This window comes from Falco rusticolus, chromosome 8, assembly GCF_015220075.1.
Source record: "Falco rusticolus isolate bFalRus1 chromosome 8, bFalRus1.pri, whole genome shotgun sequence".
Taxonomy (NCBI): Eukaryota; Metazoa; Chordata; class Aves; order Falconiformes; family Falconidae; genus Falco; species Falco rusticolus.
Window position 1 is genome coordinate 43,457,197 of NC_051194.1, and position 105,124 is coordinate 43,562,320.

The window sequence follows — 105,124 nt, forward strand, 5'->3', positions numbered from 1 at the left end:
CAAACCCTCCCCCAGGGCGGGGCTTCCTGCACTGACGGGCCAAGGGCACCCATCACCCCAGGAGGGCAACCGCCCCAATGAGCCTCAGCTGGGGCTGTGAGCCACACACCTGGCCTGGGGGCAGCAAGTGTCAGCCCCCACCCTGCCCCCGGCTCCACTCACCCTCTGCCCCAATACAAAACAGCGTCCCACAGGCGCACGGGTCCTGCCCCAAACAACCGAATGATTTCTTGAAGCACAAACACCTCGGGAGTCTTAAAAGTGGTTTCTTGCAATGCACTGGAAAGCAGGTAGTCAAGAGCAACCCTTTCCCATGGGCAAGCAGACGGTGTTATCTCCCCTTCTCCTCCCCCAGGTGATGCTCGTAAACTAAGTAAGGGCAGCAAGCATTTGTAACATCACCCTGCTGCACAGCTGTCTAAACGCACGTAGAGCACGGAAATTGAAAATACAGATCTGTGTGTGCAATACACTTTTATTTTTTTAAACTTTGCAGTCATCTCGGAGTAATCATCATGTAAACAGTAGGATGGATTACATTGAGTCGTACGCAAATGGCTCAAGAACACCTCAACAATTATGACAAGGCATTATAAATAACTTCTCTTAATAATATATATTTGTCTTTTTCAGTACATTAAAGAGCTGCCGCTTATCTAGAATTAGCTAGGAAGTAGTTTAAATTATAACCTCCAAGAAACACATCTCCAAACTTGAAAGTCTCTCTAAGGTTCGCTAGCTCCATAACATCTATGTCACAGGTTAAGCATACGACTACTTGGGTCAGAAGTGTTTTCTTCGTAACAGATTTTTACTTTATCATTGCACAAAGCCCTATTACTTTCACTCCACTTTGGTATTTTGCAGAACTTCAAGTAAAGCTTCAGTTCCGTTCTTCAACTTCTTATCACCTGTATGAAACCAGTTTCTGCTATTAAGGATAAGTTGGATCGGAGATGGACACAGTAAGCTGTCTACCGTAATAACAACAGTTCAAAGTAGTTCTAGCTCAGAGTCCCCAGTAAAGCATAGTCAAAATACTCTAACAACTTTTCTACTGTATATCTGCTCCTTGCTCAGATAACTACATATATTTATATATACAGTACCATAGGTATGGTACTTCTAGAAAATGGAGATTACTTAAGCAGCCTCAGGCACATTCTTAAAACATTAATGTCTGCAAGGCACCTCCCACGCCCTTGACAATCAGTTTGTGGACTGGTTTTTAGACACACAACCAACAAAAGCTTGCTAATGCCTAATTAAAGAATTTCCCAAAACCCCTAGAAGTTACCAAATACTTCAAAGATATACCTGAAACTTATTTAAATAATGGGAGATTAACTGCAAATAGCACATAATCAAGTCAAATCATTTTCTTATTACTAGGATGTGTAATGCATAAATATATGAAAAATAAAATTCACAGTCAGTTTTAAAGCTAGAATTCAAGTTTGGCTAATAATTCTTAACTTTTATATTTATGTTAATTTCTAAATAGAACAGAACAGAGGCAGATATTATCAACCACAAGTACAGGTAAAATAGTATCACTCAAAGTTTATGGAAGAAGTAAGCTTGATAGAAAATTCCTTTTGTAACCAATAAATACAGTCACCTGAGTGCATTTCCACAGGCTTTTCACTTAGGGGGAATCCAAATCAACTGCTAAGAGACATTTAGTAGCATTTTGAATGTTAGCAGCAGCAGCGGTGTAGCTGTGGGCTTTGCTTGTTCTGACTTTGTGAATTGCTAGAGAATGAAGCAGAACTCAGTGTGTGGTGCATTAATTTTTCTTTGCATCTAAGCTGGCGTCTTCGCGATCTCGCAATGCGGCTTGGGGTCAGGGACAGACATCAGCTGACACTTAACTGAGCAAACCCAATCAGTTTCACTTCATCGGGAATCTCAGTGCCATCACAGCCAGAGGCCTGCAAGTACAAACAGAAATGTTCAGTGTATCACACTACAAAGGAGGATTTGACAGCCATGCTATAAATTTTCCCCATATTGCCTAGTCAGCAAACAGATTACTTGAAGGAAAGCTTTCAGACTGCTTGGTGTATCCTCTGTTACTGTCAGCCAACTGCATCCTTAGTTTTAGCACACTGTTTTAATTGATATTAAAAATTATGAAAAAACACTGGGAAATGAACACTTCAAAACCCAAATTCTTTAACCCAAACTTTCCAGACTGGAGCCAAATGTGCTTTTTCTTGTAAGCATGCTGTTCTCACTCCTGAGGAGGAAATCAACTACATGTATAGAATCTACCTTTTAACATTGTGCTGTAGACACCATATGTCTCATGAGTTCAGCTATCAAGTCTGTTTGGAATACCAACCCACTGAATTTTTAAACAAAAGAAGATTGAAGCAGCCTACAAAGAGTAAACACTAATATTTGAAAAAGGACAGCTCCTTTCTGACAGTACTTTCTGACTAGTACTTGAAATTGTATAGTTGAGATCCTTCATTAAAGCCTGTCACAACAGAAACTGGCACAACTAATTAGTTCATTTTTCACATATAACAGTAAGAATATAAAACCATCTTGCTCAGGACCGAACTGTTACTTCAGGTCTGCATTAAAAAAATGTATTTAAAAATCTAAATGTGTAATTTTTTTTTTTCTGTAGGACAGAAGAGAATACATTTTAAATACAGGGGGGTTTATGCTTTCTTCACCTGTGTTAGGTAAGTCAAAATAATAATACAATTGGATGAATAGTTTGTAATGGTAAATTACTTATGACAGATACCTTCATACTCTTGGCATATCCCCCCCAAAAAGTCAGAACAATTGGTTCACCCTACAAAGAGGCTCTTGATCCTTTTAAACATTAGTAGCAGTTGAATCCTTTATTAGAACTGGTTTGTGCATACACAATACAAAGTAAAGAGCCCTCAGACTGTGCACACAAGGTACAGAGTGACACCGTCCATTGAGTTTTCATGACCAAAAATAAGCTCACTCTATACTTGTGGAAGCATTACATCAGGCTACTCCTTCCAATTCGCTTTGATCAGGCACAGGGAACAGAAGTTCTCTCTTCAGAGAGTATTTCACAGGTCTTATTCCACTGAAGCAGCAAGTTCAAGTTCTGAGATCATCACTTTTGGTTACTATTAAGATACCACCACGTTTTTTGGATTGGGAATTTACTAAATAAATAGGAGTTTGCATTTTGCACTTAAAATACCATGACGAAAGGAGCTAATGCTATTAACATCATTCTACACTAGCTAGCTCTCAGTCTCCTCAAAGCCATGTTAAATAACGTATCGAGGTACGTACAGATTTTTAAATGCCTTCCTTATCGATAAGTGTTGTCTAATATTTAATGCACCTGGAAACTACTAGCTTATATTTTGTGCTCTAGCATAAGTGCAACTACTATACACAAATGGCAACATAAAAGCTCTTAGTATTTGCAATTCACTGTCTATTGACTGAATACATTCTTTCATTAATGTTTTTTTCTTCCCTTTTTCACATGAAAAATCCTTACATAAAATGCAAATTATGCTGCACAATAATTTTGTGTTTCCTTGAGTGTTGCCAAGATTACTCGTGTATTAAAGCAGCCTCCTTCCCAAAGTGCGGACAGCTGGATCCTGCAGGCAAGTCATCATTCTGTGTTAGCCAAGACAACTAAGGGAGATTCAATACTATAGATGTTCTGTAGAATGCCATCATTGTTAAGATCAAACGTGCACTGTTAAAAAAATATGCAAAAGGGAGATCCAACCTGAAAGACAGATTCATCCAGGCACCTCACTTCAATAACTTTACCATTCTAGCAACCATTAAAGACAAAAATGGTTAAGACTTAAGTTGTTCTTTTTTCCCCAAAGATGAAAATGCTTGCTGTTTGAATAGAAATATTACATACCAGCAAAATACCAGCTAAAGCAATCTGCAAGCAGTGAGAAACTAACCAGATTCTTTGTCCACAAATTGTAGAAACTTATGCAGGAGCACTCTCCAATTGAATTCGTTGAATGGATATAGGATTAGCTACATTTAGATTTTGAATGCCCATGAAATATTTACCCACAAAATGTGTATTAATCAAGTTGTATACAAGTGCTCTCAAATTCATGGAGACCTTGCTAAGAGAAACAAAGAAGCAGTAGGGCATATAAACAAATGACAGTTCTAGGCAACAATTCATTTAGCAACTCCACTACACACTGTAGAAACAGGCAGATACAGAATATATGTTAAATTAATCCAATGATAACAATAAATTAGGATACTTCTTGTGGTTTTGTTCTTTTCCCAGGAAGTAAGGAACTACTGCAGGAAACCTAGGTTAAAAATATCAGGAAGAAACTTACATTAAAAATTCACTTCAGGAATTGCTACCTAGCCAATGGAACTTACCTTGAGAAGGGACAAAAGACACTGATTTTGGATTGTCTATTAATTCCTATTATAGTAAGGAGTAGGATTATAACAGCATTCCCTCACTGGAATCTGAGATACTGTGTGATGGTGCCTGCACCCCAGCAATAAATCCAACTGAATCACAGAAATACCCCAACCTAAATTTTCAAATGGATTTGTTTTCAATGTATATAAAACACTAGACGCATACTATGGGATATTACATTTTGGAATCTCAAACCTCTATTTTAGGTGTGAGCACTAGGAACCCAGACTTTTCTACAGAGCCTGTGGAGCACCTACATATCTAAATGCTCTTGGTGAGATGCCATTGACTACACAATAAAGCGAAGTCAGATGTTTATAGACAGCAAGAACACAGACCAGCTGCAAAAAGAGAATCATCAGCCATTAAGCTATATTTAGACAGTAAGTGCCACAAAACACAAAACAATTTGGGTTACATGTCTTTATTCCCCCACTCCAACCCCTTCTCAAAAGAAACGTGTAAGTTCTGGTGATTTTACTGGACTGTAGGGGAAAAATGAGTCCAAATGATTTGGTCAGTTAAAACTACTCAAATCTATATTTAAAAAAAATGACATGGGAAGAACAATCCCGAATTAATAAATTCTCATCAACTAGGCCACTTACTCTCTAAAAATGGCTCTCTACAGCCCAGCTGAAGCAGCTGCCTTTATAAACAAAGCTGTGATTCTGAAGGCCTGCTTATCTAGCAGACATTCAGTCTAGTCTTTCATACGCAGCTGAGTCACTCTTAGCAAGAGATGCTGAAAACTAATTGGTAAGAGTTTTGTATTTACATAGCTAATCATTCAATAGCTTTAGGTATGCAAATTTTTCAACTTACTTTTAGCAAGAAATAAAAACAAATGCAGAACATAAATTCTGAAATTTTTGCAATGTAAATTTATTCACATTAAATCATGAGAGCATCAAAATTGACCAAGATTAGGACCCATAGTCCAGGGCGCAAAATACAGCACAGAAAAGAGTCCCAGACCCAAAACTAGGGTCTGATGTATATACAAAAGACAGAAAGAGGTGAGGAAGGATAAAGAGCAACGAAATACAGTGGGAACAAGATCAGCCTGCAGGTGTGGATGGTCAATTCAAAGAAGGCTGAAGGGAAGAACCAAGGAGAAGGAAGCAGTGGAGAGGGTGACCTGCACGCAAGAAAAATGGTGGCAGGTGTTGCAAAAACTGGGATTGGAATAAAACATCCAACAGAGGACACTTCAGCCAGGACAGAGCTAAGGGACTGGGACTGGAGGGGAGCTAACCTAACAGCTACAGCTTTCCCCGCTTTACTTATTTCTACAATTCTTCCCAGGGGTTTTCTCCCTGTAGTTTCTCACCTAAACCTCAGACTTCCTCAAAACTCATGTGAATGAGCCTCTTTCCCCCTGCACAGTTTGGGAGCTATATGACTGTATACATCCCCAATGTCATGTCAAAATAGGGTTTAGGGGTTTTTTTCTCTCACACATGGCAACTTCAATCATCTTACTGTCGACACATTTATTCAACAAAATAGCTGCAAATGAGATAAAATCCAGACTCTGTGTGAATACTGTGATAATTAATTTGTTTCTTCCTTCATGCTTTTATTTGCTTTTACTTACCAACTTAAAAGTCAAAGTTTTCAAGGCCTTTGGATCATCTACTATCTTCTGTAAGTTAGCAGCAACTGTAAAATAAAATATGAAAAAAATACAATTTATAGAATTCAACATGACATCAAGCCTCATGTTGAATCTTCTACTGAATTCTACACACATACATATCTGTAAATTACCACTTGAAACAATCACACTCTAGCTGTCATTTGAAAGTCAGAGGGCAGTTGGGCTGCCATAAATCCTGCCTTCTTTCCTTTGAGGTCACTGATACTTTGTGACTATGTGAACAGACTAGCGGGAAAAATCTGCCTGAAAACCAAATTGCAGGGGGAAAAAAACAAAAAAACAACCAAAAAACACCCTAATTTTTAGTTTAGTATATTCCATAAAAAATTAAAAATCACACAACTGCAAGTGCAAGGAAAATGGGAGAATCGTGCAGCCAAGGATAAGCTGATGGCTGTCATGATTTATACCATGTTTCTACTATAGCCAGGGCCACCATCAGCATAAGTTTCTAGAAGGCTGTCCCCTCTTAACTTCTGTTTCTCCTGGCTTTATACGTGTGCTTCTGTCCCTTTTGAGGGCTGGCATGAGTACCCACACAGACACTTGGTGATCTGTAACCACTCACTACCAAAAGAAACGCAAGCAAAGAGTGATACACAAGGAGCTGATCTTCAAACTACTTTGAATAACTATGACCGAGATTTGTCATGCAACAGCAGTAAACAGTTTAACTTGATCTACAGAGCCCAAGTGTCCAGGGAAGGAAGCTGTATGCCATGACAGAAGTAGCAGGAAGCAATAACTTATTCCTTAAACAGAGGAGGAGGAGGTAGAAAAATAATAAGCCCATTTTCTATCAAAACATCTAAGTCACACTTTTAATTAGTCTATTTTTTTTACAATATTGCTACCATTAATCTTGACAAAAAATCTGGCTGCTTTCAGCTTGGTACTTTTACTAAACTTGCTCCCCAGCTCTGCAGAGTCATAGATCTGAGCTAACTTGGACCGAATGGCTGAGAGCCTTAGTGCCAGACTGATTTATGAGCACAAGATGTCATCAACAGGACATCAGCATGAGATAAAGACGCCACATTTGGCAGAGCTGTTTAGGCAAGATTTTAAAAAGGAAATAAACAGATACTGAGTAGCAGACATTTCTTAGTCCACTGAGCAGGTAAGTACATAAAGCAAAGAAACAAGAAAACATATGTTTTCCATAAATAATACCTTCCACAGACTTCATATGGTGGAAGATATAGAGCCAACATTTGCATGTTGAATGTCCTACTGCTACAAACTCAGGTTCCTGCTTCCTCCATCTTCTAACATCACAATGGTAAAATTTTTACTCCTACTGTGCCTGATCATATATGGTTCACTGCGTAGTAACAGAAATTGGCCTCACAGGGGAAAGTACAGTATTTGGCAAGGGAATTTAAAGTCATAAACAATTAGGCCAATCTAAGACTGTTAAATAGAAATACAATTTTTGGGGGTCTCATTTTCTTTATACCACTACAATAGCACCAAGGATTGCTTATATACTTGTAACAAATTTGACCGGGCACGAAAGAGTGTTTGAAAGTAAAAACAAGCCTTAAAAGCAAGCACGAGGTAGATTTTGTAGAGAACACTTTTCAGCAAAAAATAAAGTTAACCTTCACAGTTAAATGAACTCAACTACAGGCACTACAACATAAAGTCTTTCTGTTTTTAAAGCTTCATTATTAATAATCTTCTTTATTCATCACAAACAATTTTTATTTTAATTACACAATTCAGTTCCACAATCAGTAAGTCAATTTTATTGCAATACCTCCTACCTGATAAAATACATGCAAATAGGGATAATGATTTTCATTACAATTAATACTTAGAACCTCATATGCATGCAAAACAGAGTGTTCAGCCTCAAAGCTCCTGAAGCCAAGATAAAATACCTTCAATTTATTATGCCTTAAAAATCTATAAAACAGTATCATGCACTCAAGAGCAGCTCTGGCTTATCCAAATCCCCGTAAAACATGTCTTAAAGAAAAATAAAAAAGAAAGAACAAATTCTCCAGCTAGCATTAGCTGTCTTCACTGGAACCAAGACAGCGCTACAAAACCAGATAGAACCTGGGTCCTAAATCCAAAGATTTCTAACTTCACCTATTATAAAATGTTACAAAAAGATCAGCTTCAAATGCATTCTCATCTCCAGGAGGGGCAGCCTTTTATTTAATGTTGAGCAGTTTTAAACAACTAAGGCAAGTCAGCATGCTGCTTGGCTATTTCGCCTGAATACAAAAATTTCCAGTTGCCCTTAGGCAAAGTTACTGGCAAAGCTGTTATTGTTGCAGTTGCAAACAGCAGCCCATTATCAGCAAGTGTTGTAATAAAGATAACACAGTGGAAGGCAGCACTGAGGAATTCACAAGTAATATCAAAATCTAACCTTCCTGCTGACTCTTTACCAGGAAGGAAATTACAAATTTCAAAGCAAAAATAGCAAAAGATAAACTAGCAATATATGTAAATAGTTAATTCTAATTACTTTCTTTGTTGTTAATTAAGCACCATAACAGAAAGGAGTAATATTTTAGATGGATATCATTCTTCAAGAAAACTGCTTTTCAAAGAACATTGCTCATTAAAAGGCTACAGGGACACAATTTGTTCACTTGTCTCTACTTTTAATATGAACACAAGCCAAAAACTTTTACAGATAAAATGCTAGAGAAACATCTGAAGCAAGCGTTTGAAATATGCTTTATTTTTGCTTCTCTGATGGGCCATAATTAGAGTGGGACATGTTTAATCAAACAGAAGATTAAGAGAATTTAAGGGAGTAATGCCAGATGTTTTCAGGCTATGCTTGAAAATGAGAAAGCAGACCTGCAAAGAGTCCATACTACAAGTTTACATTAAAAAATAGTCTCACCTGCAGTTTTCTAGAGAGAGATCTTTTCAATTTCAATTATACTTGTTCAGCATTTTCCAAGTAAAACTAATATTTCATCTGTGACTTTTCGCACTCTGTGTTTTGTATTTTCTGGTCTATACAGAATAGCAATAAAAATGGTTTTGCCAAAATCATGTCATTAAGCCCATTCAATGAAGCCACCGTGAATGCAAATCCCCCAAAGGCCTGCTTCTTCTGCAACATCTGAAAGCATATGTTAATTAACATCAACTAAGAATCAAATCAAGGTGTGCGTAATTACCTAGAAAAACAATACAGTCCTGTTGGTATCTTTTTCAGTTTTCTAACTCCTTCCTTTTGTTTTGCTAGGTCTTGTCCCCATTTAGAGTGCAAGGCCAACAATTGGAGGCAACTGCCCAATTTTGAATACCTATGTCTGCATTTCAGGCATCTACTTAAAATATGGTTCATTCATGAGACAGTCATGCTTTTCACCTTAGTGGAAGCCAAAGGTTCTAGGATCTTGATAAATACATAGCACTGGGCATGTCTCTCTGTAACTTGAAGATCTAGGCTCAACTGGTAACGAAAATCTTTTGGGGCCAAATTCCACTTTTAAGTGGAACTGCTATTAGGCTTTACTAACAAACATCTCTCCCAGCCACTAAGTTGAGGCTTTTTTCATCAAGGAAGATTACTTAGGCTGAGATTCACTAACCCTCCTTTGTTCACACACAAGGTTTTAATTTGGCTTAGTTTTTAAAAAAAGAGCCTAAAGTTTCTAAATGCAGATCACAGAATGGCCAGGGTTGGAAAGGACCTCTGGAGATTGTCTAGTCCAACCGCCTGCTCAAGCAGGTTCACCTACAGCAGGTTGCACAGAGTCATGTCCAGGCGGGTTTGCAATACCTCCAGAGCAGGAGGCTCGACAGCCTCTCTGGGCAGCCTGTGCCAGTGCTCTGTCACACTCAGAGTAAAAAAAGTGCTTCCTCATATTTGGGTGGAACTTCTGTGTTGCAGTTTGTGCCCATTGCCCCTTGTCCTGTCACTGGGTAGCACAGAAAAGAGCCTGGTCCCATCCTTAAGATATTTATAGACATTGGTAAGATCCCCTCTCAGTCTTCTCCAGGCTAAAAAGGCCCAGCTCCCTCAGCCTTTCCTCATCAGGGAGATGCTCCAGTCCCCTCATCATCTTCACTCATCACCCTCAGCTGGACCCTCTCCAGTAGTTCCCTGTCTCTCTTGAACTGGGGAGCCCAGAACTGTGCACAGCGCTCCAAATGCAGCCTCACCAGGCCAAACTAGAGTGACAGGGTCACCTCCTCCACCTGCTGGCCACGCTCCTCCTAATGCACCCCAGGATCCCACTGGCCTCCTTGGCCACAGGGCACACTGCTGGCTCATGGGCAACTTGCTGTCCCCAGCAGCCCCAGGTTTGTCTCCGCAGAGCTGCCTCCCAGCAGGTCAGCCCCCAGCGTGGACTGGTGCGTGGGGTTGTTCCTCCCTGGGTGCAGGACCCTACACGTGCCTTTGCTGAACATTGTTAGGTTCCTCTCTGCCCAGCTCTCTAGATGAACCCAATCACATGTGCAAACACTAAGGAGGAAAATAACCATCCCACTTTCACCACCTCTCCCTCCCTCACACTCCTGACAATTCTTCTATTACAAGTCAGTGAACAAGTCAATTTAATACACTAATGCTCTACCATAAATGAAAAAGAGTTTTACATTAGGAGTTTATAGAGACATAGGAATCGTTCTCTCTGCTGATACTTAAATTACTTGGAAAAGTGGAGAGCATTGTTAAAGATTTGTCTCTGGATTCTACTTTACACCTTATCTCTAAGTTAAGTATACTACTGTTCCTAGTGACAAAGCCATTTTTCTTTGAAGTACTCTGAGTCATGCCTTGGATGTTGTACTTCTGAAACTCATCACAGATTATAGTTTGCCTGCAAGCAGCACCAAGAGACAATTTCAAATTCGGCTGGGAATTCACCATTTCGACAAGGCCTGGATATACTAGACTCAAGTTTATTCTGCAGAGCGTTTTCTCAAGATGTTATGGCCATACTCCTATAAAAGTCAGAAGAAGAAACATGAACAAGATAACTGCAGGAAAAAATTAAGTAGCGATGGAAAAACCTTTGCTGGCAGTAACCTCAAGTAAATAGAATATACTTCAAATCGTGCCTTGGAGGAAAAGCCCTCTTCAAATGTTAGCAGCGGTTAGCACAATAGGCTTTTTGTTGTTTACAATAATAAATGAGGTGTTGTTCCACTTTCTTCAGAAGGCTTCTGAAGGACATACAATCAACCTACGTACCACAAATCATTCCAGGTTCTTTTGCAGGTTGTGCTCAGTGACAAATGGTTGTGCCGCTCTGTCAAAATAAATGTCTGCACTTGCAGAGCACACAATAGGATAAAAGGTCAAACCCAGCATATAAATATACACAACACAAGCTACTAATTGCAGATGTAAAAAAAAAAAAAAAAAAAAAGAAAAAGAAAAACAAACCCCACCACGTAACTACAGTCCTCTAGCATGCATATTTATATAGAATATAGTACAAATCACTCTTTTGATACATGACAATTTTGGCCAGCCACATCAATTATAACAAGCTGAGGTAACAGAACAAAGAAGGCCATCTTCAAGATCACAAACTAAGTGAATTACCATACTTCGGGAGGTCTCAAAAAGCTGCTTTGCTCCTGTAAGTGACAGAACTCTGCCTGGCTATTTAAAATTCTTAACACAGCATGAAACCTAACCCTAATGGCTTCTGAATAGGGAAAACTTCTGTAAACGTTAAAATTAATGAGACAGTAAATAAAGCTATATGAAGTACAGTAGAACCATTTCCAGTACAATGCCAACCCAGCCAACTGAGCCCGAGCCATCTGGCATAAACACAGACACAAGCACAATCTAAAGCTTGAGATGATATTTCTGGGGTGCTCTCAAAAGAACAGTGATTCACATGCTTTTTCATTTTGAAGAGAATGGATGGGGAACCTCTGATAGTATGCACAGTAGTTCAACAGTTTGCAAAGCTATTGCATATTGTAATCATGAAATTCAGACATGAGGAAAGGGAAAACATCATTCTGGTACAAAATTACTGTCACAAAAAAACCATGAAAAAATATAAACCTCTGAGAAAATGAAAAATATTTTTATTAAGTGAAAAGTGAAGTTATTTGTATATAGTCCAAAACTCAGCCTATAAGACACCTTCAGCTGCTCCCTACTTCCTCAACAGTATTGCCATTGGGGAGGCCAGACTCAAAGCTCCACATATTTATTGGCTTTCCTGCTGGTTGTTTCAAATATTACCTCCTCCCCAACTGTAGGTAGTTATTTTGCCATTTTCATCTCATACACGGAGTTCTACATAATTAACTGCCTTGGGAGTCTGCTGATCTGAGGATTAATGCTGTATTCTGCAATACAGGTCTTAGGAAGCAGGATGCCTGAGTGACAGGGAATACTTTTCAATGGAATTACCACTCCTGAAAAATCAGCTGCTGGTAGGGCTTTCTTTCCTCCAAAGGGCCAAATTTATTATGCACACTCTTGAGGCATTTTCACATATTACAAGAGATTTCATGCAATATATACATTAATTTATATTTCATACTACACAGTGGGTTTCATGCATTTGCAAGTTCATACCAAAACCAAAACTAAGTTTTAAAACCTAGCTAGCAGTGGATTATAGTGTATTGTGCAAACAATCAAAGCAATCAACCTTTACAGCTTTTGGTAACAGTTCCTCCAGACGTCCGACTTTCTTATTATCTAATAGCTCACAAACTCTCTGCATGAGAGATTAGAAGGCTTTTCAAAGAGAAGTCAAAAAGGTCTTTTAAGTGCAGAACAATTCCATTAATTCACCCATTCAGGATGCTAGTAATAAAATTTCTTTTGTTTATGTTGCTTGAGAACAGTAGCAAGGGAAATATTAAAGCATTTTGAGATCTGTGACAGCTAACTAATGAGTGTTTATTGCTACAGGACTGCAAGGAGCTAGACATGATTCCTATAAGAAAGAATATAAAAGAAAAAAGAAATATCAACAGCAAGCCTGGCTTCTCTTCTGAGGAAGCTCCTGGACACTGATAAAGCAGAAACATTAAAAAATGTAGAAATTTATTATTTACGAAGAGGCACTCATTAGGCATTTATCAAAGGGAGATCAAGGCTCACAAATTTGTCTGAATTCTCAAAGTACATTGCTGAATTAGTAGCTATAGATGAAGACAGCTTAAACCACCTCCATTTCAACATTTGATACTTTAATATCCAACAGCTTGATTTGCAGCCTCAGAATCAGAAAATATAGCTTACAGATACAGGGTAACAGAAGGCCAAAGCTGTTCTCCCTTGAAAGGAACACTGGGAGCCTGAAAAAACGTCTCCTACAGCATCCTTATGAACCACAGTTTCACAGTGCAATTCATACGGCTCAAAGTACTTATTAAAACTACTTGAGCTCTGTGGTTCACATGGTAAACCCAGGAACATATTCTATTTCTTGTGTGTGTGAAGTACCCTGACATGAGGAAGAACTGTACCAAGTAAAACCATCCTCACCTCCCAAGGAATGGCCCAACATATAGCAGCAGTAAAGAAAGGGGGCAAGCAGTACTGCACATTATACACAGAACACTCAAAGGTGCATGCTGTGATACCCCTAGTGAGTACCAAAATCTGTACTGATTTAACTTAGGTATTAATTCATTTATTATATATAGACAAGCAAGGTTTAGGCTAGTTTGTCTTTTTTAGACATTTTAAGGTCATTAACTAGTAGTTCAGCATCAGGGTAACTTGTTCTAAAAAAGGAGTGCAAGGGGGAAGTGGGACCAAGGCTTCAACAGCTAACCAGTTATGGTATGTTATTCAAGAGTGGAACAGGCAAAGAGATGGAAGAGACATCAGGGACATACATTCCTGATTGACCCCTATAGACAAACAAAGGCCTTCAATATTTATCCTTGCTGAAACTGAAAAAAAAAAAAAGTTTATGGAATAATAGTAGACCTCAAATGTCTTCACATTAAGATACATTAACATGGGGTATTAATACCCAGGGGTCATAGATAAAAAAAACCACAAAACCAAAGACCGATAAAGTAATATATAAGATGTCATTTTTCTTTAGGTAGCTGATGGAAGAATTCCCACCCGACAGAATTAGTATGTTTTATAAAACAGAAGCGCTGTATCAAAATTGAAAATGAAATAAGTTAGTCCTCAAAATCTACTTATTTCAATTCAAACAATGCATCACTAAACTCCCAAATTCTCAATTATTTAGTATGGATATCTGATCCCAAGGTAATGCTTTACATTCTACAATTTCTGGAAAAAAACAAGACTGAAAATGCGATAACTGTTTTTATTGATTAAATTAAAATATTAATATAACTGGCAAATTGTACTTTTTCCCAGAAACTTATGAAAAAATAGAAGGTTGATATTTCAGATTGATTCCCTGCCCCACCCCGAGTGTGTGAAGAACACTTAGGCAAACCACCACACATCTAAAACAAAATGTCATAAAAATGTAAGTAGAATATATTTGGATACTTAAATGCTTATCTATTTCAGATCTTGACTCTGAATATCTAATGGATAGATTATCCAGGAAGATGAGGGAGGAGTAGATATAGATTTCACAATTTCCCTTTCATTTCAAGAAAAGCATTTTGATGACCCTGAGCATGCTAAACCTCAGTCTTGTCTCAAATGAACATTTAAAATAAAAATTTAGACCTGCTGCCCAACATTGCTAGTAGGGATATTTAAGAAGCCTGAGATATTATGGTAAACTGTGCTCATAAATTCTCTATACAAAAGAACAAGTCAGAGTACGAGGTTATAAAAATCACTTGCCAGTGACTGAATGAAGAAAGCAAGCGCTACCTTTCAGACAAAGGTTTTGACAATAGTTTGATAGTCACCCTCATATTGAAGACAGCTCTAACAAATACCTTCATCATGCTAGATTAGAGTTGAAATGTAGGTCTATGCAGAAACAAGGCAGGTCACATTCTGCTATGCATATTATTACTCGGTAATCTCCTCTCCCCATCAGAGCTTCACAGCTCCTCCTGTCCCAAGTTCTGCTATGAATTATAGATATTGTTCTGACAAAACTATTAAGAAGATGAAATAGCAGCCAGGCTACTTCAGTACCTTATATCTGAAACTTGAAACAAGGAATAATATATTTAGAAAAGACTCCCTGATGTGCAGGAGTTAGGTTCTGAAATAGACTACGCCTAGTTTGAAGAACCTCAATAAATTCTTATTTTGACACACTAACCACTTGCAGAGAAGTGAATGCCAGGGAAAAAAATAACAGCAACTAAATTACTGTTGAAAAGAGGAACATTACTTACACTGCTGTCTTTGCAATTTCTGATTCAAATTCACAGTTGAGTTTTGTGGGGTTTTTTAACTAGAAAGGAAAGACCTCAAAGACTACAATTCAGACCTATGAGGGCAGGGAACACACTCTAGGCCCAAGAGTTTATCACCTACTGTTCCAGGCAAAACCTAAACAATCCCACTAATAAACATATGGATTTATTCCTCACTTACACAGTTAAGTAGGAACTGATGGACTGCATGCTGAAAAAAAAGGAACTTGCTTTGGCAGCAACTTCCACTTTTCTTTTTTTTTTTAAAGTAGCTAAAAATTATTTTTTACTTGATTATGGCTATAAAATAAGCATCTTTACTGTGATACGTGAATATACGTGTATGTGTGGAGAATAATTTGCACACTCTGAGAATTTCTTACATCACATATTTAAAGCTCTGCCATAACCACCATCACAGCAGTGGTGTTTATTCAACTAACACAATACCGTTTTTTTCATCTTAAACCTCTAAGTTTCCTCCACACTGAAAATTCAGCAAGGTGGAAACTTGCAAGAAACCTGCCAGTTTCACACCATATACTTTCTCAAGTACACCTTTTACGTACAACACCTACAGCTAAAATAACTGTGAAGACACAATTAGGTGCAAAGCTTGGTTATCTGTGGGTGTACCTCAGGCTTCCAGAATTATGAGTCACCCTTCAATGCACTGACTCTAAATGAGCCAGATGTGTTAAAATATTTGAGTCCTTAGTTAAACCCTGGGGAACTGAGAGATATTCTCCTATCTGTAATGTATTTGCATATCTTGCTAAAGAGATATGGAGTTACCCGCACACCTTGAAACCACAAGAGTATCTACAAAATGCCTTAAAATACAGTCAGGTTTTCATTAAAACTTTGTTTGCTGTATAATACATTAAAAATTAAATGCAAAGTATTTAGTTTATTGTTTGAAATTAATTGTTAGGTTTATGGGCACACTGAGAGCTGGAACATATAAAAACATGATACACTTAACTAAAAAAATCAGTTATTTCATTCAGTTTGAACCACAAGAATAAACACACAAGAAAAAAACCCAAAACATCTAACAAATTCCCTCAAAGACTATAAAAATCAGCACACTTCAAAACATTACTAATATTAAATGGCAAGCCTATGCTGCCTTCAAATGGCAGTCCTATCCAAGTCACCTACCCAGAGCAGCTTTACTGCTCTTTGAGGACATAAACTAATGCAATAGTTTTCTACTCATGAAGCACTATCCCATTTTCTGATTACAGTAGTTAGCCAGAATTAGTTGAACAAAAAGCATCACTTCATTCAGTTTCAAACATGATTAAACTAACAAGACAGCAAAGTAAACTACATGTAAGCAAATCCAGAGCAAAACCAAGGAAAGCAAAAGGATATTCACTGTGTAACTCTGTGGCTTTTCCAGAAATTGGATTATTAGTGCCACTATGAGTTAAAATGTTGTTACAGACAGTATACCAACAAACTGGGCTTCTACTTTTTCATCTTTCTATTTTAGTATGAAAGTACCTTCAGCACCAGTAGACGTGACACTGTAAAACAGTCAGCCTTCCAACTTCAAATGCTTTAATACTGTGATTAATTGGGAACCATACATATTACTTACTGTTTAACATCCCTTGAAATAATGTTATTTTGGATTTGGTCAGATACATATTCTCTGCAGTCACGGCCAAATAACCCATCCACTGCCATGATTTTTTTTTTTTATTCTAGATGCCAATTTAAGTACTGCCTACTTACCACAGTAAGTTACCAAATAAAAAGGCTACACCCCCCTGACACACAAACACCACCACCCCCCCACCAAAAAAAATATCCAACAACCCCAAACCCAAACCCCTTAGTCAAACTATTATGGCATCTATTGTATTCACACTTTAAGAAAACATTCAAAATGTCTATGAAAAAGCTTGCTACTTTCAAAAGATGATCTCATTTCAAAATATGATCTATTGGGTTTTCAGCTGGTTCTTCTAAACACATTAGGCATTTTAGCAGGAAGCTTTTGTTTTGACTGACTAATAGCTGTTCCTCTGGTTACTAAGTGGATACCCAGGTCTGGCTCCAACACCAGACAGATACCCATTTACCAGTAGTTAATGTCTGCTGTCTTTAAAAGTGAAGGTTTATCTTCTGTGATGCTCAAGGTATTCATGGATACTTTCTGACAAACACACCTAAAATAAAGGTGCATTGATATAGTGAAGGGCAACTGCACACTTCTTGATGGCATTGGACATCAAGGCTTTTATTTAAGCAGTATTAAGGAAGGGAAGTGTTCGGGGAGGCTGTACACTGCACTTCAGTAACTAACATACCTTTAGGTTCTGAAATTTAAGCAAGGCCTCTAGAAGATTAACTATAGCCTCAGGCTTCAATGAAATTATATGCACATTTTATACACCGGTGAAGTAGGACTGCGACTGTGATTCTCAACAGAACTGACTGCTGATATGATTTGAGTTTCCTTTAAGTATCAAAAATATAATAAAACGTTACTGGGTTAATGTTTACTAGCCAATACACATATATTGCATATACACACAGATTTAATCCCAAAATGTATTGTGAAAATATTCCAGATCTTTCATATGATTTAACAAAGCTATTTCAGTACTGCATAAAAATACCTCATCAGCTAAACCCCAGTGCCTACATATAAGCTCCAAGACTTATTGCCCTGTGCAAACGTGAACTCTGGTCTTTTAAACAAAATTTTCTGCCCTGCTTCCCTTGATCTAGGGATCTCCTGTGAAACAACGCTACTGTCAAGAAGAACAGAACCCAGTCAATCGTAGCCAGAACTGAACATGCAAGGTGGGATTTCTGCTTCTCTGCAGAGCAGGTAGCTGCGCTTATTGCTTATCAGAATGGAGATCTTCCTAGGAAGCCTGTGTTTAAGTGAAGCAAATTCAGCAAGACTTCAAAAGGTGAAGCATGTTGATGCTTAGCAGCAAATTCTATAGAACTTACACGTCAGCTGGTCCCTACTAATAGCTTCAGATCACGTATGCCATGGCCATACTTTCCACAACACCTTTTGCTGACTCCTGTTCAAGTGTCCTTTCAGAAAATCGGCTGTTATGCTAACAGATGCTTGAGTTCAACATAAGCTCAGGTATTTTCACCTTTTTTCTCCCAGCCTCTACATGTTCCAATATCCATTAAAAGAAACTACAGGAACAACTTTTATGAGACTATCTCAGAACTTTGTTTTCATTTGTGTTACAGAGGCTGAATTTCTGCATGCTTCAGCTGAAAAGTGAAAGGCAATTTATCAGCTGCTTTCAATCTTGAAGCTAATGGAATCAGTTCTGGTGAAGAAGGTTAACTAAGCTCTTCTATGCTATTCCTCTCTTCCTATATAGTAAGATTTTAAACCTTTTAATTCTGAGTGAACAAGGTGGCAAAATCATTTTACACAAAAAAAAAATTAGTTTTGTAAGCAGATTTCCATTTTCAGCACCATCTGCACTCTTATATGACCTACTGCTTTAAACTAAGGGACTGAAATATTTCTTAGGACTGCACTGCTACAGTGAAATTCTGAAATTGGCAATAATCTGCTTGCATGCAAGTTGTTTTATTCCATCTCCATACAACATTTAGCCAGTTTTCCCAAAGCAAAGCGCAAACATATTCCAGCTTAAGTCCAACTTTGGTATTATTTTTTTTTTTTAATTAAAATAAAACTGCATTTAGCAGAACTTGTCTTTCGGTAAAACATGAAATCTAAAGTAGTTTTCTAGGAAGACAATGTGCAAACATACTTGAATAACTTCACAAGTGAAGCAGACACAAGTGAAAATTGTATAGCACGAAGTCACACAAGAATTTGTGCCCGTGGAATGTGAGGTAAGTTACACCATCATAGAAAAATGAACACATCATTACAATTAATGAAACTAAATTTAAAGTTGAATGCTTTCATTATATACAAGAAAATGTATTTCCTTACTTTTTTTTTTAATACCACAATAAAAAGACGAACAGGAAAGAACAGAAAGGACCATCATCATAGTGCTAAAAATGCTGCAATTCAAAGCAAGAATTAAGGAAGGAAATAAACTTCTATGATTCACTAGACAGTGTCTCTAACCAAGCCTGCTAGAGAAAACCTTACGTATTTAAATATTTGTGCTTCTTCAAGTACCAAAGTCCCATCACTGAAGCCATGAGAGATACCTACCTTCACTTGCCTTTCCCCCATCCCTCCCCCTGAAAGATGGCACTCACTGTGCCATTTCCATGGAAGTACTGGCACTTTGCAGCAGAAGGAAAAGGGAAGAGTAAGGAAAGGAAAAGAGGTCTCGCTGGGACCCTGCAGGACATGCACTGCATCATCGCCAGCCGTGACTCTGACTTCTGCGCAACACAGCGTGCCAGCTGACGGCCCAAGCAGGTGGGATAGCCACCAGATAACAATTCTTCTCTTAGCCAGGAAAAAAATATTCATATTTATTTCCTAATGAAGTAAGGTATGTTGTGGCAATGAAAATCCGATCAAAACCATCATCAGCATTAGGGTAATGACATTTTTCATACTGGAAGGTCACAAGGCAACAAACTAAGGCCAAGCTACCGCTCTCCCCTAAAACCTTATAGTAACAGTCCAGCAGAAGTGACTTTAAGAGAAGTGTGCCTGCTAGCCTGTACCATCTGTGAACCTCCCCTCAAAACTTTTTCTAGAAATTAAAATAAAAGGACAGATAAGGCTTTTATTCCTTAGATCAGCTAGAAGCAACCTGTATGCTGAACATATGAAAGCAAAAAGTATTGGCTTCTCTCTGAAATACTTTACCTACTCTACAAACACACTGAGAACGTGTTTAGCTTATCTGCCAGGCAAGCAACATGAACTCATGGATTTCTAAAACACTCTCCATATCATTGAGTTTGGTAACGATATCTGAACCAATTGATATGAACTTCTTTGATTGCAACATGAAGATTGATTTAGTAGTATTCCTCAATTCACTTCTCATACATTTAGCATCTACTAGCCTCCTCCTGATTTTGGTATGCATCTACTGGTGTTGAGCAACCAGAAGTAGAGAAGGAACTGCAGGGAAATAACCACTTCCAAATTAGCCATCTCTCCCAGGCACTGAATTTCATATAAAAACAAAACCAAAAAAACGTTACAAAATTACTGAAGCACAGGACAGAACACAGAACAGAGAAACAGAGAAGTATCTTTCCTCTCAGCAGCCAGAAAACACTTCCGATTACTTTTTTTAACCACAGAAATAATACCTCCAGGTACAATTTCCATAAATCCTTATCTCTGGCTTGCTTCTACTTCCATGAACCCAAGCAGAATACCAACTTCAGAGCTGCCAAAGCACACTTTACAAAACCCTACTGAAAAAAACATTTTATTGTTAAACAAAAAAATTAAGTTAGCACAAAAATGATCAATCATTGAATTGTAAATAATCCTGCAGGAGATCTGTATTCTATCATCCCTCTCAAACCACTGAAGAGTTCTGACTTCCAAAAGCAATCCTTGGACTGGAATCAAAATTGGCTTGTTGATGGAACTATGCATACATGAAAGCAAAATTAGGACAGAAAGGATTTTGTGAAAAGCAGCATTAGAGAAAACATTTTTCACATCCATTTAACACAAACTTGTCACAAGAGCATAATTGCAAACAAAAATGTAATTTACCTATAACTACATCATGGCCATCAACCAAGCCTGCAGAGAACAGCTCCTGAGAAACGCCATCTGCTGTGTCTGTCCAAAAGGTGAAATGAGTAAGTGTGAGAGCCCACAAAAACAACAAAAAGTATCAGTCATCCAACGCAATTTAACAAAAATATATTTTAGTTCCAAAACACCCATGGAGGCAGGCTTGAATTTAAAATTATCTTTAATTAGGAGGAAAAAGATAATTATCTTATCAGCCTCTGCACAGTAAATTGCATGAGGTGATGATTTGATTCATTGCAACCCCCCTACAGACCTTTCCTGGCCACTACTATTTAACTATGTCTTCCTGTACAGCTTACAAGGTTCAGTATCTTCACAACCAAGACAATAAATTTTGTTTTAGTGTGGTTTTCACTGTTTTCTCTATCCCATCCATTGTTCTGCATATCTAGACAGAGACATGCTATATAGGCTTTCTTGTTTGTAACCAGTGTGGCAACAGAGTTACAAAGTCATTATTTTGAGCTTTAGGCTTAAAATAGCTTTTAAGTACTGTGACCCAGGCAATTCAGAGCTTTGGATCAATTTTCCATTAATTGCTGTACCCTCGTGGGTTAATTCCTAAGTTCCTGTGACTAGTACTTGCTCCTGCATAAAGACTTTAGAAAGCTTAGAGGTAAGTAGTAGGAAATAGCAGGAACAAGCCCAAATTCCAGCTAAGTCTCAACTGTAATATGGCCTCTGCATCAAGTGTCTGCATGGAGCAAGCACGTACTTTGAGGCAGTTACACAGAGCTGCATATTTAACACTCACAAGTAAAAAAACAATTTATCTCAGCTAGCTGCAGTTTCTGGAGAGCTCTGAAGATGAGAATCACAGCTACCTTCTGTCTGCACCAGTGACTAACTACTATGAACAGTCCTGGTATGGTGTATCCTCTATTTTCTGAAAGTAAGAATTCTCAAATGGCATATGTAACTGCTTAGAAAGTATTTAACTAATTCTTTTGACAAGCAACTAAACCAAGATGCTCTGTGCCCAATTAAGTAAGAGACCTCTCATTATTGCCCATTGCAAAAATCAATGAGAAATGCAGGCAGACAACAGAGAGTATATGCATGCGCAGAACTACCGCACATGAAAGATATTATGATTTACAGGAAGAGAGACACCTCTTTCAATCTAGATTCATTTTTAGGTGGAAGTTCTTTGAAGACTATTCTAAATATAGTGAATACTGACTTCTGAGAAATATGAAATGTGTTCATAGTTCAAAGTGTTGCTATTTAACAAGGATGGTATCTTCTTACCAAACAGATCAGCCTCCTCTGCATTTTATCGCAGTACTATTGGGTTTTCTTCAAACAAACCTATCTTTATGAGTTCTTACAACTCGTAGCACTGGAAAGCCAATACAGTTCTGCAAGTATGCAGTACAGTTTAAAGTTTCAATGCCAGAATTTCTTTCTGTTGGTGATACCAAAGCCTGAGATGGAACTCAACTTTCAGTTGAAGACCGCATTTGAAAAATGGTGTGTACTTCATACTTGTTAATATAACTTCTTTTATTACAAAGGGGAAGAAACATAAATATTACCACCATCACCACATACACTTCTATGGCTACTATATTACATTTCCTACAATGTTTTCCAAATGTGAAAAGGAAATTCCAAAACTATAAATATTGCTATGCAAGACCTTATATACTGCAATAGATCATTTCAATAAGACATGAAATTGATAAAGTATACTGTGGATTAAGTCTTCTAATATATACTATATATTACACAACCCTGCCACTAGGATTTACATACATCTGCTAGTCTTGTTCAAGTGAAATTCAATATAAAGCTTTGCACAGTAGGAAACATTCCAGAGAGGTAGTTTGTATTAACCATAAGCAGTAATCAATTTCTGAAATACCCTTTGAGCAGTAAGAGAATAATTCAATTGAAGGAGCCTTACCTCTGCCTGGAGTAAACTCAAACCGTATGTCATTAAGCTCTTTCCTGGAGTTCCTGAAAAACATTCAGTGTATACATTAAAATGTAATCAAGAACAGAACAACTATTCCATTCCTACACCCAAAGAATACCTATGGCATTGACAACTCCATTTTTGTAGTGTGAATTTCCTCAACTTTAAAAAACACTGATTTCCCAAAGCTCCTAGACTGGAGAGACTCCACTGCATTGGCAGTATTTTTGGGAAAACTAAAAGCCAGACATGCTTAAGCTGAAAACCGCCTTTGGTAACCTAAAGGGTAAAATAAATATTTTGCTTTCCATCTTCAAAAGACACTCTACCATACTGACTCTACTCATTCAACATAGTCTGAACCATAAGTCTACCCCTTCTCCTCCAAGAGTAACAAAATACTCACTTGGACTTACAGCTCCCTATCTGAGATCCCATGTATACAGAGATGCTTGTTTAAAAGACAAAGTATCTAGCAAACATTGAATGCTGAAGTTTTTGACGCAGTGTTTAAAAATGTGTTTTGGAATGAGTTGTTTCTTTCACTGACCACTACTGTCCCAGCAGCAAGGTTGTCTCTACACATAACATAAACAGGAGAGCGTGAAAGCCAAAGGTTTTCTGCTTTCCCGTTTGCCATGAAGAGTGCTTTAACCAGTTTGGTGTACAACAGTCATAAGGGACTTAATACCTACATTAAAGAACTCCTTTACAGTCTCATACTGTGCTCCAAACCTCCATTCCTAGCACATTTCCAGCTTCAGATTTAGTTAATAATTTCTACCATCAATAAAACATTAGCGTCTTTGCAAAACAGACGTCCATCTCATTTTTGGAAATGGCAAGTCGACTGAGCATAAGCATAAACTTAATTGCTGTAGCACACTTTTTCCAATGAATAGCTCAATCCACTTGAAAAGCTAATAGCAACAGAATGTGTTTTGCAGTCCATTATTCTTCTTCTCAGCAAGGAAACCGTATGCAAGCTCATATTTCAGCATACTAGGCCGTGAAGTCTTGCTGTGGGAAAACTAAATCCAATAGGCAGGCATACTCAGCTGTGACTTACAGCTATTAACACTTGCTAAATACTTGTAAGAATATCAGAGTCAAAAAACAGCAAAATGCAGGAACACAAAACCCAAAATGACTGGCAACACAGACAAGAGCAAGACAGCAAACCCTGAAAAATAAGGATGCTACATGTAGTGCTTAAAATGAAAAGCACTCATTTACTGAATATACTGAATACTTCAAAGCTGAAGGAGTTTCAGGTTCCCAAAATTCTACTCTAAATAAAGAGTTATGGGAGGAGTTTAAGATCACTAATACAAAGGTGCAGATAATGCAGCTAGCCCCATACAGACTCATAAGGCTCATTTACTTCTGTTGTAGAAATCTGCTGCCATTATATAGAATATTGCACTATTTTTATTCAACAGAGAATTAGTATGAATCTCAGTTCTTTTTTTCCCACCTCCCAGAAAAACATGGATGGCTTTCTCTTAAAATTAAAAAAAAAAAAAAAATTAATCACATATGACTATCTCTGAGTTCCCTTTCAACAATCCACTTCCTTTTGCTGAAATGCATTATACACAATAAACCTGTTAAAACTGCCACTTTTCAAAAAAGGGAAGTTGGACAGAAATTTAGCATTTTTCTTAAATATGTTTTGACTGAATGTGGGATGCAGCTGAGACTTAAATACTCATTTCCTGCACATGCTTTTGAAGAAGCAAATCAAGTGAATAAAAACTCATCTCACACCTTTGCAGAAGTAAACCAGAAACTTGTTACTCTTATTAGCAGCTATACTGAACTGCTCCAGCCTGCGTATCTTTTTCCACAGAGTCAAACGCTAAAAGCAGCTGAGAAGTAATTCTGCAGATTTTGCACTCTTGCAGTTATCTATCTAGAAACTAATACATTAGGCTCTCAGATTATATCTATTCACAGACCTCCCGCAAGTAGAACATCCACCATATAAAAAGGCACTAAGTAATTACAAACTCTAATCAAAATCAGCAGCTTTCTCGCCGGCTGATACAGCTACGTGAAAGACCAGCTGCTCCTGATACAGACTCTTTCCTCAAGCAGGATGCAAACGGGGTGTATTCTGCTTTGCCTCCAAATTGCAGAATGTCCCAAATAGAAAGTTAATGAGTCAAAAGTGCATATTTAAGTGAAGGTGAAAATTCAAGGAAGGCTGATATGTATTCAGCCAACCAACCTTGCTATGAGGAATAGCTTTGAACTACTTTGAACTTAGGACGCCGCTGCTTTCATCTTAATGGTATGCTGCTACTCGGGAAAGCAAAACAAAGGAAGTTTGGCAAGATTAATTAGCTAGAAGCCTGTAAGTGCTTTTGTTTATGGTTCCATTACCTTCCAGACATTTATTGATTTCCATAAATTATTGATTCCCTTATATATTCCACTAAATAGAAGATGCACTCGAGTTCTCGCCTAAAAGCTGCCCATGCTCTTCTCCAGTCTTCAGACACTCCTCTGGTTCTAGTTAGTGTCACTGTTACTGCAAATTAGTTTGCTAGTTCCCTTGATACACTTTGGTGACAAGTGTTTGGATTTGTTGATTTATTTGTAGGCAGAATTTCCAAGCAGTGTTTCATTTGTTCCATTGGAGTTCTCTTTTTACTTAGATCCATTACAGTCACCATGTAGCAGCACACAGACTTTATTTCTGCTAAACAGAAATAGGATTTGAAGAAAGGCACTTAGTATCTTTGTGATTAATAATTTTATCTTCTTCATCATTTCTTAATGGTCTGTAGTTTCTCTAATGTGTTTGTAAAAAAGTTATTTCTATTTTAAAATGCAAACTCAGACTTTTTGGCCATCTCTTGTAATACCTCTTATTTGGTTCTTGCTCTGTGCCATTACAGAATAATATACCTCATCATGGATAAAAACAGCCCATCTAAGAAGTAGTAAATTTTAAATACTTTTGTGTATTTTAGTACACTGCAGTTTATTGATTTCCTGCAGATTACTTTTCATTATATAGTCACCTCCAACAGGAGAAATTCCACAGAACTGCTTTGAACAAGGGTGACACCAAAGCACAACATGTTAAGACATTTTAGCAGACATCTTTCTTGCAAAGAAATTTCAGAATTTAAAACTTTAGACTTTATGAAAGCATATTTTGCAGATCTTTGTTATTATTTTGTTTTCATCAGGACCACTTGATGTGCACACAAGGATTGCTAGATCTGATTTTCTAGGGAATAATGCTTCCTCTAAGAACCGGAAAAAGAACATGGGCCAACCCCATCACTTAGCCCCCCACCTATAAGCTGAGACCATCCTCTCAACAGGACGTGAAATAAAGATGCTCTGTTTTGAAGGAAATTTTTTGCTGAACAATGCTGGTATTTACAAAAAAATCAGGATTAAAAAATAAATTATGAAGATGTTTAGATTGACATAGTTCTACTGAAAAACACCTAAGATGTGAAAGAGATTTCAGGCATTTGCATTTTAAAACAAAGCCTTTCAAATAATTACCTAATGATAGTGTAATTTCTGCTATAGTCGATTAGCTGTGTTCCACACGCTTGACAAGAGATCTACATTGTTGAATTAAAATCGGAAATCATGTTTGTGTAATGATGCAACTGTAAACTGGAAACATTAAATGTCATTTCTTTTGTCCTTAAACGCAGAATGTCTATCATGTAAGTGAGATTCAGGAAAATTAAATGTCCTGGAATTAAACTTAAGGTCTAAATCATGCTGGGATAGCTAGCTTAATTATGCATCAGGCGACAGATTTTTATTCTTTTATTACTATACTCCCCTCTCCGCCCCTCTCAAAAAAATGCATCCACCCCTTCTTATGCAGGGTTAACTGAAACATCAGCTTGTACTTCTCACAAGCTTCAGCATCATCCATATAGCCCTTAAGGAGAGTCTGTATTCCTGGATGAGATTCATTTTACCATAGCTAAGTAACTATATTCTTCCTTCCCAAAATAAGAGAAAAATCCTCAAATAAGGTGAGCCAAATGAAGGGCTTGCGCATGTGCGTGAGAACATGCAGGTTTTGTCTGCTGAATTTTCAGACTTCAGCGACAAAGTCATCACACGTGGTTTAGAGAGACTGATATATGGAGCCGAGTGTCCAAGAACACAGGTGATAATGGAAAGGTAATCAACAAAGCTGACTTTTGAAACAGTAGAGTACATATACATCACATGGAAACTGCACCATTTATGGCTTTTGATTAGTTTCAGGGAATCTTTCTTCTGCTGTTTTTTTCATTCTCTTATTTCAGACGGAGTTAGAAACCATAAATCACAGGCACTTCACCACCACCACCTGTTCCGTCACTATGCCGTGTAGACAGCAAGCACTGTGTAGACTACACTACAGACACTGTAGACATCTTTGATTTCAATGGTCACTTCTGCTGACATTTCACAAACACATCCTCTTGCATAAACTTTATTTTCTAATCATACCCTACTTTTTAATTCAACTGTTTAATCATCCTTTCCCATCCCTCCAATGGAGAACCAATGCAAAAATCTTAGTTCTTATCATCCCCATTCTTGTCCATTTGCATATGTAAAAGTATGGTGCTCTATACCAACATTACCCATCTTGGATGCTAACCACTCTTTTAATTAGTATTTTTCATTTTTCTTTTATTATGGTTATCCAGTTCTAACAAGGCATAGGAACCTTCTCTACTATTTCTATGGACTAACAAGTGGAAGCAGCAAAAGATAGAGCTCTCCTGGAGCAATGAGTATTCACTCTCATTAGCCCGTTTCCTCGCCACTGAACCTGTTTTAACAGACTCCAACATACAGATGCTGCAGCTCTGAATTCTACCTTCTCTTTCGCTTATTCTTGCATATTTCTGCATGATTAAAATTAAATATATGTTTATATATATATATGAAAGAAGAGATATATACCTGCATCAATCTCTATATATACTTCTTCTAACTGTATAGACTGAAGAAGGTAAGATGTATCTATATATACACATATATGTATCTTCCTTCTTCCACCCTCTTTTTCCTGAGCTCCAGCTGGACATGGAGGACATTACTAGTCAAGAACTGAAAACATTTAAAAAACCCAACCCAAACACGCAAACAAGCAAAAAAAAAAAATCTCTAATAAAGAAAAACCAAAAGCTATGCATTATAGCATGGTCTACAAAATACAAGCTCTGCCCTGACAAGGGTCCTTGGTTTGCCTCTGTCAGGGGGTAGTTAGGAGGCCAGAGCGCCTGCACTCTTTGTTGCCTGGTAAAAGGGACGCTCCCCGCACTTCCAGGGCTTGACCAGCATTGAGGAGGGCCATGGTCCAATTAACCAAATCATAAGCAAGAAAGCATTCTCAGAAGAAAGTCAGGAGAGCGTTCTTTTCTTCCATCCACTTTTCAGATCACAACTAGATATAACTCAGCAACAGAACAGATCTACATGTTGAGGAAAAAAAAAAAAATCTGCATCAACTGCACACTGCCTAAAATTGAAAAGTTTGTCGGTGGCTAGTTTTGACAAACCCTAACAAGTCTGGCTAGTGGAAAAGACAACAGCAGAATACATACTCTCCTCAGGAACCAGAAATAAATTAAGTCTTCAACTAAAACTGTAGAAACTTTATTATGAATGGCACCATAACACATGGTGCCACATGGCACCCTTCACCAACCAGCCTTTCTCCTCCCCTTACTCCTACAAGACCTACTCTCACCAGAACCAAATTCTGCCCACCACCAGGGACTAGTGATGCCGGCCAAGTCTAAATCAGTGTGCTCTGACAAAAAACACACACTGAAAATACACACCACACATCGCACTTGTACAAAATTTAGGTCTCACAGATGCTTCCCCCTCGAAAATCTGAGCCACATTGAAAACGTCGCAGAAGCAAACCAAGTTAGAACAGAAAAAACAAGACATCATAGCTTAAGAACCAAGGGCAAGCAGCATGGTATTTGCACTACCTCACTGCAGTCACTGGTATAAATAAAACAACAGAAGCATTTAAATAACTTGCTCATTTAGACTGCAGAGAAAGCAGTTCACATTAAAATGGAGTGGACTAATCAGAGTGATAGGTAGGTTGTACATCCCAGAGCTGTACTCACCCAATTTTCATTCTACATCTCTGCAATTTATTTGACCACACCAAATGTTATTCAGATTCAAAAGGTCATCTTCCTTCTTGCAATAACTTGTCACCCATTTTTCACTTTCATATGCTTAAGGCATAATGTGCAAGTTAAACATGGTTCCCTTTTACAGCGTTACAGTTTATTCTACAAGTGGTGTATTTTTCAGTCAAAGCCCTGTATTACACATGGAGAAAACTGGTCACAGTAGCAATGAAAGAGACAGAGACAGCACCACTCCATGAAAACAACTGAGAGTTTACTTTCTCAGTGGGCAATAATTTACTGATATTTTGTTTTCACCCAGCATAATTTACTTGGTGACAAGCTTTAGAGCCTGATTCATGGAAAATCCTGATTAAGTGATTGCAATACCCCTTTTTAAGTATTGTCTATTAAATACCTCTACTGAAGATATGTAGAACCTGTTTCTAATCTCAGTTTTGATTAATTAAAACTTTGTTTCAACTGTATTTACAGAACACACAAAACAAATGAAATGCAAAGTGGCACTTCTGTCCCTTTATTTTCCTTGTCTTGCAGTTTTCCTATGCTTCAGCTGTGGTATTTTATCCATTCAGCTAGGGCAGGGAAAGCACAAACTCTACTTCCCCTACAAAAATCACAGCTCACTTCTTTCCTGCCCACACACCACTACCCCCTTTTTTTTTCTTCTGAATTCATGGTACTTTGCATGCAGCAGAACCAAAGCAGTAATAAAAGGAAGTCTGTTTATTAAAGTAATTTTGTGAATCAGAACTTTAAAGCTCTTGTGGGATCACATAAACACAACAGAAGAGAGCATTTACTGTAAAGAAGCATTAGCCTCCTGAGGATTCACCACATGGTTATGTAAATCCCCTTCTAACGCTTCCATGCTCACTTGTCATTCACTAATCAATATCCAGGCTCCTCCATTGCACATTACCACACTATCAAGAGCAGATCATGTCTGTTCACCACTGTGGAGAGAAATGGTTCTTGTCAACTTATTTTTAATGACTTAAGGTCAATTACAGATCAAATGGAAGGGCATTCCTGTTAACTTTTGGTAGGAGCAAAATAGACGTTTGAAGTCTGCCCTGCTTCCAGATTCCCACCAAGTAGAATGGGACTAAAAGCTCTGTATTGGTAAAATGTAGTCCTGAAATATACAGTTCTTTGAAGTCCATTAACACTTTTACCATTTATTTCAGGGATTCTGAAAAAAACTCCATGGCTTTACCACTTATCCCCCTCCATATACATTACTGGAAGAAATATGTTTTAGCATATTGAAGAAGCATATTGAAGATGCTTCAAGATCAAGTTATAGGACTTAAATATACAAAACGCTGCCGCTACCTTTTAATTTTCATGTGTTCTAAGGTAAAGAGCAGAGCCCTGATGTGATGCAACACACTTGTTAATCACTATACTTCAAGAGGCAGCAGCAATAGTAATAGCAAAACACAGCCAAATTATACTTTCATGACTGAAAAACAGCCAACGTAACAATGAAACACTGTCATTTGGTTGTTCAGCTGTTGGAATGAGACAGCAGTTACCCATTAAAGATTTACCATCTGTATGCCATCTACCATACAGAAAAGGCATGTATACATTACAAAAAGCAGCCACCAGGTGCATTGTTATGGTCACAATTAGGTAGGCCAAGAACACTATTCACAGCTCTAGAGCAGCGCACAGCTCCTCCGGCAGGAAAGGACTTTACAACAGTTCGATCCATAGCTGACCAGTTCCAAGTTGCTTAAGACTTAAAAGAAATTAGAGTGCCTTCAATCTAGTAAAAATGGATTGGATACAATAGTAAAACTAAGTAAAATGCACAAATTGTGTGATAGAAGAAACACAAGAAAACTAGCTGGTACACACAATTACTACCAGGCAAGTCTACGAAATCGTGTTTATCATTTTGGAAATGGCATATGAACATTAAGTCTTTTCTCTCCATCCACTGATTTACAGCCCCAGGTCTTCATTCCTTGACATAGAAGTGTTAGAAGTAGAGACATTTTAGATAGATCTATAGTCTTTAAATAGGGTCTTCTCTCCGCAGCTGCTGATGCCAGAAGCTAAACCAAAAGAATGTTATAAGCCTTTCAATTTTTTATCTTGTTATATTCATTCCCAGATAAGTCAAACAGCAAACTCTGAACAAAGAGTATTTATTTTTTTTAACCTCAATTCTCAGTGACCCATTTCTCTGCATAGGCAGTGAAAAGCAATATTCACTTGCAATATATTCTTTGAGGCTTATACTTCCTACCTGCTCTCATTTATCAGCAGGTGGAAACAACTTAGAGCTATCAGTTTTGTTGCTGCAGAGAGGGCAATACTAATCATAAGATTTTTTCCCCTAAAATTACACCTGAACTAGCTCAAATGCTTTTTAAAAAGCAGCGGTAAAGATTTAACTTTGAACTTAACATTGAAATACAATGAAGGACAACATGCAGTTATACTGACAATTCATTAACCCGGTAAAATCTCAATGCTTGGTCAAAACCAGAACTGAATTGTTCCTAGAAAGAACTTGAGTTAACTACAGATGACATCAATAACGTTAAAAAATGATCACCCTGAAGTATTCAGTGGGAGCATTTCAATAACGGAGAGGACAACTGCCATGCATGTAATTCAATCACTGTGTTAAACACTACAGCACACTGTGGTTATAGTTGCCTTTCTTGGATTTGTCAATAGTTTAACTTACCCCCTCTGAATATACCTCTGAAAGATCTCTGTATTTCTTGATACCACACATCATTAATTAGTGCACAGTTTAAGGAAGTCAAACTAGTATTAGCTGCACAACTGAAGCATTACACCACCTGCCTGAGTGACAGGAGACACCAGAGCAACTAACAGCTAAAGACACAAAGGCCAGCTTTGTATGCTTCTGCATGCCTGGTGCACAAGCAGAGAGATTATAACCTGTTAGACCAGTGACAAATTCTCCTAGTACAGCATCGCAAAATAGCTACAATGCTTGAAGCAAAATTTCAGTTCTTTAAATCAGAATGCGTAAAAGGCAGATAATTGCCAGGAGGTTACAGGTACTTCAGAATACTGCTCTAGAAAAGCAATTTCATTTATGAAATCAAGACAAAAGACTTGCAGCAAGCTCTACAGGAATACCTTTTTTTTTTTTAAAAAAAAAAAAAAAGAGACATGTAGGTCCCCAGTGCACAAAACAAGACTTTGAGGGAAGGCTCAGAGACACCTTTTCCCTTATCCAAGCCAAAGAATGTTTATAATATGTTGATTAAAAAACTCCCTGTATGCATGTATCTTTTCAATGCCGTTGGCTCAGAGTTTTCATTCCTGATGATCTATCAGCACATCACCGTCACAACCAAAGGAGGCTTTGTAGGCAAACCAGAAGGGATCTGTGAATTTTTGACAAATGATAGGCAAATTGTCATAATTTTGTGGTGGCTCAGATGTCTAACTACCTTATCAAGAAGGGTGGCAAGCATGGCAAAAAGTCTAAGCTTTGTTTTAAAAACTTCAAAGGTTTCATCTGGTTTTCCTGTCATGGGCCAAACTTTCTCAAAAGCAGCTTTGCAGGACACAGGCTTCACCAGCAAAGCCTGCTCATAAATTAAGCTCTCGGCCCACCTGTGTCCCAGTGCACTTCTTGTGGCCATTCCCTGGTCTCACTACAGCAGCAACAACAATTGCTTTGTGGAGCTAAACAGGATCCATGAAATGAGTTCAGTGGAAATTTTGCCTTCCCCAAAAAATACATCAGAAGTCACAAACCAACAACTAAAACCTGCCTGCTTTATAATGATGCAATGGAGTCCCAGGAACACCCCTACCAGTAAAAAGCAGAAAGACAGAGAACCACAACACTAAGCCGGAACAAGCAGCCAAACCAGACAGAATTATTTAAAATTGTTTCAACCCTGCCAAATGTACTATGACACCACATTCACAGGCAACTCTAACGTAGATGGATGAAGATGAAACAGTGTGGCCTCTCAAGGTAAATGCAATGTCTTTAGAACTATTAGAAAAATACCTAATGAGAACTGAACTTTGAATTATCAAATACAAGCCATATTACAGTTGATCACTAACATACATGCCATTAATAATACAACTAAAGTTACTTTTAACACTGAGGTCAATTCAAGCTTTAAACTATTTCCTTTAACATAAAGGAGTTTGGGGGTGGTGTTTGGGTTTGTGTTGTTTTTTGTTCCCCTTCTTGTTTTAATTCTTTTGTAAATAATACAATACAAAGTCAGACTGGAATAAAAAAGATCTAGTGATTTTAAAATTCAGTATCAGCAACATCCCCAAATGCAATTGCCTGCATAATTTACAACCACAGCTGTGCAGGTTAAATGCCTAATTCCTTGCCATTTCAGTATTTAGACAGGCAAATCTTCCTGATAACCTAAATTTAATAAGCGGAAACAATATATTGATTCCTTGCCTCAATAATTATCAATCTTACATACAAAAATTGTTTTGATAAATAAATATACCAGTTCTCTATTAAATAAGTGGTGGTATAGCAATTGCATAGAGTATTATTTAGGTCATAATCAAAATAAATGTTTAATTTATTTTCAATAAAACTACAGCAAGGCATAAAACCATCCTTAAGAACTGAGTAAGAAATGCATAATTCACCATTTTTGAAGAGCAACCTTTGAAGAAAATAGTAGAGGTACAAACAGAAAGCAGGATTAGAATCAATAGTTTAATCAAGGGTTCCTGCTTACTGATTTCAGTCATGATTTAATCATGATTAAACAGGTTATTTAAATGAAGTCTCCATTCTGTGAAAATAAAATTCAGTTCAGTAGCCACATCCCCACACCTCCCCGATTCCTAGGGCAAAGCCTTAGATGTGATGGCAAAATAAAATACAGGACATGTAATCACAGGTACATTTATTTCAAGAATTCTACAAATGGTTTTGTTTATGATGTGTGTTACTCAATCAATTCCCAGCCTACAGATAAGTTCTGTTACTTTCCAGTTGTAAATCTACCATGCAACTGAGACTTTATTTATGGATTTAATCATTAAATACACTGGAGAACAAAAGCCATTCTAAATAGCAAAATACGAGAAATACCTGTCCTTGGTGAAGGATACACATCGGTCGCACTTCTTACAAAAGGGACTGAATGACAAAAGTTGGTTTCTTTTATAGATACCAAAAAAATTAGAAGGGAAAAGAAAAACCCAAAAAAGAAAAAGACAATTGAGAACTCTGTGTTATGGTACTGAGCCAATTATCAAACTCATTCCACTTCCAGCCAGAACAGATGTTCTGGTTTCCTTGTTTATAGATTGGGGTTTTTCTCCTAAAGATCTAAGCCTCAAACTTAAATATTAGCAACACAGGAGAAGCTCTGCTAGGTACCTCCAGCCAAGTAAGTTTCTTATGTAACTTTAAGTGTAATGCATTTTGTAAGAAAGACGTAAAAAACAAACAAACAAACAAAAAAACCCAAACAGCCTACATGAAAGCAGGAAGATTAACACTTGAGCTTCAGCTCAGACTAGTGAGTGATATCACGTCATCTATGTTCTGGCACGCAGAGGAAATCACATTTCACTTAAGTCCTAACAACTCTCCTGTAGCGAAGCATACACAATCGCCTGCTACTAGCTGCTCCTTGGACTTGTCATTCTGAATTGTATCTCTCTGTCCATCTCTCCAGAAAACACATTCCTCAGAAAGGACCAAATGACACATGGTTTCAAAGTGTGATAAACCAGCTATATTAGCTGAAGAAATGCTTTTGTAAGAAACACCAATGCGCACAAACATTTATCTGTAAATTACAAGATCAGAGTGCCATTACATACAACTCTCCCTTAGTATTTTCTCTACACACTATATTAAATAAGATATGCTACAACAGAAGCATCCCGTTTGCCAGTGCAGCAAGGAAAAAATTTCCATTTGTCCCTTTTGTTCTTCCACAGGCTTAATTCATCTGGTGCGCAGGAACTGTATTAAATTAGGTCCTGGGACATTCCAAATTACCATCAGTAAATTATCTTCCTGTCATAGGAGCTAATTTAACCATCTTAGATTGCTTCAGATAATTTGCAATTCTTAACTATTAACCATTAACAAGTCTCCTAATTTAACATGAAATGTCTCTGTTATTAATCTAAATAGTCAAACCCTCCAACAGTGACCTTCCTAAATCTGTAACTGTAACAACTTGGTGGTTAGACTGGAAATTTCACATTAAGAGTAATAATGCCTCCCTACTCCCTTTTCCTGGTTGTATGAACAGTCCCATTGGAGGACTAAATCACAGGCAATTGCCTTAAACCTCTCTTTGCAGAGTTCCTGCTGGGGTCCGCTGCCAAGACACACGGTGTGCACAGCCTCACAGGAGAAAATCTGGATTACAAATTTCATTCCTCCCCACTCCCAGATTCCTCTTCCTCTGTGAGGCTGAGGATACTGAAGCATCAGCATTTCAATGTAATGATCACTCAGATAGTCTGGGTCAGAGGTATGTGCCAAGGCAACAGATCAATTAACAGTGAGAACCAATATTTTCAGTTCATTGCAGAATTCAAGCAGTCTCTTAATTAAACTTGAGCTTTTAAATACTAATCGTCTGTATTAAGTATTTAATACTACAGTCTTTCAAAAGCTTTGCAAGGAATTACCTAAAACACACTGCTGTTAATTTCACTCATGGGGCAACATACTTCACGCCACAATACAGCAAAAGACAGAAAATAAATTCGAAATTGCCGCATCCAAAGAAGCAACTCTGACAGCAGAGAATATTTTTACAAGTTAGTCCCGCTGAGAAAACTACTAAACCAAAAAGGTATTAAATACAAGGACAGAAAAATCAGATAACTCAAGTTGGAAACCATCCAGACCAACAGAGTTAAATACCAGCACTTCTATAAAGAGTGCCATGGGATTCTTCAAAGATTATTTCAGAATGTGAGTTGTGTTTCTCATCCACCACAAGGCATTTGCACTAAACAGAGGCTGGTGTTAATATGGCATTCCCTGCTCAATTACCGCATGAGTCCAGCCCTGCTCTGCTTGGGAAAGCTAACAGAACCTGACCATTCAGTAAGAGAATTACTGAAAGGCATTGATTCTGCTGCCAGAATTCCTCCTTTAGGAAGGTAATTTTTAATTTTTATTGGTAACATTAACCTTTTTTGGAACATACTACTAGGAAAAAAATGCAAAACTATCATCTGCAATTGGATAGTTTTTGGCGTAGCACAGCCTCACTGTATAAGAGGGGGAAAAAACCCAACCCAGAGGAACACCTGGGTTTTTTTCTTTTCCCTCTTGCTCCTGTTGAAGGCTGCCCATCTCCCTAGGCTTTGCCCTGTCCCAAATCTCCAGGCACTATTCTCCAAACCTTTTGGCCCATACCCTCAAGCCTCATATTAAGTTGTTTCCGCCCATCAGGCCCTAAATGTTTGTGTCAGCTTCCATGACAAACTCTGCAACCACGGTAGTTGCCCAGCCAAAAACTCAACAGTATAGAAACTGCCATCAGTTTTCTCTCCACTACTTTGTGCCTGAGGACCCTAGGGAAATGCCTTCTCACCTCAGGTCCTAGCCCAGCCAGCCTCCATCACATAGGAAGGGCCACTTCCCATCTTCACCTTTTACTGTCCCCTTACCTCATGGCCCTTCTCCAATGAAGCAAAAAGAAAGCAAGGAAGAGGTGAAACCTTCCTGAGCCTTCTCTTGACATGTTTACTTCCCTTCCCCTCTCCATCCTCCCCATCAGTCAATTAATTTATCTTGTATTTTGCTGGTGTTTACATTTTTACCCACATCAGTACCGAAATTGTTTTTCAAACAGTAATTCTCAGCATCTGAAACCAGTGTGTTCAGAACTCATTGAGCTACCGCAGTTTATTTAATTTGATTGCCTCAAGTGAACTATTTTAAAGGAAAAAGCTTCCAACATTTTTGATGCTATACTGAGCTTTGAGTCTTCTAGTCTGGCATCTAATGTTCACAATGTTTATCTGAATATCAAGCCATACTTTAAAAGCTATATAATAGTAGCAGATGAAGCATCCACAGGAAATTGTTTTTATCCTCATACTGTAGCTATCTTGCTCTGTAATAATACGGTTCACAACTTAAGGTTCATTTTAACAAATCCCATAAACATTCTCTATCAGCTCTATGACTTAATGATCAATTCACCAAAACACATCAACAGAATAGTTTAAAATCTGCAGTGGAGGTGGATAAATGCAGAAACCCCTGTGAGGATATTGGTTGTTTACTACCTTACAATCCCAAGGGAATGCCATGTGACACAAAACAAGTCATCTACACCACTTTTATCCACTACAAATGACAAAACTAGCAGTATTTTTATTTTCAGATGCTCAAAAAACACTTACTCAGTAAATTAATTACAACAAAAGAGAGCAGTTAGGGGCCAGAGCATCTTTCTCTATATACAGCTGCCCTAACTGTAAGCTCATTTACCCTGCAATGATCCCAGCATAAGCACAGCTGCATATGGCTGGAATGCAGAAGGCAGTTTCTTCTGTAACCAGGACTGACCGTGAGTGACTGAGGGCCTCCAGATTTACATCCTATGAAACCAGAAATTTATTTTTCAGGGTTTTATGAAGGAATCCCATACGACTTCCCTTCTGCTAACAAAACAAAAAACAGTTGACTTAGTGCAAAACAGATTACAGCAACAGTTCAAGCACTAACTAATATGATGAACACTACTGTCTTCCCAAAATAGCATCTCTGTAGCTTGTCACTTACATTACCCAGTGTGGTACAACCTTGTCAGTAGTACACTGGAATGTCAGCCTCAGAATGACTCTGGCCTTAATTTAGCAGAGTAATAAGGTCCCAGTATCAAGACTTCGGCGCTGGAGAAGAAGACTCCTAATGCCATGCCCACAAAGCAGCACTAGTCTGCACCACAGTTGCTATTTCTCCAGAGTTGAATTTGCTCACTGCAGCTAGACCTCAACCCAGACCCAAAAATGCAGAACCCAGCAGTCCTCAGGTGCAACTGCTCACTGACAGGCCAGGGCCGCTATTAATGTGCCCACAGTAAGGTCAAAGACAAAAAGCTTTTAACAGAATATACTGACATATACCTGACACTGACAGGCAAATGAGCTGAGATAACTCCTCACAGGTAATTTGACAATGGAAGAAACAAACATTTTGTTAAAAGTTAACAATCATCAGCTCCTTTCCCCTAATAAGGATTCTGTTAAATTTACTGAATAACGAGACATTTGAATATAACTCTTGACAAGTACTCAGCAGACTGCACAGCCCTGTCACGCTCACAGCAGCTTCAGCTGTTCCCCTCTTGGAGTCAACAGTGAAGACAAAGCATAACTATTCAAATGTCACCAGAGGTACCTTGCTAAACAACATATCTAGCAGCCAGCCAGTGGCTGCCCTGAATTTCTGTGAGTGTTCCATGAGCAAATTATCTCTTGCCTTTTCAGTAGCAAATATAAAGAAACACTTAAATACTAACTCTGAATCTACTGGGCAGAGGTATAGGGAGCTTGTAGCCCTCATGCTCAGATATGCACTTTGCAAAGTCCCAACTAAAGGACAAGAGTGCTGTTTGGTACGCCCCGCACTCCTGTATTCGCCCCAGCCACCCACCCACCCACACACACACTGATTACATGCTAGCTCTGACCCTGCTGGCACGCACAGGTTTCCATCAGAAGGGAACTCGGACACACAGTGCAAAGGTGCATAATGCAGCCCACCTCCTACCACTGAGGCAGGACACAGCCAGAGTTCACATGGGGTCAGGAGTTTGCACCACATTCTTCCCTCAAAAGTAAGTCAGCTTCAATTAACAAAATTCACTCTGCAAAATTATGCATCAGATTGTTTTTTCCAAAACACCGTCACCAGTGTTCCCAGGACCCAGAGTGTATCTGCTGTTCGAGATATTTTTGTTTTGTTAAAAGGAAACTTTCTGGTTTCTAAAACTGAAACTCTTGGGGTTTTCCTCTCTACCAATAACCATCTAAACCTTCATAATTGTTACACACTAATCCCTTGGTTTTAAGGAGGGTAGAGGGAGGGATTTTTTTCACCCATGAATTAAGAGGGTCCTTAACAAGAATATATGTTCATCATGCAAGTAAGAGTTTGGAAACTCAAGTCTCCTAGGATCAATATTCCTTCACTTCTGGCTCAGGAGCTGCAGAAATCTGAAAGCATAATCCCTGACATTTCACTGTACTTGCAGGACTAAAATGTTTTCCCTGTGGACATGCCAACACTGCAAGTAAGTGGGTAGAAGCTAATTGCCCTATAGGATTCATCGTAATTTAAAAGTACCCAAAGCACCTCACTAGTACATCCACATAGCAGTATAAACTGGTCTGTTTTGTAAATGGTTTCATCTACCTGTCTGTCAGCAGAAAGACAAAAAAGAATATTGATAGCATAACTCTGTAGTTATGTAAATTGGACAACTAAACTGACTCCAAATAATCTCTTAAGTCTTTTCTCTCCCTACAATAAAATTTATTACTCCTCCCTTCAGTAAAAAACCTCTGGCAGTCACACAATTTTTTATAGCTGTCACTAGAAAAGCAGTCAAAGAAAAGGGAAGGTAGACGACTTTGGAACTTGGCACTCATTCTGTGTACAGGTTTTGACGTTACTGTTTTAAAGCTACTTGTTATGCATAAATCTGCTATTTGTTTCTAAAATACTCGTGGTAATTTTTAAAATATTTCTCTATTTGACTTTTTATCTTTTTTTTTTTTTTTAGCATAAAAAACCCTGTAACATTTAACTTTTCCCCATAACAATAATCAAGAGTTTACAACCTTTGACAGATACCCTGTCAATACAAACTGGATGTAAACAGTTTTAAAATGAGTGGCAGTAATTTCTTAATTAAGTTAGCAGTTCAATGAAAATGACTGCAAATACATAAAAGTTATCAAAGCTTCTTATGAAAAAAACACTTTTATCCAAGAACCAGACCACATAATTAAACAATTAAAATCTTATTTATAAACTGATTTTAATTAAATGTAATCTGACTCATTTTAACTATGTAAAAATTTAAAGTTAGACAACATATTTGTATCCATTTTCTAAAGTATCTGTCACTTCTCCACAGTGGCTGATCAAACTTGCCAGTGAAAAACGATTTGAGTAGGCAACTTGTAATACAGCTATGGTTTATTTCTGTCAGAGGCTGACTGCTGAAGTGTGAAAGAAACTCATTAAAAATCTCTCACTGTGATCCTGCATTGCAAGGAAAAAAAAGAAAGAAAATACTTAATGAAGGGTACACTTAGCCTGAAGCCACATTCATATTCTGCTTTTCATTTTACACTATTTCAGTAAGCAATTAAAAGACAGCAATTAGTCACAGAAACACTATTCATACTGGTCATACTGGGAGATTAAAGAGGTTAGTACTTATTTTATGTTAATATTATGAAAGTAATGAAGGAGATCAAGAATAATACAGCCAACTAAAAAGGAACACTAACATAAATAGAAGAATCCTTACCTTAATCTTAAGACAAGATTCACTGCACATGGAACTTCACTATATTCATCAGTAAGAACAGGCTGAGACTATTAAAGAAAAAGGCAAAAAGTTTTATAAAGGATGCCAAAGGAAAAAAAAAAAAAAATAATCCCCAAATACCCGCCATGCTAACAGTTTGAAGTTAGCACAGAATATTTTACACATCCTCTAACTCTCAAAAACCTTTTAAACACTTTCAGTAACATAGTCTGAAATATAGCTGATACCAGTAAAACTGCCATATTTCAATTACAGAGATACAAATGATAAGGCCTGCATTAAAGTACTGAGTGTAAGATCTTTTAATCCACCTTGCATCAAAGCTCCAATAACCCATTAAATAATACGCACACAGTGAGAATACCAAGCTACTACTCACATTATTTTTGTGGAACAGTTTTGGTTGTTAAGGAAGTCTTGCATCTATCCATCTGCAAAGAACTACTAGCATATCAAAGCGGGCATCGCAGCTCAGAGAATGTCTTTCACAGAGGAAAATCAGGAATACAGATAATCTTTCCCACTATCACTTTTCCCTCACACTGTGATACCCTTCCCAGCCCCCAACTAACATTTATATGAAGTCTTAAGCAAAAGTGTATCCCACATACAGAGTACCTCAGGGTCCTCTAGCCTACTATGACTTCATATCCAACTTGGCATATTGTCACCACTCACAGAAGCCTGTTCAAAGTTACAGTCAAGTCCTCCCAAAATGAAGACTTGCATCACAATTTGATTGTTTTCCAACACTTTTCCACATTAAAGCTACTTTTAAAAGTGTTATACAAGACCTGGATGTCATTATCTGTGTATTTTAAACAAAAGTTAACACATATTTGGAAAAATCATCTAATCATCAAAAAGGAGTAGAATTTTTTCTACTTAAGTTCCTTCCATTTATATAAACTACTACTATTATTTCTGCATCTTCAACAGACCTGTTATTTCAGTGTTTAGGAACGTGCAGTTCAAAGACCAACAGGCACACACCAACAGTAACAAGCTGTACTAGTCTTTGTTCTACAACATCTTCTGGAGTATTTAGGAAACCAAAAATCAACAGAAGTCTTCAAGCAGAGGATTTTTTTTCTCCTTCATAAACTAAACAGCTCAGAATAAAAGAGTCACCTGTATAAACTGAGTCACAAACGTAAGACATAAAAAGACTGTCTGGTGAAAGTAATTTTTTTTTTTTGTACTCTGCTTACATAAGATCTCTCAGATGCTGAAGTGCTATGTAAACTAGCTTCTGTAACACAACGACTGGGGTCATCACTTGAGCTAACAGAATCAAATCTGGCAGGAAGCTGTTAGTCTTTTAGAAGATTTCTATGACACCAATGAAAATCAGAGAATCTAAAATTGCAGGTGAAGTGGCAAGGGTCACCCACCCAAGGAACAGACACTTCTAAAAGAGCACTTTGGCTGTAAGCCAGTAATCCTATTAAACAATTATTTATAGCAGCAATTCTTCCCACACTCTCAGCACAGGACCATGAAACTCAATATGGTATTTTATTCCTCTGAATTAATCTACTATGCCATAGTACTGAACTATTTTACTATATATGGGATGAAGCATTTTAATTATAAGCTACGTGTTGTGATAGAAATCCTGAGAACAAAAAATTATTTGGAGATCTTCTGGCTACTCTTGACACAGCCATCATTACTCTGACAAAAAGACAGCAATTAGCGTGATCCAGTTATGAACAGTCATTAAAAACAGCCAAATTACCTATCTTAACCAATACTCCTGGGTATGAACATAACATGACTTTAAATTTCCTATCTATTTTATCCACTGCGTGCTCAAGTTAATTGTTACAGGCCGAACTGCATATAGCTCTATCCTCATAAGTCCTTGCTACACAAGGCTGCAGAGCAACACTCTCGCCTCAATTCACATTTTGAACAGCAGAAATTGAAAAGAAATCCCTTCACTCAAACACTTGGAAGGAAAAAAAATTGTAAAGACATTTTTACCTCTGTGTTCTCCTCCTCTTTTACTCTTCGTGACTAGAAAACAAATGCAGTGAGATATGAGCTATACAGCTTTATGCATTAAAGATCCAGAAATATTAAAAATTAACGTTAAGACATATTATCTTGCAGAGTGGAAATGTCTTGGCATAAACAAAAGGTACCTTTTCCTGAGAAACAGCAGCTTTTCCCTCCTCGCTCTTCTCATCCATTTCATCATCACTCCATTCCCAGTCCCCATCTTCTGTTTTATGGAGGTGACCACTGGAACCTGGTACTCGTCTGACCTACAAAAATATTAAGCGTTGACCATTACACAGATAACTTTAGTCTTTATCTGTGTTCTGGTTAATCAAGCAGTTCTTCATAATTTTTATTCTGTATGCTTTCATTAGTTTGCTGGAGGAGTCACTGAAATAACATCTGACCTCTGGGGTTATCCTTGAGCCAGAGGGAATAGCTAAGATATGCAAAATTGGCACAGGGAAATAGGTTTTGGATATATTTTGCAACTGCTTAGGAACAAGCTCAAGTAGATGACAACTGCTTACTATGAACTAACCCTTGGAAAGAAAGGAAGCTATTCAAGGAAGCAGAAGTTACACAGACAAGGTTGTTCTTGGGGCACAAGTCTTTAAGAACTTTATTGTCCTGCTAAAAAGCTTTAAAATGTGTAAAAGTATTAAGGATACTTCAAAAGTAAAATTATCCTTATTAAAAAAAAAAAAAAAAAAGAGGCAGCAGCTATATGCAGACTGAGAAGGTAGGCAGGCATGCACCACACCAAACTAGTTGGGCAAACTCCTGTAGGTCAAATAGTCTAACAAGCCTTAGCAGCAGTATCCAGCAACTAAATCTGAAAATCAAATACTCTTCTGATGTCACCTTGCTCTTTTTCAGAGCCTGACAACACACTTGTTTTCCCCTGGATCACGTTTAGCCTATTTGAGCAAAACAAAGGAACATCCAACAACTCTTCCCACACCTTGGTATGCATTTATGAGACCCATGAGATGGCTGAAAGCACAGCACAATAAGCAGCAGTCCCACCGGTGTTTAGATTAGAATCAGTTTCTCTAATGATTTCACATTACTGAGCCAATATACAGTTCCTACTGCACAACTTCAAATGCTCGTTCAGGTAAGCTCCCCAGCACTATAAATTTGTAAAGCTTAAAGCATATCCTTTTGAATTATAAAAAAGGAAAAACAGTTACTCAGGAAACAGCCTGTACATTGGTAGGAGAACAAAAGGAACAAAGCATTAAGTGTTCACAGTACACAAAAGGGAGAACTAACTTTGCAGAAAAGCAATTTCAGGCCAAGAACAACTGCTCAAGAAGACATCTAATAACAATAACTACTAAAAAAAATATTAACTAGATGATCTTAGCCCAAAACTGTGTATCCTGTTAGGCAGTATGCCAGTATGTTGTATGTACGGTAACATACAACAGCCTGGTTCAATTCTGTATTCACAGATTCCTGTCTGTAGTGTTTTGATGTCTTGCACCAAAGTACATTGAGCACTGATTAACCTGGTTCTGCCATCCTCATTGGTGGTGGTAATGGAAAACCATTCTGCAGCACAGCTACCTCACAAAACAGGAAGATGTTAAAAAAAAAAAATCTAAAAAGTTTAATATCCGATTTCTGAAAACTACTGTTTTTCCAACTTCATGAAACTTACATAAAGACTAAACTGGTATTAACCTTGCTGTAAACTCCTCCAATTGCTGCAAACCACAATGTGAGGAGAGATGCAGCATGTGACAGATTCCAGCTGCTTCTAAATCCCATCACGTAAATTTATCTGTGGCATGAAAACAGTACAGGACACTAGGTCTGAGCTCATGAGCTTCTAGAAAACTATGTGATGCAGATGCAGCTATTAATACATTTTTTTCCAAAGCAGCTTTTCATAGAGAGCTGGGCACCTAAGCTATTTCTCTACTGGATTTGGACTGAGCACAATTTGGAGCTGGCTGGCCTGACACCAGAACAGTAAGCATAAACTTAGGAGCCTTCTTGCAAAACCTTGTGCATATACAAGCAGGTACCTTGGTGTCTGCATTCTTTACCTCTCCTTCCTTCCCTCCCTAAACACCCATCTGCTCCTCTCCCTTCTCTTTTGCACACAGGAGACTAAACTAGAGGAAAGGATGACGTTTCCAGAACCTCAGCACATTACTTTCTTCAGTCCTTATGATACTCCTTCCTTATATTTCTTTCCTGCATAACTGAATTAGAGTGCCCTACTTACTTTTCTCCGTATTTTGTACGCCTTTGTAACAGAGAAGAAGGGAAACCTAGGCAGGACACCAGGGGAATATCCTACTCCATCACTTGAAAGACAAATTCTACACAATTTTTCTCCGTTTCCCATACCAGGCTCCTAATGCACCAGTTTCAGGCTCTAGCTGCCTCAGAGCTTGGTACAAGAAGCTCCTGTGTGTTTGGGAGGAAGGACCAAGCAATTGTCAACAAAAGCAGTTAGCACAGCAATTTCTTACTCGGCTGCAATCAAGGGAGGCACAATCAGTGGGCTCTTACTGTCTATATCATCAGGGATTAGCACAGATATAAGGTAATTTTGCAGGCAATTTGCCCGGTGCTTGTGGATGTAATTTATTATCCTTCAAGGAACAGTCCTGAAGTAGGCTTTTGTTTAACAGCACAAGCTTTTTCCTAACAGCAATACATGAACCTAAGAGAGGACATCAACCCCACCAGAAGCATGCTTTACAAACAGAATAGAATAGAATGGTTTACAGACACCTTCACACATGACATTGTGCACTAATCAAAATCTCTTCTGCATCTATTCTCAGTTTTTCTGAAGACTTATTCTAACTGGAACAATTTTAATGGAGTTTAATGATGCTGGCATAGAGTTATGAGAGAAAGCTTTACTGATGAAGATGGAGTGCATTTCAAGTTTTTAAATAGACTGCCTTTTAATAAGCAATAAACAAATGGCTCAAGGAAAAGAAAATAAGTTACTGCAAAATAAAATATTGTGTTCAATTATTTTCTTGAAAGGTGTCTGAAGGCAGAAAAACAAAAGTTTAGGTTTGTGCTGTTCCAGTTGGACTGATTCCCACTAGCACACATATTCACAGGACAGAAATCACCAATTCAGCTACAGCAAAGTACCCAACCTACTCAGCCTTCAAAAACCTGAAGCGTTTTTGTCTAATGTCTATGTCTATGACAAAATATCTAACGACATTTTTTTATTGGTGGTGTTAATTTTTGATTAACAGTGGCTTTGCTCAGTTTCAGTTCTGGTTAAAGCCACAAAGACTCAGTCACATAGGGAGGACATGTACCCCAGGTGCAGGACAGAACAAGAGCAGCACACCGCGTCAGCAAATAAATTAATTGTCTCTTCATTTAACATAAACCTGTGTAACTAATATCACTTATTGGATGGAAATATATTAGCTTCAATTTCTGTTGTAATAGAAACTTATCTGAAGAGACTTGATACCAGAATGGTGCTGCTTCTTTTCAGATTTTCTAGCACCTTTTCCAGAGCACACTCACTAAAATGCATATAGGTGGTAACATACGTGAAGTATTTTAGCAGACAACTAGCATTTTATCATATTCAACTCACATTAATATAAAGCAAAAATACACCAGAAATAGGAAAGGAATAAAACTTGCATTATACAGCTAAAGCTTTTTACGCTTTGTATTTGGCACAGCCAGAGAACTACTTTAAAGAGCTAAAATAAGATAACTGAGACAACCCGGGACATTCATCAGGGCTGCACCGGGACCTGCCTGGTGGTACAGGGAGCAGATTCAACCCACCAGCCTGAGAGAAAAACTAGTCTTTTTTTATCTTTTCTGAACACATTTTTTTTCCCAAGATTTGTGGGTTAAATCAGCCCAACTTGAGGTCAAATAGCAAAGACTGTAAGCAAAGAGGCAGAAACAAAAGGGGCAGTGAAAGGGAAGTTGGATCATCTTGTTTTGGAAGCAGCAATCCCTCAGGATCCTCAAAATCACATACTCTAGAACACTTACAATGCAGCATCATGACCAGAGTGCACAATCTGCCACACCAAGTCTCCTCAGGCTTCCATTTGTGCTCCTACAGCTGTGCATACAACCCAATTGAAATATTAACATGGAACACAAGTCAGCTTGCAGCCAAATCAGCTTTTTAATTTAGCTGAGCATAAGTCAGCACAAGCACTACAGCCTGCACAAGAGAAGGAACTGGAATATCATTTTCAGTAGTTGCCCCAGTCACCTGTGATAAGAAAGCATTTTAAATTCCCAAAAAGTGATAGACACAAATATGAAGAGGGAGCAAATATATCCAGACACAGCATACATTTATCTCCATTTCCTTTCATTTGCTCCCCCTGCCCTGCCTCAAAATACTACAGAATTAAAGTGAGCACATTTTTATAACAGTATGCCAAGTCACTATACTAAACATCTTCAGAAGATTTTCACTTCATCACAATCAAGTCTTTCCAACCTTTTGGATTACTCTTGAAGTGTTCTTCGTAGAGTGTGGTAAAGCTCTATATCCCTTTGTCCTTACAGGCCTAAACAACCTTCAAGACAGGAAAAACCTTTTCCAACAAGAACACTAAGGGCCATTATAACAAGCCTGTGAGAAGATGAAAAGAAAAACGGAAAATAAGGAACAAAGATAAGCAATCACTGAGTGGCACCAGTACTAGAATTGTTCTGTTAGGAATGCATCTTCATCAGGGTGAAAACAGAGTGTGTTTCTCTAGATGACGTTCTCACATACTTCCCTGTTTTGATTGCTCCCTTTCAATTTGCAAGAACAGGTGTGCAATATATAAAAGTATTTTTCTGAAGAATAGTTATATACATATGTGTACAGAACTGTAGCCTGTTAAGCACTTGCATTGCACAATATAGCAACAGGAATCTGTGCCTCAGGTGTCAAGCATTTGTAGCAAAAACATTATGGTATGCCCATCGGGGGAGAGGAAGAGAAACAATTATCCCATTTTCCTCCCATCAAACCACAGTCCCCTACAGCAAAGCTTACAAATTCTTTCCTTTGGCGGTGGACAGCTTAAGCTACTCTTTGAAATGCTGCAGCTTGTAAAAGTTAATGAAAATGCTACAATGGGCCAACACAAAAATCACTACATAGAAATGATGGGAAGAGTTCATGGGGACTTGATAGCACACAGAGCATTCAACTGTTACCTAAAAAATAAACTAGATGGCTACTGATGGAAAGTTATAGAAAGCTGTGTTCACCACTGCACAAAGTATTCATCTCTGCTTTGCCAATAATCTCAGCCTCACTGGGCCACTGCAGCAGCCTCTGAAAAAACTGATAGAAACAGCAGCAGATCCGAAGAGATCACACAAACAGAAAAATAACATCGTCAACACACTTTTGAACAGCAAAGATATTTCTACCCAAATTCAGAGCAACAATGCAACATTATGAACACCTCAGAGGGCATCTCAAGTCCCACAAAAAGACCCTCTTGTCTTTCTGAGAGGGTCTGACTCCCAGCTCTGTCTAGCAAAAGTGTTTTTTGAAATATATGTTGAAGGTACACTTCACAAATACGGACATTAAGAGTTTTCCTACCCTCAATAAAATGCTAATGTAAACTAATGAGAATGAACAATGTCAACTGTATACAAGAGAGACCACCCATCCCAACCTCTAGTATTACCCTGGGAAGGAAAAAAATTACCTGAAGACAAGAATGAAGGAAGCTCAAACCATGCTTACCTTGGAGAGTATGGACAATACTTGAGGACCTAACTTTGGAACGAGTACTGCATAGCTCTCAAAGGACGCCATACAATGATCAAGAAACAAAGAATGTCCAGACTTCATGCCCTGTTTATCAACTTTCAATGAAATTCAATGACACTTTACCTTTGAGAGAACAAATAAACCTCTCTTTTCTTCTGATTTTATTTTACAAATATAGCATTCCCCTTATATGAACTGTCCTTCAAAGGTGGCACTAATTCATGCTATCTTGAACTCCTGTTGTTCACATACAGACAGCTAGAAGTGTCCTCTTTCTATGCACCCCTTTTCTTTCTGGGAGAGGGGGGTTTAAGACTGTAAACATAATTCGGCAACTGCATCCATGATTTCTATCATAATGACATACTGACTGCAAATTCACAATTCAGCCTGCTGGAGAGAAGACATCTCTGCAGACCTCTATACACAAGGCCAAAAACTGTCAGTGGACTTCAGTCCAACCCCCCAGTCTCTCATGTCAGTGCTGAAATTGGCAGAAAATACAACAGGGATTTGGAAAGCTGTAAATATTTGGAATTTCACTACTGGTTATCATTTGAGATACTACTAGAAGACTGGTATCAAAGGCAGCACACTTGCATTTCATCCCAATGATTACAGCATTACAGCAGTTGAGAACGTTCTACATATTTCTCCTGATATCCTGCTACAGGCCTCCCATTTTACAGAGGGAAATAAAGAAGCAGACAAATGAATTGATTTATTCAAGGCCACAACGCAAACCCTAGACAGAGCATGAAACTGAAATGAACCTCTTGCATCTACAAAGTAAGGGGGAAGTTCTTTTACATTGCATGCAGTAGCTATACAAATGCAATTTCTCCCTCAGCTTTAGTCAAAATACACAGCATTGATAGTTCTTTATGCTAAGATTATAATATATTTATAATTATATTTAAATCTAAACATTTCTCTCTGTAAATATTTCAAAGTGAAAGGGAAACAAGTTAAAACATGCTCAGTTCCAATTTGAGTTTTATTGTTTTAAAAACCTAAATGCTGCCTCCAAAATAGGAGCTAAACTGAATCATAAATTTAGCTAATAAAGAAAACAATGAAAGCCTTCAGCCTTACAAAGACAAATTAACACATATTAGAAAAGATATTTCACATAAATCAGAACAGCACCAGGGAATAAAAAATGAATTTGAATGACTGGCATTTAAACTGCACGCAACACAAAAGCAGCTCGGAACATTGCGATCTACAACCAAAAGCAGTTTGTAGGAGGAAAAACCTAACAAGTCACTGCCAACATTAGCACAGCTGTGGAAGAAGGACATTACGAACATCAGCTACAAGGGAGAATTGCTTGGACAATTTGGTGAGTAAAAAAATCATGACTACCACGAAAATATTAAGCATCTTATGATTATTACTATATATGTCATTGCTGGTTAAAGCTTACTCCAGTATACACCAGAGTCACAAAGATTTAAGAATAAATTAAGCTGCTGACAGAACTATTAGTCCTCACCCTTTTAAAGTAGCATACAGATAATTTAACATTCCCAGCCAGCAATAGTATGCATCAGCTCTCCAGGAGAATGTCTGCTTAAACAGATGAACAGGGCAACTATCATTCCTGCCCACTGAAGGTTAGCCTGTATCAGCCCAACAGAGAGAGAACTTCAGCACCAGAATGCAGAAGCTGCCCACATTTCCCAAAGCTTGATCAAAAGCAGGCTACAGCGTAAGGAAGCAAAACATAAATTGTTGTCTTCTAGACACTGACGTACTTGCTATATGTAGGTGTTAGAGGCTGGGGAAAGAAAAATCTATTATTCATCACTGATTCTTTTGCTTCTGCAATTTCTTTACAAGTTTATTTTTGTAGTATGACAAGGAAGGGAACGAACATTTTCTGAATATCAAGATCTTCCTACTTCTTTATTCATAACTACTGGCCAACTTACAGATTTATTACTTCATTTCAGTGTCTCATTAAAAAAAACTATAAAAAGGACACACTGTGGGATACCAATGCACACACATATAAAACATTACTGCAATGCATACATGGTACAGCATATGATCTAGACCACACTAAAAATCAATTATTTCATTAAGAGTAATATTCTGCATTGTCCTGATTTTGGCTGGGATAGGAATTACTTATTTTATTCCTCAGTAGTTGGTACAATGCTGTGTTTCGGATTTAGTATGAGAATAACGTTGACAAACTGATGGTTTAGGATGTTGCTGGGTAATGTTCATACCAAGACAAGGGCTTTTCCATTTCTCAGGCCCTGCCAGCAAGAGGGCTGGAGGGGTACAAGAAATTGGGAGGGGACAAAGCCAGGACAACTGACCCCAACTAGCAAAGGGATATTCCATACCATGGGATGTCATGCTCAGTATATAAACTGGGGGGAGCCAGCCAGGAGGGGCCAATCGCTGCTCAGGGACTGGCTGGGCATCGGTCAGCGGGTGATGAGCAATTGTATTGTGCATCACTTGGGTCTTCCCTTCCTTTTGGATTTTATTCTCTCCCATTTGCTCTCCTTTTCATTATCATCATCAATACTATCGTTATTACTTTATTTCAATTATTAAATTGTTCTTATTTCAAACCTCGAGTTTTACCTCTTTTCCCCCAATTCTCCTCCCCATCCCAGGAGTGGGGTAGGGAAATAAGTGAGCAAGTGGCTGAGTGGTACTTAGTTGCCACTTGGGGTTAAACCATGACATATATCTATTGTCGTCTTCTTCATTCTACAGAAAGATGAGTGAACTAGTAATCTTGATTTCCACACTATCTCAATTATTTAAGCTATTCCTGTTAAGTCTCTGGCAGCTAAATATTTGGGATGGAGTCCTGAGCAGACTTAAAACAACATTTTTAAGTCTGCTCTACAAAAGATTATGGTGACCTGAAAGTATGGTAAATAAGATACATTTGTGTAAACAAAATTGATGGCATTAGTAAGTATTAAACATCTCAGTAATGTGGAAGGTGCCTTGCCACCCTCCATATATAGGTAACTTAGAGCTCAAATGTAATTTGTTCTTGAATTCCTGAAGAAAGGGAAATGTGTAGACCCCACCCATTTAAAACATATGTGCAAAGGCCTTTGTGGAACCCTGACACTGCTCCCTGTTAATTTCTAAATAGAGAACAATCAGTGCTGGTCTCCCATTTTTGCACTTGCATATCTACAGAAGGCAATCCGTATCTTTTTTTTTTTTGTAAACACACATCCTTCTGGATATACTGCAGTCCAACAAATCAACTAGCTCAGCTTTTTCTGGAAATAAAATTGTCTTTTATTTTACCACCGATGCCCTTCAGCTACATCTGCTAGTACAGTATTCAAGATATACACAATCCCACATGCCCCAGAGAGCAGCAATGACAAGGTGGTTATTTAAACACCTCATCTTTTTCATTTTCTGCAGTCTGTCCTAGTAAAAGCCCAGATTTGACCTTCAGGCAGAAAAGAGAACAACCAGTCAACAGATACTGTATATCTTCACCTTTCCCTAAGGCTATGGTAACGGGTTTTACAGGAGACAGGACACCCCCATTACCCAGATCCCAGAAGTTCTTATAGAACAGATAGGCTAAATTACCTTTTAAAGTGCCAACATTTCTTGGTAATTGATAAGATGAGGTTTTTTGCATTTCCACCCCCAGCCCTCTTTTTTTTTTTTTTTTTTTTTTTTAATTGGAAGTCTCAAGAGCTTTATTTCTTATGCAGCTTCATAAGAAGTATTTACAATACCAGTTACCATGCCAGTTATTTTATAGGAAGAAAGATGATGAAAAATAGGACATTGTTGAACATTTTGGTTTTAGCACATTTTACATCTGTGTATTCTTCTCCCCAATAAAATCCAGACTAGCTCCTTCTATACACATCTTAAGTAGAGCAATCTGATTTTACAAATTTTTACCTTTAGCCATCCTGTAAACCTTTCCTTGAATGTTTCCTAAGATACAGAAGCAAATTTCAATTCCCACCCCTATGCATTTATTTGCATTCCAATGCAATGAAGGAAATCAAAATATCATCACATCTATCCAATCATGGCACAAGCCTTTTTTGCTTAAAACAGTTACACATCTAGTCACAGCTTAGCATTGAGGTAAAAGGCAGACCATGGAGATGTCACTTTCTAAAGTATATATTCATACAAAAGAACATCAGCATTTTTGTATAAGAATACCTATACTGTAATCATTTTGGGGAAAAAAAAATAAAAAAATCTGAGGTCCAACACAGAGCACGAATTCCCACATGTATCTATCATCCTTTGCTCGAGAGTTGAGGCACTTCTTCAAGAGAAGGCTTGTCCCCATCCAACCCAGTCTCATGGGTTATGGGAACATCCTAATACTTTCACTGCTGGCTCTTCTTAAATTCCCCCAAGTTCGTTATAATGCAAAGTCTCATTTGTATTCTGATGCAAGCCACAAAAATTCTGCAAACCTAAATGAAAATCAGCAAAAGTTATCATTCATACTCCACTTCAAACTAATTGCTGTTGGTTCTCTACACTGGACAACATGCTTACGTTTTGTCCAAATTGCTGACTGAAAGGACACAGATGATTTAAGGCTTTGCAGTTCCTGAAAAATGTTTTTAGACATTTCTGATATGCATATTCCCTATGTAAAGGAACAGAACTTTTCGACCAAAAAACACAAGGAAGCTGCTAGGAAGCTAACACGTTACTTGGTATACACATCTCCCATGCCCTAAAGTCGCAGTCTGAACAGTCTGAATTTCAGTATTCCAAGGTGACCTTACTCTGGGAGGAGACGAGGTGTCATCAGCATCTCAGGTGGTAAGTCCTGAGCCAGTACAAGCAAGATCAGAGAATATTCTTGCATATATATCTGTTATCTCACTAGAAAAATACAGCAACATCAAATCCTTCAATTCCAAGTAAATTCCAACTGAATTATTCAATTCCAAGTCAAATGCAACTGGTGTCTTCAAAACATGGCAACATTGAGAGAAACTGGTATTCCATTTAAAAATTTTGCATTAGAATAATGGCCAAAAATATTTCATTTACTTTGGGGTCAAGCTTTCATAGATCACATTTTGATCGCACAATCATATTCTTAAAAAAATTAAACTGTACTTCTGTTGGAATTAAAATATATGTTCACAGCTACCCAGCACACCCTTCCAAAGCAGCTTTGTTTGCACTGAAGTGTACAGAACGTATAATTACCTTCAATAGATTAGGCAATATGGAAAATTTGAGTCACTGATGCAAACGTACAAATATTTGTTTCTTCCTTAATGCAGCATGAAGTCTTACAAAAACTGAAAAGGCACCTATGTCATCTAAGAATTGGAAATACAGGAATCTTCACCATTTTCGTGTAAATTACTACTTCTACTCACTAATGGAAACAATTACTCTGGAACTTAAAGTCAAGAAATATAAGATATTTACATTTTCTTTCATGAAAGAGAACTGCATAATGGGTAACAAATTTCATGTGGAGAGCTGCTCTGAATAGGACTTCTTCAGCTCTCTCTACAGCACAATTTTCTAAGGGGTAATACAGCAAAAGTCAACAAAGAACAAACATCTGACAAAAAAGAAAGACCATCTACTTTAAATATTTATGATGCTGGTTTGTTTTTATAGCTAAACACAAACATGATCATGCTCAGATGATGCCAAGTGTGACACCTGAGGGCAGGGCCATCTATTGAGAAGACTGCCATGAAATCTTACCTACGCTCACAATTTAGAAATGGAATACAGTGGAGTGATCAGTGAAAGGAAAATGAAGCCATGAAAAGCTGAATAGAGAAGGGAGGAGAGAGCACATTCCTACATCTCTAGAGGAAACGCTGAAAAATGGTTACAGATGTTCAGTGTACCAACTCCCCACCCGCTCTGGGGGATTCCCTGTCCAAAGCTGCCCTCCTCTCCCTCTTTCACTGACTCTTCTCTTGCTGGCATAATGCTTAGAGACAGCAAAATGTAGTGGCTCTAACTACAGACACTCTTTTGTCACCTAAACTCTTGTAAACTAGTGCAGGTAATTCCCTGCACTCCTAATACTACCTTCCAAAACCATGAGGTTTTACGTAAAGACTGCAACATACTTATTATCTCTGCTCCAGCCTGAGTCCAAAATTTTAACCTAATTTTGTTTTGAGAAATTGCAGTGTTTGGGAGAAATCCCAGTAACACGGCAAATGTGCCATTTTAGTCATTCAGTATGATATTTGGCTTTCAGACATTATTTCTCCATTTATGAGTTCCACTACAAAATTTCATTACTGAGTGTTGTTAACTGCAAATAATTCTTTAACTCCCATTTTAACAATAGTCCTTTCAGGCATGAATGTGTACCTGTGCTGAGAAAGATGTTTTCAATTAATTGTGCAGAGGAGTTGCATTGTTTCTCAAGAGTAACACTTCACCTCAAAACCAAGGAATCCCAAATGGGCTATCTATCAGGCATGACCTGATGGCTAATTCATACATGCAGAGAGAAGCCCTTTTATATCCTCTTTCTTTTCTCTGTCTGCCTTCCTCCTCCTCCCCCAGCAATGAAATTAAGGTGCTAAGGCCAAGAAGCAATCAAAGGAATCCAATCAAAAATACATCAAGTTGCCAAAGTAACTTGATACTCTGAAAGATGAAGAAAAGATAAAGATCCAGATCTTCAGAGGTTCTGGTTATCTTTCCTGGCTGCTCAGATGAATGGGCATGAAGATGGTGAATCACCACTAAAAGCCTTTCTCTTACATCTTACAGGGATCACTGGATCCTCCTTTTATAATCAGCATCTTTCAGTTTCACTTATCCTCTTTTGTCATCCAAGCTGTTTACTCGTGTAATATGACCAGAGGCAAAAAGAAAGACAAATACAGCCCCGTGCAGAGCTATCATTATTTAGACAACTCATTATAAAGGGGGGTTTCACTGCCAGCAATACAGTCATGTTAAAGAATATTTGGGAAAATAGTCTACTACTGTATAATGCAAAGAATTTACTATGATTTTCACATACTTTCAAGCTCAAAGGACTGAAAATACTATCTCAAGGTGAAATTCTCATTTCTTCCCTTTTCCATCTTCTACAAGGTTTCCGTTGACTTATGCACATGAGAGAAATTAGTGTAATATACATTTCTGCACTCCACCCAGATTTTAAAAAGACGTAAACTTACTGAAGACGTTTTTAAAAAACCTTAGGCAATCAAAATGAACATTTGAGCGTAGCTCTCCAGAAAGTTACAAATGAATATGAAAATAACAAAAATTTGTCTGTGATTTTTATAAAATTCATTTTTATAAAATCCATTTTTATAAAACTCCAGTGTTTACATCTTAGTTGGGTATCAAGAAGCAGCATGCATTCAACCAGTCTACAGCATTTAAAATCACAGACCTAGAGCCGCTCCTAACTGAGCAAAGCTCTCCAAACCGGCCTCACTTTCCAGTTCAGGAAGGCTTAAGCCTTGCTCACCGCATGGTGCGTTAGATGCGGCTGCCCTCTGCTGACTATGCATCCCACACAGCACAACTGGGATGCACACATCTTTGTCATCCAGTTGACGTTTATGCCCTCTCACTTCATACACCATGTAACCTCACATTTACCTGCAGATGCACAGTTTGAATGATCTTCTTACGAAGCTGCTTTTCAATGCTAAACAGAAACTGGACTCTGCATATGAACTATTACTATTCCAGTCCATCTTTCTGCTCTGCTAGCCTTAAACTGCCTGTTCTGATTAAAACCTTGAAGCTTGCAGCTCCAGCCATAATTTTAACGTTTTGAGCCAAGAGCACGTTTCAGCTAAATTAACGCCCCCATAACCACTGGGTAGCACAGCCTCAAGGATGTCCCACTTCCCCTGTACTTCCCTTGCAGTTCTCTCTCCCCAGGAACTTCAAGAATATCACCTGTATCAAGCACTAGGGGGGAGGAGTGTCAAAACAACAGCATGTAATTTTTTTTGTATTGTACTTCTAAAAGCTTTACAAGGTCTAACCAGGAAAACTTATTTACTTTTCACATTCTTCAGAGCGTTGGGCTAGGGCTCCTTTTCCACCCCCCACCCCTCCTCTTCAATTTACTCTTTTTTGAACTAGGAAGGCTAAAGATTTAACTTTTCCATACAAAAGCAAGAATTCTCACACAGCTATTCCATTAGTCTTTCAGCAAATGATAACAGATGGCAACGCTGCTTCTGAGCCATCTTGCATTTACAGAATCCTCTTTGTAATTCATCTCCCTGCATGACCTTCCTGACAGACTTCCCAAAAATGCACAAAATCACAAGTAACACACACTTCCGCATTTGAACATTGCCTTTATGAGCAAAGACAAGCAGAAAGGCTTCTGCGACCACCTTGCTCAAGAAAGCACAGTGGGAAACCCCATGCCACTAAGGTGACCCTAACAAGCCAGCTGTGGCTGCCTACATTGACAAAATACTGATCTGGTCTATAGGCTGGGAACAGATTTAATAACTAATTCCATTGAGTCATTTTCAAAGGGAACCATTTCAAATCCAAAAGAGGCTACCTGATTGCGGATGTCATGCAAGTAGTGTCTGCGGCTTCATTTCTCAGAAGGCAAACAGGTAAAAACAGCACCTTCCCACACATTCTCAGTAATAGAGAACCAAATCATTGATAAACAGAACAATAAAATAGGATTATCTTCTGCTTAGTTAGAAGTTGTACCTCCTGATCAAAGAATCTACCACCAGCATCATGCATGCATGGACTTCCTTTTTCCTGGCTTGAATCTTTAACCAGGAGTCCATCAACAGCACCTTTAAGAATACACTACACTTGCACTTCACAGTTATGAAACCCTCCTCCAGTACCGAAAGTTTCAACAGCTTAGAGAAATACCAAATACTTAAAGCTACTGGTCTAATGAGAAAAGTTCTCATGAAGCACCAGCCTTACGTTAGCCCGCATTCTAGATGTTTTTGAACAAGTCAACAGGTCACGAACACATTAGCTAATGAGCAGATCAATGCTCTTACACAAGAGACAGGGACGCTTACTCATCGCAGGAATGAATTCTGAAGTTGAACCATGATAGCCCGTGAACTGGAAAACACTAACCAATACGCAAGAGGGTTACTTTTTAATGATTAAGATGACTCATGTGTGAGCTTCTAAATCCTGCCATAATAAGTAATTTAAGTCATTGCAGTGATGCTTATGTCCATCTGAAGTACAAAAGACATTCAACTGAGCCAGCTACTCCCTAGTTTGTTTTAAAGCTAGTCTGTTCTATACTAGATTAGCTCCATTTGAGAGGGCACAAAATCCAACCTCACCAACTCTATACAGAAGGTAAAAGCACCCAGTGAAAGAACGGATGGACAAACCCATACACTGTATGAAGTTCCTCATACATTATGGCACAACTGCATGCTGGCAGAAATGCTGACAACTTCTTGAAAATAAGGTTTCAACTTCTTGAGAATTAACCAAAAAAAGCCAACATTGTCTGAATGCCAATTTCTCCTCTATTTTTTGTAGCAATATGCAACAATGTAAAAACAGTTGCACTATGTTTTTCATTTGTAACAGTGTTCTGGGTAAACTGAACAATTACTCTTCTGCCATGGAGGGGCCTCCCACACCTAAAGCCTTGCCAAATACATACTTACAGTTCAGCTGCTGTTTTGCAGAAAAAGTGTTCCAGTATAGCACATGTCCCTTCTCTTTATGTATCAGCACTAATTAAATAAGCATTTCTTAAAGTGGAAAGAATCATAGCAATGAATATACATTTTTCGTAATAATCTGAGCTCAAACTAATGTTGCTTTACTTTTCAAAAGGTCTGTGGTCCAGCTGCACAAACACCCATCATTGGTGAGGTGTATCTACTAGATTAAATCCATTACTGAAAGAAGGAAATGTTGTGTATGTATGTCTTGCTGAGGTGCAATCATGCTTTTAGAGCTGTCCCAAGAAATCTGGGATCTAATAACATTTTCCTCATTAAATGCAGAGAATTTTTAATTTCTTCTGTAAGGTAACATGATCATTTTCCTAAATTAGCTGTACTGCAGAGTGAGAAGTCCAATCCATCAGTACGGTTATGTCTACTGAAGTTTTAATCAAAACTGGTATCACTCACACTGATCATCTCTTCATGCTCCTGCAGGTTTTTCCCAGTAACTTAGAACTCTGAGCTCTAAAGATCTTCTATTAACAATGCAGAGCAATAGCACCTCCCCAAAAAGAGAATTCAAGCTCAACTGTTACTCAGCTTTTAATTTATTTTTTTTTACTAGCAGCACTTCAGACAGCAATAAAATGAAATGCAAATACATGTTTTTTCCCTGTTCACTTTGTAAAAGCAGCAGTCATGCAAGGGATTTTCAAAATTAAAGAAACATGATTATAAAACCACAAAACTGACCCAGGGCCTTTGGGCATACAGAGTACTTGTAGCTGTAATTAATTTTTTAGTGTGACAAGATTTTAAAACTGACTGTGGAATTCTGGAAGCTGTTTCAAATTTCCTCTATTCCAATACAGCAAGCGACTTAGCATTCAGTTCAAAATTAAAACTACTCCAACACGTGTTAATAAATAGTGTATCTAAACTCTTTTTAAGTTGTTTTATAACAGGAGTGTACACGGCTCTGATCCAAGCAGGACAGGGCAGGCTGCTCTACCATCACACCAGCTACCAAAGGCAGAGGCTCCAACATTTCTATCAATGACAAATGTGTGGCCTCAGAGCACGTGCCCACTTACCATACCACACTGAGCTGGACCATTCACCACAGCCTTTTCTCCAGTTCTTCGTGACGCCAGCACCACTCTCACAAGTGAGTATTCACATTAACGAAACCCAGAATTGCCAGTAAGAAGTTTCATGGTGTAACACTCATTTCTGCGTATCAGTACCGGTATGTACTTGAGCAGGTTCAGCACAGCAAGAGGCGAGCCCATGCTCCTCCTGGGCAAGTCAAGTCAGTGTTATGCTTAATTACTAGGATAGGCCAGGAAGAAGGGCATCATTTCAAAATCAGCAGAATTAAAAGCAAATAAAGAAACACTGAGACAGTGGGAATTCATGCACAAAGACGAAGTTTAAAACTCTGATGTTAAGTGGTATTTTAAACACACAATGTACGTGTTGTTTAATCATCACATCAGGTTTTAAATCAGGACACCTCTTCACAGCATCAAATGTTTTCTTCACACACAGGAGACCATGTAGGACTGCTTTCAGGATTTCACAAACAGACCTGAACTCATATTTAAAGAAATCAGTTGCCAAGTATAAGCTGTAAAGGCTGCAAAACATGAGAACGCTATGTCAAGAGAAAAGAATTTGAAGTTAAAACTAAACTGAGGCTGGAGTTCTGGGCAACAAAGCAAAATAATTATACGTGTGGCAAATGCAAGAAAAAATAAATTACTGCAGGGCAGATCTGACATCTGAGCTAGCAGTGGTGCTACAGATCATTAGCTATAGGCATTTCACACCAAGTGCTACAGAAGATAATTTAAGCAGTGATGACACCAGCTCCTTCCCACCTCTTGCCCTAGTGACATTCTTTTTTCCATTACAGGGGTTACTTCTTTCAAAAGTAAGCTCTTAGATGCTTTACATCTTAATGTTTGAGCAACCAAACTGTACTTGCACAAGCTTTTTAAAATAAAACCCCACAGTTTTAATATTAAAATACATTTATATTTTATGGCATCTTAAAACAGCGGCTACATGCAGTTGTAACAATTAAATTTTAAATCCCTGATGAATTTTAATATTGTGTACTTTTAAAATGTAAATAATTTAGTATTTTTTCTAGCTAAAACCTAAATATATTTTCCATTTATATGGTAATTAAAAGACCTATTAATTTATCTCTAGCAGCATACAGCTTTAATTTCTTAAGAATCACATCTCTTCCAAATTAGAAACAATTGTCCAAGAAGTCATTCAGAAGACTATTTCTGGTGGCGTATGGGAGGCTACCCTGCATTCAATTTGCTAGTCCAGATGCTAAGTTATTTAAAGCAGTAAGTATACATACGTGTATGTATGAGTTAACATGCAGTCTATAAAGCAGACCTGAGGACACAGATGGGAGACAAATCTCACAAAGCACATACATGCTCTATCAGAAGCCTAACTGGTACTAGAACATGTCTAAATTACTCCTCTACGGCCCAAGATGTAAAATGAAAAAACCTGACTATGATTTTTTCCCCCCAGTTCAGTAATTTTTTGCGGGGATTGCTGCCACCACATGGCCAAACAGCTGAACTACGCCCACCCTCCGCACACTGCCGCCGCTAACATGCTGAGCACGCTGCCCCTTTACACTGCCTCTCATTCCAGCCTCCTACGGCAGCCTCTCAAGAAGTCTCACCATTGCCACCGATTTCCCAAATTACTTCCATCCAAAAGAAGATCAGAATGGACTTATAGCATTTAGATCTCGCTGACAGTCTCTTCCAAGTATGAGCCACTGGCTTCAGGAACATTTCATTGTTGTAGAATTATGCCAAACCAATATTCACCAAGACAACAGAAAACCTTACAAATGCCAGTGCAGGTAACCGCAGCCTAACTGATTTGCCAACAACGGTTGAAACAGTTCCTTTCTGAAGTGCCCTCCCCCAAGTGCTCTCCCAGCAAGCCTGCTTTTAGACAGCTGGATTCAGCACAGTACCCTGTCACCTGCAGAGGCTCAGCAAGCTCCGAGCAGGTTCCTCATACCAAAGAGACGTGGTCACCACAGAAAGGGACTTCCACAATTTCTCACACACAACAAGCAGGAGTCTACATTCATTCTTGTGTAATAGCTCTTATGAACAGCAGTTTGCTTCATACTTGTTTTAAAATACTTACCCGTTAAGCCTGTTAAAAATTAGTACTTACCTGTTAAGCCTGTTAAAAATTAGGGGGTTTAGCTCTGCCACACATCACCTGGTAAGCTCATACATACAAGTGCCAAAGGCACCACAGAAATACCAGCATATACCACAGATGCGGGTTTAACTCCATCACCTGTGGGATAAGGCTTCACTGCTCTGCAGCACTCTTGCAGAGTTTGGATGCAACTTCCATACATTTGGGCACCACATTTCAATTAATCCAAAGAACCAGGTAGTCCTCAATAAATAGCATTTACAGCATCTTCACCCTTTCTCTAGGTGATCAGTGAAGAAATGAATCCTGCAGTTTACCAACCTATATGCTTGCACATCACTTTTTATTTGCACAACCATTTCACCTGTAGCTTTCTAAAAGGGAGTGGGAAAAAATTGTATCATGTATGATGACAAATAACATTTATCACTTTGGCAAGGCCAGATAGGAAGTCAAAATGCCTCAGGCTTCCTGGAGAAAGCTAGACTGCAGAAACCATTCATTCAACGGTCACAATCTTTGAAGGACTGGGTAAGAGAATGGCTCAGTCAGTTAACTAAAACTTAAGGCGACTGAACAGTCCCTGCTTTGTCTTGCATACCAGTCAAGAAAAAGATGTGAACACACTCACCTTTTTTGCTCTTTGTGCTATATTAGGTGTTCTAGTGAGAAGCTTTTCAATCAGGTATTCTCTATTCTGCAAAACCAACATTTGACAAGTTAAAAATCAATACAAGGAAAGAAAAAAATTCATGTAGATTTTAAGGCAGAGCAAAATTTACTCGTAGGGTTAAACGTTTTACCTTGGCTTTCTGGAAAAATTTGCATTTTAAAAGTTCTGCTGCTGTGGGCCTGAAAGATCAATAATAAATTAGAACAGAAAACAAAGACCCCTCTCAGTGAATACAGTACAAGACGTTAGTTAAATAGTACGTCTCTAATACTTTTGAATACTTAGTACTGTATGAATGGGGAATGGATGTTAACAGCTACTGAATAAATTCACACATACTCACCACACATGAAAAAATTACGCCTTTCTACGGCAAAAATACAAAAAAGAAAAAGAGAAAAAAAACCCCTAGTCTCTAAGTTGCCAATTTTCCCCCTTTTTTCTTTCAACATAAATGCATTTTACCCTTAAAACAAACAAACTCACTCTATGAATGCAACTGAACTTTGCTCCACAGCAATACAGAATAATTACATTTTCCAAACAGTAGCATCAATACCTGCTACTGGCATTCTTTTACTTCATTGATGTCAGCAGGTATTCACAGGAAATTATACTGACACTATTAACATCATGCATAAACCAAAAAGAGAGTTACCAGGAGCACCTTCCAACGAAATGGACAGATAAAAATCAAAGCAACAGTTGTAAGGTCAAAGTCTAGACATTTCGCTTTTACTTGCGGGTCTGCTCAAGCCTCTTTCTTCCCATCGTCACCAAGTTTATATTGTTGACTTTTTCAACAGATAATCACAATCTCAAAGCTACCGAAGCAATTCCAACAGCAGGACTTGTTTGCCCTAGCTTCAGAGATCTAAAAGCAACTTATCTAGTCAAGCCAGACTCTGGTGCTGAAGCAGACTCTGGAAAGAACGGGAAGCATCTCTTGGAATGAAGTAAAATCCTCCGGGTTCCTTCCACCCTTTCCATTAGGAGCCCGTATCACTATTCAAGACTAATTTTGACATGCCTAAATTTAGGAAGCCAAAAACCTCCAAGATTCATAATTTCTAAATGAACGGAAGCAACATCTGCTACACTGTTCCATTTGAATCAAAGCAAGAGATTAGATACAGCACAAATTAGATAAGATAGTGGAAAGCTTCAAATTGGAGAATTTCAGTCTCAAAAAAAAAAACCAACCCAAAATCTGAACTAGTTTATTTGTCTAAAGACACATCTGAAGAGTAAGTGAACAAAAAAGGAGTAGTAAGGAGTATGTATATACGTTATCAGTTGACTCCTGCCAGAAATAATGAAACAACTCCTAATATCAACAAAAAGCATCCAATTTAGACACAGACAGTAGTTCCAGAGAGCACTTATTTTTCTTCCCCTCCAAAGAACCAAACTTTACAATACAGGAGTTTTTATTAGTGGTACTGTGGAGACTACCAGGCTCTAGCAGTAATCCACACATAAACCTTGGACGAGCAAAAAGGAAGAGCAGTGTTTAAGGAAAAAAAAAACACAACACAAACCACACCAACATTCAATACGTTTCTGTGTCAAAGTTTTGAAGTTCTATCTCAAATCAACTCTTAAGACAACTTTCAGTGATCCAGTACCATCACATCTCATAACAGGGATATGTACAGTTAAAAGCTAGATGCTTAGTAAAGTTTTATCCAAACTACTGTTCTCCATTCCTCTACGATTAATTAGGCCAGACACTTCTGAACTGGTCTGGAAGTGCTTTCTGGGCCTGCTTTGCACACAGGCCACAGCAACGAATCGCAGCTGAGGACTGTAAGCAGCACCCTTGGCACTGGGGAGAGAGAGAAACATCCACACACAGATCCCCAGAAGAAAAACACCATGGTCTGAGATAACAACCGTGCAATGTCAGTCCTAGAATTTGCCATAGACAGCAGGCACTTCTCCCACAGTGATGACTATGGAGGCATCTCTGTGCAAAATTCAATCCTGGTTCAGTAGAAACATAAAAAATAGCAATGATGCCACAACGTAAGGATGCTCACTCCTTGGTTAGAGTAACAGGCATGCAGATCTAATCACTTGTCTGCTGGTCCAATTGTTCAATTCAAGGTAATCCTGAGCTGAAGATACTGCATGTGTTTAAATATGTGTAATAAATTAGCGTAATTAGTTTAAACACTAATGTTTCAACACTGATGTCATAACTACAGATCAGGTAACTCAGCATTATGTATTCAAGGAGAGAAGGGAAACCATTTTAATTATTTACTTCTCATGTTTTTATACCAATTTAATCTTGCCTTGAAAATTGCTGGACACTGGAAATTAAAAGAAGCTTGGTTAGCCAGAACACATTTCATTTTATCTGTAAGCAGGCAAACTACATGGCTAAGGCAACAGGACTTGCTACTAAGACCACTAATTGTAAGGGGTTTGGGAATCTGAAAACAGTATACAAATGATCCTTCAATGAAAAAAATAATTTGAGTCTTTTTGAGAATAAAGATGTTGCCACACAATCTTTTTCCTTAATTAAACTTGTTCTCTAGCATTGCTGCTGTCACCTTTTCAGCTTGACTCCCTACAACAATATCCTGGCCTTAAGCTAGCATAACATCAGCAAAGAGAAGTCCACACCATAAGAGACCCACACACTACTCAGGATTGCTCTCTCAAAGCAGTCTTTTTTTCCCCAGAAATACCAGCTCTGAAACTCTTCCAAAAAGTGATATATTAACCACACTTAGGAAATAACATTAATTACAACTCTTCAGCAAAAGAAACCTACAAAAATAGGTCTGCATAAAAACAAATAAAGGATAAATAATCATTCTGGGAACTCAGGACCTCAGCAACGGTTTTGGAATAGATGTTTAATATTTTCACCATCTTGGCTATCCCATTCACAAAACAGCAAGAACAAATCACAAAGATACTACGACATGCAATTGCCTACATAAACATGAAGAAAACTCTAACAAGCTTGGAGCCTCTAAAAATTACAGTAAAAAATAAAAACCTCTTAATAAGTGATTTTCTCTGTGAATAACCAAGTTAAAGGCAATACTAAGCTTATGTCATAAAATGTGAAAAACAAATTTATTTATTTATCTATTTTTCATTTATTTTAAAGGTCAAGAGACTGGTATGCTTGGTTACCAACAGTTCTGTCTGATCAATCTGAACAGTCTTGTTAGACTTATGCACAATATCAAGATTTACATCTTGCCTCAGATGAGAAATTAAGATGTAGAGCAAGGACTTCTGCTTGATCAGAGTTAATTCAACAGTGTATTTAAGTATAAATAAATTAGGTCAACAACCCAGAAGAAAACTTAAGCGACAATTCAGAGGCAATTTCTTCTCCCCAGAAGAACTACAAGAACAAGAAACCGAAGGCTACTGTTTACAAAATTCAAATCATACACTTAAAATTAATGTTTAAACACTGGAACTTTAAGTAGCCTGTATATTTTAAAAAGTAATTCCACTGTACATGGCAATAATGACCTACCTTTTGGAAGGATCTTTTTGAAGGCATAATGAAATTAGTTTTCTAAAGGATTTGCCATACTTTTTCATCATCTCCTTGTCCTCTACACCTGTCTCTAAAGTGGGAGGGTCATTTTGAAGTGTCAGCATTAACACCTACAGTAAACCCAAAAAAGAGGTACTGTAAGTAAAATCAATTCAAAATATGTTGAAAAGAGAATAAATATTCCACAGAATACATATATTTAGATATCTTGAGTTACTATTGAAAATGAAGTATTGCTAACTCTCTAGCATCATTAATAATACAGCTAACAGCATTAAGTAATACAAAGTGGTTGTTACTTTCATAGGAGGGTATTTGTGATAAGGTGCTGCTCCTGTTGCTAACTCAATGGCTGTTATCCCAAAACTCCACATATCAGCCTTGAAGTCGTAACCTCGCACCTGGAAAAGAACCAAAAAGCAAAAACAGGGTGGTCATGTCTCAAGTTTCAAAAATTGAAGATTGAAAATATATGGAGTTTTTTCAACATTAGGAATACCTGCTCCATTACTTCAGGGGCCATCCAACATGGAGTACCAACAAATGTTTTCCTTACTTTGTTACGAGTAACATCACCTCCTGTTGCTAAAAATGCACTAACACCAAAATCTGGGAAGAAGGAAAAAAGTTGAAATCTGTTAAACTGCCAATAACAAAGCAAGAGTGATACACTTGAAAAATTAAGTAGATTGCTAAATGTCTACTTTCAGAAACTCCATTGCAGACCTTACCTTTGTTTCATGACACACTGTTCTTGAAATGCTATAAAATAGATGGTATAGCTTTATCTGGGCAAGATCTGCACTAGGACATCCTCAAGATTAACCTCTTAGTGTGTGTATTCCTGAACAAGGTTACAAAGGACTCCAGTATGTGTCTCACTTAAGGTTTTCAAATGTGCACTTTCAGCCAAGGTTTGAAATGTTTGCACCTGCTGTTGTTCAAAGATAAGGAGCTACTTCTGTACAGCTACTAAATTTGACTGCAATTTGAACAAGAGGGAATACTATATATAATTTAAATACTCATGGAGATTTGACAAATCAAAGATAATCAAACTGATCAACAATACATATTTAACAGTAGACCATGACATGAAAAGCTTTTTCCAAATTCCAACATAGCAAAAAACCTTGGTGTTCTGCTAACCTGTTACTACATCATTGACAGCTATATGGGAAAGGCAGGGAATAAATTGAAGAAAGAGCAGATTACCAATGTATGGAGAAATACCGTCATTTTGACTAGAGCTATATGAAGAGTATTTTAGACTGTGCTGTTTACAGTCCAGTTATACTGAAATCAAGTAGTCTACTACCAACCTACTTCAATATTTATTTTCCTATTGTTTTGTTATTCTTCTCTAATTTTGGGGGTGGGGGGTGTGAAATATATCAGTAACTACAGAAAATGTAGTTTTATCATCACTTTCCACTAAACAACTGTTGAACATCACAAACTCATATTCTGGACCTGTTCTACTGTATTTCTGTGTGTTCCAGTGATGTAGTCAAGTAAGATGCAAGCTTCAAGCAATATTCTTTAATTTTCCCTGCAGCTTGCCTGATGAATACACAACACCTTTTTTTCCCAAAAAAAACACAAACACCCAAACGTGTAGAGTTATAGAATAGACAGGTTTTGTGTATATTTCTGAAAAGCATGAACAGCCTCAGAAACACCTGACTCAAGTTTTTTATGCCCTAAAAATCAATGCTGGTATTATTCAGTTTTCTGAAGAGGAGCTGTTGCATGTAAGGAAAAGCTGAATAGGCAGAAATAAAGAAATAAGTGCATAAATAAAGGAGACTTATGGAAAAAAACTGATGTCATTTCAGTACCAAAGACACTGGACAATTGCTTACAGGTCCTTGCAGGAACCAAGATACAAAGGTAAAATCCTAAGTTAATCTTTACTCCCCTACTGTAGTTTTTCCTTATTAATACAACATTAACTTTGAAAAGGACAACAAACAACAAATATAAATGGGTGAGGGAGGACAATTCAAAAGAAAAAAAAAAAAAAAAAAACCACGAACAAACCAAAACCTAACTAAAATCTCTTCTTTCATAAGCTTCAAAATTAAATATTGCAACACCCGAGAAAGATGTGATGAGTATTTAATTAAAGTCAAGTGAACATTTCACTATGATACTAGTCAAACACGGTTGTATATTTTCAGACAGAAAGAACACTTTGATAGCTACTCAATAAAAACAAGACTTTAATTTCCCATCCCAGACATAGCTTTCACAAATACAGGTTATTTAAGAAAAGACATGACCTACAGTGGCAAGCTTCCTATCACACAGAAGACAAAGTATTATTGAGAAGTTACATAAAGAGGAAAGGCACATGCATTACAATGAGAGAGCTGAACAATTCAACAGTGTTAGGCACTAAAAGTCACAGCTAATACAAAAAAAAAAAAAAAACCACCCACCACACAAATTTAATTTAAAGTCCTGATTCAACTGCATTAGTAAAGCGTTCTGAAATTAAAGGAAACAGCGCTGCCCATATAAACATAGCCTACAAATCATTTATTCCCCAACATATTTTTCACCTCAGCCAGGGCTGGGGGTCTCGGCCAAGCCTCAGCCACAACCAAGCTCTAGGGTCAGAAACAAAGCCACTGCTTCTGTTTCAGTGGACCTGCAAAGCAGCTGCTGCAGGAAAGCACAAGCTGCAAAAACATTTCTCTCCTAACTTGCTCACCTTGACAGTGTGTGTAGGCTTTAGCCTAAGGTTCAGCCAAGGCCATGTGTAGGTTGCGGTTAAGACTCAGAGAGAAATAAAGCATCAAGCTCCTGTGAGAATGGGGCTGGGCGAGGAAAGCCTGGGCTACCAAACAACTGTCCCTGATAAATCTTTCACCTCCATCTGGCCTGAATATCTAAGGCACAGGCTCTACCTATTTTTAACCATATCTTTTCCAAACACTTATCTGGGTATGGATTACCACAGGGGTTAACACCTTGAGAACCCCTGGTGCAACGGGTAAGATCACACAGCCACTTACACACAAAACCAAAGAGCAGGATCTCCTGCCTAGACTCCTCAAAACAACCATTCTTTTCCTGACAAGTTTTATTGAAACCATAATTTCTTGTACAGACTAAACGCATCATACAGCCCACACCTTTTACACTTCCACCAACCTCTGTGTATGACTGCTCTTTGCTATACGCTCCTTACATCATCTCACATACATATTCCTTTACTAGTTTTCTTTGATATTTTGATCCTTGTCAAGCAATTCAGCTTGAGAAGTATGAAACTCTGATGAAGTAGTAATCAACCCGTTTGCCCAAAGCACCAAATATTACAATCTCAATAATTTGAAGTAGAACGTTCAAGCTGAGGAACCGCAGCAACTATTTAACATTATATTTGTAAGCTGAAACTCTCCTGCTCTGTACAGAGGAATTTTCCACTTTAAAAATAAAGTCTACCCAATTTACACAGAACAATAAGATGTGTATTTTCCTCTTTCCCATCAAAGACAGAGTAGATTCTCTGTGCCGAACCTCCAAGGTCCATAATCAGAGATCTCTGTAGAGCTATCCCAGTTCTCTAAGAATCTATGCTCTTCTATATCTGCACAAAATCTTTTGTCAAAGAAACACTGGTCTGAGCTTCATTTGTGAGCCACAGCCCCGCAGAACCCAGAAATTATAACGGAAAACTATGTCTTCAAATATTATACCTCACATATATTAGCAGTGTGTGCCATGGATGCATCTTTTCATTATAGAAGCTTGGGATACAGAAGAACGAGCAGTCAAAACAATCTAAGTTCCTCTAGCAAATAAAAATAAGAAAAATTATCAGGCATCTGTTCTCCACAGATGAACGGAGATTTTACTTTGTCCAGGCATAAAGATTGTAAAAAGCATGAATTTCAGCCTCTTTGACATTCAAAACCGGCTTTCAGTTAACGTGCAATATTCAGCTGTCCCAAACACAACAGCCCCACACCAACAAAGAAACAAGTTTGATACTGCTGCATTTTTCACCTGAAGATTGGAATTGATCTGGTATTGAAATAACACATCACAAAAAGACATGATCCATGTATCTATCCAGCCCTTGAACTTCCTCAGTCCAGCATGCACTGAATGCCCTAGCAGCACAACTAAAGCCTTACTCATCAAGATGCCTCCAGCAAAAAGGAGGAAAAGGTCAGGAAACCAAGCCTGGATTTGAACTAGAAAAGGATAAATGAAGCTGTTGTTTGAATGTTATCTGATTACTGGGACAGCAGATTTGATTATGTGTGAAAGTAATAATCTAAAGTCAACAGCTTATTTCAGAAGGCTCATGAGATTTTATCTTTCAATTTTTTAGCTATTATTATTATTTTTAATTAAGTTGTTTATCTGGACATCTACTCCTTTACAATATGAGAAGATCTAAAAAATACTTGAACACCACAGACCTAGAATCTCAGCAGCTGCCCAAAGTACTATACAAAGTAAAGACAACTGTAGGGTAGAATCAAGTGAACAAATAAATATTAAGTATCTTATTGTATTTAATTTTTGTTATATATAAATAATAAATATTTATATATGAATACAAATATATGTTATACAAATAAATAATTATTGTATTGTAATTAAGTAAAATTGACTACCTGCTTAAAAAGTCTTGAACTCAAAACAGAAGACTTAAAACTGCTCCAGTTAGTAACTGGTTCACCTCCCAGCCAATCTCTTCCCATCCAGTTTCATAGACTTCAGACACTGGCATATTAAAGCCCTCAAAATATATGTTTACACAGTACTTAGCTTTGTTTATATAAACAAGAACTTCTGGCTATAGCTGAAATATACCGAACACAAAGCTTTCAGCACTGGGTCATGAGCTACAAATTGTCAAAGGCCTGGGAGTATGACGGGAGAGGGGGCAGGTATCACCACCTGCGCACTCTATTTTCCAGGTATCTGATACTAATTTGAGAAACGGGATGTGGGATATTGCTCAGCACTTAAGCTCTTACGGAAAAAAAATAGTTTGATTCTTACAGACTACCACTCAAAAAGCACACAAACACAGAGGATATTTAAGATTCTAAACTGCATCCAACCCATGCCAATACAAGACAAATGGCAGAAATGCCAAAAATAATTCAGTGAAATGTATCTCATACATCTCACTAACTAGTTAAGTCATAGCCAAGGCCCTCATGAAGGGCAGTACATAAAGACTTTTGAACCCTCAAGTACTATTACAATTACTTGCAGAAATAAATGAAATGAACAGAAATATGAGTTACTACCATTTGCAAACTGAGTGATTCAAAAAGGAACATTAAAAGAACATTAAAAAGTTTTCTTATATATTTGATGGGACACAGAAAAATACTGAATAATTTCTAAATCACGTATCATGAAGAATCCGGAACTCTTCATGAAACCTGAAACTAACTTGCAACTACAGCACTCCAAAAGGAGTAATTAAAAACCAACAGAAAAACCTTTATCTGTTGCTCCTAATCCAGCTGCAATTACCTTTTTCTTTTATTTAGCCATTAGCCTACCACTGCCATTACCTGCTATTTGTACAGAACCATCTTCACCCAGAAGAATGTTGCCAGCCTTCAAATCCCTAGAAAGTACAAACAGAGATTAGTATGAAAGTATGTATATGCACATTTTATCTAAATAAATTAATATTGTTTACTGATTAGTTTCATGACATAGCATTTTAAAATTTGAAAGACACAAACAATAAGTATAAAAGAAAAGGAGAAGGTGAAAAAAAGTTCTCCTCTAATCTCTTCAGAGAAGTGACCCACCTTCAGGGAAGGTAAATATAACGTAGATTTCTACCCAATGAAGCTCTAAAAGCTCAGGCATAGCACCCATATTTTGCTATAGGGTACCATGATTAAAAGTTACTTGACACTGAATCTGTCAGCACATGCTAAACAGTCAAATATATCCATTTAACACACTATTCACACATAATGTTAAGAAGAAACCTTTCTGGCTGGTATTTTTGACAGAAATGTGCATCCCATTCTAGTGCACGATAATTCTTTCATACAGAACATATCATAAACATTCAAAATTGGAGCAAATCAATCTTTCCAAGATTTACTGTCATTGCTACTGAAAGGTAACATAATCTGTTTCCTTAGACAAAAACAAGAACACATTGAAACAAAACAAAATCCCCGAACAATTTTGGAAACATCTCCAACTGGCAAATACCACCTGATACAGCGTTCCTTGAACTACCACAGCTTTCACCTACAACATACATGGAAAAGGAACACACATTGTATCTATCATCTGGAACAGGATTTCTGTGGTACTGCACAGTTTACAAATTATGCGTTACAAAAAAAAAAAAAAAAAAAAAAAGAATGCTCAAATGTTACATACAGATCTCTCTTTTCATCTTTTTTAAGGCTCTTTAAGAATAGACAAGGGGAATTCCCAAATCCAACCCCAAAGGGTCCTGTTATCCTTGAAAACTAATGAATATTCCTTCCACACCAATACCAGCTTAAGAGAAGACTATGAATTAGGGTTTAAGGCAGATCTTTGGCATTCCAGACCAGAAGTCAAGATAATTGTTCTTTATTTCTCCCATTTATCTCAATTTTCTCTCTGCAAAAGGAGGAAATGGTTCTTGATTTACATCAGAGGCAGTTCATTTATAAGAGGAGACATAAGAAGTACACATAAAGAACAACTACTGTGTTACATCTGCACTACCCCCATTCTCAGAGGTCTGTCTGCAGTGAATCTGATTTTGTTTAAAAGATTCCCTTATAAAAGCCTAATGCTTGAAACAGAGAGCCTGTTCTAGGCACCTTCCTTAAAAGGCAAATTCACCTCAATAAAATTAACTAGGGAGGTCAGAGTACAGCACTTAAAGTCCTAACAGTAGAAGAAACCCACAGGTTGCTACAGCAGCTATGTATGTATAGACCACCCTGGGGGATTTACACAATTTACGCTGAGGAAGTCAACGGAGAGAGAATATATAGAAGAGAATAATCACTAGACGCATATACACCAAGACACAGTTCCATAGTACCAATTCCAGCTTCACACGTGGTCATAAAGAGACATCTGTAGAGCTGTAATAGACGTTACTGGTTTACTGTACAACACAATAACCATGTCACAGACCATATCACAAACTAGATTCCGATATTTGGAGTACCAGCAGGCACAGGAGTATAGACCCAGTTCTGGCATACTCAGTGCAGCACAGACCTATCTAAACTGTAAGAGGGACAGACAGAATAAAGACCAGGAAAGTACTAAGTATTAGTGACAAACTGCAGTCAAGATTACAGCATCTGCCCAAGCGTTATCATTTGATAATTACTGAGCGCATTTCCAGTATGTGAAAGAGGCAATACAATTTGCTTAGCCAAGCAAACGAAGCTGACCCGTAACAACAAACTATACACACAACTTCAAAAATTATTTTCATTGTGTATATGCTCCTACCTGTGAATTTGCCCGTTCCTGTGTAGATAGTCTAAGCCCTCCAAAACTTCTTTAAGAATTGTTGCTATTATGGGTTCTTCAAGGACACCATTTTTGTGCTCTCCTCTGTTGACAATATACTTTATTATATCAAGCATTGAACCTATATTGCAGATCCAGGAAAGAAAAAGCATATATACAGCATTATCATATCAGGTTCTTCAGAAGATTATATTTCTTCAGTCGTTCTATGCTACTGTTACTTAAAACTTTGCACATACGTGTAAAGACCTCTAGTAACTAGCTCTCAGAATAAGGCACACCACCTACCTTGTTCAAATGAGAAACAAAGCACTGTTTTTTTTCAAGCAACAATTCAATATTCAAGAATACTGTAACACTCAATGATCCATTAGAAAGATCTGAATTTTTAAGAAGTTGTAGCTTAGCAAGCTGTTAGCAGGAGTATCCCACATTTAAACAGATATGTACAGCAAAGATTTTGGTTTATTATGCAGCTTAGATTATGTCTTGTGTTCATGACAGAGTAAATATGCAGCTGCAAGACTGGAAGGAGATACCCTCCGCAAACAAATGATGACAACATTCCTACTGCCACCCAGTTTGACATTGAACTTCAGTTATTATAAATTTCAGGGAACCTACTAGCAACATTTTCTTTTTATCCAAGCATTTCTCAATAGCTCAGTAAATACCTGTCATGAATCACTGGTTTCTCTCAGGGTCTATGCTTGCTTTTGATTGAACTGAACAATTCAACCAAACATGATATAACAAGTGTTATTTTATGAGCACTTCCCGGCCTTACTTTCTAGCATGATGATGCAGTAGTCTGCTGCCATCAAAACTAATCTTGAAGAACGTCATGTAGCAACCAGGACCGCCACATCTTATTTTGGAGTCTTGCTTTTCTAACCTACACACACATTCTGTTTAGCCTCTTTTTCCTCTCCTATAACCGAGTAAGTTTCTTACACCATTAGCCAGCATCATAAAAACTGTCATGAGCAGTTAGTTTAAGCAATAAAAAAGATGCAACATGTATAATGCCTGTCCTAGGAGGAATCTTCCTTGAATAAGGAATGAGAAACACTCATTATGAAAGCAGAAATATATACATTTTCAAAAAAACAGAATGGATTCTAGAGAAACAAAAAAAGGCCACACTGACAGAAGTGACTTAATTCTGATCAGTCTTCCCTACACAGCCTTAACAGAGAATTTTAATATCTTGATTCATAATAAAAATAATGGTAGTTAGATCAACCAGATATATCTCAGTAATTCTTACACTGTACTATGAATATACATATACACACTTCTTAAGCTTGCGCATTCATGCTGTAACACACCTACGTCTCTCAGTTAATCCTATGTAGTCTCCTCCTTTCTTATTTGGTTTAGATCAATCAAATCAAAGAAGGTAAATCAGAAAAAAAAAAATCATACAATTTCCTTGCAGCTAAACAAGTAAAACCAGTAACTTACCCCCACTTAACAGCTTCATAACCAGCCAAAGTTCATCCTTCACCACAAAAGATGTGTAATAGGTCACCACATTGGGGTGATTGCATTGACTCATTGCTTGAATTTCTTTCTGTAAGAAATACAAAGCTCAACGTAACACAGACCGTTATCAGTTCTGCTTGTATAGAAAGGAAGATTCATTTTCAAAGTGAAATACTGTAACAGAACTGAAGTGTGCACAGAATATGCATCAAGGCACCAAAACATTTCAATTTACCTACAGACCTGCATGCAAGACAAAACATTATTGCAAGGAACATGGAGGAGGTTTGGCCAGGAGATACAGGCATAACTACATCAATTTTCTTCTGAGAGCAGCAAAGAAATTACTGTTAAAAGTCCCAAATTCAGAGTGAGAAATGAAGAACGAGCAGTCTCCAAGAGCTGAAGGTGTGGGTACAGGCTGGACAATAAAACACAAGGAGAGTTCAAAACCTACTGTGTTTCCTGTTCAAAAGGGATATGAAGAGTAGAATGGGAGCAGGTGGGAAAGGAGGAAGGAAGCTGTCAGACAAAGGACACAGCACCGCCGGCTCAGCTACTGTGGGATGGACAGGTGGACACAAGAGCCACGCAGTCAAACAGAAGTGGAAGAGGAAGAAGCAATGTTACAAACCAAAAAAGTCAGAGGAAACAATTGACTAGAGCACACAGTTACCAACAGATGCACAACGTGGCACTACCAAGTAACACCATCTATGACACGCCACAGCTGTACACATTAAGAATGACTGCCTTGTATCTATTATTTCAAGCAGAGTCCTTTTTCTATTCACTCTTTCACATAAATGATCTGTAACACCTTTCCAGCAGCTCTCGTTATCCTGCCAATCCTTTATGTAGGAGCATTTAGCCCTCCTTTGTACCGAGGATTTGGCCTCACACCAGCTTAAACTCCCACAACCCTACTTCTCCCTCTCCACCTCCCGCCACACAGCCCTAATCCACCATGCCAAAGGACATGCTCCTGGAGGGTGAGCCAGTTAGGGAGCCAAATCAGCTAAAAACTAAACTCTTCCACCTCCCCTCCCTCCCTGAAAAGCTAACTGCTTGCAGGGGGACTCCTGCTACACACTGACTCACCAGCACTGGCACGAGGCAGACACTACAGCGATCCCACTTTGATTGATTAGAATTGCCACAGATGCCCTTTTCAACATTCAGCCTCAATTCAGCAAGTGTTTGAAAGAGAGTTTTTCTGTTGTTGTTATTTGCAATGCACTTGAGATCACAGCAGCCTTCTAAAAGACATTACGTATTAAAGACTGTGATTTAATCTCATGATGCCCGTTAGTGGCTATGAAGTCAGGCCATAGTTTGACACACATTTCAGGTAGTCCTGTTGTCAAAATTCCTCCTCCTGAGCCAACTTCTGAGCCCTGAACCACAGAAGAATGAATGCCTGGACAGTCATGCAATGAGCCTGAATTACCGAGCCATTTGGAAAATGGCTTTCCCTGTCTCCCCAGGAGACAGTAGGTGGAAAACAGAAGATGTGGGGCACACATCCCTTTCCCAGAAGACATCTCAGCTTAAACACAAGTCAAATTACTGCCTCAGGTTCTTAATTCAGCTATCCATACCAAATCTTAACTGTAACTCTCCCACACTCTTGATTACAATTTCATTTCATATATTGTTTTATTGTTTTCCCATGCTGGTAATATAACAACAGTTCAAAAAGTCTACCTGCCACTACTGGGCAAAAATACACCTAACCTATTTCACGCACACATTAATAGTACAGAGGTGTAACTAACTGACTGTGGTAAGCTTCACTATCTTTAACTGAAAAGTACTTTGAATGTTTTGTCTGCCTGTGTCAACTTGTCAGCAAAAATTGAGCTATCACACTAACCGCGGCCAAAGGCACCTTGTGTCTCAGCTTTGATGACTTTTTCCAAAAAGAGTCTGCAAAACAAAAGTAAACAATCAGAAAGCACCCCATGAAAGATAAGGGATTGAATTTTAGTTGGGAAAGTATTCATTTCAGACTTGCAGTTCTGGAGTGCCCCTATCGCTCATAGAATGGTAAGCCTCCACCAACTTCAGTTATTTGGCTGAGGCCCACGACATGCACAGAAGAGAAAGAAAAGCATTTTAAAAGACACTGTCAGGGAAAAGCTTGCAGCAGGACATCCCACAGAATGCCTCAGAGCCTTCTTCACATTCACATCACTTTAGACACTCAACAGCACAAAAGCCGTAACAGCAATTAAAATTTAAAGCCTCTCTCTCCCTCACCCTGCTGCTTCTCCCTTGGACAGGTTAAAAGCAAACTTCTTCTCGGCCAGGTTATTCCCGATCCAGTTTCACTGAGCAGCTGCACAAAAATGTGTGTCAGCCTAAGGGCAGGTGGGTGACGCAGTTAATAACCAACTGGGAGCCGGCTCCTTTCGGTGCTCAGCTGCAGCGCCCAGGCAGGGACCAGGCAGGGACCAGGCGGTGCCCCCCCAGGGCCTCCTCCACCAACACCCAGGCTGTGGCTGGCTGAGGGGCTGGGCATGACATGCCAGGGGCTCCACCAGAGAGACGGCCCCAAAGGGCTATCCAGGGCAGAAAGGCAAACAGTTTAGAAAATCAGTTCAATAAAAGAAGCCATTCTATAGAATATTATTTGGTTTGTAGTGTCGAGAGCTTTTCTTGTTTTAAAAAATTGGAGGTAAAGAGATGGGGGAGATACCCAGTCAGAACAATACTAAGGACAGGAACTTTTTCGTTGGCTCATGGGGTTAAGTTACACTTAGCTTACAATAGGGAGAACAGAGGACACTGCAGGAAACAGAGTATTGAATTTCAGGAGTTTGGCAGTTTGTGTAACCTTAGTATTATTTAAACTCCCTCACACACTCCCTTTCTATTTTAACTGACACTGGCCCAAATCCTAAGCCTGCTTATGTGGGCACCTGGCTTGCTGCATTTCCCACTTCTCTGAAGGCCACACAGCTGAGAATTTGTGAAGGGTGCCTCTGCACACCATCCATAAGCACTCAGCAGCAGGATTTTACAAAAAAGCATGTTCAGAGAGCAGACAGGTTTAGAACATCCCTGTGCCAATGGAAAGTGTTTGATCAGAAAAATAAGCGATTGAAAACTGAGCAGACTCAAAACCAAGTGTTAAAAACCCAAAATGCAAGAGCATTCTAAGTATTACCAACTGAAATAAAAATGTTAGTACAATTGTAACAAGAGTTTTGAGAGTCAATTGTGCCCATTTCCAGAATAGCATCTCTATTTTTTTAAACAAAATTTTAAAATATCTCTATTAGAACTGAGTCCGAGTAACTATACTTCTTACAGAAAAAAAATAATTAATTCTGTACATGGATGCATGCACATGCATGCATGCACATATAAAAACAAAAGGAATTATACATGGCCTTTTTTTTTTTTTTTACCCCTCCTAATCAGTAACTGGAATGCCAGAATTTATGTTCAGATCAAAACAGATCAACAAATAAAAGAAACACAAATCTGAACACAGAGAAGCAGAAATTGACTTATGTTAAAAAATAAAAAAGATGGTATGGACAGTTGTCTTCGTACCAAAAGAGAGCAATATGGGACCAAAAATCCAAGACCTATTGCCTCATTTGGCAGACAGTGGAGACATGTTCAGCAGTAAAGATACTCAAGCACTTGCTAAGGTAACTTTGTACAAGCTGGTAACTAACCGCAGTCATTAAATCTAGATCACCTGAATATCTCTTCCAGGTTTTTGGCAGTTTTGTCTGGTTTTATTTGTTGTAACTTTTTAACTCTTCATTCCCATTATTAGATCAAATTCTAATCAAAACAGATCATATTTTGACATTTTTATATTACAATTATTAGTATTTTAAAGATATTTATGGACTGTAAACGTTAATACATTATGCACAGCATCTCACCTTGGGCTGTTCTCTTTCTAAACACAGTTCAGAATTTGAGTTTTTAGTTGACAGAAGTCTTACTACCTTAGAGGTAGCTTCCACTACCACAATCCTCTTTTAAAAACCACAACAACATCCCACACAAGCTGTTACATAAAGTGAAGGTGAATGCCATCAATCACCAGGGGAAGAGCATTTTGGGTCCTCCACTGTAATAAAGCCATTTTATCTGAAGAAACTGGATGGACCATACCCTCTGTATCAAATTCAAGATATCTTTTGCACTGGCAATTCCCTGCTGAGGAGATCATTTCCTTCAGAGGCAGGAATTTCTGCATTAGAAAAAGCCCACAGTCTCTAGGCAGTAGTATAACCTGTGGAACAGAAGAGAGTGTTCTCACTTTTAGAATGGTTTTGCGTCCTTCAACTCTTGTTATGCTGCCTATATATAAATATGCATTAGTCTTGTAAGCACCTGACTAGGAGCATTAGAAAGCAACAGGTTTTGGTTTTTTAAGAGTTCTTTGTGACTTTGTCTGGATTGCCATAACTAGTGCAGAGGAAAAACTCTTGCAGTCCCTTTTACAAAGGGCCTCTTACAGGTCCCTTCCTCCTCTGATCCGTGACCCAAACAAACAGCATTCCTCAAATGGCTTGTTATGGCCTAGTGGATAAATGTGTTATTAGCTTTAACAAGAGTTTCCTTGTGTAGATGGCAGAGTAGCCATTCCTGCGTTGCCCCTCAAAAGTTACCATTACAAAATGATCCAACAACTAGATTTTGCCGTGTTTTGGTGCTTTAGACATTTTAAGGAGACCTACTACATTTTACCTTTATACTTTTAATCAGTGTTTAACCAAAGGAAAATGTATCCTTCCTCGGTATTCAGAAAAGACTGATAACCAGACAGTAATCTCTTCAAAATTGAGTCTTCAGAAAGCAAGGGGGTAAGCATCTTCCCACAGTTCTCAACTGCTGGTTATCCCAAGATTCAACTTTGCACTTCTTGTTTTTGTGACATTAGAAAATATACATTAGTAAAATATATTTTTAGGGGAAGGGCATACTTTCAGTTAACTTTCAAATCTTCTTCTGACTATTATCCTCATAAAAGTCTACCCTCACTTTTTCGACCAAGCAAAAACCAAAATCAAAATAGAAGATAGTCTCCATGTAATATGTTCCCCTCTGATTTACTTACAAGTAATTCATCCATACTGGTTTGGCATTTTTCTAAGTTGATCCTCTTTATTGCTACACGTTCTTGCCTGGGTTTGCATAGCGCTGCCTGGACAACAGCTGTAGCACCACTACCTGAAAAAAGGCAGAAAAGCAACACAGTCAATATAACAGGAGTTTAAACAACTGAACAACGTAAGAAACCCACACCGATAAAGAACTTAAAATCCTGCTGTTTATCCTCTTTCAGTGCTTTCCCCACACGCATACCCTTCCACCAGCAAGACAGTTTGAACACTTCTCAAATGGGGAAGAAGAAATACCTCAAAGCTTCTGTTCCATACTCCACAACAAATTCCCAAGCTGACAACTTTAAAACTGTGTACTCATTTATCAAGTCACACTCACCACCTCAATGCACTTCATAGTTTGGGAACCATTACACTTGTTGCACTTATTTGGACACATCTGTTTTAATCAAGAACACTACTTGCACAGTTAACACAATTTAAAATGTTACATGGAGAGGCAGGCAGTGTGTGCTTTATCAAATATTATTCCTTTCTGCTCTTTCAGGTCAGTCCCTATTTAGCCAGGGTTTTGTTCCCACTATGCAATGAACAGAAAAGTATCAATAGAGTTGTACATGCTAAATCATCTGCAGTTTCACCTGTGCTCCTGTTCATTCATCATGATTACAGTAACATCCTACATAAAGCACGACGATTTTTGTGAAGTGTGCAGAAAGTACAAGTATTACACCAACAGTAAGAAGCATGTCACTGAATGGCCCATCAGAGAAAGTCAGTCATGCTTACTTCACACGCAAATCACATACAGTCATACAACTACACTGATAACAAAGCTTGGTGGAATTGAACAAATTTTGGGGAAAGCATCAGAATAATTTTCTTTAGTATGCTTTATTTGCAAACAGCTGGAGTAAAAGGTCTTGTTGCTTCTTTTATCAAGCACCCACTAGCTTTGCCCCATTGGGTATTGCCTCACTAAATTAATAAAACTGTGGCAAGTAGCTTTCAGAAATAGTTTTGCCTGGGTTGCACATCTTGCCGCCACATCAAATACAGTAGTATGTGCTTCCTCAAAGTAATTACATCATGCTCATTCATGCAGAAACATAAAACCCCCTGACAAATAGCTCCCACCTGTAATTCTAAATATTTTAATTATGGATTTCTGGTAAGTCACGAATATATATTGGCCTGCTCATACACTGTGTTCTATTTATGCTCTATAATTGGCATGTCCTAGATGAATACAAATTGGGAACAAAAAGCGTTTTGTTGTCAAGCTCTACAAACATGGATTCAGTTACCAGCCGACTTAAGAACAATTGAGAGCTTTTCCCACTGCACATCTGAAAACAGCACCGAGGATACCTCATGACTGAAAGTTATTGTCTGTGTTTTAACTGCTATTTGCTTAGCTATTTTCATGTATTGTTTGTTCACATGATGTTTTCACTCAAATCACAAAGCTTTTTAACTCAGCATATGAATTTCATTGTAAAATTCTGAGCTCATCTTAAAAAAAAAAAAAGTCTCCGCAAGACTAACTAGTCATGTTTTTACAGGATGTGGTCACAGACAAATATTGACATGTCCTGTTCTGTCTGCTTACAGAAGAAAGCCTTTAAAAATTCTAATAACATAAGTAATAAGAGAGTTAAGGAATTAAGAGATATTTTAAAAATTAAGTAAGACAACCCAAGGAAGGAACCACCAAGTCAGTACAGTTCAGCTCAAGTAAGACTCATCTCCATCACTTTAATGAAGTTCTCATTCAGCAGACATCAAGACACAAATCCTATTGTTACTTTGGCTACACAACTGTAGGTTAAAGCAGGGAGAAGAAACCAAACTTTTAGCTATTACAGATACAGGAACAAAGACCAAGATTTTCTTTGATGTATCTTTTTTATCTGTGTCAGTAGTTTTATCTACTTGTAGCAAACAATCAGATCTTCACTTTCAAAACAGATACATATACAAAGGCCACATAAAGGACAAACAAAAAAATTATTCGGCCAACGCCAGGATGAAATCCTGACTGCTTCCTCAAGCTAAAGTAACAGTAAGTAACACTTCAAAACATTTTGGAAAAATTAGATTACAAAAAAAGGCCTGTCACATCCCTGAGACCACCCCACTATATCAGTTGTTTAAGTTAAACCCAAACCAAAGACTATGAGCTTAATACTATTTACAAACTCTTGCTTGCAACATTAATCCTGAGCTATCCTTGTGCACAAGTTGAAGATTTGTTCTTCTGCCTACTGAAAGAGGACAAGACGCAAGATTTTAGGACATAAAAAATGGAGTTTGAAGTTTATTTATATGAAAAGCCTTTCAGCGCGTTTCCCTGTGTTTTCTCCCCAGACATGACTTGCAATGAGGTATTCTTCTACCACAAGAATACGAAACGCTGAATACACAAAAAGTTTTCTATGTTTACAATAAAGCGAATCTGCTAGGTGGTTTCTTTCTTCTGCCTTCAGAATCCTCTCCACAATACAGTATTTTGATAGTAAAGGCAATCAGCGCAGCCTCATTCTCAGTGGCACCTACATACAAAACCCATTTGAAAAAGCAGTTTCAAGTACTGAAGCAGGAGCCAGGTATTTAGTGGCTATATGCCTCCTTCCTCTTAAAAAATGTTCCACTCTCCTCCTCTGGCTCACAAAGCCAACAAGGGATAAAGATCAGGAAAACCTGTGGCTTTGCCATCTGGTCAGAAGACTCCTTTTGTGACAATAAAGAGATGCCCTTCTGTAGTCCACCAAACAAGCAGAAGTGTGAAGTGTTCCAGAGGAGTAGCTGTTACAAACCAGACTGTGCAGGTAAGCACTTCAGTTGAGAGGTAACAGACTACACGAGTAATGCACTATCATACAGTGAATCAAGTATGTCAGAGACAACCACTTCGCGTAACAAATTAGGGTCCCAGAAAATGTTTGCATAGAGTAGATTAGTCAACCATTTCTTGTCAGAAGGCATGACTTCTTCAGGTATGCTGAGCCTTACGAGTCTTCCAAAACCATTACAGCAGAGAACATACTAACTGCGCTACAACCAAAGCACAGATGGGCTTTAGCATCCAGGCTCTAGAAAACTGATCTAGTATAACGAAAGCTCAGGTTGGACAAACCATAAAGCTTTTACATCCAGCTGTCTCCCGCAGAAGAATAAAACAAAGGATTACCAGTGGTCAGACTCGATAAAACAGCTTTCTAAGAACAATGGCGGGTTTCCACTACTGGAAAAGTCAGTCTCCTGCTACAGACAAGTTCTCTTTGCCAATTTCAAAAGTTACCAGTGAAATAATGCAATTTCAGTCCACATCAAGATGCCTACTACTCCCTTTTCACAATAGGCAACAAGTCAGTTTCATCTTGTCCTCACATCTTTGCTGCCATTCTTCTCTCTAAGTGTAATCATGCCCTTACAACCAACCAGTTCCTTCATGCTATGAACCATGCACTCCCTACCATCGCGCACTTGGTGCAGCAGAGCCATTAGAATTTCTTTTAACTATTCGGGTTCATGCAATAGAAACTTTCTCAAGAGCTACTACATATGGCCACACTTCACTACTTCTGAAAAGATATAACCTAAAAGCAGTTTTCTGCATTCCACTTTGCACATGCTTCACAGCAAGCATATGAAAACCCCAAAAGCACAAATACTCATCCAGGATTTAAGCTGATCTGAGTAATTTCCTTCAAGTTGTTACATAAAGGGGGGGGGGGGGCCTCCTTATTTTGTTTTTAATCTAACCCTTGCTGAACCTGTCTCCAGCTGGCAAAGAGTAGGATCTTTGAAAAAGTGTGAACAAAACCTGACCTTAACATTTTAGTTTTATCTACCCTCCACTAGTCAAGTCTCAAAAAGACAGCGAGGTGAGATGGCTGGACCATATCACTTGCACATCACACATGAACACATACGTCTTCATAGAAGCATGTGACACTTCATTTATTCTCTGTTATGTATGAAAACCTGACATCTTCCACTCATTCATCACCGTGCAGTAACTCTATTCAAAACAGATCTAGAACAATTCCTTTCAATTTTCTTCTTCTCCTCAAGTACAAAAATCAGTAACTTCATTACCCCACAATGATTTACCAAGTCTTTTTTCAGTAGCTCACTGTTACTCTACAGCACTCCAAAACTCTTAAATATTTTTGCATTCATTAGGTCCCTTCAGACACCTTACCCAAAGGCATCATCCCCAATGCCATGGTGGTTCTACCTAATCTCTGAAGAGAAGGATGTAATCTGTTGGTAACGGTAAATTTTCTTGTTGAATAGGTATCCAAAGGGTTAGACAGCAGTCATAATTAGGGAACACTAAATACCTTATCTCAAAATCCATACAGTTTTTTACATACCAACCTATAGCACCTGTGGCTTTATAAATCTCCTCTGCTCTCCCAACATATAGAAACTTCCCATTAAATGCAGCTGATTAGTGCATACAAATTCTAAGTTAGCCTCAAATCCAAGACCAAATTGTAACTGTCTGTAAAAGAAGGCAGTACTGAATAAAAATTATAAAAATAGATGAAGTACCTATAAAAGTATTTTTATTTAATCTCTCAGACAGTCCAGTTCTGCAGAAGAGTCCCCTAGGTAATTCTTAAATGCAGCTCATACGCAGTGTAAAAGCAGGATTCCTTTTGCATAGAGCAGAATGCATTTGTGCACACAAACCTTGCCTGCACAAATGCAATCTAGCTTAGGTTTCCACTCATAAAAAAAAGCAGGGGGTTATGTAACATACAAAGCATCTGTGCTGACATACAAGTTCTGAAAGCTATGTTGTATATGTTGTATATTGCATGGAATATTGTGTAGCATATTTCCAGCATTACTACATGTGTCCTATTAACTGATCAGTACTTCAACACATTCTATGGCAGCATTGTGCAAAACTACTCTCTTCAGCCCTGCAAGAATCAATTGTGCTGGTGGCAAAGCAATACTTTTGGTTAAGAAAGAGAAAACAAAGAACCTTTCTTTGTTTCTAGCTTTTACCCCGCAATACTTAGTGGGAGAACTCATATTACTTCCGTTGATTAAAAAGAAGTTATAAATCAGCTCATTAAAGCTCATTTAGACCACCAAACTCTAAACCTTTCTGAAATGTAACTTCTTTACAGAAATCTGTCTTCACATGACATAAATGCTTATGTTCTTAAGAATTTCACAATAATCACATAAATACTATTTATTAACAATCCCTTCCTACTTTGTGTTCTTACTTCATGCCCGGATCACATTTCTCCACTTATAACTCACTTGGGATAACAGTTTGTTTATCCTAGCCATTAAGCTTATGACATAATTCACTTGAAATAATAAGTGCTCTATGAAATCTGTGCCCATACATAGAACTGCTACTTCTACATTTTCATCATTCAACAATTAATCTCATTAATTCTTCACAGAACTATACAAAAGTGAGTTTGTGTAAGCTACTCTCCCACAAAAAGGTAAATACAACCATTGAGTAACCCAGTGATTCTGTAGCTGTAAAGGTGATGTTTTTAAATGTCCAGCTGCAGAACAAAGTTTCTGAAATCTAGCTTATCCTATACTACTTTTCAAAAGCACATTGCATAAATAATCCAGAAAAAAAAACCTCCAAAGATGATAAAGGTCTACCAATACTTCTGTCATCCAACTGAAGTCTTAGAGAAATAGTCCAAATGTCCACGTCAAAATTATTATTCATTACAGAGAATGCAAGAGAATTTGTGTGCAAGCATTGAGCTAACCTGTACTAAGGCTAAGATATAGCAAGCCTGAGCATTGACTAAACATATTCTCCAAAGCAGGGGGGTCAGGGGGAGGGGGGAGGATTCACAGTCACCAATAAAACCCCACATACAAGAAAAACAGGGGCAGATGGGAATGACTAAGCTTTTGGAACTATACTCTTTATTTCCTACCACCCTCACTCAAACAGTAAAAGGACCAGTTCTATCAGATGTTTTAGCTAGAAAAATTATAGGATGTATCTTGTGGTTTGCTATGCAGTACTATGCCGCAACTCCCTGTCAAGTCTGCAGAACAGAATAAAGAAATTCTTCTGCCAAAAGCACGAGAACATAAATCTACTTTCTTGAACACAGAGGCTCCTAGCATCAGAGTAGAGCAAATAACTATCAATCACTAATTATTCAGGAAATAAGACAAATCAATACTGTACAAGAAAGTGGAGAACCTATACTGATGATCTGGAAGACATAAGTCTTCCTTCCCTCCACCAGTGAGCCCAGACACACTGTATTGCAGGAACTCATCTGAAATGTCTGTCTGAAGAACAATCAGCTATTACCACCAATCATGGTTAAAAGAATTTTAAAAGAGCTCTACTCTGACTGACAAAGGCATTAAAGAAATCTGTGCCTAGAAAATTAAACCATATATATGGAGATTAGACACAGGTTTATTTAACAGTGACTGTGTTCAACTTTGAAATAAAGTATCAGCCTAAGTGGTGGCTTTTCCTAAGTGGTGGCTTTTTGCTTTCGGACACTTTCTTGGTAAGGAGACTTCTGCCTAGGGCCATACAGAGCTCAGCATTTGTCAGCTTGGTGCAATGCCATCAACACACCAAGATCAGCCTGGGAAGTCCAAGGATGACCATTAACCATGTTTGAGGCAGTCAAGTAAACCTGGCAATAAGCACACAGTTTGCAAAGGAAGGAAAGAAAAGCAGAGACCATGCCAGCTACCTCCTTCCACCTCACGACTGCCCCCTCCCTCTGTTCCCATCCCAGTTCTCCCAACAAAGACTGACAAGTGCTGATATTAAACCCCAGCCTGAGAGATTCTTTTTTCTTTGTCAGAGAGGCTTTATTTAGTGAACTCTATTGAAACAAGTAAAATAAATGAACCACTAAAAATATAGCCAGTGTTTGTTAAGCATATAGGAGAAACAATAACTTCTAGGTGGATCAAGATCACGCCTTCTTTTGAAGCTCAGTAGAAATAAAGCCATGCCTCACCAGCAGAGAAATACATCCTATTACCCCACCATACACTTAAGGCACATACTGCACAGTCTTGGCTTTGAAGCTACATAATAAGACAGTCAGTACTCCACCTCCCTTACCAGTTTTCCAATCCAATATACTATACTTACTGCAGAATATGGTTTTACTCTCCTGTGTTATTGTGATTAGTATTTAAAGTGACAACAACACAGCAGGAGACAGAAACCCACCTGACAGCCCTGCATTTCAACACTGGAAAACTTTGAGTCCTATCAATCACAAAAGGTACATAAAAACATGAATTTGCCCTTTTTTTAAGAAGGTACCCACAAGGAATTCAAGTCTTTTGGGTAAGTTAAGGTACTAATGAAGTTAAGGACCAACTTTTAGAAATGCATCAGAAACAGACAGCAACCACAATGCTTCTCCTTTTGCCTGTCTTTGAATAGCAAGCTGCACATACTCCAAACACACCTCGGTACTTGACACTACAAGAAAGGTGTAGATGTGTTGCCAAGGAAAGTGGAATGATGCCAAATATCCAGGCAGTTTAATGCCCATCTGTGTGTGTCAGCACCAAAACTATCTTTTAACTAAATATTACATGGCCTTAAGTCCTCTTCATCCTAGTCGTGGAGCTCACAAGGAGCCTGGTACACTTCCAGATCTAGTATGAGAGCATCTTCCTATTCATTAGCAACCCACAACAAAGAAACATCAGCACCACAGCAGGTAAGGAAAACCTAAACAAAAGCAGCCCACTTTCAACAGGTGTTATCTTCTCCCTGACTTGTCATTTAAAATAGATGAGCCGTCTAAATAAAGAAGTTGAAAGGGAATGATAGCAACTCAAATTAGACTGTCTAGGCAAACCGCGTATTATAAACACTACCCAAGATTAAATTCCTTTTGCTCTGTTCCACATCTCAAATATCTTCATAATAACTGTTATTTATAAGTGAAAAGTGTTTATATATAAAAAAAATAATCTACAGTCACCACCATTTCAGAATTTGCAATCATCAGAACTGGACTTTGCCTTGTGGAGGTTTCAGGGTAAGACTGGTGTGCCCAGTACTCCCTGCTCCCAACCCCTTGTAATGTGGCCAGCATAGCTAACACCATTTTCTAAGGCAAGCAGCCGTTCTCTGTGACTGAGTGGCCACATAGTCACTCCCTTTCCCCCTATTCTCAGGCCCTCAAGGTTCTGTGAACCAAGTAGACAAACGAAACATTTCTTTTTCGCCTCCCTACTGACCTCAAGATTCCTGGGCATCAGGGCAATTACTCCCTTCCTTACCAGCCTTGAATGTCCCAGTCACCCAGTCAACCCAGTGGTGGTGATGACCCCATCAGAGAAGAGGGAAGCATAACAGCACACAGAGCACTGTCCATAAAAATCAAGCAGTTACAAGTCCTGAGTGGTGAACTTGGACCAGAGCTATTGCTGGACAGTGACACCTGTGACCCCCAGTGGTCAGGGATGCCTCCACCACCATCTGCTTCCTCCAAGGACTCAGTGACTTGTACATGTTCACATGGTTTTCCAGTCTAGATTATGATTCTTATATTGATACAGCAAACTAAGATTTGACCCAATCTGCAGAGGGTCCAGGTAATTATAAATAATACGTTCAGTTGTATTATAAATTCTGTATTACTTAGGTGATTAGAAATCATAAGTCAGGATCTAGGTCATTAGAAATCATAAGTTAAGACATATTATAAATTCTGTATTACACTACTTACAAATGTAGTAAACTGGTTCTGCTTGTGGAAATCCTGAGCCATTTTAATTCTAAGTTCTGTGCTCCTGGGGCAGAGGAAGAGCATGAGGAGCCCACCCCGGCCCCCGCAGAGGAAGAAGCAGCAGAGACAAGGTGTGATGGACCACAACCCTCCTTCCCCACCCACCTGTGCTGCTGGGGGGAGGAGGTAAAGACCTTAGGAGTGAAGCTCAGCCTGGGAAAAAAGCATTGGGGAGAAGGTGTTTTTAAGTTTTGGGTTTATTTCTCATTATCCTACTCTGACTTGAATGGCAATAGGGAAATTAGTTTAACTTAAGTCAAGTCTGTTTTGCCCATGACAGTAATTGCCGAGCGATCTCCCTGTCCACAAGCTTTTTGTCATATTTTCTCTCCCCTGTCCAGTTGAGGAGGGGAGTGCTAGAGCAGCTTTGGTGGGCACCTGGTATCCAGCCAAGGTCAACCCACCACACATTGTTAAAAAGAAAAAAATTAAACAAGCCATTATGTGTAAAAGTAAAGTAAACCGTACTCTGTTTCTATATAAATTTTACTACAATTACAAAAGTTGCAGAACAGGAATTGGGAATTCAATGTCACCAAGTAACAGCATGCATCTGGTCAGAAAGCAAAGACGCTGCTTAGCTGTACTCACCTTACAAACACTTAAAACGCCTCCACTTTCATATCAGTATATAAAGGTAACTTGTGAATTCACCAAACTTACGGTCTAGATGTATGCCATTGAACAATGAGTACCATTACACATAACAGTCCATTACTTAAAAAGATTTAAAGGAATACTTTTCTTTGGCCATGATGAAAAATAAACAAATCTATTCGAGTTCAGCACCTAGGAGGAAAAAAAGGGAATATCTACTCTATTAGGTTGTCATTAGGATAAATTATGTAAAAGAATATGCTGGCAGGAGCATGGATCATCTTTAAAGGTTCTCTGACAAAACAAAGAACTGATCCACTGTTAATAATGCCACATATGTAAGAGGTATTACCTGTTAAACTAGCTCACAAGACAGAAAAGGGGGGAAAAAAGCTCTGAGGTATCTGAGCCCTTCTGCAGTTAACATTAGTTTTGTAATCAGATCGGCACTGTATTCCTGCAAAATGAAAAGGTATCTAACTGCACTCAAAGTGCAAATTTGTCAGGGAAGAAGAAACAGAAAAAGTAGCAGCCAGAGAACTTGCAGCAGGCTTTTTCACCCACGCTTCCACTGCTCTTTCAGCATGGTTGGCAGCACAGCTGTACTGCACAGCCACCTGCCCGGCACGCTGCAGGCAGGCATCAGCTCCAGTTGTACAATCACGTTGGGGCCATCGTGTGATTAGGAGAAATGTGGATGTACCATACTCGACATGAATGAATCCAACAAATCCTCATTCATTCTGCATTTTCCCAACAAAAGACATGAAAAGGAGCTGAAGCAAAGGATAAGACTTGGTTTAAGGATTTATTACAAACACTGAAATACTTTTGTCCACCATATTATTATCCATTCATCCTCACAATGTAGATCAGATTTTCAGGTAATAATATAAAACTCTTATTTTTGATTTCTTTTTAGTTAAATTACAGTTCTGCCAAAAACTTGCAATCAAATTCACAGAACAAAAAGCCATACAAAAGGACACCTGTGTAAAACAGACACGGTTTCTTGCCGTTTTAATATGCTATAGTTAGATGAAAGACTACATCCATGACCTAATAGGTCTCACTTTTTTTTTTTAAACTTCAAACTTTTTCTCATCATTCATATACTGTTACACAGTAAAAAAAAGAAAAAGTTGAAGTATGTGTAAGAGGTCTTGTCAGTTTCTGTTTTTACAGGGTTTGATAAAACTAGGTGAATTTTGCTCACATTTTGGGACAATAATAGATTTGTTCTTACCAGCTTAATTCAAAAGTGTGGTTTTTACATCACTGCTTACAATGTACTTTAAAATGCCCTTTTTCTTTAAATCACAGGCTTCAAAATATCTGTTATCAAAAAGAAAAAGCAAAATCTCCAGGGATTTTGCAGAAGAGGGAGTTTCTACAAGAAATCTGATAGATTCTGCTCTATCTAATTAGCTCCCCAGAAAGCATACCAGCAGGGGTATTTCATTTTTCCTTCATTTATCTGAAGCAGCATAAACACTTCATTCAGACATATGTACCATAAAAAACAGCTTTTCTTTCTATGTTCATTTGAAAAAAAAAACCTAAAATAAACTTCCTTATCATTCAGTCAGCTGCAAAACAGAAAAACATTAGGTAATAAATCTCTATTTAAACCAAAGAACTTATCTAGAAAAAAGGGAAAGCTGACATCATTCTTCCCTTAAAAACTTTGTATCCAAATCTGTGGTTTCAAAGGTCTTGACTTTTACCCTAGAGTGAAGAGTCAACACAAAGAGTTTAACAGGAAAATCTTAACAGTAATACTTCAAGTATTAAAAAAACCAACAATGCAATTTAGAAATATATGTATCAAGATGTGGTTCTTACTCAAGGGCAAAGCCTCCCATCAGACACAAGAAAGATTAAAAAATTTCAACGAGTAGAAAAAAAAAAAACAAGAAATAACCAACAAAGTTAGTTATAGGGAAATTCAAAAAAGAGCACCAACTGCACTTCATACTGTTTGGTTGCCTGTACATTTGCATTTTGGTTTAGAGCAAACAGGGCAGTTCTAAAGTTAATACCTTCTGCTTGATCTTCCTCACAGAGCTTTGGTTTGCTTTGCCGAGCAACTCTCGTGCGTGCAGAATGAACTACTTTTGGCAGAACCTCAGCTGGAAGTTCTGCTCCAACAGAACATGCTCTAACCCTTGAAAGATGTAACAGTTCAAACCCATCTTTGAATATTTTCAAAAAACAAGGAAAACCAGGACAGTCCAAGAACTAGCGTATATCTTGTTTGAAGTAAAACTCCAAACCCAAATACACCATAGAGGCCTCAACATTAACTGATTCACTCCCCTTACCTGCTCCCATTTGACCAGAAACTTTATAGGTATAGACACAACCAAGATACTAACAAAATTCCAGTGCGCAACCAATTTGTAATCTACAAATAATCTCCACATCTGCCTTTCTGTTAGCAGGGGCACTTTTGTCAAAGTTGCTTCCAGAATTTAAGATGCTGTTTGAAAGAGCAAAGCCCCAACCAAGTATTTTTCTGCTGTTTCACACAAAGATACCATGAAAAATTGTTTCAAACCATGGAATCACAAACACTTAGGTTGAAAGTGTCCTCTAGAGATCCCCTAACACAACCCCCCTGCTCCAACAGGGTCAGCTAAAGCAGGTTGCCCAGCCAGGTTTTGAGTATTTCACTGACGGAGACTCCACAACCTCTCCAGGCAACTTGCTGTAGTGTTTGAACACCTTCACAGTCCAAGCTTTCTTGTGTTAAGATTGAGATGCATAATTTTTAATTTGTGTCCGCTGCCTCTTGTCCTGCCTGTGGGCACAACTAAGAAGAGTCTGGATTCCTCTTCTTCATTCCCTCCCATCATGTTTTTGTACATATTGATAAGATCCCCCTGAGCCTTCTTTTCTCCAGACTGCATAGTCCCAGCTCTCAGCTTCAAATGAAAGATGCTCTTAACCACCTCTGTGGCCACAGACATACTGAAGCTTTGCAGGCTCACACCTGAAGTACAAAGCGGAGGAAAATCTCTGTTAAGAGACTGCCTGAACAGGTTTAATCTGTCCAAGCTAAGACACGACCAGTAGGGCTAAGGTTTCTACTGTTTCCCATTTCCTTCTTATCTACCTATCCAAACCTCATTCAGCTGTCAGTTTTCAGAACACCACAAAAAAAGCCCTAGAGTAACATACTCTGAATAGCCATCTGGAAGAAACAACTACTTTGAGCCACAGCTTGTCTATACAATAAAGATACTACCTTTTTGTATTAAGGAAGAAAAAAGTTAACATAGCAGACAATTTGAATTATATTCTACAACAGCAATAACATTTTAACATAGCAAATATAGGCACATGACACTGCCTCAGAAATAAAGCTTTTCCTTCAAAGTTCACAGACGTAAGGAAACCTCTTTCTCCAACGCTCTTCTAATACAGAAGCAGTTTCTCCTAATAAAATGCAGAATAAAAACAAAACACCTTACCTATCATATGTTCTACTAAACCTTTAAATACTCCATTATGTTACACAGCCTGATATTTTTCCCCCTAAGATAAACTGCAAGATCTATCTTTTAGTTAAAATATTTTCATAAAAAAACCATGGATTGCAATCATTTCATTCTCCCTGTTGTTCCATCATCAATACAGAAACTGTTATTCAACATGACATCTGGAAGGCAAAACTCGCACTGGAAATGGCTCTGCATAACTACATGAGAACTTGATATCTGGTGTTTGCTGTGGGACCAAAAGTTACCTCACCAGGGTATCATCTTTACTCCACAGAACTCTGCTTAACTCCACCTTATACAAGCAGGATGAATTGAAGAATTGCTATGCTGAACCAAACTTCCTGCCTAGAAAAAAGCCATTAAAAGAGTATTACTGTTCATTTCTGAAGTAGCACTATAAACAAACACTAATGTTGATTTAGTCAGCGTATGTTATTGTTTCTCGTTTAGTTCAGAAGTAAACACTTGGAACAATTCTAGTACCATGAATGCAGTATTGCAGTATTTTCCAAGTCTTCCGGATGTCACCACGTTCTTCAGAGAATGAAGAACAGCAATCTACCAAAACAAAGGCAGTATTGCCACTGCACTGTCATGAAATCTCCGATTAATAATGCAGTGTTGAGCTACAAAGCATCTTCAGCTATTTCACCCCAACAGAACGTGCCTGCTATAATTTGAGTCCATCATGGCCACACACTACCAGTAAAAAAACCTTAATCTATTTCTTATCCTGCAACAACAGAAGAGTTGGAACAATATAAATGCTATCATATCATTAAATTTTCATCAGGTGATTCTAATCTAATTCTAATGAATCTCCTATTATTAGTCTGAAGTGGCTCAGAGACTGGAAGCACAAGACACAAACAGGAAGAAATTGTATGTTTCAACTCAGTCCCTGTAACCAAATATCTTCAAAGCAAAGAAATAAGAAGGGAAAAGCAACCTCACAACTGAATAGTGATGTTTCTGAATCTGAATATGTTTCTTCTTCTTGACTTAATAGTTTGCTATCTGTAATTATTTGTTCCTTTAAAAAAAAAAACAAAAAAACAAAACCAACTTAGACTTTCAACATTGAATTTGACATTTGAGACCTTTAAGTTCACACTACCACTGAAAGCATGACTAGGAACACAGAATATCTTCCAATTTTCAGTCTGTCTCTAGTCCTCACTTCCCTTTCAGTATGTTAGCATAACTCAGCTTAAAAGCTATGTAACATAATCATTACATCAGTCTTATAGGACACCCTCAAGTTTCACCTATATGTTACTTCTGATCAGAATACCTCAGAGGCAGTTAACATCTGCCAGAATAATTAGGCTAATAAAATTATTCAGAAATTGTTAATTGTAAATACAAAGGATTAATAGAGACAGCTAATTTATCATACTGGAGCTTCACCAAGCCATTGAGTAAAGTCACATACCTAGTCAAATACCTAGGGGCAAACGACTGGAAATATTAACTCCACCAATGCCACAAACAATACTTCAGCTAACGAATGAAGGACACTGTTCAAATTTTTCACTGAGCTTCTCTCAGGAGCAACCTGCCGGACTGTCACAGTCACCCTGGAAAATTGTGCCTAGGAGTTGTTTTAAAAACACACCACCTTCATCAGCATTGTCAGCATCTCACTGCTGCCATGGAAACTTTCTACAAAACAGTCACCAGTCAGCTGAAGTCTACCTAAATACCAGGAAGCACGCACACTTCTCCGTGAAGATTAAGCTTCTTCCCCTTAACTGCCATCCCCCAACTATATGTCTCTCCTGAAAGGTAACCAACTCTCACAAAGTAACCCTGACTTGACAGCAATTTCAGGAAAAATTAGGTTCCTTCTGCACTGTCAGGCAGATTGCTCGTTTCTCGCTGTATACTCTCTCCCTGGTTTTTCTCACTACTACATTTTCCATCCCGGGGCAGAGGGGGCACTGGGGGGGTGCAGGGGTTGTCATATCTTTTTAGTCTACTGCTCCTAGACCACCAGGCACATGTTAAATACCACAGCACAGTCTCCAGCCAAAAGCACTGTACAGGAGGAAGCAGGTGGCAGCCAGAGGAGCTGCATCTCCAGCACACAACCCTAAGGTAGGAGCCAAAGGACTGCAGCCAACCCCACAAAAGGCAGCAAGAGACAAGCATTCAACATGTACTGGTTGCTTCAGTTATGGAGTCGATCACACAACCATGTGGAACTTAACACAGTGCATATAGAAACACAAAAAGTTTTAAAGCAAATTCCTCTCTCAAGGATTTCATACCAGCTTTATTTCATTCTGACACTTCTGGATGGTAACATTCTTACACCCATAAGCTTCAACCCTTACCTATACCCAAAAACCTTCCAACTTCACAAGAAACAGTGAAATCTAGCAGAGCTGTCAGCATTTCACCCTACCAGTGCTGCAAAAGGCAAAAATAAGTAAAAGCACACCCATTTCAAAAAAGCTAATTATTTATTTACACAGGGTAAGCAGTATCAACTCCTGTCAAGTGTCATTTCCTTGGGGGGGGGGGGGGGGAGGGCAATCTCACTTTTAATTTTGGTCATCAGTAAATTTCCTACTGGTATATTTATCTTCCGAGTTCTGCAAGCAGATTGCTTCTCTGCTGCTGCTCAGCAGTATCCCAGTGACTACATCAAACCCAAGAAGTTTGAGTAACTTAACCTGACTTTTAAGGTCTGTTCTTTAAATGCTGAGAATTGTTATCATTTTTGGAAGTAAAACCAGCTTCTGTCTACTGCTGCCTTATAGTTCTAAATTATTTTGGAAGAGGGCAAGGGGGGAAAAAAAAGGGAGAGAACCAAAAGGGTCACCTAGATATTAAATATGGTCTACACATGTAGCCACTATATAGGCCACCCACACCTCCTCTGTATGAAGCATTCACTGTTTTGTCCCCTTAAGCCGATCAGAACAGATGTGGTTTTGTTTCCACTTAACCAAGAGAAGCTCTATTTGACAAGCAGGTTCTGGAAAAAAACAACTGATGTCTGACCTAAGGGAAAGTGAGGCTTGACTAAAGGGGAAAAAACAACCAAACAAAAAAACAGTAAAACAGTTCTAAATGTTGTTTCAGAGCAATACATGACCCAACCTAAAACTGCTCTCCCAGGTCTGAACTTGGCCCCTTCTGTCAAAGTACAGTGCTGGTTACAAGCAGTGGATCCAATTTGAAGAGGTGAAGCCTTGCTTAGTAAGGCTTAGTGAGAATCAAAATCATGCCATCCCTTCAAGTTTCCACAAGCTCACAAGAACTGCTCGTCTTCTAGCACTCAAGCAACTCCTGTGGAGCCAGGACTTTCAGGTCTTGGAGGATTTGGACCTTGTCTGTAGGAAGAACTTGGATGGGAGGAGAGAGGAAGTATAGGGACAGTAGGGCCAAGCATAAAGGAGGTAGGCAAGATTCCAAGAGCAGGAAAGCACAGCATACTTGCTTTAAATGATCATTACATAGCACCAGCCAACCACCTGATCTGCTGGTTACGTGCTCCTTTAGCCTTCCAGTTAGCAAATTAACTTTAAAATAAGCTTTATTGTCTTTTTTTTTTTCCCTTGGCTATTTTCATGCCATTCAGGTTCTTGTAAAACATAATTAATCTTCTTCCTGACAAGTCTGAATTCCAATTGCATGAGTTAATTTTTTCTAAAAACTCACTTATATAACAAAGTTTGATCACTAAATCACACAAAGCCTAACCTCTCTGAAGCAATGAAAACTACAGCCTGATCTCCAATCTGGGTATTTCCAATGCAGAAAGTTTATTTTTGTTCAAAAAAAAGCCAAGACAAAGTTCCCTTCCCCAACACTATTACTATCATGTGGAGACAAGGCAAATCATTAACTACAAGCTCTGAACAGCCTCATTAGCAGCACAGCACTGCGAGTTCTACAAGGTATTTTTAAATTGCACCATGACCATCTTTACTCTAACAACTGAATTAAAGGCCACTCCTTATTAGAAAATTAAATGGGGATTTAGTATTTCTAGTTTCTTCAAATGTTTAGCTGACAGAAAATCTTGACCAATTATTCCCAAAGTGTAAAAATTTGATTTACAAAACCATAAACTCTTTCTGTCAAGCTACAGTTGTATTAAGTTATGATTAATGTTATGAAGGCTTTTTTTAATATATGCATATACAATATGCTTAGGCTATTGTATAAGTTTGTATATACTGTATATGTTACCACAAACTGCGGTAACTTCTAAGATTTATTGGTAAGGGGTAGAACTTGCTTTGGAGCAGAATTAAGGCAGGCATATCTTACTTCTTAAACAAAGCTTTAGTGTAAAGATCTTAGGTAGCACTAAGTATTACTTATCAAATTATGCAGCTCCTTATGCAAGAATTAGAGAGGTCTTAGAAATAAATCTCTGCAGGAGCAAATATCAGTTTACCATAGCTTTAGTTGCTATGGTGTGGTCTGACACTGAGCACAGTCCAACCCAATTTGCAGCATATACATAAAAACCACTAAAAAAGAAAGCTCTTCAACTGTTTTTTCCCACCAAAAAAAAAATCCTGATTAAGCACAGGGGAAAGAAAATTTGTAAAGCATGGATGAGACACGAGCATCTGATTAAGAGAAAACACAGAACTGTAATGTTACCTCTAACTACAGAGAGGCTTTTAAAAGCAGCATATACTATGTTTACAAACTAGAACATCAGTTCCTCAGCATCATAATCAGAGACCTCTATACAAAGATCTCTGATAACAACAAATATGGGAGTCTATTCTCTGTCAGAGCTATTAGCAATGGCACTGCACACCCAGCAGAGGAGAAGGAAAAAAAAAAGTAAACATACCATAGAAACACCAACAAAGACCCCAGAGCCATTAACACAAGAGTTGCTCAGTCTGCTTACAATAAGAACTATAAAGTCAGCAGAACAGTCTCGAATGGTAACTTGTTCTACTCAAAATCCCAACACATTTGACTTCGCAACACTGCACCTTATGAGGCAACAAACCACAAGATATTTTTGAGCAAAAAGTTAGAAAGGAAAAACCAGAGAAAAGCCTCTGTTCAGCTAAGGTAACTTTTAATGAACTGCAGCCAACACAGATAATCTATCACATGAAGTAACCCTTTATTTTCCAACTAATTCTGGCTGTTTTCTAGTCAAATTAATCTTCCAAGTCAATTGCAGCAGGAGAGATAAAAATATAATTTTATAATGAAAACTAGCACCCAGCCTAACCACAAGATAATCCATTGCTTCTCCATAACAGAATCTTTCTTCCACAATTATCAAGCTGGCTGACAAGCATTCATTAAGTTACATCCAGCAAAGCATCAACTTCAATGTAGTTTTCAAAAAATACAACGCAAAGCCACTTGTTCATACCAATTTAGGAAACCTTCTTAAAAACAAACAAAAGCAACAACAAAACCTCAAACCAAAACACACCAAAAAACCCCAAACACCACCAACACACAAGATTTAATGCTGCTTTGCCTCATCCATGTGTAGGGCTCATTTTTGTACAAATTTGTACAAAAGTTACAAATACAATTTTGACACTTATCAATTTTCAGGTTTTTACACTGATTACCATTTAAACGTTTGTTCTGTGAAGATTTATATTGCTTCTGAGGAGGAAAAACCTCACATATGTAAGTGCCATAAATTCAGAGAAATCTATTTCACTTATTTTGTTCAGAATACTTGGTTATAAACCCAAACTGAATATGAACATCTCTCACAGTATTGCTTTCATAAGGTTTGCAGTTTTTTTAATTTAAGTTATATCCGGCTTACCAAAAAAAACCCAGCACATACATTAAAATCCACTGCACATCTTAACTTAATGCATTAGAATCATAAAAGAGATCTCCCAGGTCTTCACTAAATGAAATCTGGCTCTTCCTTAAGAGCAATTACATTTCTTATATCTCTACCTCCTCCCAGAAGCTTGCTTTCTGTCCTCCTATCCCAACCGTTTGGAATCTCCTTCTAACTTCCCAATGGGCTGGTGTATGGACAGCCTGTAACCATGTAAGACACCTGTATTAATGTAACAATTCCTTCTTAACTCTCTGCCTCATACATTTACAGATAGCAGTCCGAATGGTTTCTTCCTGCTCCGGAAAATATTTATATATAGGCATTAATAGGAAGAGCCTCTTCTTGCACGAGATCTATCAATCACGCAGCCATGCAGCAAGTCAAATAGGGAACCTGATCTGACAGAAAATTGACCTGGCAGAAGAACTAGTTCACCATCAGATCAACCGATCCTTTCAACAGCTGCCTGCCAGAGCACATTAAATGTATCATGAAACCACACACCACAAGTTTACAAAGAACTGGCTAGGCATCTCAAAAAATAAAGCAAACCTAGAATAACATCTCATAAGAACCACTCCTTAAAGCCAGCATTTTCTCTTTAACAGGCACTTGAATCTCCCAACTATCACAAAGGAAATGGACAGAAAAGGAAAACGTTGTGCAATTTGAAATCCGTATCATGTGGCCTTGGTTTTTAAAACAGCACTTGGCTAGACACAGATGAGCAGTAAGAAAAGTTCACATTCTCGCAGAGTAAGAGAGCAGAACTTCTCCAACCTGCTAAATACACAGGATGGAGACAGCTCACATGACTTACAAGGATATTCATTTTATGATCACCACCAAAACTTTTAAATGCCCCCTATAACAGGCCATTGAAGTCATTCTGCATCTGTGTTTTAGTTACAATTCGATACAAAGCCTGTTCTGTTGGGAAGTGTTACGACAAACCATCCTGGTGTACCTCACCCTGTGTACCTTTCCTCCTGCAAAGCCCACAAAGATGCTTCAATATGTTGTCATTTTTCTCATTTAACTGGCAAAGGGCTGTCATACCTGAACTCACCCCTGAAGATGCTACCCAGCTCCTCAGAGAGGTAAACCATGCTTTCCAGAGGTGAACAGCACTGTTTCAGCAAGTGGTAACTACTCATGTTCACAATGCAATTAACTCTGGCATGGCCAATGCAAAGGGATCTAAATTGCTGCTAAACCAAATTCAGACTGTACCATTAACCCTTCCCTCAGATACAAAGAAGATGCTTTAAGAGCACCTCACTAGATTCATTAAAAACAACAAAATTCATCTGACATCTCCAAAATTACATCCACATATGGTCAAATGCATAGAATTTATAAGTGGTTTTGGGCCGAGGAAGTGGGATGAGGTATGCTTGTTTGGTTTTTTACTAACGAAAAAAAGGCATATTTGACTAGGCACAAGACTATTAAGCGGTATAAAATAAATCTCAGTGAGTTTGAGAAAAAGTCATGTAAGCAACCTAAGCCTTGTGAAAATTCAACTGAAGAAAGACAAGTTCAGTGTGTCCAAGAATCCAATCCAATATAACCTGACCTCAGTTTCCTCAGGCATTCAGTTTAGTTAAAGAAATAAAATCAATATTTAATAGCATCAGTAGGTAACTAACAATATTTTCTATAGGTAAGTAATTGCTGCTCCAATTTAGCATCCGCCTATACAATGGATGTATGCTTATATATAAATATTTAGAATACATTTTACATCTCAAAAGATACAAGTTTGTAAGTGGAAAGAAGAAAGTAGAAAGGAGTTTCTAAATGAAACTCTCACCCAGGCATTCTACAGGTACTGCAACAAAAAATAACTATAATTTAAATAACTCAAATGACTCACACCTTAAACAAGGATTAATCCAACAACTTCGGGGCCTTTTTTACCTTAGAAGAGCTATTTACTCCTCAGGAAAGATACAGCTTATGCTAGTGGAACTGCTTCCACTTGGCTGATTTAGATCCATTCCCCAGACTGAGTAAGCTGAAGTCCTCTGGCCAGTACACCCACGCCCATGGCAGGGGGGGCCTCTACCAGCAGCAGTGGCTTGACACAGAGCACCAGTCTGGTCCAAGCCAGCCACCTCCTGGGACTCAAACACCTGAACCCTCATCCCTCCTCAGTCCCTTTCCACAGCCTGGGAAGCGCAAACAGAAACACAAAGGCACCACCTGAGTCAACAGAAAACCATCCGATTTTAAGGAAGAAGTACTTTTCTCAACTGTTTTGTTTGTGCCTGTGGAAAATAAAAAGCTTAATGACAAAACTGAGTACACACAACTTGCAACCCAGATCAGGAACACGTAGTTCTGATTGTCGTCAGCCTAACAATTAGCAATTGATGTGTAATACTGAAGATAGCCAAGAGCATTAGCAGGCAAGACTCCTAGGGGTTGGTTTTTTTTCATTTAAGTGGCCTCATTCATAAAGAGTAGCAATTGCAGTCTTAGAGCTGGCCTTTGCCATCAGCAGTATTTGCTGGAGATTTAAAATGTTACATACAAATAAACACAAGTTTTCCCGAAGTAGTTCATTAGCAACAACCAACATCTAGGTCAGGAGCTGAAAAGCTTTCCATCACACATACTATTAAGAGCAGCCACCTTTTCATACAGCAAAATTCAAAATAAAGCGATCTAAATGCAGGGGTCAGAGACTGAACACATCTGATCTGCATTAGCCGGACAAGTGAACAAAGCGCTGAAGCGCACTGCCAGAAGCCCCCTACCTACAGGGCCGTGGGGAGGGGGGCGGCACACGGGTGAAGCCTCATACGGCAAACCGGGACAAAAGCAGCTGGCTGGGGTGAAGCCAAGCCATAACCCGTCACCCACCCACCCACCCCGTGCCACCACCGACGGGCACGGGGAGCTGGGCCGAGAGGCACAAGGAGACAGAGGCAAGATTCAACAGTGAGGGGAAAAAGAGACAAGGCTTTAAAGATACATACAAAAAGAAAATAATTTAGAGGAAGTCATCACGACAGTAGCAGATCTAGGGGTAAGATTTACCTCCCCCACAAAACCACCGGAAAAATGCAGAGTAATCTAAGCGGACGCACGCACGTATGTGCATCCACAGGCAGAAACATACAGGCACAGCGAGCGCATTGGCAAGAGTTGCCGGGGTCCCAGCGCGAACCGGCAGGGCAGGGCTCCGGCAGCAGCCACCGGCACGGTGGGTGACGATGCGGCGCAGGGCAGCAGCACCCTCCGCCGGGCCGCACCGGGCGGGGCGCGGCGGGTTCTAGAAGGAGCCGCCGCCCCCCGGGGCCGCGCCGCCCGCCCGCTGCCGGGCGGATAAAGTTTGCAGCAGCCGGCGGCGGCGCCACTGCAGTGCCGGGCGCATCCGCCGCAGTGAGCGAGCCCCAGCCTGCGGGAGGATGAGCGCCGGTAGGCCTGGAGCCGGCCGCCGCCACGGCATCCCCTGCCTCCACCCCGCCGCGCCCCCGCCGCTCTCCCCGCTCTCCCGCTGCACTGACCGATAACCTCCTGCAGCTCGTAGGCGTCCCTGCAGATGGGCCAGCCGACAGCCGGGGCGGCGGGCGCGGGCGCTGGCTGAGGCTGCTGGACGTGGACCGGCGACTCGCCCTGCTCCGCCATGGTGCTGCCGGAGCGCCCAGGCACCCGACGACCTTCTTCAAACTTCCCTTCCAGCAACACCTTTCGGCCGCGCTCCCTCCCGCCCTCCCTGCGCAGCCGGCCGCCGGGAGGAGGCAGGGCACCGAGGGGGAGGAGGCAGAGGCGGGCGCCGCCGCCGGCCCGGCCGCTCGCCCCGCGCCGCTGAGGGGAGAGGGAGAGAGGCGGCTGGGCCCAGCGGCCCCCGGCCGGCGCCGGCGGAGCGCGGCGGTCGCCCCCCTCACGGGGCTCCGCCTGAGGGAGAAGCGCGGGCGCCCCGACAGGGCTGTCCCTGGCAGGCGGGGGGCCGGCCCCGGTAACCCTGGCGGCTCGGCGCCTTCCCCGGCGCTTCCAAACCTGCCCGCATCTCCGGCCATCTCCCTGCCCTGCCCCCCCGCGGCTCCCAGTGCGGCGAGGCCCCGCAACGGGCGGCGGCTGAGCCCGCGCAGGCCACGGCTCCGCCGGCAGAGACCCCGGGGCCCCGCCGCGGCTGAGTGCGAGGGCTGGGAAGGGGCTCGAGGGAAGCCTCACCGCACGGCAGGGGTGCTGGAAGGCACCGGTGAGGCCAGTAACACAAGCACACGGGGAGCACAGCTCTCAAGCATTCCCCTGAGAGCGCTGTTACTACCAGATTACTTGTATTTAAATTTTGAGGAGGTGAAAAAAAGGCATTTGTTTTCATCAGTGATGAGGGCTGCAGTCCTGGGAAGGCGTGAAGCTGCCACTTGACATGAGTAGCCCTTTCGGGGGAGGGTTGCAGAGCTGCACCACATCACCGGGGTGTGGACACCGCCTCAGTTCTGCCACCAAGCACTGTGCACAGCGGAGCAGTGTTCCTCTTGGCTAACCAGAACCGAATGATTTAAACAAATGCTCAAGAAAAGAATCATAAGTAAACTTCTCTACTGCTTCCCATTATAAGACACTGAAGAAAAAAAAAAAAAGGGCAACTGTGGTCAGATGAAACTCCACTGTTAATACTAGTACTGATTTTTCTTTCCACCCTCTCAGTAGCGTCAGTGTTTGTATAAATAATTAGAAGATCACTCTTTGTGCAGTCTACAGTCTCACTCCTACTTTGAATGCTTTGTATTTTAAGATTTATTGAGATATGGAGGAGTGGTAATATTTCCATAGATTTTAAAATCTTGCTTTGTACTACAACAGGAATTTAGTGTAATTAGAACTAAGAATGACAATATATGAGCAGGAAAGCTTTCAAAGTCATCACTGGTTAAAAGCAAAACTCAAATCTCGTAAATTGCTAGGAAGTATGATGAAGTGTGATTTAAACTCATGAAAAGATACACATAACCTGTTAGATACTTTATTCAGTCCTAGCTCAGTTCATGATATCTCTTTTACCAACTAAACATTTAGTGTAGTTTTAGTGAAGATGTTAATTTAATAGAAGGTTATTCCAAAAAGAAAAGCAAGTTACTTGTTTTGCTGTGTTGTTGAGAAAGCTGAGGGAAGAATAAATTCCACACCTCTGCATAACCTATCATCAGAAGGTATATCAGCAGCTTGCAAATATGGAATCATTTGTGCACTGAACTTCCATTTTCTCACAAGCAAGTTAAGCTTAACATAGAGGCTCCTACTAGGAAAAAAACATTGCATGTTTTTGTGCTAAACTAATGATTCCTCTCAATCTTGTTTTTAGAACCTAGGTGATTAAAATATTTTTATATACACATATTAGAAATTATCTGCCACAAAACTAAAGGTCAGCAAGACTTGGAAGAGGAAGTATTAAATTGTCATTCAATATTAAGCTTAATGCCAAGACTAGACAAACTTGTTGTTAGTAGAGAAGACCTTTCTGCCAGCAATAGCATGAAAAAAAAAAATGAGTAAGACAGCAAGAGCACAGGCCAGATCAATCAGCATAGAAAAATGGGTTACTCACTATTGATGGAAAACAGCCAACTTCTCCATCTGTATTCAGTTGTTGCTGGTGGTGGCAGGGGGAGGTTAGTTCCTGAGCCATGAATTTCTGTAATGCTCCTGCTATATCACTGTCTAAACTGATGTTTCATAGCTGATACCATCACAGTAATTTTTGTGCTGATTATTTTCCCACTAATCTTACAACTTTGGGATTTTCTAGAGTGTACCTGCACTCCGCAATTTGTTGAGAAGAACAGCTTTTAGAGGAAGAACTGTCCAGGATAGCAATTTTATAGACAGTGGGACCTGTGGAAAATGTTCTGTGCGTTCAGGGTACAACTCAAGAAAATATCAGAGCAGGGTGAGATAATAGAAAAGAAAGCAACAGCAGGACCTGGAAGTGGTTGGTCTGTGCCAGTAGGCCAAGCTGCCTTTGAAAAGCAGGTCTCCTGCTGAACACATACATAGAAGAGCCCCGTAGCACCGAAGGCTCTGCTGTTCAAAGCATTACAGGCAATACAGTTCTTCCACAAGACTTTTCACACACTGAAAAGATAGCAATCTGCAGATTTTAAAGATTCCAGAGAAAGAGCTAGGACTCACTTAAAATCACTGTTCTCCAAATTGAAGACAGTTCAGAACAGTCCTGCCTCAACATGGTTTGGCCTTTCTTAATGCTTGAGAACATAAGACTCCGAAAGATTGTCTGGGTCCCTGAGTCCAGTCACCAAATGATTGATTCTAAAGTGAAAAAAAGGCTTTGCATAGCAAGGCTACAATCAAAACTGACAATATTTAAAGTATTACCCTCTGCAAATAGAGAAGGGGGGGGGGGGAGTTTACAGCGAAATAATTCAGACTTCATTTCTAGGTGCACAAGGAATAGCATCCACCCAGTCCTGAATGGAAAGGCAGTAGATGCAACCTAAACAGCCATATAACCTAGCATAGACTAAACCAGAGTGAGAAGGAACTATTCCCTCTACTACCACTTCTATCTCAGAGAAACAAGTAAAACAAAACCATTTCCTCTCCCAAAAATGGCCTAATGTTGCACTTATGACCACCACATGGTGTAGCACAGCTCTCTGCAATTAGACATAAAGTTTGAAAGCCTCTAATTTGGTAGCCATGAGAGA

At 38.7% G+C, this 105,124-nt stretch overlaps 1 protein-coding gene across 1 annotated transcript; it reads right to left on the bottom strand.

The window, feature by feature from the left end:
- Positions 1-457: 457 nt before the first annotated feature.
- STK39 (serine/threonine kinase 39) lies at positions 458-102,183 on the bottom strand. Its single transcript, XM_037398729.1, has 17 exons — positions 101,957-102,183; positions 79,710-79,822; positions 74,597-74,705; positions 73,109-73,250; positions 71,188-71,243; positions 66,129-66,238; positions 65,929-66,030; positions 65,606-65,739; positions 62,222-62,270; positions 62,050-62,115; positions 42,920-43,042; positions 42,759-42,791; positions 40,749-40,816; positions 23,033-23,085; positions 21,079-21,147; positions 6,042-6,106; positions 458-1,934 (listed from the first exon to the last, which is right to left on the bottom strand). Exons 1-17 carry the CDS (start codon positions 102,075-102,077, stop codon positions 1,860-1,862), a joined length of 1,488 nt encoding a protein of 495 aa, XP_037254626.1. The 5' UTR covers positions 102,078-102,183; the 3' UTR covers positions 458-1,859.
- Positions 102,184-105,124: the final 2,941 nt, after the last annotated feature.

Coding starts and splice junctions, on each gene's coding strand:
- STK39 (XM_037398729.1), bottom strand. CDS start 102,077: ATGGCGGAGCAGGGCGAGTCGCCGGTCCACGTCCAGCAGCCTCAGCCA. Junction 40,817..42,758: donor AAGAGGAGGAGAACACAGAG/GTAAAAATGTCT, acceptor TTTCTTTAATAG/TCTCAGCCTGTTCTTACTGA. Junction 6,107..21,078: donor TGGCCATGATGTAGTTATAG/GTAAATTACATT, acceptor TTTATTTTACAG/TTGCTGCTAACTTACAGAAG.